Below are 128,382 nucleotides of genomic sequence, written 5' to 3'. Positions count from 1 at the left end.
ACAAATAATCAAAAATACAAGTCTTCTGAAAGAAATCTTTCCACACACTAACAGCTCTCTCCTCAAACCCTTAGGAAAAAGAATTATCAAGCTCTCCTTTTCTTAAGCCGTCGTCGGGAGCTTCATTTACACCGGCAGAAAGTCACATCAGTTATTTTTTTCTTTGTTCTTATTTGCTCAATAATACTCCTCCTCTTGTAAAGATTTTTTTATCTTTCGAGATTGTGATATTTATTTTATATAATTTTTTTTAGATGAGTTTTGTTTATATATCGATTGTTGTCAAGGAACCAGTTAGAAAATGGCCTTTTCCAGGATCTTCTCACTCGACAGCCCATTTATGGGTCGAAGAGTGGATCACGGCGTGCCACTATAAATTGTGAGAATATTGGGGGTGGCAGGGATCGAACCCGAGTCCTCCGCCAACCTGGCTCTGATACCATGTCAAGGAACCAGTTACTCTAAAACCTCAAGGTGTTAGAGAATGGCCCTTTCCAAGATCTTATATTCTAACAATTGTGTTTCCATAAAAACTAGTTTAATCATCAATGATTCGTTTTATATTTGTTTGACTAAAACTAGTTTAATCAGTGATGATTCGTGTTTTATTTGTTTGACTCGATTGTTTAATTTGTTGATGCCATATGATTTTTCATTTTTAAATTAATCCCTTTTTCCTAGAAAAAAATAATCTACAATATTATTAAAGTAAAAATACGACAAATTTTACACGATGTGTTGCACGTCAAATTTAGCTAATCATTTTTAGACATCACCTTGAAGTATAATTCTACGAACCCTAAGTGCATATTAAAAATAAAATTTATAAAAAATATTTATTAATTTCATTGCTCATGTTATAAACTTTTAGCTAAGAATTTTTATGACCGGAGATACTCTTGGTGAAGCAAGATTGTAAATGAATTTATTTATCGCGAATTATCACTGCGTCCAATATCGATCTCGTGAGCAAGTTGACCACTTGTACTGACACTTTTATATATCCAGAAAATCGAAAGCTTTTGTAATTATAAATAAATATATTTATTTATTTAAATTTAAAAATTAGCTAAAAAACACGGCATCTTAACCTTGACCGGAATTGAACGTGCTAGGCAGAAGCTAAGAGATTAACAGCTAACTGCTAGGTGCTAGCTCGCGTTTAAGGCGTGTGGCAACCCTAACCACATCTTTGTTACTTAAAAATACATAATGCATAACACCATTCTTATTTTAATTATACACGACTCCGTGGTCCAGTCTAGTATCATATGCACATTTGTAGGGGCTGATTATCATTGCATATGTTCGTAAATTTTTTTTTAATCATATGCACCAAGTTGCGCACCCCATTTAGTTTAATAATGGAATAAAATTTAGTGATTACCAACTACTTTCCTTTTATATACAACTTGCGAGTCCACACCATTTTTTCCTGCAACAAGTAGTATTCATCTTCTTTTAAACACCTCTATCCAGCTCTCTCTCTTTCAAACACTCACACGAGCATTATGGGTGATCATGTGCCAGAAAGAGATGATCAACAAATGCTTCCAAAGCTTCCTTCATTAGCGAAACAAAACAACTCCGAGTGCGTAGAGCTTTTATCAAAGTCTTCGGAGGTCGAATTACGTCCAACAATAAAGGCTCTAAAACTTAATGAGCCTGTGGCCTCGTCTTCCCGTGTATAGAGGAATCCGTAGCCGGAGCGGTAAATGGGTTGCGGAAATACGAGAGCCTCGTAAGACGACACGGATATGGCTGGGCACGTATCCAACGCCAGAAATGGCAGCTGCAGCATATGATGCAGCTTCCTTGGTGCTCAAAGGCCCTGAGACTGCCCTAAATTTCCCTCATCACAAGTATAATAATAACTTGCTTCTGGTTCCAGTTCAGCCTACCACAGCTGCGGGGGTACGTGAGGCGGCGGCCAATGCGGCTGCTTCTTTGGCAGTTGCATCAGAAAGTACTGTGGCCTTGCCAGCATCTCAGCTGGCACGGCATGGCGATTGTGATGTCAATGACAATACAAGTGATAATCTGGTGGAAATGAGGGAAGAATATCAGGACGACGAGGAGCTTTTTTATATGCCAAATTTGCTGATGGCCATGGCGGAGGGAATGCTTATAAGCCCTCCTAGGATCACAATCTCCCCTCCACCTTCGGATAATTCTGATTGTCTATGGAGCTATAGTCTTTAATCAATTTCGTACCTGAAGATCTATGCCAAGCTAACACTACAACTAACAATTTAATTAAATGCGACTGTGTAGGTTTTGATCCTTATTTCTGACCAATTATAATGGTTAATATATATAATTTCCAACGATAATAGCATTCAATCATTCTCATAATTTTGTCTGCATTCGAGAACGAGAATTATAAAGCATAATCAAAGTTCGTCGATAAATTATTTATGGTTTTATAATTGATCAGCAGGGCTTCACCTCCTAATCCAATGAGTGAAAACAACTCAAAAAGACGTTTACTAAGGAAAGAAAGATTTGGTTGCTTAATTATTAATCTCAATAAAGAAGCTTTAAAAAGTGTCGGATTAGACATGATAGTAATATTCAAATTCATTCTGGGAGACAAAGGCCGAAACCATATCCACGCCTTTTGGTTAAAGCCGAGTTATTGCATCACTTGTCCTTTCCGATATATCAATAAGTCGTGCTAATTTCTCTTGTTTAAGTTCAATAATTGATAAAGATGAAACATAATATAATTATGTTTCTATCGTGGAATCAAATAACATACTTAAGCAAATAAATGCATGGTCGAGTAGCATATGGTGAAATGCATAAGTAGAATTTATAGTCGTGTTTCTTCTGATTAGTTGATAATTTCAAAATCTCTGTAACATTTATATCTGTTTCTGACGAGGTTAAGTTGCCTTAAGCTATTCTGAAATTACAGCAAACTCTGCTTTATTACAGCAACTCAAATCTAGAATTTGAAGAATTGGAAGACTGAAGTTGGTGTAGCGGGAAAATTTTAAAGTTATTATACAAGCTAATGTCGTCATGTAAAACAAAGGGATCTTTGATTAGATATTTGCTTTTGATATAACATTTAATCTTTTCCGGTTTATTTCTCAGCTTTCACCCTATATTACATTATACGAGGAAGGTTTTACATTTGGGCTAAAGAAAATATTATTTTATATATTATGACAAACCATGTTGTAATATTGATCTTGTAATTCATAGGTGTAGCATCAGTATGTATTCGTTTCCAAAAGAAAAAGCATCAGTATATTATTCAAAGCAGAACCGAGAGAGAAGCTAGGAAGAAGCCGAGACTTTATACAGCAATTTAAGCTTCCAGTAGGAGTTTATGGATTTATTTAAATGATCGGATACATTTTTAAATGTCGTTCGATTGAATGATAAATTTAAATTAAGATGAATGTTTATCATGATTATTTTATCTTGATATAAATCATCTATCCGTACATGGTCGAAAAATAATATGTTAACAAAATTTATTCTATTTGATAAATTAAGAATTTTATGTATTGAAAATTATACATATATATTTTTCGTTTTCAATATTTCGAAGTGTTGAATACAGTATATACTAGAGAGTTGAGATTTTCAGGGAACTGCGAACTGGTCCCAACTTTCATCGGCCCGCCTCGTCAACCACTAGGCCGCTACTCCGTGTTTAAATAATTGGCAGTTTCTGAGCTATAACAATTGTAACTTTTTCTTATATAAATTTGTAATCAGTTGATATCTATTTCTTAATTTATTAAGATAAGGCGAGGATGCAGTATCTTCCCATCTAACAGATAAAAAATGGATTTATTAAAAATATCATTTGATGATTAATTCACTCACACGTAAATTTGGTCCTTTATAATATTCAAACTAGCACGGGCCTCGTATAAAAACTCATATTATATTATTATATTAGATCATAATATTATTTTTTGAAAAGATAAATATTATCTATTCATAATATTAATAAAATTATAAATTTTTAGTGGTTTCTCCCACAAATAAAGTACAATTTTAACTTGATAAATAATATTTTGCTGCAATAGAAGTCATGAAGAGTGAATTCTCCTCGTCACCACCTATCAGCCACTACAACTTACATCTCCAACAGTACAAGCTTTCTTTAAAACTGATCTTGGCTTGTGCCAAAATTATATCTCTATATATTCAAAGTCAATGATACGGTTCCTTCATGGTTTCATTTCTATTTTTTTTTTTTTTTTGACAAACAAGAGATTTTATTAACATAAATCCGCAATAAGAGCTACATCCACTTCGGTAGGAACAGAACTCCTATCGAAAAATCGATCTGGAAAAGAATACGATGCTCGAGCTAGCTCGTGAGCCACCATATTAGCAGACCGCTTAAGAAATAACAACGACACTGTGTTTTGTTCATCCAACAATCTCCGACACTCCTCAACTACGTGACCAAAGGGAGAAATCATTTTTACTTTACTACGAATCGATTGTACTGCCACTAAGCAATCTGATTCAATAGTAATGTGCTGCCATTTCTGATGCTTAGTCCATGTAAGAGCTTCCTTAATAGCCATAACTTCAGCCATTTCAGGATCCAAAATCTCGTTGAAGCATACTGTTTTCGCCATAACCATTCTTCCTGTTGATTCACGAGCTACTAATCCCAAACCAGAAGTGTTAAACTCAGAAAAAATTGCAGCATCAACCGACACCTTGATTTCAAACTCCTGTGGCCTCACCCAAGTTACTCCTCCATCCCCCTCCATTAACTGAGGAAACAAGGAAAAAGAATCCTTTCTTTGGGCATTTCTCCATTGCTCAAGGTATTGTTTTGCACTTGCAATTATAACATAGAGTTTAGTAAACTTCTTATTCCACACGACCTCGTTTCTGGCTTTCCACAGCGACCAGCAAACTGAAGCTACTTCTGCCCTCTTGTTGTTGTCACAATTCTGCAGAATACACTCCCACCATTGCGTTAAATTCACTCCTTGGTTCTGTATGTTCGGAATAATTTTTTGCCAGCATTGAATCGCAGCTGGACAGTGCAGAAAAACATGGTCAATTGTCTCTGGTTCCGTCCTACACACCGGGCAAATATGATCCACCTCTACTCCTTTTTGCTGAAGCATAACCACTGTAGGTAAGCAGTTAGCCAACGACCTCCATACCAGATTTAGAATCTTTGCCGGAGCTTTAATACGCCAAATTTTCCTCCAATAACTATGGTTATCAGATGGATTCCAGTATGATTTCTGAGCTTGCAACCACCTATAAGCACTTCGGACCGAATAATTACCATGTTTCTCAAGACTCCAGTAAATCACATCCCTCTCCCCATGACCTCCTATCTTAGTTCTTCGAATACACTCCTGATCTCTCTCATTAAACAGATCACTGATAATTTCGTCGTCCCAACTGTTGTGATTCATTGACATGAGAGAGGCCACTTTATTGTTATCGAGAGAAGGTGACACTGTCTCTATATATGGCCTGACATCAGCAAGCCATGGCTGTCCAACGATGTCAATATTCTCACCCGTACCTACTTTCCACCTAACACCACTGCCAACCAGCTCCTTTGCTTCCAAAATACTACGCCATATGAAACTAGGATTATTTCCAATCTTTGCATCAAGAAAACTAACCTCGGGGAAGTAGCGAGCTTTATATACCCGGCTAACCAAACTTGACGGATTAGACAATAATCTCCACCCTTGTTTTCCCAACAATGCCAAATTAAAATCTTTGAAGTTCCGAAATCCCATCCCTCCAGCTGATTTATGTCTACTCAATCGATCCCAGCTCATCCAATGAATACCCTTTTTATCCCCTGACTTCGAGTTCCACCAGAATTTAGAAATTGTCCTTTCTATGTCACGATGTATTTCAACTGGAAGCATGAACACACTCATTGCATATGTCGGCAATGTCTGGGCAACAGATTTCACCAAAACCTCCTTACCCCCTTGAGATATTAAAGACCCGTCAGCCATAATATTGGTCAGTGGCCAAAATTACACCCACAACAGTCACCAACATGCTTTGAAGTCTGATCACCGGTCTTTTTCTCAGGAATGTTGAAACCATAACATCCGCATCTCGATTTGACTGCTTATATAGTGCATAGTGCATACCTGACAATCATACAGTACAAACTTAAAAAAGAAAATTTAGGTCACCAAAAGAACATAATGTAATTAACCAAATAGTAAACTTATCATCAATTTATTAGCTTTATGCAAGTTTTGAATGCTATAGAAGGAACATCTTGCACTTTTTACTGGTAAAATTATAAATGAAAAAAAACACTGAATCATATGATTTCACCCTAAAATATATATAGGCGAGGGAACAAAGAGATATATTTCCAAGCACATTATTACTCATTTAAGTGTTCTTTTCTCGTCCCCAAGCCAAATCTAACACAAAATTTTACCACGTGTTCATGTTTTCTCCCCAAGCTTAAACCACGTTATATTTTAGAACAAAATGCATAAAACAAGGTGTATGTACAAAGTGCAACAATTCATACTCATTGTCTAAAAGTTGAACATGGATCACATCAAACACTTCACGCGAAGCACGAACACTATATCTAAAAGGCGAGAAGTTGAAAATCAAAGACTCTGGGGAGCTCTCACAACCCCACACATTGGTGGCCTCTTCTCTAATGCCACAAATGTGCATCTGACCACAATATCTAGAGCTCGTAATATTGTTTGTTGGGGCGATGAGTTTGAGACTTGGCAATTACTTGGATTGCCCCTTTAGTTTTTTTGATTTTCTTCTCGCATACTTGTAAATGTCCAGAAACTCTCCGTCCCCTGATTCTATATGCTCATCAGCTCCCCTGCCTGTCACCAATTCAAACAACATTACGCCAAAACTATATGTGTCCATTTGTTGTGCAGCTTTTTTGCAGTATCCACTTTCTATATTTGAAATTGACCATTCTAGTTTAAATATATAATATATTACTAATTTACTGACCTCTAGTCCATAAAACTTACCAGCAGCTTTCTGCAAAAACAAATTTTAGATATTATAAAAAATCACAAAAGCTAGTAAATGAAAAGATTAGGCACTTGGAGACGCCAAATGTGAGGATCTATCAACTTCAAATTCAATACGAATGCTACGAGTCCCTTTAAATAGAAGGAATGATAAACTTTCTCTGCTTGACTCGACATAATTACTATATATAACTACGCCAAGCCCTCTTCCTGACTCTCTCGATCTAGCTCACTCTCTATATTTCAAGAATTTACACCGCATTTTATTTACTTAAGATCGATCCATTTTTAAGTATTATTAAAATGTTGCAAATATAATTCCACTTCGTGTCTCCTTTGCCTAATTATACAGATTTAAATCTCTCTTTAAATGAATCCCTTCGTTTAATAATCACATCTACTCTTTATGCTCTGATTCGTATCGTTTAGTGTAATTTATTACTATTTGATTCATTATATTACAGTTACATTGTGTATATAATACACACACACACACTCAAATCTCCATTACAGAGTGTTTACTACTTGTAAGAGGCTAGGGATTTCAGCTTGTTTGCTCTCTAAATTGCTCATACTCTTCGAGATTTGGTGTGTGCATCATTTGTTGATCGATTCTTGATTCATATTTAACTCTTTAGTTATTGAGTAGCGGTTTTTAGCTAGTTGATTGAGTTTTGAGGATAATTGATTTGATTATTTGAATATCGATTATCATTAGCATATCTATGAATTTTTTATATGTGCTTAGTGTTTATTGCACGTCATTAGGATGCTTTCCTTGAGGTTTATTGTACTGATCTTGATATAGTGGAAATTTCACTTACAGGGCATTTTTGCGAGATCCGTACACGGAAATGCTTACACAGCGTGATTTAGTTTAAATAAGTTACAGGAAATAGTCAAATAACAAAAATAAAGCAATCTTATAAAAATCAGTAAGAGCTTAGAGCTTACTACTAATTACAGATGCTTTTGATGTCGAAAAATAGTATATAGATATAAGATGATTAGATGCTATCTTGTGGAGTTTGCTGTTCGGGTAGGGGTTGGGATTGACCAAGAAATGTAATTAAAACTATTAAAGGCCTATCTACATCTTGCGCTCAGAGTTTATTGCCTGAAAATTATTCTTTTCTAATTATTTAAAGCTAGTCTATCTTGTCTTCTAGGTTTGAGTAGGGGTTGGAATTGACCAGGAAATGTAATGGAAACTATAAAAGGCCTATCTAGCTTTTTCGCTCAGAGTTTATTGCTTGAAAATTATTCGTTTCTAATTATTTAAAGCTGTCTGCTAACGATCAATCTCTGCAGGTGCTCTGAAGTTAATATCATGGTTACTGAATATATATTTTTCAAGACTACACAAGCATCATTCTAAACTCCTTTGCGCTTGCCAACTTAGCAGATCCATTTATAAGACTTTTTGTGTATAAAATAATTTGGGTTAAAATTGCTATACTGAGCCAGTTCAAGAAAGGAGGGTCACATATAATGTAAGAACCCCTAATGTGGACTCAACATTTACAGCTGAGAATTTTATCCAGCAATAAATCTGTGCCTTTTGATTAAAAAATCAGTCTAAAATGATTACACTTGGTGTACTTTATAACACTACATAATACAACACTGATTAAACTCATTACATAAAAAAAAGAGCAAGGGTAATCCTAATCTAATTACCTACAAAAGAACAATAAGATTATATACAAAACTGCAGGGTTGGCATTGGGTTTTGCAAAAGAAAGTTGCAGTTTCAATTAGTTCACATAGATAGTGACTGAAGGTGAATACAATTTTACAAATAAACACCAATAAAGCTCTCTGTTATGGGGATATTATTAGGAATATATTTTTTATTTTCAGGCACCAAAATTTGATCTGGCATTACGTCAAAGATTATAGTAAATTTAGTTTGTTAATTCGAATAATGTTGTCCAAATGTGTTGTACTCAGTCTGCTGCAAAGTGTGTGTGAACCAAACTATATATTCACATGTTTCTAATATATCTTATTTGTGTGAAAAATATTGTCGAAAAATATAGAATCGGTAAGAAATTAAAGTCCTGAAACAAAGAGTTCGAGTATACAGCAGACCTGCAATTTAGAACTCACATTCAAAGATTCTGAATTGTGTAACCTGACCAGAAAAATTAGAATAAGAACTTCAAGTTCTGGGTAGAAGCTAGGCCAAAACCTACACAATGACATATCTGAAACACTATAGCTGAACAAGTTGAACCTTTCATTACAGATCTTACTAGCTTCTAGATAAAGATGATAGAGAAAAATAAAAGCACACTCAGGAAATGACGCCAATGCTTTACACCAGAGATCCTATCAATTTAAAAATTTATTGCCGAATGACTCCCCATTTGTAAGCTGTAGGGTTAGCCACTTAGCCATACAAAACCCGAACTAAAGCAAAAAAGTCAACCTTACATTATTACATTAATGATTAATTCTATTTTGGAGGATTCGTACCAAGAAAGCTAACTACACCAACCAAATCTTATCACGACCACCGTTCTATAGACCAAGATAAAATAATTAAATTCTAACACCATGTTATAACCATATCTTAGCCGAAGCCAAACTGTCACGGAGTGAAAGGGCCAAAGGTGCACAATAGAAGGTGATGTAAAACAATTAGACCACCTTCTAGTGCCGAATTCAATGATATATCTAAACGATGGGACGAGCCTAATTATTTCAAGAGCCTGATTATGTTACATGGTCGTGGCAATGCTTGTGGCGTATGTATTAAGTAGTGCAGGGTCAACATAAAAAACAACTGTACTCGATCAATAAGTTGTCCAAACTCTAGATCTAAAAGCAAGGAAATCAAATATTTCCCTCTCCATGCTCCGCAAAGATCATACACTGACCATATTATCCGGATTAAGGATAAAAGAAAAGTTGTAATAATTCTAGGCCTCAATATAATCATAACATGTAAATGAAGGTCTTGAATATACTACTCTTTCTCAAAAGTGTGCCAATGCACGAACCTACTAACAATAGAAAAACAATGCAATTAAAAAATGATCCATGAACTTACAAAAGAGCAGCTAAATCTTCCAAATGCATCTCACTGCATAAGCAAGGTAGGCAAACTTCTTAAAAAATGACTTCTCTGAATCCTGGTGTTGCATACTAACCAAATAAGTAAATAACCTATAAGAAAAGCCACACACTTAAACAGTAGGCGACCAGTTCCATAATAAACTTGTATGCCACCAAGATAGCAAAGAACAAATAATCAAACACACAGAAGTCTACATAGCAAAGAACAAATAGTAAAGAACAAATTACATAAGAAAGCAATAGTAGTACAGTACCTTTAAATACCCAAGCTGCTCTGAGTTGTGGATCCTTGTCCTGAAAATGGAATAAAGATAAGTAGATATGATATAACTTTATGCTCATTATTATACTCTTTAACCATGATTGTAATGACATTATCTTTATGCTCATTATTATACTCTTTGGCCAAATCAATAACTTTTTGATGAGATGTGTGACCCCCATGAGACATATTCATCCTCGCAACATCCGTTCCTGCCTCAGCCAACTTCCAGATCATTTTACGTGCATCCGTTGAAGGACCAATTGTGCACACAATCTTCATCTTCCGCTTAACGGGTGGCTCAAACCATATACTCACTGATGTATAACCAACCTTCTCAATTTCCAGTACACAATATCCATTTCATAGATTAAACATAGTACCGCTCTAGGGGGAACACCAAGAACTCAAAAATCCATATTTCTAAATTCAAAACTTATATCATAAGTACATTACCTACCTTAGTTACTCTACTCATCGTACTGTATATCAAGATCACTCGTCATTGAGAACTCAAAATCTATTCTAATTCATATAATAATCAAACATAAATTATCTATTACAATTAATCTATTGATATATGACTAGGTATATCCCGAGATCATAAGCTAAAATGTCCTTAACCAAAGCAACTTACATGTACAAGCACACAATATAATAAACATTACAACAAACAAGAGTCACATTATCGAGAACTTAAAATTTTCATATTAGTTCAAATAAACCACTACTGATTTTTTGAATTAGGTGCACCTGTGTACTGTTTTAACGTGTTTTAACGAGTTCTCACGCTATAGCGTTCTCGTCCGAATAAAAGCCTACACATACAAACAAATACACACACACACACTCAAAAACACATTCGTTAAAAGACCTTAGGGAGGTCTTCAACTTGAAGAGCAGCACGTCCGTACATTGCTGGAAACAGAAACACTAGAAGCAAATCAAACGCTCTTGCGGCTCTGAAGAGATCCAAAGCCAGAGTTTGCAAATGAGATGAAACCTAAAAATTTGCAATTACTTTTACAATTCCGCCAAACTGAATTCCACAAATTTGTTACAGAACACAACCATACACTTTGCCAATGAAGATAAGCACATAAGTGACCAGATATGAGTCTGTACCTTTAGGCGGGAGATACAAATTAGTCCTTGTCAAAGGAAGAAAGTGGGTGACGCGAGTGCACGGGAGGAAGAGAAGTAGCCAGATTGAGCAGTTACAACTATGGAAGATAAGAATCTGAGACGGGAATTGAAGCTAGGAGCGAAGGGTTTTACAGGAGATGGACAGGTCCGGATACAGGTTTGGAGGGGCTAATATGTCTTTTTATGATAAATAAATTTGTTGAAGTGGAAATCTGTAGGTTTGGAAGGGTATATATGTTTTTTTATGATGAATAAATTTGCTCAGGTAAAAGACCTGTTCTCGTATAATAGATATAGTAGATATTAAGTTCTGAACACATGTGATGCTATTTGATCAAAAATCATCATACTAAATTGTGAGTCTTAAACTATATTAGAGTGCAAATATAAATTATTTTAGGGGGTTAAAAATATACTGGAGTACAAGCTTAATATGTATTCAAGACTCACGTACAGACATATAAAATAAAATTTAGCAAATACACAACAGCACTCAATCACCGTGTGCAGAGAAGATTTTCTTTTAATATTCTGGATTGAGCTTGTAATGGAACTATTGGTTGGCACCGAAGTGACGTTTTAAATTTTATATTTCTTTCTCAATCGTAATACTGAACATACGTTTAATATAAGTGTGTACACGTCTGTGATCTGTTATAAGAAACGGAGAGTACGTGTACAAGTTGAGGAGCAATCAGAAGCTTCCTAAGAGCATCTCCAATGGGCTCTTTAAACAAGCTCCTAACTCTAAATTTAAAGAGCAAGTCAAGAATTAGAGTTCTAATGGGCTCTTAGAAGCTCTTTAAAAATTTAAGAGCATAATCTCTCTCCTTTATTTCAAAGAGCATCTAGTAGCTCTTAACTCAATATAATATTAATTTTCCTCCAATCTTCTCTCTCTTCTAGTTAACTTTTTCCTCTCATTTATATAAAATAAATATAAAATATGAATAAGGAGCCAAGTATAAAGAGTAGCATTGGAGTTCTCACGTTTTCCAATATATTAACTTACTAGGAGCCATATTTTATATTATTGTTTAAGAAATGATTTAGGAGCATCGTTGGAGATGCTCTGAGCGTCTTATGTTTTCTAGATTAGGAATCAAGTCGCGAGTCAAACATAAAGAATCAACGCCAAGCGTAGATTCGTACAGGTGGTTAACAACGTAAGCAGTTTAACAAAAACAGCTAACTACCTGTACTTATTCCATTATCTTCTTTTCGGCAACTGGGCCTACAGCTGTTCCCTCTCATACAACTCCCTGTTCGTTTCCAAATTCACCATAATATTAGTGTCCATATCACCATATGCAACCTCACTTACTACTGTTTAAACAGTTGCGATGAATACTATGTTATCTAATTACATAGAAGGAACTTCTGATTCTCCTGTGATGTTAGCATCGAGTAATCCTAAAAAACGTGGCGGGAGAAAGAAGTTTCGAGAAACTCGACACCCTGTATATCGCGGAGTTAGAAGTCGGAAGTTGAGAAAATGGGTAAGCGAAGTAAGAGAGCCGAAGAAGAAAACAAGAATATGGCTCGGCACATTTCCAACAGCTGAAATGGCAGCTAGAGCTCATGATGTAGCCGTTTTAGCCCTGAGGGGACGTTCAGCTTGTCTTAATTTTGCCGACTCGGCTTGGAGATTGCGGATCCCGACGTCGACTAATGCAAATGAAATTCAGAAGGCGGCGGCCGAGGCGGCGGAGGCTTTTCGATCAACGTGTCAAGATGGTGAAGTGGTAATCGAGAAAGAACAAGTGGCATTGCAAGATTACTTGGATGAGGAGGTGGCGGAATTTGGGATGCCAGGACAGTTGATTGCCGAGATGGCACAAGGGATGATGTTGCCTCCTCCCGATCAGTACTACTGTGATGGAGATGTGGAATTCTGTGCTGGCATGTCCCTATGGAATTATTAAGTAACTTTACATAATTTAGTTTTTTAGCTAATTTTCTAGTGAAGATACAGGGTTTTGTATAAACATATCTGAATTTAGTTTGGTAAACGGTGAGGTTTAGTTGTAATATGCTCTACTGTATTCGTCCAGCCTAATTACTTGTATATGTGCGGCATTTTTTTACCTCGTATGAGTGAATTGCGCATTTGTAGAGTGTTTTAAGCTTTAAAAGCAAATGCAAGAATAGCTATTAGCTAGTGTGGGAATCACCATATATAACAGTATGGAATTGTTGGTGTGTCGCGATAATTTAGAGTTCAAAACCCCTTTCTATGATGATAGCCCCTGGAACAAAGTTCGATTTATCCGCGGGAATGAGGTTTATGCAAAACTTTACTACTAGACAGTTGACCTGATCGTATTATTATGCTCATGCTTTATGAAATTGCGATTATTAACATGTTATGCTGTTAAAACTTTCCTAAATATTAATATTAATAATAATTAACTTCAAGAACAAAGGATTAAAATGTGTCTATATATACATGTTAATTTGGTATAACAAATACAAGGGCCCGATTGGTTTGCAGAAGTAGAAGTTATATCTTGCTTCTAATTTTCTTGACTCGTTTGTGTAAATAAATTGAAACATTTTTAATATGCTTGGACTAGTTTTTTTCTAAGAGCTTCTACTCTTCTTTCAAATACTTTATATACTTATTTACTTCTCACTTCTATTCAATTTTTTAATTTAAACAAGAAATCATTTCTTTTAAACTAAACTAAACGGTCCCATATTCCTAATGGTCGACTTTTTTCATTAATAAAAAAAATGAAAATGGGATATTTAGCTACGTCAACTTCCGAAAGTTTATGTCGCCCCACACCAACTCCCTCGCAGAGTGTAACTTAGGCATGTTTATTTAGCTAATTATTCTATAAAATAGTTTATAAACAACTTAATCGTGCGTTAACAAATATTATACTCCACAATACAAGAGCGCATCAATTTGATTTGATCCAGCATTTAGCTGTCAATTAAATAAAAAAGAATATTCATGCATTACACAGAAACAAAACACCTGGCAAGTGGTGACAGTAATAAAGTTGAGAGCTCAGTTTACGTAAGAGCACTGCACTGTATGTTCCCTTCTATGAAGCTGCGCGCACGTGGTCCATGCCTTCCCGTGGCTAAACCGTAGGCTTACATTCCTTGAACCGGCCTGCCCCCTCCAACCACTTGGCTAATTCCGTGTTCTGATTATGGATTAGCGGGTCCCCAGTCATAGATTAGTCATTCTGTCTCTATCATCTCTCACCTGCTTTTCTCAATTATCGCCAATCTCACATAGTATAATTAAGTAAATCTAATTATTAAATTATTTCATCCATCCCTTCCATTCTTTTATAAAAAAAAAATCATTCTTGACATGCATTTTAAATTTATATAAAATATTATTGTATAATCTATTAAAAGAATTTATATATAAATATTTAGATATTGAATATTTATTAGAAAAATTAAATAATTTATTAAATTATATTTTATAAAAAATTTAAAAAGTATGTCAAATCCAGTCTCTCAAGATAAGAGATCTAAAATGATACGGTGAGGGGGAGTATATTTTTTACAGGATATTTAGGTTCATAAGCTGCTTAATCTCCGTCAAAAAAAAAACAGAGCTGCTTAATCTCCACTGTTCAAACTGCTTAAGATTACTTGTAAGTAATAGATAGTCACGAACCTTCCTAATTGCGTAACGGAGTCCCAAGCTTAAAGTCATAGTCGGGAGTCAAATAAAAGTCAGCATCGAGAGTTGCCATAAAAGGATAAAGCATACAGGTGGATGACAACGTATGCAACCCCCCAAGTTGATCTTACTTTAAAACAAAAACAGCTAACTGCCTTGTAATAAATCCATCATGTACTTTTCACACACCGGGCCTATACGCTCTAGCTGTTCCCTTCTCATCCCATTCCGTGTTCGTCCCCGAACTCACATACACGCACGCCCCACAATATCCTTCCACATGCACAAATCCTACGTATATATATCAGTGTTTTACTTATCCATCAACTCAACAACATCAAGCAAGCAAATACAACTACAGCTTCACTCTTCTACTTCTACTCAATCAACTACTTGTGCTCATCATGGACATGACGAATGATGCAGTTTTTTCTAATTACTCGGATTCTTATAAGCTACATAATCTTTATTCACCCGATGCGGCTTCGGATTCTTCGTCTTCCACGGAGGGGAGCTCGGATTCTCCTGTAATGTTGGCATCTAGTAACCCAAAGAAACGTGATGGACGAAAGAAGTTTCGTGAAACTCGACACCCTGTGTATCGGGGAGTTCGAAGACGAAACTCCAAAAAATGGGTTTGTGAAGTTCGGGAGCCGAACAAGAAAACTAGAATATGGCTTGGCACATTTGCGACGCCTGAAATGGCAGCTAGGGCTCATGACGTGGCAGCCATAGCCCTCAAGGGCCTATCCGCGTGTCTTAATTTCGCTGACTCAGCTTGGAGGCTGCGTATCCCGACATCGACGAATGCCAAGGACATTCAGAAGGCGGCGGCTGAGGCAGCGGAGGCTTTTCGGACACCGTGTGATGATACTAGCCAAGTGGTAGCGGAGGAGAGCGGTCAAGCGATATTGCCTGAAAATGTTTATCGCATTGATGAGGAGGTGGCGGAGTTTGGGATGCCTGGACAGTTGATTGCTGAGATGGCACAAGGGATGATGTTGCCGCCACCTCATCAGTACTACTGTGAGGGAGATGATGGGGAATTCGGTGCTGGCATGTCGTTGTGGAATTACTGATAAATGTCTCGTTCTTAATTAGCGATATTAGAATTGGGAGATCGAGTATGACTCGTGAGTCTTGACTGTACATTTTAATTTAGCAGTACCAGAAAAGGTGTGATTTTTGCTATAAATTGTCAGGAGTCATGCTGCACTCAACAGAAACCGTTAGTATAATGATTTTATGATGTGTGAATGAGTGTAAGCTTGTATCCTTCAACAACAAAAAAAGTGTAAGCTTGTATGAATATTCATACCCATTTCTCATTATATTACTAACTTAGACTTTTTGGATTGAGCTAATTAAACAATATTCTCTTAATATTATTCTTCCATATTGTTATAGATAGATTATATTGTCTTAATATGATATATATCGATGATGTCACATTTGATACGAATTTATACTGATTTGATAAACTTAATTGTTCATAAGAGTTTGATTAAAATTATAAATCAGAAGAGCATATGATTGGAATATAATATTTTCATGAGATTATTTATATTTTTTATTTTAACATGTGATTTCATTTCCTAAGAATTTTCATAATTATAGAGGGTCTAATCACTTTTTATATACCGAGTGTCACTGTGGACACATGAGTAATCGGTAAAACTGAACCATTGATGAACCGTTCTCTACAATATTTGATCGTACATGTGTTATTCACTCTGTCCAGGGGTGTACTGTGTACACGATTCGGTCGGGCGGGTTGACGGAATTTATTGACCCAATCTAATTAAGTCGGGTTTTCAAAATTTCAACACAATCCAAACCGTATAATTTGTAACCCAAACCAATTTGTAGTACTTCGGTTTAGTTTGATTGGGTTAATAAATATTATAATCGTAGGTGTCGAATAGGTGTTCAACATCCAATTTTTTACACTAAAAATTATTTTAACAATCTCGTCAAAGACGTAAAATTGAATTCAGTTAAAAAGTTAAGTAGTACTCCCTCCGTCCCCCTGAGTAGTATACATTGGGGGACGGGGACGCGGCACGGACTTTAATGCTCCTGTAAAGTGTAGTTGCGTAATTTATTTTTTAAATTTTTTTTTCTGAATTAAAGTTTGGATGTTATATTTTTATTCAGAAAAAGAAAATCTCAAAAATAAGTTACGGAACTATATTTTTTAGGGGCATTGAAATGCGTGTCGAGCAGTTGAAAAGAAACGTATACGATTAAATGGGACAGAGGGAGTAATAAATAATAAACAAATATATTCATGAATTTAATCTCATATTCTCATTCATGTTTGTTTGCTACTTAGATAAATTTAAGGTCATAAATATATTTACATAACAAACAAACAATATTAATGTTTGTGTGCTCCTAGACAAATATAATAACGAATTTAATCTCATATTCTCATTCGTAAATTAATCTCATACATATTTAAATAGCAACAAAAATTACTATATTAAATTTAAGGGCACACAAATATAATAAAACTAATTGGACTAGCTAATATGTGATGGGATGGATAAATTTAATATATTCTCATATTTTTCAATCGGGTTGGGTTAGATCGGTTTATAAAATCCGAAACCCATGTTCAACCTAATTAAATCAGGTTAATACTATTTCAATCCAATTACTGATCGGGTTAAAAAAAATTCATATTGAATTGAACAAGATATGATGGGTTTGGATCGGGTTGGTTAGTTTCGCAACCCGTGAACACCCCTAACTCTGTCCATTGGGATTTAAACAAAGTGGATCAAATAGAGATACAGTTGAATGGAATTAAAATAAGAGATAATTGCGTATCGCACCCCCTAAGTATCGTTCAAAAATGATAGAGTACCGATACTTTATGAAACTCAACTCACACCCCTTATCTTTACTTCTCAAAACCGAGATGCACCCCCTGCCGTTAACTTCCGTTAACTCAGTGCACTCCGTTAAGTCAGTATATATATAATTGCAATTCGGACCCCCTAACTTACGTTCAAAAACGATATGGTATCTATATTTTTGAAAACTCGAATCGCACCACCTATTTTTATATCTCAGGAACGATACGCACCCCTTCCGTTAAATTCCGCTACCTTCGTTAAAATTCTACGAGCTCCTTTTAATTTCAGTACGATTCGACAGCTCATTTTGGGGTCGTTTGGTTGAAAGGTATCTGGAATCAGGTATGGGTTTTGTTTATTCCAAACCCATGAATGTTGTTTGGTTGCAAAATTTAAAACTTCAAACACATATCTCAAACCCCCGATGTATGAGTTTTTGATATCCAAGGGAGGAGATGTTTATAAGATGGAGGCTAGAGGGTATGGGAATCAATTTCATTTTTGATAATTTGTCGCTATTCCAGTGATTATATATTAAATTTTAATACAACAATAATCAATGATGCAAAAATATATAATAATAATATTTTTTTAAATTTTTTAATTAATATAAATTAAGAATATAATTTTTTAAAATTTTGAAATTTATTGATTCCAGAACCCAACCAAACACTTGATATCAGATATGATACCTTAAACTCATACCACCTTAACCCGATTCCTCATTTCAACTCCATACCACTCGGCGAACCAAACGACTCATGTTGCTTCTTTTTACGATACAGCAAGTACATGCTTAATACTCCTGTTTTATTTATTTAATGTTCTAATTTTCGACATGTAATTTCATATAGAGTAAACTTCAGAGTTGTGTCCAAAATTTACATCGATTTTCAAAACGTTGGCTAGAGTTCCAAATTCTCAAAAAGATGGCCAAACTTTGGCTTCTCTTTTTAAAATTGTGGCTCCCGTTAAATGCCAATAACGGGAGCTTAACGAGAGCCACATTTTTGAAAAGCGGACCAAAGTTTGGCCACTTTTCTGAGAAATTTGAACTCAGTTTTACCCTTTTGTTCATTCCAAATTCTCAGAAAAGTGGCCAAAGTTTGGTCCGCTTTTCAAAAATGTGGCTCCCGTTAATACATTTAATGGGAGCCACACTTTTAAAAATCGAAGCCAAAGTTTGGCCTTCTTTTTGAGAATTTGAAACTCCGGCCAACCTTTTAAAAATCGATGTAAACTTTGGCCACAACTTTGAAGGTTACTCTTTCATATATTTTGACTATATATAAAATTAATTATTTAATTTAATATGAGATTGTAATCGAAATCATGATTTATAATGATCTGTAATGAGCCTCAAAATACAATTAGCATCCTATTACTTTTCGAATAATATTTTTACTCAATTTTTCCTAGATTTATCTTCATTGTCATAACTCATCCCAAATATAAGAATATATACTACTCCTTCCGTCCCTTTTTAGTTATCACATTTGACTTTTGACCAGTCAAATTGACCAAGATTAGACTCAAATTAATAAATACTCTATCAATTGATAAAAAAAAACATGTCATTGAAAATAACTTTTAATCTACATTAATATGTGATTTTCAGTTTCTTAATATAGAATGACTTATATTCTTTAGTAAAAAATTAGCCAATTTGACCAACAAAAATGAATTGTGACAACTAAAAAGTGATTGATGAAATGACTTATATTCATTGGCTCCATCACACTTTAATAAATAGCATGGTATCAAAGATTGAATCCACCATTGACGTTTGAATTGTCGAAACAATACTCCAAGATTGAGTATGCAACATGCAGTTGACACGACCACAACCCTGCAGAACGAAAATGTCGTGTATAATTTTTTTAGGATTCATGATTACATTCTACCATAAAGGCACATTTTTGCGATGATGAAATGAGGGTCACAACAGCTGAAAACTGGGGATATAGGGGTCCGAATGATGTGAATCCGCCGGTACTGCTATTTCCTCGTGATTCGTGAAATTCTGGCAAGAAATGAATATTGTTTATTTTGAAAATATGTATCATTTTTAAATTAAAAAGCAATCAATCCCATTATATGATGTTCTATTTAATTAGTATATTACTTAAAATAGTTGATATATTGATTGATGGCATAAATTAAGGACAAGAGTTGGCTTTTTGGGTGGGAGATTCATTGCATATTTATTTACCGTTGCATTTGTTCTGATTTTATTCATTTGTGAAAATTTATATTGTAAGTTTAATTAAAGTAAATTCTATTTGAGATAATTGGATTAAGACCTACTACTTATGTACCTCAATGAAAACCGAAAAGTCAAGGGTTTGATTTCTTTTATATTAAATACTTATTAGAACATGAAATTGAATCAACGCCTATTTGAAATGAAATTAAGATAATGCAAGTCATTTCTGTATTCTCTAGGTTTGCCACCATTTTTGGAAGAGCTTAATAGCTAGGTGGTGTTCTAGCAAATTTAGTTTTGTTTTGCATGTAATTTTTCTTTTTCTTTTGATAATTTTTGAGTTTCAGCTCATAAATTATATTTAACTTGTGTTATCTCTTATCTGGTTGTGTTATTTTTAAATATAAGCGTTTTGTACTTAATTATTCACATATTAATCTAAGTATATATAATTGAATGTTGATTGCATTTTCTTTAATTATGTTTCAGGATTGGGAGCGCTTCACACTTAGCATTGCTTACACGTTAGATCATATTATATATAACTCTGATGACAATGAAAAGTTTGAAAGTACGATCAAGTTTCTGATTAAGAAATTGATCAGAAATGGTTCATTTATCGCCTGGTTCTTTATGCGAACCAGTCACACAAATGTCAGTGATGTCTTCACAACTGAAGGTGAAATCACAGACATTCACACTGTGGTTGTCACTGGGTGAAAGAAATGGCGGTTGAACAGATCTCTTCGGATACTGGGAGTATATAAATAGTTACGGATTAGGTGAGGGGAGGAATAGATTCGGCCGGATTACTTTTGATGCGGTCCGTAGTGTTGAAATTCCTTATCCATTTTTAATAATATGACTTATCATCTTCATGTCCCCTTCCCCATTTATGTTTTGATACTTGCAACTAGCTTGTTGATACAAACAAGTTTATATTGTTTTTTTTAATTATATTTTTTTTAATAACTTGGTATTACTTATTTGAACAAAGATTTGCTAAATTTCTGATTGTGCAAAACGTATTTGCAGTTCCCTTATTATTAATATTTAAAAATAAGGGCTAATGTTTAAACATGTGTAACGGTATTTGAAGATTCTGAAAGTCTTCTTATATACCATCACTGTTAAGTTGAAAAGAGATGTCAATCATTAGTAGTGTTCTTTCTAATACATGCTTATTATTTATTATGACCATTTTTTTATTCCAGTCTTTAACTGAAGTTCTTAAATTTTGGAAGTGTCTTGTGAGCATGTTATGTTCTTTCAAGAAGTTTGAAAAAGAAGTTTTTTGAATAATTTCTAACTTAGCCTCCAAGAGAATAGTGATATCGAAGAATCTCTGATTATTCTCGCCTAAGCTTGTAGTATTTTGATTAACGACTAGCTATAATCAATATATTACAAAATCATGACGGGTGAGGAAAAGAAAAATCGGATAACATTATCACATTATTATATCCAAGTTCATAGTGAATCCTTTATTTGAATAAATTATTGCATGGAGAAATTTTAGAGTTAAGTGCAGAAGGCAGATTACTGAATTTTCAAAAAAACAATTAAGGCTAATACTTTATATAATTACACTTTGCATCCTTTTGGTTCGTTTGACGTGTCACTTTGCATCCCTTCCGTTAATTTTGTATATTTTCATTTTGAACCAATAAGGTGTAAGGTGCAATTAAATAAAATATTGGCCTAAAGTGGATTTTCGAAAATCCAGTAAGCTACATTATGTAATTAAATTTTATTATTTAATTACATGCCAAACATATACACATCTTTTCTGTTTGCGCACTTCTAGACCAGAGACTCTTTTGAGGTGAGTTCAATTCAGGATATCACTTTTTTTTTTCCTTCCCTGAAATTAATTCTCCAATTACATTGTGTTGTTATTTTTTTTAAGTTATCACTAATCTATATTTCAAAGACTAAAATTGCAACATGTATCATTATTTAGTTTTGGTTTTTGTTTCCAATAATAATTCTATTCATACAGAGTAATTCAATTAAAATAATTAATATAATAAATATGAATATAATATAATTTTATTATTATTAAAGTTTTTAAATATGTAGAATATTTTTTTAAGTGGATTATTATTGTAAACTAGGTAGACTACATTTTTGATGGTCTTGCAAAAGTGACATCCATTGAAGAACACTTTTTTTTTCAAAATTGTTCTGAAGTTGATATTAACATGATCTTGATGATTTTAAATAAAAAAAGAAATGATTCTAAAATTCTAGAAAAAATTATATATTTGTTATATAATATCATCTTAAAGGGATATATGTAGAAATTAAGAAATTTTTAATTATTTATGTTCCTATTTTATACTCGAGCGTGAGTGTGGAATTAGGTTTGCGCCGGGTACAAATCCGTCATATTCAAGTAACATGTCAAGTATTAATTTTATATATTTTTTATTTTATTAAAATTAGAATATTAAACTTTTTAAAATCAATAATTGAGTTAGTTTACAAATTTTTAGCTTTAAAATTTATTATTCTGGTAATAATTTATATTACATTACATTAAAAATTATAATAAAAATAGATCTATTTTTAAATTTTATTAAATATATATTTATTTCAAAATTTTGTGATTCTTAGTTAAAATATTTTTATCACATCAGTTAATCTGATTTTCTTAAAAATAAATTGGTCTAATAGATCTGTTTTTAAATTTTATTAAATATATATTTATTTCAAAATTTTGTGATTCTTAGTTAAAATATTTTTATCACATCAGTTAAATCTGATTTTCTTAAAAATAAATTGGTCTAATAGATCTATTTTTAAAATATAGCCATATTTGTCAAAAATAAAATTTAAAAATATACATATAAATGATAAAAATCTCATGATTGACATTTATTCTTATTTAAATCTGCTTAACTTTTGGATCGAATAAATGAAGAGAAAAATGAGTGGAGCTCAATTACAAATTGACTTGTGTGTGCAAGGCGGTAACAAGTTACATACAGTAATTTAGCAAAAATATAAAAACAATATTACATGGACAGTAAACAAACATATATAAACTCAAAACTCTGCAACACCACCCATTGTATTGAATCTCTCCATCGTCACAGTCGACGAAGAAAATGATGTTAGCCACTTCATCTCTCCCCCTATTCTCCCCCCGCAGCACCCCCACTAAACGTTATGCTTTCTCTCAACCCCCTCTCCTTCATTCTCGCGCTAGCGGGCCCCACCTACCAATTGCACGATTCCCAAGCCACCTATCTTCTTCTCCTACAACCTTAACAGCAACAACTCCAGTTTGTCTGGCTTATGTCAGTGGCCCAGCTTCTGACCCCATCGTTCCCTCCAACGATGATCTCGATTCCTCTGACATAGTTCAACACCACCAGCTGCCGACACCCACTTCTGCTATTAGTTGGGGGCTGTTGTGGGCCCTCCTGGTCCCACATAAACTCCGGCTATTGGCTTCATTTGCTAGTCTTCTTGGTTGTTCTACTTGTACTCTCTCTATGCCTATATTTTCTGGTAACCCCTCTTTCTCTCTTGTTCATTGCTATTGTAAATGTATAGTCTCGCGCTGTTGAGAACAGTTGTTCTGCATTTTTTTACAATCGATATATAATGTATATGAAATGTTCAGCATAATTGGCTATATATAATCCAATTCACTATGTACACATTCTTTATCTTGATATTGTTTGTTTCATTTTGTTAACAGTTGTTGGATTATTTATAGTTAGTTTTGATAACTTTTTGATTGGTTTTCGAGAAATTTTTGAACCCTACATCTTTAATTGTATTATTGGTCCGGTATAATTGAGCTGAAATTGATTGTAACTAGATATAATTGGGTATTATATTTTGTGGCTATATGTAGGTAGATTTTTTGAAGTTCTGATTGGGGCAAGGCCAGAGCCTCTTTGGATACTGTTGAGTAAGGTGGGAGTTTTGTATGCTTTGGAGCCGATCTTCACTGTTATGTTTGTTGTAAATATGAACACCATATGGGAAAATGTCATGTCCAGTTTAAGAGCTCGGATATTTAGCAGCATATTGATTCGCAAGGTATATCTGTTGTATTTGGTTTTATTTATAAATGTGCTTATTAATCCTTTGTCGAGATCTAACGTGAGAACTCATTGCTGCTATCTTTTGATGAAGGTGGAGTTTTTTGACCGGTACAAGGTAACAATTAATATTTGTGAATATAGCTAAGAAGTGAATTTGCAGATGATAATGTCAGAATTTGTCAATCTGTGGTTTGTTTATTACAGGTGGGTGAACTCACTGCTTTATTGACATCTGACTTGGGATCACTGAAAAGTATTGTGAGTGATAACATTTCCAGGGATCGTGGTTTCAGGGCACTATCTGAGGCAAGCTACTCTACACTAAGTAAAAGTGAGCTTTTGTGTTGATTCATTTCTCTTTCCTTCCATGAAAAAACTTACCTTTTCAAATTCCTCATAAGTCGTAAGCATGATAGAATTTGCGCTCCCAGGTTGAATCAACCATGTTAAACTCTCCTCCCCCTCTTTCGTCGAAGTAATTCTTTCTTGTAACGTACCCATTTCGGTACTAAGGGTGGGTTGATAACCCACAGCGGAATCATATTTAACATTGTTCATGTAATGTTTAATATACTATTACAGCTGATAAACAGTAGTGGCAAGGGTTTTCAAGTTTAAAAGAGGATGAACTTACGATAGCACACAGATCACAAGTCTCTACATACAGTACTATGCATTACGATCTTAAGAGAACTTATAAAGTAATCTAATAGTGCTATGTCTTCTATATATAATTTTTCTATTTGCAGGTTACTGGAACAATATGCTTACTGTTTGTTCTTGCTCCACAACTTGCACCAATTTTGGCTGTACTTATGCTTGTCGTCTCTGTTTTAGTCGGTAATTTCTTAATAATCCTTTACTGTGCTCCCTGCCAACACTACTGTGCTTAATTTTGTGAAATGAAGCCTGTGGTTGGATTTCGTTATCGGATCTTCCTTGTGAACACCATATAGACATGAAATATAAAGTTTTATATACAACAAATTAATCATCACGGCCATCTTCAAAATTCAAATTTATTGAAAGATTAGCAAATACTTTGTTTGCTCTCTATCGATTATATAATTAGAGAAATTTCCATGGGTTCCTTTTGTGTGCTATAAAATTCATACTATAGATGGAGTAGTGTAGTTTATTCTAAACTACAACATGAAATAGTGTTTCTGTAAATAAGCTTGCAAGTTGAACATTTAATCCTTTTGCTTTATACATAAATCTTAAGACAGTAAATTTTCTATTGATCATTTACAAGTTTGGATGTTATCTGGTATCTTTCATTTTACTTTCATTTTGTCATTTGTAATCTGGATGTTGTGTGCCATCAGCATTATACAAGCGCTCAACTATGAATGTTTTCAAAGCTCATGGTGCGGCCCAAGCATACATAGCGGATTGTGTAACTGAAACATTTTCTGCTATACGCACTGTAAGATATCATGAGGAATATAATGTAGTTCTGTATGGTTCTGAGTGAAGGAAAAGTCAAGGTCATTTATTTTGCATGCAGGTAAGATCATTTGGTGGAGAGAAACGTCAAATGTCAATGTTCGGTGACCAGGTTAGACACTTCCATATGTTGAACTCATGTCATGACTATTATATGGACCATGTTCTTAGGATAACTTTTCTTTTTAATTAAGCCAGTACCTTCTTCATCATGCACTCAACATCTTTTTGTTGAAATTGACAGGTGCAATCTTATCAAAATAGTGGAATTAAGCTCGGGATTTTTAAAGCATTTAATGAATCACTGACTAGAATTGCAGTTTATCTATCGTTGATGGCTTTATATTGTCTCGGAGGAAGCAAAGTAAAAGCTGTAAGAACTTGACTTAAAGCAATGTACTCATCTTCTTGATATTATATATTAGTAAGTCTGATTATACTTCCCACACTAAAAGACTTTCCAGTAATCATCTATCTAATAAATTTTAGGATGACACCGTCAGACTATCATACGTGTGGGTATTGGCAAGCATTTATCTTTCTAACAGCAACACATTTGTTTCATGTAGGGTGAGCTCTCAGTTGGAACTGTGGCTTCCTTTATTGGATACACATTTACGCTGACTTTTGCTGTAAGTTCTTACCAGGCACTCCCTTTTTTTTTTTTTGGTTCTTGTCTTCTACACAATGTTTTGATTTCGAGTATCTTAGGTTCAAGGGCTGGTTAACACATTTGGAGATCTTCGTGGAGCTTTTGCTGCTACAGAGAGAATAAATTCTGTTTTATCGGGTGCTGAAGTTGATGAAGCCCTTGCTTATGGTTTGAGAAAAGATATTAAGAAAAAAGATGCCCTTGATAAAAGCTTTGACATGTTTTTTGTCAGTGATCCAGATGGAGATAATCGGTCTAAGAATATGAGTTACATGTCATCCCTGAAAGGAGATAGCAATGTGCAAAATCTTGCAAGATGTGGTGATATATATCTTGAAGGTATTTTTACATGACACATTTTGTACACTGCTATTAATGCACTTTATCCTGCAAATTTCATACATCTTTGACTTTCTAAACTTATAATAGCTTCTTGTTGCAGTACAAATATACTTTTTAGAGTATGAACATAAATGTTATCTTTCTTTCTGTAAAAAGTAAGAAGACATATTACTGTACATTTTTCCTTGACTAGTGACTTTGAGATTAAAACTGGTTTGCCTTAAATTTATATGTTCTTAGCTATTATCGTCCCATTATATAGATATCTAATAAACTCTACACCTATATTCAGTTCAGCATTATTTAATTTGCTTAAGGTTTGTTCTATTCATTATGCCTCTTTTCCATTAGAATAGTCATATCTTCTGGAGCTCAATAGGAGCAAGCAATAAAACTACCAATTCAATAAGTTGCTCAAATTCAGTTTCACAATTATATTTAGTCCAGTTTGAACCACCAAAGCTTATTTTTCGTGTAAAGAAAAAAGTAAAGAAACTCAGGTGGTGTTTGGTATTATTATTTGTTTTCAGAGACAACATTTTCATGTTTTTTGAAAACTCTTTTCTATTTATTTATTTCCTAATAACTGTTTTTTGAAAAGTGGAACAAACACCAAGACTTGTTTTCTGAAAACTGTTTTTGTCTTTAGTTATGAAGCCAAACAAGCACTTAGTTTTTTCTAACAGCAGGTTGGAAATATGTTTAAGCCTTACCTTATTGGTATTGAATATGTGTTTTATGAATTATAAGTTGAACTTGGGAATTAGATTCTCCACAGAGGTGGTAATCTTGATACTATGTCAAGTCTTCTGTTTCTCATACACTCAAAACCAGACAGAAGGATGGAGAAAATTGAGTTACCTCAGTCCAGTGTCATACAAAAAATTGGTAAAGGCTCAAGGTTAAATGAGCATCTGTTGACAGTAATTTAGCTTAATGGCTCACTAGAGAACTCTTTTTCTTGTTTACATATTTCGTCTAGGCTACTAAAATGCTTTTTATCTTTTTTGTCTGCAGATGTGCACTTCTCTTATCCTCTGAGGTCTGATGTGGAAATCCTAAAAGGTCTGAATCTGGTGCTAAAATGTGGAACAGTAACTGCTCTGGTTGGTCCAAGTGGTGCAGGAAAAAGTACAATAGTTCAACTATTGGCACGATTCTATGAGGTTTATTTTCAAAACCTTTGCTGGCTATTGTTATATTGTGTTATATTTTCGTGGTTTGTTACAGTTATATAACAATCTCTTGCAGCCAACAAGTGGTAGAATCACAGTAGCCGGGGAGGACCTACGGACATTTGATAAGAGTGAATGGGCTCGCGTTGTCTCCATAGTAAATCAAGTAATTTTTTGAACTTCTCTCTTTTTAAACACTTAATATGAATTGCATGATCCTTTGTCCAGTGTTGTTTAAGGATCATGCTTAGACGGCACAAGACACAGTTTTGAAGCCAAACCTGCGAAGCACCATTAATCGCACACTTTTGTCGGGAAAAAATACAGATTTCTCTGCCAGTAGAAAATTTAATCACAAATTTCAAAACAAGAATAATATTTGGCATTACTCTTAACTTGCAAACATAATAGAGCATATCCAACATATTAGAATATTGACAACGAAGCGTCAATCATTAGTGTTTAACAATTTTACAAGTTTCGGAGTAATTTAGCTCAGTCTCCTGCCCTCAAATTCCTTGCTCTTCCTCTTGATCAACTTCATCTCTTAAGAGTTGAAGAATAAGCTCCATGAGTTGCATTTGAGGTGGTTGTGAAGATAGGGTCCCCCCCTCTTCTTTTAAGGCTGTTTTTGTCTTGACTACCTATGTGCGCCTTTTAGCGTGTAAGTGTGCTTCACCAGCTGTTTTTGTCAATTTCAAAATCAAACCGACAACCGACTCACTTTTTCTAGTCACACTCCTTGCACAATTAACGTGCCTTTAACAACTTTGTCGATTCAACTACAACAGAATTCAAAGTAATGTCAATTGTCAACCATCTTAAAGTACGTCATACTACTTTTATAGTAGTTTTTAATGTTTCTAGGTTCGTGGTTTCACTATTTAGTAGGCACAATAGAGAAAAAATAATTATGCAGCTCCTTTTACTGTTATCACCTGATAAAGTATAATTTCTCTTGAGAAACTAGTAATCCTAAAGGAAATGTGTTGGGTTGTGCCAACCTTGAATCAATGTAGGTCAAGTCGACTCGTGCAGCTTCCTTTATTCAAATTGTTTGATATTATCTATTAAAATCTCCTAGGAACCGGTACTATTTTCGGTATCCGTGGGAGAAAACATCGCATATGGACTCCCAGATGATTATGTATCTAAGGATGAAGTAATAAAAGCAGCAAAAGCCGCAAATGCTCATGATTTCATAGTTTCACTTCCACAGGTATGTCATCACGAGAGTGTACTTAAAAATATATATATATTGCTAGTATTGTTCTTAATCTGCTTTATGTTTTGATTGAAAAGGGCTATGACACACTTGTTGGTGAAAGAGGTGGTCTGTTAAGTGGAGGACAGAGACAGGTAAAGCTAGCATTACACTCTGCATGCCCTTAGATATTGATGTATTCTTTCCTAACCTTTTACCCGTTGGCAGAGAGTTGCTATTGCTAGGGCTTTGCTAAAGAATTCCCCACTTCTAATACTTGATGAGGTAACATCATATATATATGTGTGTGTCAATTTGTAACAAGTTGAGTGAAAAATAGCAGTACTTTGACAGTGCCATAGAAACCTTATTATGGTTGTGCTTTATGAAGTCAAGGCTGTCAGCAACATTGTACTTCTAGTAATCAACATAATTGAATCGAAAGATAATAAAATTAATATAATAACTTATTTAGTTCTCTGTTCTGTCATTTTGGAAATTAGTAACATTGACTTGTCTCCTTGCTGTGCAGGCCACAAGTGCCTTAGACACTGTGAGTGAGCAACTGGTTCAGGGTGCTCTGAATCACCTTATGAAGGGAAGGACTACATTGGTGATTGCTCATAGGTTAAGCACAGTTCAAAATGCAGATCAAATTGCTCTTTGTTCTGATGGTACTATTGCAGAGCTTGGGACCCATTCTGAGTTGTTAGATAGGAAGGGTCAATATGCTTCTCTTGTGGGGACTCAAAGGCTTGCATTTGAGTGAAGTGATGATTATTTAAAAATCATTACTTTGTAATCGACTTGGGAGGCATCACTATGTAAGTCACACATATTAATATAGCCTCTTCCTGAAAACTGGAAAGTCGGAACTTACATACAACTTGGCAAATTTATTTTTATGCAGGTATTCTCCTATAGTGCCAAAAATCATGATTTAAAGTAGGTGACATGATGATTTTCCTGAAGATGACAGAGAAATTCCTGAAGTAACATTTATATATATGGTGTTATAAACAAATGATCCTCTTAATCATCCCACAACCTGCTAATCTGTATATAAGCACTCTTTTCCTGTATACAAGATTCATGTTTTTTATCTGCTTATACGCAAAGCATAGGCTGATTTGCGCCACATGTAGACATTTTCTGTATCTGATTAACATTAATAGTGAAAGGTCTTCTGTTAAAGCAAAATAGCTTCTGAAGCACCATGTGTAAGGTTTTTTTTTGTTTAAGCTGATTTACATTCAAGATCAAGAAACTATGTTGTTTCCTACTGATGGGGAAGATCTTTACAATTTGCAGGCCACTCATCCAATTTTTCAGGAATTATCGGAGGGTACAGTAGTTTCCTATCCTAGTTCCAGTACAAAATAAATAGTAAGGCTTTCTTTTTACCTCCTTGCTACTCAAGTACTTTAGACAAACTATTAAATGGTTGTAAAAGAGATTAAAGCATTCAAGTCGGCAAGACATTCAGTAGGAAGTCCCAGGAAAGAATCCAAAAGGAAGTCATCGATCGGCTCAACTGTGGCAACCCCTACCAATCTGCACCGTCCTTCTGTATCCATTCTTTCTCCTCTTCCCTCTTTCATTGTCCCCTTTGATTCCTCTGATGTCAACACTGTCTCCACAAGTAGTGGAGGAGCTTTATAGATGCTACCTATAGAAAACAAAAATTCCGCCTTGAACTTGAGATCCACCTGAAAAAGATTAAAAATCATATCTGTCTCAGAATTCATAGAATGTAGTACTGCAAGGATAGTTTATTGAATATATTATAGTAGACACCTGTCCAGATTTTGTGTTTATGCTTCCTTTGAACAACTGAGGGACAATATCAATTCTCAGAAATGGCGGCAAAGGCAACCCTAAGAACTTTGTCGTTGCAGTTGTCAATGGTGGAATATAGAGTGTTTTCACATCAAAATCAACCATGGTTTCAACATTTGATTCTTTAATGTTTGTTCCTTTGCCAATACCTTCACCCCCTTGCGCGTTGTATTTGAAATCAGGATAACTAGCAATACCAAGTTTGCAAGATTCAAGAGTCTTGAATTCAATAGTAAAAGCACTGGGTTCTTGCAGTTGAGTTGGAGGGACTGAGGTGATGGTGGGAATAGGATCTTGTTGATTTGACGAAAAGGCTATAGTTTTATTAATCCTAAACTTTGGTTGAAGTTGTAAAACATTCAAATATGGTGATGAGTGCTCTTTTGGTGATCTTCTGTTGTAAATTCTGCAGAGGATCTGAGGATTTAAAGAATGAATATGGCACCCCATAGTTGAGGGTGTTTGAAGCTTTTTAGATATGTTTCTGAATCGAATGGATTCACTTTTGTAAAGCACTGTATGAAGATATCTTGTGGGAGTTGTGGCTTTGTTGCAGCCATGCACGTTAGGATATGAGGCTGGGTTTTCTTCTATTGCTGAACAAACTGGACCTTATCTTTTTTCTTTTCTTTTTTAAAGCAGGTGTTTTCTCCTACTTGGGGATTGTAGCGTATATGTGCTAGATTTAAATAGGTGCGGGAAATTTTATTTTATTATTTGTTTGATATTTTGGATGTCATTTTTTTTGAATGGATAATTCTATCCTGATAAAAATTTGATTAAATCCGACAACATTTTCTCTTACAAATTTATTTTTATTAATATTGTAAACTGGTAGTATAAATAATAGATATTTTTATTATGTATCTGTAAATATTTTTCTAATATTAATATGTTATAATGTATTTTTTGATTTGTTTTGAATTATATTTTCCATATTTTATAATTACTTATTTGTATGATATTATTTATCTCATACTTCCTCTGATAGTATACATTGGGAACACGATGCGGCACTAAAAGAAATGTATAGAATTAAATGAGACAGAAGGAGTATAAATTTTATGTTGTTTGAAATTGATAACGTCAGAATTAAAAGAGGTTACATTATTAGTGTTTTTATCAAACTAAAATACAGTATATTAGAGTTAGAGTTGATCGATGATTGATATTTGTTTTCAAATAAAATACGTTATGACAAAAAAAAATAAATTGGTGTTTGTTTTTAAATAAAATGCGTTATAATCAAGAAAAAATATTGTTTATATTTATTTTTTAAAATAAAATATAAAAAATTGGGAATGATAAAAATATGTGACTGAAGCAAATTTTAGTATTACAAATTATTATTTAAAAATTCAACTACTTGATAAATAATCCATCATAACCTAAGAAAAACTGAATTATTATTCAAAAAAGCAACTACTTGAAAAATAATTGCTCTAAAAAAAAATTACTTGAAAAATAATCCATCCTAACCTAAGAAAAAAGAGTCCGTCCTATCATAAATCTCATTTAAATTTAAACTAGTCGAGAAGCCGCGCGTTGCGGCGACCTATAAAAAATATATTAATGATGCAATGTTAATTTTTATAGAATAAAATAAAGTACTGTATAAACAACCTTCACTTAAAAATTGCTTGAACGGAGCAAACAGATTATGCATGAATAATTTTTTCATGTATACAAAGTAAATCATATAAAAATTAACATCAACAAACATGTCCGATAAACAAAACAAATATTATAAAAGAATAATCAACAAACATACATTACTGATAGTTAATTTATTGATATAATCCATCAATATCATGTCAAGACTATATTCTTTTCTCGTGTTTAGATTTGTCGACTCCCACATAGCGGTCTATAACTACTTTTCCTTGCAACAATCTTTATTTTTTTTTAATACTGTATAAACATCTTTCACTTATCATTGTCGAAGAACTACACCACCAAGTTAGAAATCGAGCAAGAGAACTATCAACAGAGAGAGGTAGGGTTGTGGTATTGAAAGAGAGTAGGTTGTGTTTAGATGATCTAAAACCCTACAATCTACAGGGGTATTTATAGTTGCAGATAGACTTGTGTGCTACTCTTTCTCATAATTAAATAATCTGAAAAAAATCAAACTAAAACTTTCAAGTTACTATATTTCATAAATAATCTGAAACAAAATCAGATGTGAGACTAGATTCTAATATACCTGAAACTAAAAAAGGTAGCCCCATAATTAAATAATTTGAGACAAAATCAAATTAAAATTTACAAGCTACTATATTATAAATAATCTGAAACAAAATCAGATTTTGAAACTTGGTTCTAATTTACCTGAAACTAAAAAAGATAGTCTCATAATCAAATAATCTGAAACAAAATCAACTTAAAACTTTCAAGCTACTATATTCTATAAATAACATGAAACAAAATCAGATTCTGAAACTTACTTCTAATATACGTGAAACTAAAAAAGGTAGTTCTAATTTTTGATATTTTTCATCCAAAAATTCCAGAAAATTAGAAAAATCAGATGGAGCGCTCTGAGGAGCGCCACCTACACGTCCCTCGCTTCTCCTTTATATAACCCTCGCTTCTCCATTGATTCAAAGAGTTTACGAACAAACTCGAAACAGGAGTCCAGATCCAACCCAATTACCTAGTCCAACCCGAATAACAAATGATAGACCCATTAGGGATTCGTGTGAAATCAATTAGGTATCTCAATCCAAACCGTCCATTTTAGAATAGTCTCCTATTCAGAATCAAACACGATTGTGTTGCGATAAATTTGACATTTGTGTATATAAATACCCAACTCTGCGGAGCCTAGAGTAGTTCATTCTTTTAGGGTTTGTTATTCGTTTGCTTTGTTATTCATCCATCTCTTTGTTGATCAGCAGCAACAGCTTCTTGAAAATTAATGAATCAAGATGCACAACTGCAATTCTAGTCTCTACTTCAAAGCCCTTCAAAGAAATTTCGAAGCTTGTCGATTTCGCTTTCGTTGTGCCATCGTTTCTTTCTTTGTTGCCATCGAAGCATTCTCTGAACGACGCCGCTTTGTTCTTTAGCGCCTGTTTTGTGAGTAGCTCATCTCTCTTTTTTTTGATTCTTTGATTTGGGTGTTTGATAGATTTCGTTTTTATGGCTTGTGTGAAATCAAAATTGGATCTTGATGTTGAAGAGGATTGTGTAGTGGAGGAGTCTCCGAATAATAGGTATATACGATATGATGAGGTTTTGGGGTTTGGGAATTCTAGGGCTGTGTATAAGGGTTTTGATAAGGATGATGGGACTGAGGTTTGTTGGAATAAGTTTTGTTTGAGTGATGATGTGTTGAATTCGGGTTTTTGTCGTGAGAAATTGGCGAGTATTAGGTTGTTGAAGCATGGGAATGTGGCTAGGTATTTGGGTTCTTGGGTGGATGTTGAGAATAAGACTGTGAATATGATTACGGAGTCGTGTAGCTCGGGGAGTTTGAGGAAGTTTAGGATGAAGCATAAGGGTGTTGACATGAAGGCGATTAAGAAGTGGGCTAGGCAGATTTTGGAAGGGTTGTGTTATTTGCATTCGCGGAGTCCTCCTGTGATTCATGGTGATTTGAATTGTGATGAGTTGTTCATTAATGGGAATGGTGGGGAGGTTAAGATTGGTGGGCTTGGGTTTGCGATGATTTCACAGCAGGCTGTTGGAGGGTTTGTACCGGAGTTTGTGGCACCTGAGGTCTTTGAAGGTGCTGGTGATCAACTTGTCGACATCTATGCTTTTGGGATGTGTATGTTGGAGTTGTTTACTTGTGAGTATCCGTATAGCGAGTGCACGAATGCGGGACAGAGATATAAGAAGATTGCATCTGGTGTGAAGCCTGCTGCCCTTGAGAAAGTGAAGAATCAGCAAGCAAAGGACTTTATTGAGAAGTGCCTGGCACCTGCATCTCAGAGGTTGTCTGCCACTGAGCTTTTAAAACATCCATTCCTTTCCTATGATGATTCGAAAGAGCCTTCCAAGTGTCCCAAGTTCATCGATGCAAACTTGTTGCAGCCCAAGTCTAAAGCTCCTAGTCAGATATCTTCAGGTTGTGGAAACGTTTCCTGGGAAAGCACGTGGTCAACAAATGCCAAGGGAGATCGTGTATTGGTTACAGAGTTTTATATATCCAAAGGGAATAAGGAATGGAGATTGAGGGGAGAGAAAGCAGATGACAACTCAATTTCGTTTGTGTTACTCGTGAAGGATGCAAGACTGCACAAGAGGCTCAAATTTGAGTATACGTTTTTCCCTAAAATTGATAATGCAGAATCTGTGGCTGAGGAGTTGGTTTCATGTAACGAAGAGCTCTCGATGGAAGATATTCCCCCCACCAGAGAGTTGATGGATACATTGCTTTTTCAACTAGTTCGTGGCTGGAAATCATCAAATCGAGGAGTAAACCGTTCATCTGAGGAGAATGCTCCAGCTGAAAACGATCAGCACTTCTTGCAGTCCTGTCGGGATCTCTTGAGGAAGAGTGAAGAGGCACATGAGAATGACAAGAAGAGTTGGTTAAGTGGAAGGATGCCTGTTCCTTCAAAATCAGTTCTGTCTAGGTAAAGGAGATGGTATTTGTCACCTAGTATCTGGTTTTTTTTGTCACCAGTAGTTTGTGTTATGCTTGTGGTGTATGGATCTCCTATTGTTTCAATGCAATTCTTTTAGTTAGTTTTCTGTCAGCTTCTTATTAGTTGTTACACCTTATAGCAATCCATCTCCTTTCATCTTGTATCAGTAGAACTTTTGTTCTTTTAATGTTGAATATATTTTTGATAAATGATTCTCACTTTACTATAATTAACATCATTTTGTGTTAGCAGTAAACTTCATTAATTAAATATTGATCTGTAATATGAGAATATAAATTGTCCAGATTGGTATACAAATAACAACAGATTGGTATTACAAATAACAAAAGAATTACAGTTGTAGGATGTAAAAATTCATGGAGTTGCCTTGCATTATTTGTACTCTATATGTTCAAAATTGTGATCACATTGACATTTGACAGAGTCAAGCTGTAGACGACAGAATGTCAAACATTTAACAATGAAAAAACACATTCCAAGTGGATAAACATTTAACAAAGAAAAAACACATTCCAAGGTGGATGAAAATCGTAATAATCAATAAAGACACACAAATGTTTTTTTTTTTTTTTAATTTTAATACTATCAACTTTGTAAGATATTTTGAAAGTTTATTTTACAAAATATACAATTATATTTCTTTTCTAAAATTTCACATACATGGTAAAAAAAATTCTAACACAAGTTTTGTGCCCACAAAACATTGGATGAAAGTTACTAACAAACATTGGATAACAAGATTGGATCAAAAGAACATTGAATACAAGATGAGCTTAAAAATAAATAAAAATATAAACAAACTGGCCATATATATTGGTATAATTCGAGCTATTTATTCTACTGCAAGTAAAATAATCTTTGGAAAAACAATTTTCTTTTAAAGACGTATCACGCAAACCAACTCAGTTATGACTTATGTTTGACCAACTTATAACCTACGCTACTCATCTTCTCTAACTGTGTTGCAACACATTATAAAAATTAGGGTTCTTCGTCATACCTTAAACCCGCAATATTTTAAACCCGCATAAGGGCGTGTTTCAAAGGCTGGGCTATCCTAACGCTAACAACAATAACATGAATCGAAAAGTGTGTTTTCAATGGAGAGCAGGCAATTGTAGTAGACACCCATGTGCTTTTTTACACACAGAATTATCATCACAGCCTCAACAACATCGAATGTCGAATAGTAATGCAGCTTCTTCGAAAAGGCCAGCTGGGTTCACTAATGATCATTCGAAAGTTCCAAGGAGAAACACTAATTTTAATAACAAGTGGGGGAGAGTTCATGGGAGAGCTGCAAAGAAGATGGACGGTGTTTGTAATTTTTGGATACAGGGGAATTGTAAGTTTGGTGATGGTTGTAAGTTTAAGCATTCTTGGTGTACTGGTCCGTTTTCGTTGCTTACGCAGCTTCAAGGCCACACAAAGGTGATTTTCTTTCAGGTTCTGTTATTTGCTTTCGTGCTAATCGAAATTGTCATAGTCCCATTAGTGCTTTGTTATGTTAAGAATGATAGATGTAGTTATTTGCTGATCCCTACAATGCGCACACGCAGGGAAGTAGAATACTTTCGCAGACTTGTGACTATATTGTGTAAAGCAACTAACTAATCAGTTGTGTGTGTACATGTATGATAGTATTATATGAGACCTCGTGATATATGAGAAATAGTATGGACCTTGAAAAATATTTGTGAGGTGTGTCGTACAATCGCACCTTATGCAAGGGGACAGAATAAGGTTTTGTTTAATGGTCTGGTATGTACTTTATTAATGTTATGCAGGAAGATAATGTTTTATAGTGTTTTAGTTCATAAATTGTGGATTTTTCATGCATCAACTATCTTTTGATTTCTTCAACAGCACTAGAACCGGCTGCATACATATTGTAAAGCAACTGAATGGTTATTAAATTGAGTGTTTCCCCTTTTATCCGGGTCTATATATATTAATGTAGGGAATTTCTTCATATTTTATAAGGTCACTTGTGCTCTTGAAATCGATTTGGCACTTATGTTAACTAAGGATTATCTTAACAGGTTATTAGCGGAATAACTTTGCCTTCCGGGTCCGATAAGCTCTATACAGGGAGTAAAGATGAGACAGTCAGAGTTTGGGACTGCCAATCTGGACAGGTTGGTAAAAAAAATGCGACATTGATTGACTATTAAATTTGAACAATGTTTTTTCTTCTTATCTTCATGATAAGGAAGCTAAGGGGTCGAAAGAGGATGAGGTTGTGGTTCATCTTCTACAGTTATTATAAACCCTATGATGTGGCATCCACTGCACATATAGTACTTTGAATGAGAGAGAAGGTTAAACTTCTACAGAATTCTTGTTTTGTCTAATATATATATATATATATATATATATATATATATATATATATATATATATATATATATATATATATATATATATAACAACATTGTATATCGAAGAAGTAAGGGTGTCCTTTTTATTAAGGTATCTTGTAGAAGTCAAGAAAGCCAAGGATTATAATTGATTATCAAAAAACTATATCATCCAAGAATATCTGTTTAATTTAATTTCTTAAAGATTAAAACATATTCTAGTTTCCTTAAATAAGACAACTTTTCCGTAGTGTGCAGGGGTGACAAATATAGCTGGTGAAGTTGGTTGTATGCTAAATGAAGGACCATGGATATTTGTGGGTCTACCAAATGGAGTAAAGGTGAGGTGAAAGACTATCCATTTATTATTCTTGACTGTGTTAGTTTCTATTTCGGATCGAAATTTATTTGCCTGATTCTAAACTTAATTGGGCCTGTTGATGTGGTAGGCATGGAATGCTCAAACTGCTACTGACTTGAGTCTTAATGCACCTGGTGGTCAAGTGTATGCTTTCGTTGTTGGAAATGATTTACTCTTCGCCGGTGCACAGGTATAGTTAGTACGAGTATATTTTGGTAGGGGTACTTGTACAAGAAGATTTATCCTAATTTGTAGAACTCTATATCTTAATTCTTGAAATATTATTAAAGTGGGGTTGTGGTTGTTTATTGTTAATGTGAGATGTGCACTCCTTTTTCATATGGAAAATAATACGTTCTTGATGCAGGATGGCACTATATTCGCATGGAAATATAATGTGTCTATGAACTCCTTTGAGCCAGCTGCATCGCTTAAAGGTCACAGTAGTGCTGTTGTCACACTCGTTGTTGGTGCTAATAAGGTCTATTCAGGTTCTATGGACACGACTATAAGAGTAAGTTTTTGTATTTTTTTTCTTTATAATAAAATTTCTGAAATTCCAACCGAAGATTTGTTTTTAAGTAATGTATGAATTGTAATATAGCTCTTGACTAATATTATAACTAGGCCTGAATGAATAACATTTTTATTACTTTTTTGTCTCATATTTTATATTCTTTTAGGTATGGAGTCTTGAAACTCTGCAATGTGTGCAAACTCTGACAGAACATTCGTCAGTTGTGATGTCTGTTCTTTGTTGGGATCAGTTTCTTTTATCATGTTCGCTTGACAAAACAATTAAGGTTTTGAGCCTTCCCTTTTTTATAGTTAATGTGGGAGAGTGCAATACAATGAATTAGTTGCTGATTAATTTGCTAATGTTATGCAGGTTTGGTTTGCTGCTGAGAGTGGAAATTTGGAAGTAACATACACACACAGTGAAGAACATGTATGTCTTGATGGAGCATATTTTTTATGTCTGCTTATGATATATGTGCTTCTAATTTTATTGCTTATGTTTAGTAAATAGCTACTTTTCAAACTTAAGGTAGAAGATACATTTGTTAAGCTTTTCTGGAATTATCCTGTAATGCTAGACGGTAATCGTGTTGTTGGATAAAATAGGCCTGCAAAGTCTTGGGCACAATTTAATATTACCTTTAAAATTTTTGTAGTTTATCAAATTTTGGGTCACCTTATCTTTTTGGTCTGATTTGGACTGCAATGTAAATTGAAGAGATAATAATTTTGGATATTAAATTTGACCCTCAATCCGAGCTCTGTTACGGTTGCCAAAATGTTATTGCTTAGGTTTTTTCTGAATCTTAGGTCATTAGTTGTAGAAATCCTTCATGTTCATTATGTTTTGTTGTCAAATTTTAATAACCATATTGTTTCTGTTTTTCCCTATAAAATTTTAATTTTGATGCAAAATTTGTTTACATGCCTGCCCTTTGTTGTCAAGTACTAGAATGCATTATTCAATTACGATGCTTCATATCTGTTCTTTTTTCCCTATCAACTTTGTTTCCTTTGGAATGAGGATTAATCTTGTAATCTCTGTTTGCCTCAGGGTCTGCTCGCCTTGTGTGGAATGCTCGATGCTGAATCCAAGCCAGTATTGATGTGCTCCAGTAATGATAACTCAATCCGGGTCTATGACTTGCCCTCGTAAGTTCATACTTAACATCTTAGTACTCTATTCATGTGCTTTGTCTATCATTAAACTGAAAATTTTGTTTTATTTTGATTTAGTTTTTCGGAAAGGGGAAGAATATATTCAAAACAAGAAATTCGATCCATACAAATAGGTCCAGGTGGTCTTTTTTTCACTGGTGACGGAGCTGGTGAAGTAAGAGTCTGGAAGTGGTTGACTGAAGCAACGTCGACTGCATGAGTGTGGTAATCCGGTTGCCTTAATTTGTCATTTCTGGTGATGAATATTCTTTCTATTGCTGCAAGATCTGTGATCAGTCATAAGACAACCCTGCCTGAAGTTTTGATCTCAAGATGTAAATGTGCCATAACTATTTTCCTTGTCTTATTGAAGGTTGTTCCAGCCAGTTAGGGTTTGTGCCCTATACTTAGTTGTCAACTATAGGCTTTTATAAGAGTAGTATGTACTGCAGTTTTATATATAGGAAAAATAACATTTGTTACATGTCTATTTTCTGTGTATACGAAGTTACAATTTCTTGTAGTTCACAAGCATGTAACCAAGTGGGAGCTGGCCTTCCTCTTTCATTGGCTTGAATCTTGTTCTCCTTTATGCGCTTCTTTCCACCATTCTTGTGGTCCATATCTGTCACCATATGAGAAACTTGTTTGGAATGACAAGCCAGCAACTCCCATCTCAATCAAATCTCGGGATCTCATCCTGTAGGCCCTTCAAGTTTCTGGATATTTAGTGTACCTCAAGGTTGTGAAAAGCTGCTGTGTTGGTGTCCGCAACAGAATACCAAAAGAGGGCTAAGTGGTTATCTTTAGTTGTCAAGTTCATTATTGCACGCAATTCTTAGAGTGGTTGACGACATGACGTAGAGTAGACAGCGGAAACTTGGTAAATTCTGGTATAGGAACACATTAACCTGCTTGGCCACTCTGCTTTGAGCTTCGGAGGGTCGGTAAGTTGATGTGAAGGAAAGAAACTTATAACTCACAGGTTTAAATTTGACAATGAGGGGGTTGAAATGATTAGTAAGCAGCAAGAATACATTAGCAACTGCGCTTTTTGCTGGGGATCTGAGGTTGTCAAAGGATACATCTATTCATGTTTCAAGGCTAATGCTAGCACGGTGACGAGCATACTCAGCAACACAAAAGGCTCACAGATTTTGACCCTAGTTGACTTGATGGATTTAGTGCTAATCGATAATATACTGTACTAACATTTTATGCAATGATAATTAGTCTTAAAGAAAACAGATTCCATTACAGTTGCAGTTTGTATTGCAATTACAACCAAATGAAGTAGCATTCTAAAACATTGTCCTTTGAAAAGTAGCAAGGTACATATAATCAGCTTCCTAAAAGGATGTCTGATGATTATTGTCTTAAACACAACAGAGGACGGCATGGTGATTCCCTTCAACCCTACAAGTTGAACATGACCTTGATGGCACTACCACCACGAGCACTAATCTCAAAGGCTTCTTCAATTTCTTTTTGAGAGAATCCGTATTTGTGGGTTATAAGAGGCTTCACGTCGATTTTACCACTTTGAAGGAACTCAAGGCACAGAGGCCATGTGTTCTTGTAGCGGAAGACTCCTAACACATCAACTTCCCTGAATCCATTTGTAAGAAACGATTGATCACTATCTCATTGATACACATTCAAGGCAGCCAAAGAAGCTTCATTTATATATACTACGATTACACAAATCAGTGAATTTGGACTCCGGAATTAGTCAAACAAGATTTTAAATGTAGCCATGACAACAACTGTGTTAAGCAGAAGGACACCGTGACATACCTAGCTGCAGCTGGGGTGAGTGGGACACTCATCACACCATGACCCATTCCCACAAGGCAGACGTTTCCTCCTGATCGAGTAGCACGTAATGCCGTTGACATTGTTTTGGTGAAGCCAGCACAATCAAAAGTCACATCAACTTCGACCCCCATAACCTTGTGAATCTGTTCAAGTTCCTTGTCGAGATCCTGCAAAAAACTTGCAACCTTGTACTGAGGAAAGCAATCACAAAAATCTAAATAGAACATGTGGTCTGTAAGCAGGGACTGATGAGGACGCCTCTTACAGAAAAATAAAGTTTTTATCACACAAAGTTAAATGTTTGCACCCTTGTTCTAAAATTTAACCCTTGTAAAAGATTATATGCAAATTCTCTTAGAGAAAAGCTTATTTCAAATGTAAATTGTAAAGTTATATATCTGGATAATATCTTTTAAAGATGGAAACAGAAACCTGAATATCAGTTGATACTTTTACAACTGAATCGGCACCTAGCTCCTTCGCAACAGATAGACGATACTCATCTACGTCAACAAGCATGATCCGAGGGGCACCAAAAGCACGTGCTGCAAGCATTGCTACTAGGCCAATAGGTCCTGCTCCCATTATTAATACGTTTGTTTCAGGCCCAATGTTGGCTCGGCGACAAGCGTGCACACCAACACTTAAAGGCTCACACATTGCCCCTTCATCCAAACTCACATTATCAGGGAGTTTGAAACATAAATCTGCAGGATGTATCACCTGTAATAGGACAAAAAGGTTGCTATGAAGCGAGTCATGTCTCAACATAATGGACAGGATTTTTGCACAATGTTCGCATAATTTTTGACCATTTTTGCGTTTAAACAGGAAGGTAGATAAACCAATCAAAGAATAAAACCATGAACACTACCTGGTTCGCAAGAGAACCATGAACTGGGGGTGTAGCGAAGAACTTCATCTCAGGGCACAAATTGTAACTGCCTTGCTTGCATTGGTTACATCTCCAACAACTAATTCCAGGTTCAAGTGCCACACGATCACCAGGCACCAGATCCTTCACCTCACTTCCAACTTCCTCAACGACACCAGCACACTCATGACCAATTACCATGGGCTCTTTCACAATAAAATCTGCACATTTCATTTCCTGAAATGGTGCAAAATAAGTTCAAATTATCATCAAAACATAAACAAGCACTTCAGGGTCTTATCTAATTCAACTTTTTCAGGCTTTCACAAATTCTTAATAATCTATAGAATCTTGATGAATCAATATCCTATATTAAATCAACAGCCCTTCAAGTAAAATTAAAATACCTTGAGGTAATGAACATCACTCCCACATATACCAACAGATTTCATTCTAATTCTAGCATCATGAGGCCCTGTACAGTCAAAAGGTAACTAAAATAAACTAAATAAAATCAACAAAATAGATCAAAAAACAAAAGATGAGAGAAACTAACCAAGAGCAGGGAGCTTAAAGGGTTGAATCTTAAGAGTATCAATACCAAGAAGCCAAGCAGCCATGTTCTCCTGTTCACCAGAACCAGAACGGTCATTTCCTCCTTTTCCCATCTTTTTGTTCTGTGTTTTCTGGAGCTTTTTGTGTATATATCTCTATAGTTCGATAAATTTATCCGGGATACAATTTATAGGGGTTGTACACTTTTATTTACGGTGTTTAGATAAGACATTACAGTACACTTCTGGTGAATACGACATTTATCTTTTTAATGTTGGTGCCAGAACAGAGATGAAAATCACAGTGCAGGACTGGTAATCACTTTATTGATGTCGTTTGGGCAACAAATACAAAAATTAGAATATGAAAAATATAAATGCATATTTTTATAAATTTATTTAATTTAAAACTTTTGACTTCATAAAATATATGTGATGTACATCATGTACACTATAAGAGCAACTCCAATGCAATGCAATACTTGGTTCTATTGCTATATTATAGCATCAAAAGTAAAAAAACTCAATTTCAAAAGGGTGCTATATTTGGATACATCCATGCATAGATGCATCCTTGGTTCTATATTTGAAACCAAGGATGGATCCATCCATGTTGACACATCATCGATAACTAGAAATTGGAGTGCAAGTTTTATTTTAGAACTAAAAAACACTTTTTGGTGCAAGTTTGAAACTAATTATAGAACTTAGCATTAGAGTGCAAGTTTTATTTTAGCACCAAAAAACACTTTTTGATTCTATATTATAGCAATAGCAATAGATATATAAGAGCAACTCCAATGCAATGCTATACTTGGTTCTATTGCTATATTATAGCATCAAAAGTAAAAAAACTCAACTCCAAAGAAGTGTTATATTTGGATGCATCCATGCTTAGATGCATCCTTGGTTCTATATTTGAAACCAAGGATGGATCCATCCATGTTGCCACATCATCAATAACTAGAAATTGGAAACTAGTTAATGAGTTAGGTAAAAGTTAATGAGTTGGTTCTATATAGAAGTTGGGTAAAAATTGATGAGTTGGTTAAATTTGAAACTAGTTATAGAACTTAGCATTGGAGTGCAAGTTTTATTTTAGCACCAAAAAACATTTTTTGATGCTTATTATAGCAATAGCAATAGATATATAAGCATCTAGCATTGGACTTGCTCTAACATCTAGTATTGGATTTGCTCTAAAAAATGAAAATGCGATGAAGATGATATCTCACGAGTTAGTTGAGTCGTGCGTGTAGGGCGGCGAGCTATGGGGCCCATGAGAAACAACTATCCAAAATTGCTGACTCCACACTTCAGATAAGCACTGACCCTGTCATATTACGATAACATTTTCATTTTTCGATATTTATATGAAATTATAAATATAATTTATAATTTTTGATCAAAATATATTTAAGTTATAAATTAATTTAGAATAATAATAATATAATTTTCTTAAATCCAACCAACATCAAGGAACTACTCATCCGTCCCGGCCATCTAGGTTAAGAAATTTGTGCTCTCTCCATAGCTAAAGGTTTAACTCGTTTGACGTGTCGGGATTGTTAATAAATTACTAATTTACGACCAATATATAAGACTAAATACAGTGATCTTATTGTTTTCATAAGTTCTTATATTTAATACTAATATGAAATTAAAGATATTTGATTAAAAGTGTGTGTTAGCAAACGTGATAAAGACAAATATGAAAAGTATTAAGAAATGGAAGGAATATAAACTAGTTAAAAAAAATGAAAAATGGGTGAAGTGACGAGACTCATTGATTTTAATATATAAAAAAGAAATTATAGAGTAAAAGTAGTGGGAAGTAGAAAAAAAATGGGAAAATGTGAGATCTTTTAATCATTTTTCATAAGTTTTTAGATGTAAAAGAACTCAAACGACCCCATTACACAAAGAGAAGTGTGAGGAAATGATTGTAAGGAAATTATTTTGTGAGAAGGACCAGTTTCTCCTATTATTAAAAAGAGAAAGAGACAAGATTTGCCGCTACTCGACTTTCCTATTTTGCGAACTATGGAATAACTAATTTTTATTTATTTATTTTCTTGGCAGAATAGTTTTATATATTAAATTGTATTATAGTATAATATTCGAAGAATGAGATTTAGTTTTATATATTAAATTGTATTGTAGTATAATATTCGAAGAATGAGATTTCTTTTGTTCAAAAGTTAGGAGGCCAAAATATAATTGAACTCCGTCTAAAAAACAATCTTATACTAATACACTTGTTTTCCATTAAAATATATTTGATCCAAGAAAAAGATCAACTACCGTTACGAAAAGATACTCCCTCCGTCCCCTTTAATTGTTTACATTGGAGGGGGGACACGGAGACCAAGATAATGTATGAAAAATGAGTAAAGTTAGATGAAAAGTTGGTAAAGTGGTGGGACCTATCAATATTTAGTAGATTTGAGATAGTGGGGGACAGAGGGGTAATATGATAACTCTTTGTTACATCAAATAGATTCTATTATCTCATATTTTAACTGAAACTTCTCATTGATAATATGTTAAGTATATATATATACATGTGGTCAAAGAAAAATTATTTTATTAGATAATATAATTTGGTGATGAAGTGGGTGTGGGTAACAAAATTAAGTAACTAAAAATACTTTATTTCAAAACAGTGACAATTACAATACCATACAAGGGATTATTATATTTCAAGATACAAAAAACCAAATTTTATAATCTCTCAATAAATCATAAAAATTCATGACATGACTACGTGAAATATATATGAATCTGGATTCGATAATAGTCACATCTCTAGATTTATCGTAGAAGAAGCCCCGATGAATTATATATAAAAGTTAATGATACAAAGCTTTATCAAAAAAAAAAAGGTAATGATACAAAGTACATCCAAATCTAAGTCGATGTCAGTTGAATGGTAATCATAATTCTCGATATAAATAAATAAAAAATTGAAGATTGATTATGTTTTAGAAATCATACCGTAGCCGTATTACAATTCACATGAACTTATTTTATTAGCAAAAAGATTTTTAAAAATTGTTATATGAATAATATTTTATATTATTTAAACTTCTTAATTTTAAATTAGAATAACAAATTTTATTCCTTTATTTAACAATTGCAGTATGCTAGCTCTAACATTAACCTGCTAATACATCGCACAAACTCAGATAATATCCCGACTTTAGTCGCGCACAAAGTTTGCCCGAACAATTAGAAAATCAGAAATCACATCGGGACACTAAAAACATGATAAATATGTATCACAACAGAAGTCGACATATTGGCCCCAAGCTGGAGCGGAGCCCTTATCATTAAAAATATAATATTTCATGTGTTCAGGTAAAAAATTTAATCAATGAAGAAATGAAATAATAATTATCAGATTAGCTGATTAGATAAGTGTAGATTGAGTGATGATTGGTTTTAAAAAAAAAAAAGATAAGTGTAGATTAATCGGCATTAATCACTCATTTTGTGAACAATGATCATGTCATATAATTTCATGAATATTTGTTTAAAAAAAATTCTTCTAAATAAGAATATGTTTAGAACTTTCATATAGATTTTTTTTTGCCACGTCATATAGATTTTTCTAAAAAGTAAGTAATGAAATTATATTTTATATATAACTTAAAATATGTGTCAAAAAATATGTGTCAAACAATTAGAAAATAGTAAACAAATAAGAAAAACCGTGAAAGTATATATTATAAAATTCACCTGATTCCACCATTTTATGAATATACATATCATCACATTTTCAAATATGTTGTAAAAATCTAATTGATTAATCAAAATTTTAATTATTTCCTGATTGAGGGGTGCTGCAAAGCTTTTTTCAAATTTTATGACACATCAGATCTTAATTTGTGAATATACTCTCTCTCAAACAAATAACATATTGATATTCGAAATAAATTTGGTATCTTTGTTTAATAAAAAAGGAGAAATTAATTTAATAATAAAAGATCATACGACTTCTAAAAAATAATTGAGTCGAATAAATATAATGTAACCTATCCAGCGTATTTGCAATCGCATGCAAAACTTTAACATTGAATCAAACCCTTTAAATTTCGACAGGACAAGTTTAACATCCTCAACAAAAAAAACAAACCAAACTCTCGAAGAGAGAATAAGCAAATTGCAAATGATTTGGGAATAAGCTCTACTAGAAAAAATGTTGTGATACAAACAATACAATCTCAAAAAATAAAAATCCTTACTTGGGGAATAATATTATTGGAAAATAAAGAAAATAATTCGGTGAAAATTCCTCAACAAGAGACTGGGAGGGAGGTTTTTTTTTTAATTTTGAGAGGATATTCTTACACACTCCTAGCTTAAATTTTTGATTTAATATTTGGAAATTTTAAATAATTACTTTTATTTCTAGTTAAATATTTACTTTTTTGTCAAAAGTAAAATATTTACTAATATTTTAAAACCATGCTAAATATTTTCGATGCAATTCTTTGTGCAAAATCTTCACTATATACACAGCCGATCATTCTCTGTCATGAAACAGTATGGATCTCCCTCTAGTGTGAAACTTAAAAGAAATCGAAAAAATCTCAACCGAGGTCCGTTTGTTTTAAAGAAGTAGAAGTTGCTAGCTTCTGTTTTTTTTTTACCGGCTTTTTTAAATAAGTAGAAGCATTTTTAAAAAATTGAGAATGCTAGTTTCTCTCTCACAATTTTTTTTTTCTCCAAACACTTCATTAATTCTTTCCTAAACATTTGAAATTTAAATTTTCACTTCTCATCCACTTCTATACTTTAGATAAAGAATTATTATTTTTAAACTTTTCTAAACAGCCCCAAAATCTATGCGGAATCTAAATTCACATCAATAATCCAATTTTGAAGATAGCATGAAAAGATGTATCACAGCAGAAGTCTAAATATTTGTTCCAAGATGGAGCCCGAAACGTTACTGGTCATTGAAATTCTGCAAACTTTACCATGACTTCAGAATATTAACGACCCGACTGACAATTTATCAACAATGTACGAAATCATTGTCGTTCTCGAAAAGAACTAAATATATAAAATATATTATTAAGACCTAAGATTCTAAATTTCTATGCGGAGACAGTTATAAGATTTTTAAGATAATAATGATTTTCAGATCTTGCATATTTCATAATTTCATATTAAGAGTATCATGCTGATTTTTGAGATAATGCTGATTTTTGACTTGATTTTTGCAAATCGCATCAGAATACGTTCAATTATTAATTACTCGGTTAATTAGCCAACTTTTAAAGCATTGTTTAACATAATTGGTCAAATATTATTTAAAATTTGATAAATTTGTAACTTTTTTTCCTGTGAAGCTAAGTATAATGAATTAGTCATATTTAAAATTAGTATTTTATTATTACAATCATAAATAAAATATTATTTAAATATGATAATAGATGATGTGGAGTTTTAACATATAAAGATAAGACATATATAGGGAACAAGATTATTTAAATTAAAATTTTTGGTGTAAAATTTTACTACATATTTTATATAATTTTTATTTATGCATTTTGCACACTATATGTAATTATAAATATGGAGACTCCGAAACCGTAGAAATTGCGAATTGCAACTAGTTGGTTAACTTGTCGATTCAGAATTTATATGAAATTTATCGGAATTTTTTTGATAAGTTGGGAATATTCTGTCAAATTGGAGTGTATGTCGATAAATATTTTGTGAATAATTGTAGATTTTTTAACACACATATATGATATGATGAATAAAATATCATATCAGTGAATTATGTGCTTACTAATTCATTATTTCAACTTTTAAAATGGAAATTATATAGACTTTATTCATAAATCAAAATCAAAATAAATAATTTTCTAAAAATTTAAGTTAAAAAAATTTCTTAAAACATGACAATAATATTGTTCCACCCAGATCTTATTGATGAGTCTAAAAAACTAAATGAATATGAGTGTATATAAAAATTGGTAAGCTCAAAAGAATATCAGATACAACATCTAAATTTTAACAAATATAGATTTTTATATTTCGAGAGTCCATAATAAACATCTAGTAATTCTTCCTTCCAGCAAGTATGTGACTCATCATCATCCACATCAGTTTGGCTGGCAAGATATACACGCAAGTCGACCAGTGGCAGCAAATATTGGTGAGAAAGGAAAAGAAAATGACATAACATACGGTACATGGTAAATTTTTGTACACATAATATATTCATCTATATCCTCATTCCCCAATTCCCCAATTCTAGTAAAAAAAGATAGTTGCAATTTTTATTAGTGTGATAAAAAGTCGATGACCCTTTGGCTAACACTTTAAATAGGCTAGTTCCGAGGAGAAAATATAGATTGAAGAACAGCCAGTGTGTCACAGAAAGAAAAAAATGGCTGATGTACATGGTGATGCAAAGATCAAAGATGGACAAGCAGAGGCTGAAGATACAAATAACATGGCTGCTTGGCTTCTTGGAGTAAAGAAAATTCAAATTCAACCTTATCTTCTCCCTCCTCTTGGTTAGTTGATGCGAACTTACATTTTCAGATTTTTAGCACAATTCTCCCTAGCCTTAAGATGCATGAGCTGCTAATTCATCAGTTGATGCCTGAACAAGATAAATTTTTGCATTGTGCTTTGTTGAAATTTGTGTGTGAATCTTATCAGGTGCTCAAGATGTCAGAGTGAGAATAAAAGCTGTCGGCATTTGTGGGAGTGATGTCCATCACTATACTGTAATGTGTTTTTTCCATGATCATATTTTGTTTTTGTAGACTAGATTAAGAACAATTTTTGATTTTAGGAATGTTGGACTTATTTGATTTGTTTGCTCAATTAGCACATGAGGTGTGCTAACTTTGTTGTTAAAAAGCCAATGATTATCGGTCATGAGTGCGCTGGCTTTGTTGAGGAGGTTGGGAGTGAAGTTAAGTCTCTGAAAGTGGGGGATCGTGTTGCTTTAGAACCAGGTATAAGCTGCCAGAGTTGCGATCTTTGCAAGAATGGTCGCTACAATCTGTGTTCGCAGATGAAGTTTTTTGGCTCCCCTCCAACTAATGGTTCTTTGGCAAATCAGGTGCTTTCAATCTTTACTAGTTAGAATATTAATTTGGTTAATCGGATGAATAAATCAATAAGAATCACTTATTATTACACAATATTTCAGCTTCCTTAGTTTAAAGTTTAAACAAATTAAAACTTATTCTTGAAAATCTTGTAATTAGGTGGTCCATCCAGCAAGACTATGTTTTAAACTACCAGAGACTGTGAGCTTAGAAGAAGGTGCTATGTGTGAACCCCTTAGTGTAGGAGTTCACGCCTGTCGCCGTGCAAATGTGGGTCCAGACACCAATGTGTTGATCATAGGAGCAGGACCAATAGGCCTCGTTACTATGCTGGCTGCTCGAGCTTTTGGAGCCCCAAGAATCATTATGGTTGATGTTGATGAGCTCCGGTTGTCATTTGCAAAAGATCTTGGTGCGGATGAGATTGTTAAGGGATCCACATCTATTCAGGTTCTTATGTAAAAGAACAACTGATATGTTTGTGTTAACTTGTAAATCAGTGCTAAAGTTGTATTCCTGACAGGATATTCCTGAGGAACTATTGTGCATACATAAAGCCATGAATACTTGCGTGGACGTGACCTTTGATTGTGTTGGCTTCACCAAAACCATGACCACGGCTTTAAATGCAACCCGAGCTGGCGGTAAAGTATGTCTGGTGGGATTGGGGCAAAGCGAGATGGCAATTCCCCTAATGGCAGCAGCTACTACAAGGTAGTTTATATTGTTGATCCTCTGTTGGCATTTGGAAAGTTATTACACATGTATAGAATTGGTTGTGCTTGTCTTTCTAATTAAGTTGTAACTTTTGGTTGCAGGGAGATTGATGTAATTGGCATATTCCGATATAGGAACACATGGCCACTCTGCATCGAGCTCCTCAGGAGTGGTAAGATTGATGTGAAAAAACTCATAACTCACAGGTTTCAATTTGACAATGAGGGGGTTCAAAAGGCCTTTGAGACCAGCGCTAAGGGCGGTAATGCCATCAAAGTGATGTTTAACTTGTAAGGACTGAGGAGAGTATGATATGAGCTAATTGTGTCCTCTCTGGCTATGTAATGCATGTTTATGAATAACCTGTTTGTTAAATAATGTGTAACTAGCAGTTAACATGCTACTGCTAGATTGTTTTCAAATTTAAGCACCTACTCAAGGAAGCTGCATTAAGTTCTCCCCGTTTGGTTCAATCTCAACAAGAATTTCACCAGAAGATTGTCTTCCTAGTTCCGCCCATCATCCATTTTAAGACTTCCTTTCTCGATGAAGTTAAGATTTTATGACAGTCAAGTAGTTCACCTAATCGTTCAAGATTACGAGAGACGGTGGCAGATCCAGGATTTCATAAACAGGGAGCTCAATCATCATTCAAAAAAAATAATCTGAAATTTCGATACATATCAAACTATTAACACAATTAATTTTTTTAATCCCCGCTGGATCCGGCCCTGAGAGGAGATTAATAGTTTAACAAAACACAAATGCCAAATTTTGAAAAATTGTTCATTAATTTTGGTAACCTACAATATGCTTACTGGAAATTATATACTGCTACATGTCTTTAGCCTTCGAAATATATATGTGCTCGGCATTTGTTGATGAACTATGCAAGATGCCAGCAAGATTTTACCAGGCAGCGTGAACAGTCTTGTACTCTTGTTCTAGAACGTCATTGCCTTCACCGCATCTAAGCCAGCTTTTTTTTTTTGATAATAAGCCAGCTTTATTTTAAAATCACAAGAACAGCAAATTTACGCCTTTCACATTGTAAACGGTGTGGACCATGGTTACTAAAGAAGGGCCATCCTCCTCTGTGAGCTGTACTAGGGAAGGCCCATCCTAGTCGATGAGTTGTTGAGCATGATTGGGAATGTCTGGCCCCTGGTTTGATTGGAACAAGAGCAACTACTGCAATATCCTGTAAATATATTAAAAAAATTATTTAAGTGATTTATGAGAATATCTTAGTATATAAATTTCAATAATATATTTTATATTGTATTTTATTTTTAAAATAATAATATATTTGGATTAGTATTCGAGAGATGTGAAGAGAGATATGTTGCGAGGGCTGAAAATTAATGTGTGTTAAAAATAGTTACTCCCCTGGTCCCGTCAGGAAGTTTACGTACACTGTTTGCACGTATTTAGGCTCTCGTAAACTGTAGTTTTATAACGTATTTTTTAATTTTTTGAATAAAAATTTAAATTTCAAACTTTTTTTCAGGATTTTTAAAAAAAATAATATATAATGAAAGTTTACTTTATAAGAGCCTTAAAATGCGTGTCAAAAAGTAACGTAAAGAACCTGGGACGGAGCAAGTACTTAGTTGGAACATTCGATGTTCGAAATCATTAGAACATCTCCAACATTATCCCAACGAGATTCTCAGGATATATAATAAAAATGTAGTTTCTAAAAAGTAAAAATATATAGTGAATGACAACTCCAATAACATTTCCTATTTGTGTATCTTTATTATTAATATTACAATTCCAAAATCTATTACAAAAAGATAATGTAAAACATGTTCGAAACGGTGTGTAAATGTGAAAAATGAATATTTAATTATTAAAAATTAAATGAGAAATATTATCATTGTGTCAGAATATTATAACCTATGAGATGTACTTTGCAACAAATTAAAGTTTGAGACCAAATCGCAAAAAGATCAAAATTAAGGGTGCAAAGTGCTAATTACTCAAAATATTATTATTATATCATTTTTATCTTCTTTCCCATATTATTGTTAGGTAAAAAGAGAAATTTCAGTTGAAATTTAAGATATTAATTAAGAGTCCGCCGTGTACTATGAGTGAACAAAAAACCGATTAACCCGTCAAACTGACCTAACCCGTCCTTTGTTTCGGCCGAACAAACCGAACCGTTCAAAACAGACAAAATTATTGAGTTCGATTTTTATTACCCGAATAGATTGGGTTGGGTAAGGGTTTTTAATTTATTAACCCCCACTCAACTCCATCCAACCTGTTTAAATTAGTGATGGAATGGATGGTGCAGATATTAACCCGAATAGATTGGATTGGGTAAGGGTTTTCACTAAATGCTGCTATTTCCTAAAATAGAAGGATTGGCACTAAAGTAAACTTTTTTTCATTGTCTTGTTTTCTTTTCTGTTTGCACAAGCCTTTTAGATTTACAAGCTCCTCTCACCGTAACCTGGTGCTTCTGGATTTAAAAACTTATTAATGTAATATTGAAGGATCTATATTGTGCACCATTGAAAGTTTATAATTTGTGTTGTTGATTTTTTTAAATTTTTATAGGATACAAACCGATAAACCCGATCCTACCCGGTCTATAAATAATAGGGTTGGGTTGGAAATATTCTTGAGGGTTAACGGATTCAAAATTTTATAAACCGATTATATTGAGTTGGGTTTAATTTTTGACACCAACCTGGCCAACTCAAATCGTGTTCACCCTGTACCGTGGCCATAAGATTTGGCCTGGTGTTGCACTTTGTTGATTTTGTAAGCGCAGTTTTTGGATGATTTATATTGTTCTTGTCATACATGTTTTAATATTGAGCTATAACTTATAATAACAAACAAGACTTCACTATCCGATACCACAGGTTAACTATGTTTTACATGAGCTTAATATTCCTTGAGCAAAAAATACATGCTGATGTTGGTACAGATAATCTATTGACATGATAGTATTTGTAATTACAAGATCTAGATAAACTAAAAGAAGCGGTTAAACTGTATAATATACTTAGATATATAATTCCATTAGTGCACACGTCGGGGAATTTATCCTTTCCTATATACCCTCATTTGTTAAGTAACATCGCTAATGCGTTAAGATTTATTAAGAAACTGTATCCTATTTTTGAAGTGAGTTATCACTTAAAACACAAATGTATTTAATTTTCTTCAATGTAGTGTTCTAAGAAACGCATTAAGCTGTCGTATGGATATAATCCAAGCCTAAAACAATATCTTAATTTTATATTAAACAAGTAATTAAATGTTTTTGAAAGTTAAGCAAACTAATAAGCGGTTTTTAAAATATATTAACATTATAACTAGATATTAATTAATAATATATACTTGATTCGCTTACCGGTCTGTTTTAAATTCCACTTGACCACTTAAGCGCAGAAAGTCCTTCCAGGACTCAGAACTGATTTGTAGCACAAATATAGTATTAATGTTGATATTAGAAATACAAATCCTATAGCCATGGAAAGAATCAGAGAGGAGGATAAATTAAGACGTGGTTAACTTAGCGTGACAAGCTTGAAAACCATTCATACTCTAGCTATACTATACAACAGCGCTATCAGAAGATTCAGAACTCAGAAGTATTTATCAAGGGGGAGATCTTAATAACAAGTCCCGGAAAAACATCATCTGGGTCGTGTATATGAGGATTGTTTTCAACTATGAACGGATCCCTACACTTTTCGCTGATTGTATGCAGCGTTTCTCCCTCTTTCACTAGATATATTTCTTCACATATCCATCGCTGCTGCCCATGATATATTTCAGTGTCATCACTCTCTAAATCCGAACAAGTGCTGATCATGCTAGAATAATACAACTCTACTCCAAAACAGGTGATAAATAACATGAAAATCACAAATCCATATATAAAACAGTACCATGACATGGTATCGGCCACCAAAGTGGCATTGCTTCTTGATCCCGGCGCCATGTAATGTATAGTTATGCATGCATGCCGCATCTACGCGTTGCGACTTGCGAGAGAATGAAATGAAATGAAATTTGTCAGAAATGGTGATTTTCTTGTAGCTTGCCAAATTTCATACTGGAGACACTATATAAACACAATAGGTATGGGAATGAGATGCGTGGCGTGGTGGGAATTGGAAATTAGTAGTGGGTGCCTCTTGGCCCGTTCTAGAGCGCATACTATTTATAATTTCATTATTATTTATTTTATCCGATATTTAGTTGTTTATGCTTACTTGTTAAAATATTTGATGTTGTTAATAAGTGTTTGACTTGTACTCCAAAATGAAGTCTATACATGCATATCAAAACATGCCAATATATGTGAATTGATATGCATTGTTAACTTTTGCGAATTAGATAATGCAAAAAGATGAGTTATCCTTGCCTGATCGAGTCAGTTGACATTGGTAGATAATTAAAAGGTTGCGTTTTTCTTTCTTTTGATTAACTCAGAGTTAGTTGGATGCTCTTCGTCAGCTAAAACTTGAATACGATTTGCATGATTTTGTATTACATCTGTGAATTGCCAAATCAGGAGCGGAAATATAGTTTGATCTTAAGAAGTTAATGAATGAGATCTACACATATTTAGCTAGGAGGAGTTCCTAACCAACTGAAGTCTTACATTTCGTAGAAACGGGATAGTCCACTGGTTGGTTTATTTCCGACTCCGGCTCATCCCGGAAAATATAAAAACATATATCAATTTATAAGGCAGTGAGCCTAAATATTAAAAAAATAAATTTTTTTCATTAAGACTAAAAAAAAAATGTATGTCATATATATCAGAAGGGAAAAAAAAAAGGTTCAACCACTTGACGTCTTAAAATATTGAAACCATGAAAATAATGATTGGAGTGTATATTTTGAAGAACAAAATGCATCCACAAATCAATAAGCCTGGCCTTGCGGGTTACCTGTGAGGTACTTCTTTGGACGTCCATTGAGTGAAATGAATCTATCAATAGTTAGAGATTCTTACAAGTCAACCACAAGTAATTTCCTATAATGTTTTTTGGTTTAATTTAATTTAGTTTTATTCAAACGATATTTACATGAATCTAGGTGTGTTTCAAGTTATGATTTTAATCTGTTGGCGATTCGTTCCTGCAGCTATAGCTGCAACTATCTTCTTCCTTCCCTCTCCCTGTTATTCAGAACCAGGTAATCATATAAATTATTATATTCAATGAATTTATAACAAGGGATAATTAATTTATACGTCCTTGAACTTTGGCCCATTTTTGATTCGCGTCCTTCAACTAAGTTTGTCAATTTACGCATCCTCAAACTTTGTAAATTTCCAATTCAGGTCCTTCCGTCAGTTTTTGACTAACGGAAGTTAGTCAATTAGGGTTTTCAATTTGAGGGTTTTCGATTCGTTCATGGATTGATGAAATTGATGGTATGGGAAGTTTCGGGAGGTCAAACCGAACAGATTAATGTAGGTTTCAATGATGGAGGATTGCTGGAATGGTGGCAATGTCTCCGCCGGCCGGAAAATGGCCATTGATTCCGGCCATCCTCCGCCATTGAAACCTACATGAATCTCTTCGGTTTGACCTCCCGAAACTTCCCATACCATCAATTTCAACAATCCATTAACGAGTCGAAAACCCCCAAATTCATAACCCTAATTGCTAACTTCTGTTAGTCAAAAACTGACGGAGGGACCTGAATTGGAAATTTACAAAGTTTGAGGATGCATAAATTGACAAACTTAGTTCAAGGACGCGAATCAAAAATGGGCCAAAGTTCAAGGACGTATAAATTAATTATCCCTTATAACAATGATTAATGGTAAAAATGTGAAGTATACTTGACAAAGATGGGAATTATTTTCTGCAATAAGATATGGTTATAACTAATTGTGTATACTGATCATACCAGCTCCATTCGCTTCATTTGCCAAGAATTCGGTATCGGCTCCCCCAGTGGCGTATTACGACTACATTATCGTCGGAGGAGGGACCGCAGGCTGTGCACTAGCCGCGACTCTGTCTGAAGCCGCGACTGTTTTGCTACTAGAAAGGGGTGGTTTGCCTTACAATGATCCAAGAATCAGCAACGTTGCTGGTTTTGCCTACACTCTTTCTGATATATCACCTGGATCACCTTCCCAGTTAGTTATCTCGACTGACGGAGTTATAACCCACCGTGCCCGTGTCCTGGGTGGTGGAACCGCCTTGAATGCTGGATTTTACACCAGGGCAAGCTCAGAGTTTGTGACAAGATCACGTTGGGATCCAAAACTAGTGGAAGAATCATATGAGTGGGTTGAGAAGGTGGTGGCACACGAACCACAATTACAGCAGTTTCAATCTGCAGTGAGGGAAGGCATGCTCGAAGTGGGTATGATGCCTGATAATGGCTTTACGTACGAGCATATCCAGGGCACGAAAACGGGTGGTTCAACATTTGATAGAAATGGAAAACGACACACTGCGGCTGACTTGTTACAGTATGCTGATCCTGCTAAAATTGCTGTTCACCTTCATGCAACAGTGCAGCGGATTCTGTTCAAAAATCAAGGCAAGTGTATACTATGCATTTGCAATACTTGAGGGTGAGAAAGATTCGAAAGATACCTGTGCCAGTACCTTCTTCGATAGTCCAGCATTGCTAACTTTTGTTTGAACGCAGTGGAAGAATCCATTGTGCAGTCTTTATAATACATGACTCCTGCATAGCACGATGATGTAACAACTGATTAAAAGGTTAGTCCAAAATTGCAGGGAAACCAAGAGCGGATGGAGTCGAATTCAGAGACTCACTTGGCGCATCTCATACAGCATACTTGACTAAGGATCCTAGAAGTGAAGTCATTTTAGCAGCTGGTGCAATCGGAAGCCCCCAGCTGATGATGTTAAGCGGGGTTGGGCCAGCTGAACAACTCAGGAGTAAAGGGATCGACATAGTTCTGGACCAACCCATGGTCGGGCAAGGAATGGCTGATAATCCAATGAACGCACTCATCATCCCTTCACCTAATCCCATTGAGATTTCTCTCATTCAACCTGTGGGAATAACCCCATTTGGAAGCTACATTGAATCAGCTAGCAGGTCCATTGACTTAACTTGGGCTCTTAAATTGCCAGAAGGAATCACAAACAAGGTCTGCTACAATTTTCTAACATAATAATTTTCATTCTCTCTGTTTGCAATGGCATTAAACAGTGCATCTAGTACATTCTGAATTGACAAAAAATCCACAACAATTTGTTAACAATAGAGAACATAAACAACAACATGCTCTCAACTAGCTGACATTCCTTTTCGAGGTTATATAAGTTTTTCTGTATTGCTAAGTCTGATGTGATACTTGTTGAATTAATACAGACTAAACAATATGGAGTGGACCCAAATGCGCTAACATCGACAGTAAAAGGTTTTGTTGATAGGATCCTGAGATCTCCCCTTCAAGCCGGAATAATACTAGAAAAGATTATGGGTCCTGTCTCATCAGGTCATCTTGAACTTTTAACCTTGGACGCAAAAGATAATCCGCTAGTCACTTTTAATTATTTCAAAGAACCAGAGGACTTGGAAAAGTGTGTCAAGGGAATGGAAATGGTTATTAAGGTGGCCAAATCCAGAGCTATGGCCAGGTATAGATATCCTCTTGTACCTGCACAAGCTCTTATCAACACCATGCTGGCCCTTCCAATAAACTTGAGGCCAAGACACCTTTTCTCAACTCTGTCTCTCGAACAGTATTGCAAGGACACGGTTATGAGCATTTGGCATTATCATGGAGGATGTCAAGTAGGTAAGGTTGTTGATTACGATTACAAAGTTGTTGACATCGACGCATTAAGGGTTGTTGACAGCTCGACATTTACTTTTGATTCTCCTGGAACGAATCCTCAAGCTACTGTTATGATGCTTGGAAGGTATATATATATATATATCACTGTTTAGAATTAGTTACCACAATAATACATGTGATGATAAATGGGGTTCCTTGGCTTATTTAATACAGGTACGTGGGACAGAGGATTCTGCAGGAGAGGGGCTCTCGTAAGAAAATATAGAAGATTCGTGCATTATATATGTTAAGGGTAAAATAGGGTACAACAATATATGCTCCATTGTATAATATGTTTGTTGGTGCTATAAGTTGTTTAAGGTTAGATTGTACAGTAAGAATAGTTAGAAATTAATGATTGCCCTCTTCATTGTTGCACAAGCTGTGCAAGATATCTGGTCTAATTATGTTAATCACAGCAGATCCAACACTGGAAACTAGAATGTTTTTCATTCCGAAAGTGCTAACACTAACTGCTAATCCAGAAAGGTCGATTTAAAATGTTTTTAACCAAATATGGTATCATTCATACTTTTACTGGAAATGAGCTTTCCAGATGAAGTGTGCGCAATATATATGAACATACAATAATAGGTAGAGATGGAATTTAATAAAATTAGAATCAGAGCTTTTCAAGAGGAATATTGTACATGCATCATTCATGTAAAGGATAAGAAAGAAGCCTTTTTAAGATGCAGTAGCCAGAAATTGAAAAAGTATTATATAAATAAAATGACATATATATAACTGTGAACCTGGCTAGCATATACCATTCCTTAATTGGTTTATTCCTCACCCCCTAGCTTTATGTCACCTTATATACAATGCAAGGAGTTACAGGCTTACAGCAATATACTACATCAGAACAATCACGAGTAACTTGCAATCAGGATCATACGCAAAACTGGCTCAAGTTAGCTAGATGAGCATAATTAAGCAAAGTGGAGCAGTCACCGGTCTACTCTCAGTTGGCATGTAATTATGGTACTAACTGTTGTTAAAGACATGCCAAAGGAGAGTTGCCCTGTGACTGCTTCAGCTTTCTATATCAAATATCTACCAGGGCGCACATATAATATCAACTGGTAAGCCAATTCTTTTAATTAAACTTTTTTTGTTTTCAAGTATTTTAACTTTTTACCTAGCCCGTATTAGTCAATCCTGATATTTGTTGGGCTTGTGACAAATATTTAAGTTAACTAATAAAATCAAGAAAGAAGCTTACCTTGTTAGTCTGTCCCTCCAGGGTAATGGCCCAACTTGCACGAGGCAGAATGAAAAATGGTTTCTTCACTTCTACACGATCAAGTTCTGCATAACTTTAAGAATGTCTTAATACATGGACACCACTAGAGAATACACAAAGAGATTTATATATGTATATATTATTAATCACTATTCACTATCATAAATGAAAAGTTCATCTTCGTTCAATCTTTTGCCCCTTCCAGGCTTCCACCGAAAATGTCAGTACTAGAAATGCCTACCTATGTACAAATTCCTAAGATTAAAACATGAAAAACTTATGTACATATGAATATACACAAATTACATTAATCTATTAATAGTAATTTAATATTTCCCTTTTACAGAACATACAAATATATTCTACAACGCTTGTATTGGACAACATAGCCAAAAATTTAACATCTTAATTAATTTTCAGTCCGGCAAAACCAATGATAGCTCGAGTTGGTTTGAAGCATCAATTTCATCACCTTCAACTCAAGCAACAACATCGACCTGACTACCATACAGGTGCATAAGCCTCAGCAACTAATTCTTCCTTCCGAGCTTTTAAGAGCAGAACAGTCTTGAAAATCAGTAGCCATGGCACCCCTGCACAGTGTCAAGTAAAGGACTCGTCTGGCATGCTTCATCAAGTGGTCGATCCATCCATTTATTTGATAAATCTTCAGTGTTGCCGTACAGCAGCACCTAAAGGTCCTATCACATTCAACCTAGTTGCACCAGATTATATCTCTCTCAATGTTACAAACATGTAAGCCCTTTGAGTTGTTCCACTATCAAACCCAAGAAGTCATCCCAAAGATTGGAGCATGGTGAAAATTTACCACTCCAACACCTAAAGATGTTTCTCCCGTTACTTTGAGAGAAGGGAGTTCATAAGATGTCTTATGTAGTTGACATATTCAGCTCCATGTCTTAAATTTGATGAAAGAGCCGATAAAGGAAATATGAACTTTTTATTGATAATATGATGATCCTCAAGGAACTTATGACTTGACTTTCAACCATTTCATAAGGGAAGGCAAAGGCAGTGGGTTATCAAGCAAAAATTTGGTCAGCTTTTAAAATATGAAAAATTCCAATACTGAAAAACAATAGCCTTTATTCAGTACTCGGGAACAAAAAGTCATACCACCATCATTTAGATCTCAAAATAAATATGATTTTTTTAATAAAAAAACTTACCATATTCAAATGTAGTGAGCCTTTCATAAAGTGGACTGAATGAAGCTGAACTTATAAATACTACAGAAATGTTTGAAAAATAAACAAGGTCTAAGAACAATAAAATTCCCTTAGGTCAGTGTCGTGTCAGATTCTATTGGTGCTGGCAATATAAAACGTATAGGAATTTAATCTTATTCCCAAAAAAATTACTATAAATGTATAAAACTGAGAAACATGTAATATAATGACTACCTGCTCAAGAATTACAAATTCTTAATAATTAATTGTTGATTTCTAAGCACCTCTTAGTCTAATGAAAGGACTTATAGGTAATAATCTCTTTCTAGTCCGATGATGAAACTTATGACTTGACTTTCAACCATTTCATAAGGAAAGGCAAAGGCAGTGGGCTATCGAGCAAAAATTTGACCCAGAATTCAATGAAAGAACGTGCATCAAAAACTTATACTTCACCATATTAGTATTTAAACAGATAAATATATATTGTAAAATCCAATACATAAATTAAGTTTTCTTTCAACTGTCAGTTTCAACCAAAAACTCCAAACTTGTTCCAGCCTATATTATATATATAGATACCAGTGCCTACTTAAACTAACCATATATTATCCTCGTCTTATACCACTCCTCTTATACCATGGCGGACGAGCAACAAAATCTCCATTGGAAGGATGAAATTTCTCACTGGGTGGGCAAAATATGCAACCATGGTTGAATCCTGCATCAAATTCATAGTCAATATAGTCAGTCAAGGTGAAGGTTCACAATCACATCAACAAAAACAAAGGGTTTAGAATTATTAGGTTCTGAGTTATATATATGAACATGTAATCAACAGACTTAGTTTTGTAAAATTCTATTATTGTATCCAACATAATACATAAACTAAGCATACATTCAACAAAATACAGTATGAGCTTTACCAGGATCATCACTGGGCTCAAATGTAGAACAGTAGGTGACATGGAATTTCCCTGAATCATCATCTTTATAGAATTCACCAAAGAAGTGTTTTGGAGAGACGTTGCAGTCAGTGTTCTTTGGTTTAGCAATGAAGTTGACATGACTCCATGATCGACCCCACTTGGATTCGGGGTGTTGTAATTCCGAACTAGTAAAATTCAGGACTTCTAAAACTTCAAACTCAGCATCCTAACAACCAACAAGTGTAAGATCAGAAATGTTGCTTGCAGCACATATGGTTAAAATGAATATGAAAGAGAGCAAATGGGAAACCTGTCTCTTCTTATAAAATTCCAAAGCCATCTTTGCATGTCTAAGTTTTATTCGCTTCATGATATCGAACAAGCTGTTTTCCTCAAAAATTATGTAAAAAATCATATTAAAAACTAAACAGAAGCTAGAAATAACTAAAAGATATATTTATCATTTAAATTTTAAGTTCTCTTGAGCACAATAGGATTTATTTATATGCTACAAGTCACTTTTCACACTGTTATCGATCAATTAATATTAACTAACAAGGAATTCATCTATAATCATGCCATAGTGTATGATTCCCGAACCCTAACAGTCAGTGAAGCAAAATTACTTATAAATTAGAAACTTTACTGAGAGATATGGCCGCGATCGACTCTCTTATGCTTGACTTTCTTGTGCTCAACTTGGTGATGCTCAGAGCCTCCTCGAGAGGCATCAGTTCCTCTTTGCTTCCTTTAATTGCAGAAGAAAACAAATTAGAAGCACATATATATATAATAAACCGGAAAACCAAAGCTAAACTTTATCAAATTAGTAACTAATAGCAATAGTCTAGAAAGTAGAAACAACTATCATCCCAAACGAGTAAGACTAGAAGTCGATGGAATGGAGGAGAGAGATGGGTGCTTGGTCTTTGCGATTTCAAAGTCGAAAGGTGGCTGCAATTTCTAATATACGATTTCTGTGCAACCATTCTTTTCCTGGTCTTCTCTTTTTTAATATGAGCCCTTCCTTATTTATGATTAGTTTCTATGGCTATGATTAGAATTAACAAAACCTCAGATTTCCTTTTCTAACTAAATTTTACTACAAAGATGCGATCTTAGAGCTCATTTGCACTTAAGTATACCATCAGCGCGCGGTAAATTCCCAAAACCCCACTAGAAGTCCTAAAATTGCGCCTACGCCCAAGTCACCAGCACACATAGGTGCGCGGCTGCGGCTGGCTGACAGCAACATGATTTGGGTGCCAGAGGCACTGACTCCTATGCCTCGCCTCATTTGTGCCTGAGAAGCACATCAACTATGGCTAGAAGTTGCAACAACAAGGTCAAATTGACGTGAATTCGTGTAAAAGACCACTCAGGACTATATTTAGTCTTATAAATTATACGTAAATTAATAATTTGACTCGTGTTATGAACAGTCCCGACATATCAAACGAAAGAAGTAAACAGAGACGTAGGGAGTATAAGATATCAACAAATAATAATCATTATTTTCAGTAATTAAACATTTTGTAACAACAGAACTCACCTAGAAAGGGCAGTTTTTTTCCCCTTACTGTCTTAGCCTCTTCTAGGGGCGAAGATTAGCCTCATCTGGGACCGAAGACGGTGAAGATTTGTTTTACAGATTTCCCTTAAAATCTCCCTTCACTATTCTTTCACCAGTCTCTCTATGGGACGAATTTATAACCTGCTTTTGTCTTTCCCCTTAATTGGGGGCAATGACCCTCTCATATCTATCACAATTGCCACCAATCTATGTTTGCCACACTTAATATTTAGGGTTCTCTGGACCTTCCAAAAAAATTCAAAATACGCAGTTTGTTTAAAAAAAAGGTTTGGGGTACCTAGAAAATGGAAGGAGCCTCGTTTAGGTATCGAAATAAATATGATTAGTTTTACAAAAAGAACTTACCATATGATCAATTTTATAATAAGAACTTACCATATTCGAATGTAGTGAGCATTTCATAAAGTGGACTGAATGTTGCTGAACTAATAAATACTACAAGAATGTTTGGAAAAAAACCAAGGTCTAAGAACAATAAAACTCCCTTATGACAGTGTCGTGTCAGATTCTATTGATGCTGGCAATATAAAACGTATAGGAATTTAATCTTATTCCGAACAAAATTACTATGAATGAATAAAAATGAGAAACATGTATAATGACTGCCTGCTCAAGAATTAAAAATTCTTAATAATTAATTGTTGATTCCTAAGCAGTAAGCACCTCTTAGTCTAATGAAAGAACTTATATATAGGTAACAATCTCTTTCTTAGTTCAATGATGGAACTTATGACTTGACTTTCAACCATTTCATAAGGAAAGGCAAAGGCCGTCGCTATCGAGCAAAAATTTGGTCTCACAACCCAGAATTCAATGAAAGTTCATGCATAAAAAATATATAATTCACCATATTAGTATTTAAACAGATAAATATATAGTGTAAAATCCAATACATAAATTAAGTTTTCTTTCAACTGTCGTAGTTTCAACCAAAAACTCCAACCTTGTTCCAGCCAATATTATATAGATACCAGTGCCCACTTAAACTAACCATATATTATCCTAGTTTTATACCACTCCTTTTATACCATGGCGGACGAGCAACAAAATCTCCATCGGAAGGATGAAATTTCTCACCCGGTGGGCAAAATATGCAACCATGGTTGAATCCTGCATCAATTGCATAGTCAATATAGTCAGTCAAGGTGAAAGTTCACAATCACATCAACAAAAACAAAGGATTCAGAATCATAAGGTTCTGAGTTAATATATATATATATATATATAGAGAGAGAGAGAGAGAGGGAGAGAGAGAGAGTTAAGTTCTATCGAGTACACAAAAACATTGGAGTATTGGAGTACGAGTCATAATTTTTTAGTTTAATCAAAAATAATATCTTTGATTATTCAAATTTAAATATAATTTATCATTTATAAGTTGTTTTAAACGTTACATATACATACATACATACATACATATATATATATATATATATATATAATCAACGGACTTAGTTTTGTAAAATTTTATATGTATCCAACATAATACATAAAACTAAGCAAAACACATTCAACAAAATATAAACTAGGCAAAACACATTCAAAAAACTATAGTATGAGCTTTACCAGGATCATCACTGGGCTCAAATGTAGAACAGTAGGTGACATTGAATTTCCTTGAATCATCATCTATAAAGAATTCACCAAAGAAGTGTTTTGGAGAGACGTTGCAGTCAGTGTTCTTTGGTTTAGCAATGAAGTTGACATGACTCCATGATTGACACCACTTATTAGATTCGGGGTGTAGTAATTCCGAACTAGTAAAATTTAGGACTTCTAAAACTTCAAACTCAGCATCCTAACAACCAACAAGTGTAAAATTAGAAATGTTGCTTGCAGCACACATGGTTAAAATGAATATGAAAGAGAGAAATGGGAAACCTGTCTCTTCTCATAAAATTCCAAAGCCATCTTTGCATGTCCAAGTTTTATTCGCTTCACGATATCAAACAAGCTGTTTTCCTCAAAAATTATGTAAAAATCATATTAATAACTAAACAGAAGCTAGCAATAACTAAAAGATATATTTATCATTCAAATTTTAAGTTCTCCTGAGCACAATAGGATCTATTTATATGCTACAAGTCATTTTTCACACTGTTATCGATCAATTAATATTAACTAACAAGGGATTCATCTATAATCATGCCATAGTTTATGATTCCGAACCCTCACAGTCAGTGAAGCAAAATTAATTATAAATTAGCAACTTTACTGAGAGATATCGCCGGGATCAACTCTCTTATGCTTGACTTTCTTGTGCTGAACTTGGTGATGCTCAGAGCCTCCTCGAGAGGCATCAGTTCCTCTTTGCTTCCTTTAATTGCAGAAGGAAACAAATTAGAAGCACATATATAATAACCCGGAAAACCAAAGCTAAACTTTATCGAATTAGTAACTAATAGCAATAGTCTAGAAAGTAGAAACTACCATCCCAAATGAGTAAGACTAGAAGTCGATGGAACGGAGGAGAGAAATGGGTGGTTGGTCTTTGCTATTTCAAAGTCGAAAGGTGGCTGCAATTTCTAATATACGATTTCTGTACAACCATTCTTTTCCTGGTCTTCTCTTTTTTAATATGAGCCCTTCCTTATCTATAATTATTTTCTATGGCTATGATTAGAATTAACAAAACCTCAGATTTCCTTTTCTAACTAGATTTACTACAAAGATGCGATCTTAGAGCTCATTTGCACTTAAGTATACCATCAGCGCAAGTTAAATTCCCAAAACCCCACCTAGAAGTCAAACCAGCACACAAAGGTGCGCGGCTGGCTGACAGCACCATGATTTGGGTGCCAGAGACGCTGACTCCTATGCCTCGCCTCATTTACGCCTGAGGAGCACATCAAGACTCTGACTCCTATGCCTCACCTCATTTGCACCTGAGGAGCACCTCAACTACGGCTAGAAATTGTAATAACAAGGCCTAATTGACGTGAAATCAGGTAAAAGTTTAACAATGTTATGTGTAAATATTATTAACTAATCAAGTTTTCTCTGTAATTAGACAGGGGTATTCAATTCGCTAAATAACAATAAGGTGAAGCAATTAGTCATAAATAATAAACTTTACCAAAAGAAAGACTCCTCGTTGACTCACTTACACTTGACTTATGATAAAAATTAAATATTCAAAACTTTCGAGAAGAAAGCACTAAAAAGAAGCAATTAACCATAAATTAAACAATAATACCTAGACGCACACTCTTTCTTGACTCTCTTGTGCTTGACTTGGCGATGCTGGGAGTCATCATTACATCTTTGCAACCTTTGGTTGCAGAACAAAAAAAGGAAATAAAAACAAGCACAAAATTAAGAAAACACAGCAAAAAACATCAAATGCTACAAGAGAGAGTGATGCCTAAAGGGTGGCAGACAACAACAAAGAGGTCTAGTTGACATGAATTAAGAAAAAAGTTTCACGATGCTATCAATCAATGAATATTACTAAGTTAGTCACATTTACTTAATCTGTAATCAGGCCCGGCGGCCATTGGATTTGATTATCCAAAAAAATAAAATAAGCTGAAGCAATCAAGTTTTCTTCTGTAGTTAGACAGGGGTATTCAATTCACTAAATAACAATAAGGTGAAGCAATTAGTTATAAATACTGTAATAAAGTTTACCAGAAGAAAGACTCCTTGTTCACTCTCTTGCACTTGACTTGTGATAAAAATTAAATATTGAAAACTTTTCAGAAGAAAGCAATAAAAAGAAGCAATTAATTATAAATTAAAAAAATTACCTAGAGGCACACTCTTTCTTGACTCTCTTGTGCTTGACTTGGCGATGCTGGGAGTCATCATTACATCTTTGCAACCTTTAATTGCAGAACAACAAAAGGAAATTAAAAAAAAAAGCACAAAATTATGAGGACTATATAATAAAGCAAAAGCTTTTCAGAACACAGCAACAAACATCAAATGCTTCGAGAGGGAGGTGATGCCTAAAGTGTGACATACAACAACAAAGAGGTCTAATTGACATGAATTAAGAAAAAAGTTTCACAATGCTATCAATCAATGAATATTATTAAGGTAGTCACAATTACTTAATCTGTAATCAGGCCGGGCGGCCATTGGATTTAATTAACATATAATACACTTTACCAAGAGGAAGACTCCTCCTCGACTCTAAGGCGCTTGAGCTCGAAGCCTCCAGCCATATCATCTTCAGTTCCTTTTTGCAACCTTCAATTGAAGAACAAACAAAACAACTGATGAAAACATCATATAGAAGTAAATTAAAAGGTCTCAAGATCAAAGTTGTTAGTAGCATAATCATAATCAGGTATATACAATACAGTAATAAAAACACATGAACAAGCTGAAATTTCACTTCTTTTTCTTCTCATTATCGACTTTCTTAAGCTTCTTCATTCGGAGACACTTGTCGGGTCTTCCTGAGAGCACCGGGTGATTGTGATTATTTGTTTGTGTTGAGTGAGACGAACTAAACCGGAATAAGTAGCATTGGCTATTAGGGCAAACCAGAACTATCCAACAATTCAAATTTAGGATATATTATTCTAAATTTTATTTTATTAGGGATCTAAAAAATATCCAAATGTAGATTAGTATGTACATATCCAAACATTTGTTTTATAATAAAATAATCATTTTTTGTACTTCTTATTTCTCAAATTTAAAATTAATATGTGACTATATTTGATTAATAATAATCTATAAATCTATAATTATTAATTAATAAACTTTTTTCCTGAAAATAAAATTTATAATAATAGCAAAAAGATTCATTAAATTTTTTTTTCCTTTTCCACTAACTAGTCATGTAAACTCTGGTTTGTTTAGTTTAGTTCTAGAAAAATAATTATTGTTATATATTAGGTGGATGACTCCTAGCTTTCTAGCTTCCTTCACTCTTATACATATAGCTTTTGAGTTATCCCCATTATTGTATACACTCTTTGGCCTTTCACTTACTTGTAACTCACAATCTATGGCCCTATATAAACCTTGTAATATGTGGTTGGATGAATGTACAAAAGTGTGATGATCTCTCTCTCTAATATGTAGCTCTTCTCTTCTTAAGTTTTATCTCTATATATATTATCTATAACACGTTATCAGCACGAAGGCACAAAGAAGGAACGCAAGAAAAAGATGCCACGGTGAAGAGAATAAGTTTTCCTTATATAGCCGCAGGAGTCTAGGATATATCAAAATACAATCACCTGATCTCTATTCAACTTGAGGTACACAATTCTTTTACTGACCAACAAACTTATGTGACTACATTTACGCATTAATCTTTATACTTTTAATCTAGGTTGATTCTTTTCATCTAGTATAATTATAATCATGAGTTTGTACTAGGTCAGGACTTGAGTTTGGTTGTATTCTCACATGCATGCTATTATGAAATATCATATATATTTTAATTGTTATAATCTGATTAGTATTTTAGGAGTACTCATATTTTAATTGTTATTGTTTCTTGTTTCTGGAGGTGGATAGAGTATCAGTAAAGAATGAGGATGTAGTATAAAATGGTTTCTCATAGTTTAGATCATCGCTACTAACCAAAATGCATATCCGCTATCTTTTACAGTTTTGTGGTTTTCATTAATATAAATCTAGGAAACACTATTAAGATAATATAAATCTTACTATTTGTTTTGGTATTAGTTGTCGAGTTGAAGAGATTATGCACTAAGGAGACATAGTTGCTAAACGAATAGTATGCCCTGCTAGTTGACAAGTCTGTATATCTCCATGCTAGAATTTATATTTACGTGTTTTATGTTTATAAGAAATGGCAATTCCTCATTTAAAAAAAATGATGATTAAATGCATGTCTAAATTATTAATTTGTAATAGATTAATATGTATATTCTTGTCTCGAACTTTTCTGACTCAAATATATAAATTATGTTTACTTGGTAATATATATTTCTTTAGTGACATGTTTAATCTTTTTATATCATGCATATAAATTTTGGTATATTTTTAACAAATACTAAATCAAGGTGTATTTAAATTCTTATTCTCATGTCTTCATGCATAATATACTTTATACGTAGCTTTTGCCATGTGATAGATTTTATCAATATGCCTATTTATTTAGTTAACCTTAAACATTCATATAGTTGTCAAAATTTTCATATAGTGCGTGTATGAATGTGTTTTCTTGATTTTATGTGTTTGTGAATTAATATTTATGTTAATTATATTTTTGTAGTAAGAAAAATGTCAAATCTCACGAAACTTGAATTCAACGCACTTGATATCACCGGCAATAATTATTTAACGTGGATTCTTGATGCCGAAATCCACCTTAATGCTATGGGTCTTGGAGACACCATAAAGGAAGGAAATGTGAAAACTGAGCAAGAAAAGGCAAAAGCCATGATATTCCTTCGACATCACCTTCATGAAGGCTTGAAAACTGAATACTTAACTGTTAAGGATCCGTTAAACCTTTGGACGGATCTCAAAGAGAGATATGATCATCAAAAAACTGTGATACTCCCTAAGGCTCGCTATGATTGGCTACACTTGCGCTTGCAAGATTATAAAAGTGTAAGCGAGTACAATTCAGCGATGTTCAAAATCACTTCTCAGCTGAAATTATGCGGTGAAAATGTAACCGATAAAGATATGTTGGAAAAGACTTATTCCACTTTTCATGCCAACAATATGCTCCTGCAGCAGCAATATCGTGAACGGGGGTTCACGAAATATTCTGAACTTATTTCTGTCTTGCTTCTTGCTGAGCAAAATAATGAACTTTTGATGAAAAATCATCAAGCTCGTCCAACTGGTTCAACACCATTCCCTGAAGTGAATGCTGTTACTAATAATGATTTTGGACGTGGACGAGGACGAGGACGTGGTTTTGGACGAGGTCGTGGACATGCCCGTGGACGTGGTTTTGGGCATGGTCGAGGTCATAAATATCGAAATTTCTCAAATTTTAAAAAGAAACCTCACCACCAGAAGTGGACAAAGAATGAGGAAAAGCCTAAGGGAAATATGATGGGTCAAAGGGTTGAAAGCATTTGTCATCGTTGTGGAATGAAAGGGCACTGGAGTAAAACATGTCGTACCTCCAAACACCTTGTTGATCTCTACCAAGCTTCTTTAAAAGGTGTTGAGACTAATTTTACTGAGCAACATGATCCTCTAGGTCTATCCCAGCTTGAAACTCACCTTGGTGGAGATAATCAAATTGACCCACTCAACTTTACTCACATGGAAGTGTCTGATTTCTTTGAAGATGGCAATATGGAGGTGGCCAAATTTGGTGGTGGTGATGCCAATTAAATAAAAGGCTTTGCTTTATTTTATTAAATGTTTATGTGTTTACGGATGAACTATAAAGTTTCTTTTGTTTGGGTTTTTAATATGTTGCTTAATTTCAAATCTATGGAATGTCATGAGATGTTTTATCTCTAATTTTGCTTCATTTTTGTGTGAAGAACATGGCCAGCAGCCTCTCATCATATGTCATAGAAGATGAGGAATCACTTTGCTTAGCAGATAGTGCAACAACACACACAATTCTAAAAAATGAAAAATATTTTTTGCATCTAAAGTTAGCTAAAGCTACTGTGAACACCATATCTGGTGCATCAAATCTTATTGATGGCTCCGGAAGAGCAAATATAGTGTTACCTAATGGAACACGACTCACTATTGATGATGCAATGCTTTCCACCAAATCAAAAAGAAATCTTTTGAGTTTCAAAGATATACGTAAAAATGATTTTCACATAGAGACAACAAATGCAAATGATGAAGAATTTTTATATATCACATCGGTTGTCTCAGGGGTGAAGCAGTTACTTGAAAAGCTCCCCTCATATAAATCTGGATTATATTACACCTTCATAAATCCAGTTGAATCATATATGGTGGTGAACAAAAAATTAGAGGACCCAACTAATTTTATGATGTGGCATGATCGTTTAGGTCATCCGGGTTCAACAATGATGCGAAGAATTATAGAAAACTCAAATGGACATCCTCTCAAGAACAAAATTGTTCCTTTATCTAAAGATGTCCCCTGTATTGCTTGTTTTCAAGGAAAATTGATAACTAGACCATCTCCTGTGAAAGTTTCAATTGAATGCCCAAATTTTTTGGAGCGAATACAAGGAGATATATGTGGACCAATTACCCCATCTAGTGGGCCATTTCAGTACTTTATGGTACTCATTGATGCATCAACACGATGGTCGCATGTTAGTTTATTGTCCACTCGTAATGTTGCTTTTGCACGACTCCTTGCTCAAATAATTCGGTTAAGAGCACAATTCCCTGATCATAATATAAAGAAAATAAGATTGGACAATGCAGGGGAATTTACATCCGAATCTTTTAATGATTATTGTACGTCAATTGGGATTGAAGTGGAACATTCTGTTGCCCACGTACACACTCAAAATGGTCTCGCTGAATCTTTCATCAAAAGGCTACAACTGATTGCAAGACCTTTACTTATGAAAACGAATTTACCAAATACTACTTGGGGACATGCGATTTTACATGCGGCTTCTTTAGTTCGGTTACGACCGACCTCTTATCATCAATATTCCCCTATGCAACTTGTAAATGGTAGAGAACCGAATATCTCTCATTTAAGAGTTTTTGGGTGTGCAGTTTATGTTCCGATATCCCCTCCCCAACGAACAAAAATGGGACCCCAAAGAAGATTAGGGGTATATGTTGGGTTTGACTCTCCCTCAATTATTAAATATTTGGAGCCCGTGACTGGTGATTTATTCAAGGCAAGGTTTGCCGATTGTCAATTTGATGAGACAGTTTTTCCTGCATTAGGGGGAGATAAGGTTAAATCTGAAAAAGAAAAGCAAGAAATTTTATGGAATGCAGCATCCCTGTCTCATTTTGATCCTCGTACAAATCAATGTGAACTTGAAGTTCAAAAGATTATCCACCTACAAGAAGTCGCAAATAGATTGTCTGATGCATTTACTGATGTCAAGAATGTGACAAAGTCACATATACCAGCTGTTAATGTTCCTTGTAAAATTAAACTTCCTCAAGAAGATAATAAAATCATGCTAGCAAATGAGTCTAAAGCACGCCAGAAGCGTGGTAGACCTATTGGATCCAAGGATAAAACTCCAAGAAAAACAAGGAAACTTGATAAGGAAGTTGGTACATCAAATGACATCATAGAATTGATCACTGAAGACGTCTTCTAAGGATGATCAAACACCTGAAATTGTTGACAATGAAGAGATCTCGATAAATTATGTCATTTCAGGAAAGAGGTGGAACAGAAAAGAAATTGTCATGGATGATATATTTGCATATGCAGCTGCACTTGACATTTCTGAGGAAATCGAGGATCATGAGCCCAGATCGATCTATGAATGTAAAAAAAAAGAAATGATTGGCCAAAATGGAAAGAAGCTATTGAAGCAGAACTGAAATCACTTGAAAAACGCCAAGTTTTTGGACCTATTGTCCAAACACCTGCAGGTATAAAACCCGTCGGATATAGATGGGTATTTGTGCGTAAAAGAAATGAGAAAAATGAAATTGTGAGATACAAGGCACGCCTTGTTGCTCAAGGCTTCTCACAAAGACCGGGAATTGATTATGAAGAAACTTATTCCCCGGTAATGGATGCAACAACATTCAGATTTTTAATAAGTTTATCAATTCTAGAAGGGCTCCGAATGAATTTAATGGATGTTGTAACTGCCTACTTATATGGGTCACTCGATACTGACATTTACATGAAAATCCCTGATGGATTAAAAATGCCTGAAGCATATAGTTCAAAACCCCGAGAGATTTACTCAATTAAATTACAGAGATCATTATACGAATTGAAACAGTCGGGTCGTATGTGGTACAAACGTCTCAGTGAATATCTTTTGAAAAATGGATATACTAATAATGTAATATGTCCATGTGTTTTTATTAAAAGGACAAATTTGGGGTTTACTATCATTGCAGTATATGTTGATGATTTAAACATCATTGGAACCCCAGATGAACTTCATGAGACGATTGAATATTTGAAAAAAGAGTTTGAAATGAAGGACTTGGGTAAAACAAAACTTTGCCTTGGTTTTCAAGTTGAACATTTATCTAAAGGAATCTTTGTCCACCAGTCTTCATATATTGAAAAAATTCTTAAACGATTTATTATGGATAAGGCATATCCTGTGAGTACACCCATGATTGTAAGATCATTAGAAAAGAATAAAGATCCATTCCGCCCAAGAGAAAAAGGAGAAGAACTTCTTGGTCCTGAAGTACCATATCTTAGTGCTATTGGTGCACTAATGTATCTTGCCAATTGTACACGTCCTGATATTTCATTTTCTGTTAATCTTTTGGCAAGACATAGTTCTGCTCCAACTCGAAGACATTGGACTGGTGTGAAACAAATATTTAGATATCTTCGAGGAACAATGGATATGGGTTTATTTTATTCTAAAGACTCAAGAGTGGAATTAGTTGGTTATGCAGATGCAGGATATCGGTCTGATCCACACAAAGGAAGATCACAAACATGTTATATATTCACATACGGCGAGACGGCAATATCTTGGCGATCTACAAAACAGACTCTTGCAGCAACTTCTTCAAATCATGCCGAGTTGTTGGCACTTCATGAAACAAGTCGAGAGTGTGTATGGTTAAGGTCTCTAATCCATCATATTCGAGAATCATGTGGTCTTTCAGTTAACAAAGGAACTCCTACCGTCATTTTCGAAGATAATGAAGCATGTATCACTCAGACCAAGGAAGGCTACATTAAAGGCGATCGGACAAAGCACATTGACCCAAAATTCTTCTTCACTCACGAACTTCAGCAGAGGGGAGATATTAATGTTTGTCAAATTCGCTCATGTGAAAATCCAGCAGACTTGTTTACAAAAGCACTTCCAACATCTTCTTTCGAGAAGTTAGTGCACAAGATTGGGATGCGCAGATTCCGGGATATATGTTAATATTTGTATTAATGTTGAAATGAGGGGGAGTCATGATATTTTATTCATGCGACACATGTACTCTTTTTCCTTCACTAGGGTTTTTCCCACTGGGTTTTTCCTAGTAAGGTTTTAATGAGGCATGTTGTTGATACGAGTCATCCAAGGGGGAGTGTTATATATTAGGTGGATGACTCCTAGCTTTCTAGCTTCCTTCACTCTTATACATATAGCTTTTGAGTTATCCCCATTATTGTATACACCCTTTGGCCTTTCACTTACTTGTAACTCACAATCTATGGCCCTATATAAACCTTGTAATATGTGGTTGGATGAATGTACAAAAGTGTGATGATCTCTCTCTCTAATATGTAGCTCTTCTCTTCTTAAGTTTTATCTCTATATATATTATCTATAACAATTATCAAGTTCTAACAAGCCTATTTTTGTTTATTTAATTTGGCCCGGCTGTTCATTTTATTTGAGCTTGCTTATTTGGGCCAACTGTTCATGTTTGGTCTTTTTGTATGCTTTTGTTTCTCAACTGATGATGCAAGAGTAAAATTCGCCAAATCCGTAGGATATTTTAATTTGATGTTAATGATTATATTTTAAAAATAATATATTTTTATTATTATTAAATATTATAGATATAATATATCGTCTTATTAATCTATACTATATTATAATAAGCGTATAATTCGTATTCGTACAAAATTTTGGTTTGGTCATGTTGGTTTGGTGATTCACTTTATAACTAAAATTCTAGGTCCCACCCACGAACATGTGTACTTTTTCTTGTCTAACTACTGACCACCCAAAGCCACAGCAAGATATGTGGGGAGTAGATTACAATCAAACCACCGTCGAAGATCGAAGCGCACACAGCGAGTCGGTGGTTTAGTCACCGAGTCACGGCGAGTTGCTGTTGTTCGAGTAGCAGTTTGTTTTATTGGTTTTGTTTGTTTTGATTTCGCACCGAGTCTGTTTCGAGTTCATCGTCTTCACCGAGTCAATTTACTGAGTCGCGCGTCTGAGTCAATAGCATCGAGTCTCTGTTCTTTTTTGTTGTTGGATGAGTTTTGTTTTGTATGATTTTGTTTCCTCTGTTTTCGGTTGCAATTTGGTACAGTCCTATTGTGTTTTTGTGTTTTAAGAGTCCTGATGATCCTTTGCGAGTTCATGCTCCTCACTGAGTCAGTTTTGAGTCGAGTCCTTGAGTTTTGTTCACAGCTGAGTGTTATATTTAGATGATTGTAATGGTTGGGCGTTAATTGTGCCTCTTAATTGAGGGCGTTTTTTTGTGTCTCGTAATTGAGGGCGTAAATTATGCCTCGTAATTGAGGACGTTAATTGTGCCTTATTTGAGGGCGTTAATTGTGTCTTAATTAAGGGCGTTAATATTTTATTAATTGTGCCTTAATTAAGAGTTTAATTGTCTCAATTATGAGTTATCATAATTGTGTGAATATTTTGATCAGCACATGCATATATATTTGATTTTATTAACAATTAATTATTAGATATATTTTTTATTTTTATAACATATATATAATCTGATATATATATATCGACTTATATTTTTCTTGTTTCCGTTGTTTTATTTTCAGGATTCTTGGAAGAAGACGGGTTTTTCTTTTCGGACATTAAAGTTTTATTGTCTAAATTTCCCCGGTCATCTTGCATGTCCGACGGTTAGATAATAAGCTTTCTTGAATGAAAGAATTATCACGGAGAATTGCCGAATCTTATTTGTTAGATTTATTCTCATTTTCAAAAAAAAAAAAAAAAAATTCTGCTACACATAGAGTCATAGTCTTACATTTATCATAGTCTCACATCTCTAAACAGTTTGATATACTAAAAAGTGTGCTACACGTAGAGTTCTCATAGTCTTACATCTCTGAACAGTTTGATATACTCCAAGATAAAAACCCCACCATTATTCTTTTAAATATAATTTATAATTATCATTAATATATATTATTATTATATAATAATTATTAATAGATGCATAACTTATAAATACATTTGTTCTAATGTCTTCTACTCCAGTGGAGCATATACATAATCAATTTAGCCAATCAATATAGCCAACCATTATACATATTCCCCTTAAGGATGCTCTTAATAAGATTTCAATTCATTAATACTAAAACACTAATAAAATGATTTTAAAATTTAAATTATATATAATAAATTTAAAATTATATAGCGGCACGTGCTTTGCACGGGTTTAAGGCTAGTGTAATTAAAAAAGACACATAAATAATTTTCATATAATAATCTTCTGAAAGTTATGTAAATCTGGCCCGACCTTAAATTATATTTCTGTCACCACATTATTAGTTAACAGTGATCGAGTCTCTTGGGTCTCATGGCCTTCTCTTTCCTTTCCTTTTATCTTTTGGGACATAGACTTTACTCTAGTTTGATATGATATCTCAAGTCTTTCTTTTATCAAAAGACATGATATTATCAATTTTTTATATGATAATTTATTTTACTATTCTATCATTTGTAATATATTGTAAATATTTGAATCTGTGATAGAAATAGTGTCCAAATATATGATATATACGGCTAACAAATTATATGATCAAATACAAACAAGAGATCCGAGTTTTATATGACATCACCCACCCCTAATGTTATCTTCCACCGTCGTTTTTCTGGAATTTACTCCCGATCTCACTCAATTCATTTCGGATCCTCTAAAGTCTCACCAAGACTCCGTACTCCGTAATGATCAAAGAGGTGCTCTAGGCAAGTTATAAAACCAATACTTGACTCCACTCTGTTCCACTAAATCCCTGTGCTCTAGGCAAGTTATAAAACCAATACTTGACTCCACTCTGTTCCACTAAATCCCTCCACGCTCAGTGTGCCCCATCTAGGTTTTCTCAATTTAATTTTCCTCAAGTTACCTCTTTTCCCTTTTTGCACTTCCAGGTAAATGTTTTTAGAAAATATAGTATAAAAAAGTAAATTAAAAATTTAAATAAAATAACACAAAAATTAGGTAATGATATGATAACACCTTAGACAAGAAGCAACAGATTGCAAGATGCAAGATTGAAGATGTTTGAATAGTTTAAATCGTCCAATAGAACAATAATCAATCAATCAACCACCTTTGGTAAAGCGATGCCAATAATTAGATTTTCGAGAGAAAAAAACTGTTGAATTATCAAGTGTATAATCTTTGAATAACATCAATTCATGGATGCTAAAGCTTACAAATGATAGAAAGAAATAATTATCATAGTCAGAGTTTTAAGAAATTTAATGATTACAGCGGTTTGCTTTTGGAAGGTAATTCACACTTAATGGCGGGTGGAAACCAGAGCGATGGAGGCAAAAAGAGAAGGCTAGAGGCGTGCTAAGTTAATGTGATAAAATAAAATTGGGTGTGTTGGATTGATTTACTTTTCTAATATTTCTTATGTATCAATTTTTAATCTATTCTATCTAAAACTTCTTATACCTCTCAATTGCTTTGTTTTTAATTATTAATAATTTAATTTCTATCGATCAATTTTAATATTTTTACCCGGCCTGATAAAAAAAATATACTATAATTATATAAATTAAAAATTTTGGGCTCTTTCTAATTATGGGCCCTAGACCGTTGCCTTTCCAGACTACCCTCAGAACCGGGCCTGGATATTATCCAAGCCCATATTTCAACCCTTGGACCCATTTGGTTAAAAGAATAATCTTGCTAATTTTAGGTGGTTAACAACCGTTGGATGATAAACTTCAGAAGATATGGACCATGAGATATGATCTCTTGCTTATAAATAATGCACGATGTTTACCTTAGGTTTTCATACCCAACTCCGCCGCTTATTAGTTCATCACTCTCTCCCAATTCATAAACGCCCTTCAAAATATTTTCTTTTTCCGACTAAAACTATAATTTTCCGATTACTTCTGTCTATAGTCTACCATCTAGGTATAATGATTTGATAAAACACATGTTATGTTTTTATGAAATCGCGATTTTAAAATGATTTGTCGACCCACTTACCTAAATTTTGTAATATTTTCCGAAATTTGTACAAGTTTTGAAGGTCTTAATATCGTCGTGACTTTTCTCTCGATTCCAATTGATAAGGTAAGTTTCCAAAATCAATTTCATTTTTCTCTCATATTGCATATGTCAATTTATGAAAATTTGTTTTTTGTTACGTAAAAAAATTGTTCTAAAAATTAATTAGCGTGTATTATTATTCTAATATTTTTTATTTCAATAATTGTAGTAAATGATGAAGAAAATGCTCCAGATCTCTTTCAACATCACCCACAGGTAATATATCTTTTAATCTTATTAAAATTTTGTAATAGTTGAATTATGTATCGTAAATATGCAAAATTGTCTGGCTGGATTGAAATTGTTGTGTATATAACAAGAATTTGTTTGTACGTGATATACTACTTAAACGGAATCCTTGTTATTATAAGTAGGACATTAGTCAAGAATTCGGAAAAGATCGAGACATATACATCAAGCTTGAAAGATCGAGAAAGAAAAATGTATCCAGGAATGCTCTCGGCAACTTCAGGCCTTTTTCAACTATAGTGACATAAACCCTCCATATTAGGCACATGAGTACCAGATTCCAAACCCAGGTTTCTCCTTTCATGGGCCTCAAGTGACCTAAAATCCACCATTGTATGGTCAAGGTCCTGCATCAATTATTTTGTGGGTCATCAATAGGCCTAACCTCAACAAGTGTATATTTCACATGTTTGCACCGTTCAAGAATCTTTAATTCAAATTCTTATACTTAGCTATTTTTTTAAAAAAAGAGTTAATTATTTGAATAATGTTTGATTAGTTTTAAAAAAAATATAGATGGTTTCTCTTCATTGTCTACTCTTTATAAAATGTTTGGTTCATAAAATCGCTTCATGTGATAATTCAAATCAGAGTTGCTGAGACTACAAGAAACATCCAATGATGCATTTGGATCATTAATAGTTTCTGCAGCTGGTGACATGCCATCAATGAATGTAGTGATGAATGGGAGAGACCCTTCGTGTGTAGCCGGATTGCTCCCTCGCACAATTCAAGGAATCAAACAATTAAACATAAAAGGCTGGACTATAGATCATGATGTATAAAATTTTTAAAAGTGAATAATTTTATTTTTGTTTTTATGATATGATAATCTACACAGAGTTTTTGTTATTAGATTTTGTATAACAAGAGTTTCTCAAAAATTAATGATTAATATATTGTATATGATGATGTATGGAACTTTTAGTGTGAATAATTCTTTTTTTACTTTTATAGTATGATAAATATTTCATTGTTTTATCCTTGTAAAGTTGAATTATTTGTTAATTATGTGAAGCATCAGTGCAAGGCATAAGAAAAAGAGACTTGATTAAGTAATCTATATAATACAACAACCTTGAGTAATTTAATTCAAAGTGACCATACTACCTTTTGCTCAAAATTCATTTTTTTTATATAAAGGTCATTATTGACTTTTACACTAACGTATTTATTAGACATTAATGTTTTTTTAAGGAATTAGACATTAATGTCTAATCATTAATATACATTAAATTATTTCATATTTAAAACTCCAATACATATATGTTATAAATATCCCGTGTTTCAAAAGGTGGGAATTCGGAAATCGATGATTAATCAAAATAATAGGATCATTATTCTGAATTAGTTTTATTTTATATATGTAAAAATAATAAATATATATAATTATTCTTAGAATTTTAAATTATCCCCCACAAATTTTGTAAATTCCAATGTTCGACATGATTTTCAACCAATTAATCCAATTTTTGTCCAATTAGCCATCGATTTTAACCGAATTTTGTCAAGTTCTATTATATATCTAATACAACAATAATGAGTAATTTAATTCAAAAAGACTAATATGCCCTTACTTAGTATAAATATTAACATGATCATTATTTGAAAATAATTTCATATTATATATAATAATATATATATCTAATCATTTTTAAAATTTTAAATTTGCCCCACAAATTTTGTAAAATTTAATATTCAACCTGATTTTCGTCTAATTGATCAAGTTTTGACCAAATAATCATCGATATAACCGAATTTTACCAAATCGGATTAAAAATCCTTCTGATTATCGATTAATTAGTCAACTAACCGATTTTTAGAATATTTAATTATTATTTTTAAAAAATTATATATGTACATATTAGAATAATTATAAATATAATATATAACTATATGACAAGAATTCTGATTCGGCAAAAATCTCATTTCTTATATCAAATTTTCAATAATTTTAGTTGGGTGGTAATTTAATTATATAATAAAATTTTAAATAGTGTATATTTTTGGGTTTATATTTTAATAAATATCATAGTGAGGATATGTGTACATATAGATATCAATATAATATGACTTTAAATATAAATAAATGTACAATATAAATAATCTCAATTTAAAAAGATGAACATATACCAAAAAATAATTTAAAACAGCCGCGCTTTGCCCGGTTAGTATTATAATATCCTGACACTGGCCGTACGTGTAGGATGATGTTTCTTAGTGTGGGCTATTTTGCTGAGTTGGGCTAATGTTTATGTTTTTATCTTTTTGTAAGTGTTGTGTTGGCCCATGTCAGTTGCTTTTCCTCAGCCCAGCTTGGTATATATTTCTCTCAGCACATCTTTTTGGAATATATCTCTTTGTTTTAAAGATTGATTTACGCATTTTTTTTAAATCAAGCAATATAGTCCGTGCTCAGCACACGGTACTTATTAATTAGTTAACATTTTGAATTACTAATTTAATTTATTGTATGCAATAACAAAAGAAGTTATTTTACAGACGAGTTTAATATAAAATAAATTATTGAAAAGAAAAATCTTTGTATGACGATCTTAACAAATCGTAACTTATAAAAAGTTGTTTATAACTTGATTCACTGCATTTCTCTTATCAAGCAGTGGTTTAAGCTTTCCATTACACTAAAAGGCTAAATTAGCCATTTATGCGAATCAATTGTATACGTTTCTTTTTCACTGCACGACACGTTTTTTAAGGTTTTTATAAAACATAGACCTACAACTTATTTTTAAAATTTTATTTTTTTTATAAAAATAAGGGTGTTTGGATGATTGGTGGGAATGGGAATGAGAATGAGGGGTATGGGAAATGGTAACCCAAGGGGTGTGGAGGTATTGATTTACCCTTCAAAAGGGAATGAGGTTCCCATTCCAAGCAAAAATTTTACTAATCCAAACACAATGTATGTGTATTAGGTTCCGATTCCCGTTAACCGGGCTCATTAACCATCAACCAAACGCCCCCATAAATGTTATACTTTTATATAAAAAAATGAAAATCTTAAAAATAATTTACAGAACTATACTATATTGAAGCATTAAAGTCCGTGCCGCGCGCCCCGTCCCCCAATGTATACTATTGACTGGGACGGAGGGAGTAGTTATTAGTGGATTGAGTTAAATGTTTTGACTAGTTAATAGAAATAGATGTTTTGACTATAACGGTTTATTGTAAAACAGTTTAAAAAATAGATGTTTGATTAGTTTTTTGTGACACATATCAAAATCTCTAACTCAAAAAACTCCTCGTGGCTTTTTGAGCCAAAACCTCTATTTCAATCCGCTAACTACCAAATACTAGCATTAGCGGATTGAAATGGTCATACTTTTAAATCACCTCAAACTCCTAATTTTATTCCAAACCTCTCATTTTCAAACATGTCCAATAATTTTGGATTTGGATGACCTGCACAGGTCACGGGAGAGATCACCAGATATAAATCAAAAGGTAAACCCTGTATGATTTATGCAGCAAATGAAAAACAGGTCAACTCGCAAGTATGAATGGTTTATTCAATGATGTATAGAATGATGAAAAGACCCTTTAAGAAAAATATCTTAATTGGTGCGTATGTGATTCATGTATTTAACAGTATAGATATAGATGAGAGAGGTTTCAAAAAAAAAAAAAAAGAGTATAGATGAGAGAAAATATAGGGGCCGTTTGGCTGGGCTTAAAAGAAGTGACTTATTGCTTAAAGTAAAGAAGTTGATTAGAAGTGAGAAGTTGATTTAGACTTATAAGTTATTACAAGTGTTTGGACACCGTGACTTATAAGTTTTTAAGTGTTTGGATAACTTAACTTATAAGTTGGTATAGTTTCGTAATTTTGTAATATAATTATTTGATATTTACGAAATAAATTGAGAAAAGTTGATGAAAATATTAGATTAAAGTAATATTTATATTATATAAAAAATGGTTTTTGGTTTGCTTTGTCTCACATTTAAATGATCTATAAGTGTGTTTAAAAATTTATATAAATATTAATATATAATATTGATATATTTAAATATTTCATAAAATTGAATACAAAAATTTAAATTAAAAAAAATCTTTATATTCAATCACCTATGAATAAAGATAACATAAATCAGAAGAATAAAAAATAAATAAAAACAATAGGAAGTGAAAAGGAGGAAGCAACGGCTGAAAAAGCTCGGTCCAAAAAAAAGCTCTGATTCGTAGCTTATTTTATCAGCTTCTTTTCCCTTTTTTAAGCCCTTCACATCCCTTGCCAAACGGTTGAGAAAAGAGAAGAAGTGGGCTTCTGGGCTTTTAAGCCCAGAAGTTCTGCTCCCAAACACCCACATCATATATAGCTGACGCTACGTATTTCTTATAGATCATCGTAGAATTAAAAATGTACTAACACATTACTAATGAAATAATTGTTAATGGAATTATCAATTTAAATCACAAGTTAGCAAAATTTCAATTGTTCGCTCAACATTATAATAAATAATCTGAAATTTGAATGAAAGTGAGATACATAACTAATTGTCCCGGCGAATTCTTGGGAAAAAGTTGGCAAGTTTTTCTACTTTCATCATATATATTATTTGTTGTTTTAATAATAATAATATTTGAAGACATGTAGTCTTTGTAACATATAATCCGTATGTCTTATATTTTCAATACAAGATCGATTCATATATAAAACTAGTTGAGAAGCCGCGCGTTGCGGCGGCTTATAAAAATTATATTAATGATTCAATATTAATATTTGTGGAATAAAATAATTTTGTGATGTCTATAAAAACTATATTAACGTTTCAAAATTAATATTTGTAGGATAAAATAAATTTTATATTATAAAAATTTTGATATAATACTAATACTAATATATAAAATTGCAAAATTGGACTATAATTCATGGTGAAAAAATGAAAATAAATTTATACAGGTAATTAACAATTCAAAGCACGACGAATTTTAATTTTTTTTTTGTGTTTTTTTTAAAAGTAATCATGTTCTTACATTGTCACCTTCCGCCAATTTTTTGGTATTGATTGTGCACAAAAACATCTAACTTAAATCTGTGAGATTGTAGTATTGAAAGAGAGGAAGTTGTGTTTAGATGATCCAAAACCTTACGATCTATAGAGGTATTTATAGGTGTACCGAAACTAAAAAAAGTATTTCTAATTTTTGATATTTTTCATCCAAAAATTCTAGAAAATTAAAAAAATAGAACGGAGCAATGCGAGAAGCGCCGCCTACACGCCCCTCGGCCCTCGCTTCTCCTTTACAAATACAAAAATTCCAAAAAATTAGAAAAATAGAAAGGAGCAATGCGAGAGGCGCCACCTACACGCCCCTCGCTTCTCCTTTATAATCTACTAGATTTTCTTACCCGCGCTCCGCGCACGGGTGTTCTGATATTGTAGTTTTTTTTTTTTGGCGTTGTGAAATAATTTTTATGATTAAGAACAGAAAATCAAACCATCAAATAATCCCAAATTAAAAATTAAATTCAATAAAATAAAATGTCATTTAAAATCAACATAGCCCGGATGAAAATATTTCGTCCATGATATGAAAACATCTGACTTACCACCCATCATTTCTTCATGCATCATATTTGTATTAGTCTTGCAATTCTTATTTTGAGGAAGTCAAGTTAGATCGTAAGCTCCGACTCTGGAGGTACTTGAAGAAACAATTTCACAACCAGGTGGTTTAGTATCCTTATGTGGTCTTCGTCTCTTCAACCATTTTAATAGATTATCGTTTGAAAATATTTTAAATAAATTTAAATTTCAAATGCTTTGAATTATAGCACTTATTGAATCAATGCTTACGTATTAGTTAAGACAGTTAAAAACAAAAGTTAGAATGAATGCATAATTTGTGGGATTGTGCTAGAATCAATGCTTTGAATTATCGTTTGAAAATATTTTACAAAAATTTAAATTTTAAATCCTTTTTGCTATGAATTATGGCAGTCTATATCCATGTATCGGGAAATATAAAAAATTAATATATAAAAATTTCATTAAAAAGTGTTCCATTGATTAGGAAGTATAACAAAAAAGTATTGATTTGGAAATTATATGTATTGAATATGGAAACCAGTATATATTATACAAAAAAGTATTGTAATAATAACAGCCAAAATCAGTTAAATCAAAAAAAATTGACTGTTTTTCCTTATTTACAAATGGGTTATAGCAGGCTAGACCCATGTATCAAAAAAATTAAAAAAGTCAAAATATATAAAACCTTCCTTATCAAGAGCTAAAATTATAGAGTGAGATATTTATTTGAAATTATAACAAAAAGTGTTGATTTGAAAATTGAAAATAATGAACATGGAAACTGCAAAAATTTAATAGAAAAGTATTTTAGTAATTAATGTCAAAATCAGTGGAAATCAAATAAAGTCTGACTTTCCTATTGGCATATGAGCTATAATAGTCGAGATCCATGTATCCGAATATTTAAAAATCTAATATATAAAAACTTCCTTATCATGAGATAAAATTGTGGAGTGAAAAAAGACTCCATTAATTTGAAATTATAACAAAAAGTCTAGATTTGAAACTTGAATATAGTGAATAGGGAAACATCTTCATATTATACAAAAGAAATAAATGCCAAAATCATTGAAAATCAATATTTTGACTACTTTTCCCTATTTACATATGAGTTATAGCAGGTTTGATTCATGTATCTGGACAGAAATTGCGTCATATTCATTCTCGGTGGTTCTTGTCAAACAACAATGACATACGATAAGATGTAAACAAAAAGTCTAGATCAATAAGCAGATGTTGAGGAAAAGTGAATATAAATCTTCACACGATGAGCATCCGATAGTTGCATGGACGAATCATCTCTATTCAGCAGCTGCAAGGAAAACTCAATAACAAAAAGTGGCTCAATAAATGCATTAGAGTACATATGTGCATCCTAATCACTATCAATATGAAAGGAAATTATGCAAAAATAATCGTTAGAAATCAAAAATAATCTCAAATTCCTGGAACATGAAATCAATAGAAATCGTGAGGACGGATTTCTCAGCTGTTCTCTGTAGCAAATTATCAAACACGTTAAATACAAAATTATATACTGATTATGATACTTGCAGCGTTCAAACAACAAACTTCAGAACCCGTTCAACAATAATAGAATAAACAAATATACACAATGGAGCAAATATTGTAAATTAAGCTGGAAATAGTGCAAACCTATTTCACGACCAATGGTGTTATTCTCTTTTTGACTTCGAGACGTCATCCCTTGTCGAAGCATCGTCGCAAAAGGACTTTGACAGATACTACATGATGCATACACAGATCAACGCGATTTGTGCAAGATAAGTAGAATTCTATTATTAAATAAAGTAAATAAGCGCAAAGCAAAGTTCGTAGGTAGAGAAATTAATGTGAAAAGAAAGCCAAGATCAGTAGTACTGCAGTAAAATCCAACCGAGGACACAAATCAGTTCGAAAACTAAGCAAGAAAACATACTCGTCACGATTAGAGGCTTGGAAGAAAGAATGGTTTTGAATGTGAAATTAAAATTATGTCCTTTGATCTGATAATGATATCATATACAAATAAGTAGTAAAGCTTAAATCTGAACTGACGTCGTGATCAGTGGCACGATTCAAGGATGCGTGATTAATGCTATTTTGAAATTCTAATCTTGATATGATGATCGTGATATGATTTGAATGTGCTCTCAGATCCAATGATACTCGGGTCGGGTTTCTTGTAGATCCGAAAGGTTTCATCGCAGTGTTAATTTGAATAAGAAGATGCGGGGTCGAACCGAAAGCTTGATGGGTTGATCCACTCTAATGTGAAATTACCATATCAGCCTTAAAAAGAAAAAGAAAAATAAAGATGAATACAAACAATCAAGGATATGAGGTCTTGATGACGGTTATATATATATCCACTCTCTACCAAATATATAGATATATAGACATAAACATATATACATAGCTATGAAATCAATCAAACAAATTAGCATAATATATATATCCACTCTCTACCAAATATATGGATATATAGACATATACATATACATAGATATGAAATCAATCAAACAAATTAGAATAAATAAAATCGTTGTTTTAATTCTTGTCACACTATTGTTTAACGAAAGCTATAATCAAGGAAATTTGAATCTAAAATTGAAGAGAGACAACCATATGATTCCAATTTCAAATTTTTAGATGGTAATGGAAAGAATCGAATGAAATTCACTCCATTCCCATTCTGAAGCACCAATCATGCATATAATCAAGCAGAGCTAAATATTGACCACATATGCCTTCTAAATTGCTTACAATTTTTTATCCTCAAAAGATATTATTTTTCAAATTAATTTAAAAAAAAATTCAAACCAATTAAATATATAAAAAGCATTGATTATGCAGCTGATTGAGCATGCTTAAATATCAACTAAATGCTGCTTCACACACCCTACCATTGCGACGCTCTGTTAGTGCTTTAGTATATAATTTTGAACTAATTTCATATTTATTTTAAAATAAAAAATAAGAGAGTAAAACATATATAATGACGCATCTCACATTTTTTATATATAAGAATTATTTTATTAAAACTAAAAAATAAAATAATGAAGAAAACAATAACACATAAATAAATTTAACAAAATAATAGTCAAATCATAATTTTTTTAAAGTATAACATATTTATTCGTGCATTAATACCTTATTCTTTTTAATATAATCTTATGAAAATATTTTAACTATACTTTATTTTTAAATATTTTAAGAAAAGACGATTAGCAGTTTAACTGTTTAAGAGGTAATCACTCTTTCAATCTATTGAATTTTTAATGCAATATCATACAAAAATCTTTTAAGTGCTTAGGAAGTCTTTACAAATTTAATTCGAAAGAGATAAGCAAAAATACAATTAAAAATAGGTAAATATACAAAAATATATATGTAGATGTGAAATAAATTAAATGTATAAAGATAAGAAAATTATTGTTTGAAATTTTCTTAAATATAATTTAATTTTAAATATTTTAAGATAAGATGATCAACAATTTAAGAGATAATTCAATTTTTGAATTTTTAATTTTTCATGCAACATCGTACAGTAAAGTCTTCAGAGTGCTTAGGATGTCTTCCCATATTTAATCAAAGAGAAATTGGAAGTAATTAATTATAATTATAAATACACAAATATATGGATATACACACACATATGAAATCAATTAAAAGAATCAAAATAAGTAAAATAAAGTCTGTTACAATTAACATACTTGAAACCGGAGGAGAAAAATAAAAAAGATGAGAGAGATACCGATGAATTTGAGTTTTTAAAATACATGATAAGAATTGATTTGATTTTGAAAAACAATCAATGCTTTACATATTAGTTAAGACAATTAAAAATTAAAGCTGGAATTATTGTAAGGAAGGAAAAAAAATAGGATACATACCAAAAATGACAGCCATTCAACACGAATTAATTGTGTTATAACATCCAAAGAATAGGAAGCATAAATCAAGACCGAAAATATGAGATTACATATTTAAAGTAACCATTGAGCTGGATTTTATGTGGCATTTACGTGGCATTTACGTGGCTTTTAACGAATTACGTGGACTTTGTGACTTTTTGGTATTGATTGTGCACAAAAACATCTAACTTAAATCTGTGAGATTGTAGTATTGAAAGAGAGGAAGTTGTGTTTAGATGATCCAAAACCTTACGATCTATAGAGGTATTTATAGGTGTACCGAAACTAAAAAAAGTATTTCTAATTTTTGATATTTTTCATCCAAAAATTCTAGAAAATTAAAAAAATAGAACGGAGCAATGCGAGAAGCGCCACCTACACGCCCCTCGGCCCTCGCTTCTCCTTTACAAATACAAAAATTCCAAAAAATTAGAAAAATAGAAAGGAGCAATGCGAGAGGCGCCACCTACACGCCCCTCGCTTCTCCTTTATAATCTATACGGGTATTTATAGGTGCAGAGAGACTTGTGTGCTATTCTTTACCATAATTAAATAATCTGAAACAAAATCAGATTAAAATTTTCAAGCTACTATATTCCATAAATAATCAGAAACAAAATCAGATTTTGAAACTTGCTTCTAATATAACCAAAGCTACTATATTCCATAAATAATCTGAAACAAAATCAGATTCTGAAACTTGCTTATCTTATCTGAAACAAAACCAGATTCTGAAACTTGCTTCTAATATACCCAAAGCTACTATATTCCATAAATAATCTGAAACAAAATTAGATTCTGAAACTTGCTTCTAATTTACCCAAAACTAAAAAAAGTAGTTCTAATTTTTGATATTTTTCATCTAAAAATTCCAGAAAATTAGAAAAATAGAACAGAACGATATGAGAGGCGCCACATACACGCCCCTAAAAATTCCAGAAAATTAGAAAAATAGAACAGAACGATATGAGAGGCGCCACATACACGCGCCTCGCTTCTCCTTTATAGAAGTATATTGATCGATATTCATCTTCCGATAATATATATATGGTTTTCCGATAGTATATACTCCCTCCATCCCCTGAATAGTATACATTGGGCGACGGGGACGTCGCACGGACTTTAATGCTCCGGTAAAGTGTAGTTGTGTAATTTATTTTTAAAATTTTCTTTTTTTGAATTAAAGTTTGGATGTTATATTTTTATTCAGAAAAATAAAATCTCAAAAATAAGTTACGGAATTATATTTTATAAGAGCATTGAAATGCGTGTCGAGCAGTTGAAAAACAACGTATACAATTAAATGGGACACAAGGAGTATATGGCTTGAAGTCTATTGAAATTTCTATATATTCGATCAAAATTTTGGAAGTGGCTTGGAAGGATTGTTATTTTCCAAAGATTAAAAGAGGCATTGGCATTAAAAAAAATTTGGTTTGGAATAATGCTACTATTCTGTATCAGCTTTGGAGAATCATTAACCGGGATGACTCTCTTTTTGATTGAGTAGTTGTATCACCACGATCTAAAGCGCAAGGGGTTCTGGACTATGCCTATCCCGTATACATGTTCGTGGTCTTTGCGTCGTATTCTTCAAAGTCGTGATCTGGCTAAACAATTCATCTCGCACTCTCCTGGCAGCAACTCGAATTTTCTTTTCTGGCACGATCCTTGGTTGCATAAACTGGTGCCCAGTACCAGGTTTGACACATCTCTCCTTGAGTTGAATAGCATGTCTCCTCTTAGCAGAGTTCAGTTGAATGGCCAATGGGACTTTGGTGCTAGTAATCTTCGTCAGATTTGTGAGCTTAGACAGGATTGTAGTAGCCTCAGGATTTCTGATCATGATAAAATCAGTTGGAATAATAATGGTGTTTCAGGTCCTGTTAAGATTGCCACTTTTTATGCGGACTTATGCTCTCACCGTATTAAACACCCCCCCCCCCCCCCAAGGTTTTTATTTGTGTGGAACAATTTCAATACTCCTACATATGCTTTTTATGTCTGGCTGATTCTTAAGGAGCACATTCTGACAAAAGACCGAATGCTGCATTTTAATATGCATACTTCGCTCTTTTGTTTATTATGTCAGAACTCGGATGAGAATCATGCCCATTTATTATGTTCTTGCCCTTTCTCTCGCAAGATGTTGGATGCGTGTCCCGTAAGGGTGAGTAACAGCTGGATAGACATTTGTGATGGTAGATGCTTACTATCCCAAGCTGATGCTATTAGAACTAAGGTGGCGTATTTGTTCATCGTTGTTGCTTTTTATCACATCTGGATGGAGCGGAATTTGAGATTTCATAATCCTCGACAATACATTTCTTCCACTGATCTTATTCGTTTAATTCAAGAGCAAATCCGTGACAGACTCTTCACGTGTACTGCGTTTCATGCCAAAGCTAAGACTGATCCCACTCTTTCTAGCTTTATTTTTTAGCTGCTCTGCTGATCTATTTTATTGTTTAGTCGATTATGACCATTGCTTAGCCTACTAGTTTTAGTAGTGTCCTTGTAGCAGAGGAGTCTGTTCCTTTTCTATACTATTTTATTTTTCGTGGGGTATGTCCCTAGATTTGTATATTTCTGCCTTTTAATATATTTCATTTAGCAAAAAAAAAAATGAAGTCAAACTGGTTTCTGATTTTTTTGTCACGTAAAAAGAATGATAATCTTATTTAAATAATCCGTACAATTTTATCTGTATATTGGAGAAAAATCTAATTTTCTTAAAAACAATATGCTGTAACATTTTTCAACTCATTAATATATCTTTAAAAAAAATCAAAAAAAAAATATTATTGAAAAACATCAATATTCATTGACCATCATAAGAAAAACAAGCAGCAACCTAGCTAGTAGCTACTTTAGTGGAGTCCAGCTCTATAGAACCCTCCAATCCTCCATTCCAAATTAATAGAAATGGGACACACTGCTGCTGACTTGTTAGAGTATGCTGATCCTGCTAAAATTGCTGTTCACCTTCATGCAACAGTGCAGCGGATTTTGTTTAAAATCAAGGCAAGTGTATATTATGCATTTGCCATATTTGAGGGTGAGAAAGAATCAAAAGATACCTGTGCCAGTACCTTCTTCGATAGTCCAGCATTGCTAACTTTTGTTTGAACGCAGTGGAAGAATCCATTGTGTAGTCTTTATAATACATGACTCCTGCATAGCATGATAATGTAACAACTGATTAAAAGGTTAGTCAAAGATTGCAGGGAAACCAAGAGCGGATGGAGTTGAATTCTGAGACTCACTTGGCGTATCTCATACAGCATACTTGACTAAGGATCCTAGAAGTGAAGTCATTTTAGCAGCTGGTGCAATCGGAAGCCCCCAGCTGATGATGCTAAGTGGGGTTGGGCCTGCCGAACAACTCAGGAGTAAAGGGATCGACATAGTTCCCGATCGACATGTTAAGGGTAAAATAGGGTACAACTGTATATGCTCCATTGTATAATATGTTTGTTGGTGCTCTAAGTTGTTTAAGGTTAGATTGTACAGTAAGAATAGTTAGAAATTAATGATTGCCCTCTTCATTGTTGCAGCACAAGCTGTGCAAGATATTTGGTCTAAATATGTTAATCACAGCAGATCCAACACTAGAAACTAGAATGTTTTTCATTCCGAAAGTGCTAACACTAACTGTTAATCCAGAAACTCGACTTAAAATATTTTTAACCAAATATGATAACATTCATACTTTTACCAAAAGGAGCTTGCCAGATGAAGTGTGCGCAATATATATGCACATACAATTATAGGTAGAGATGGAATTTAATAAAATTGGAATCAGAGCTTTTCAAGAGGCATATTGTATATGCATCATTCATGTAAAGGATAAGAAAGAAGCCTTTTCAAGATGCAGTAGCCAGAAATTGAAAAAGTATCATACAAATAAAATGACATATATATAACTGTGAACCTGGCTAGCATATACCATTCCTTAATTGGTTTATTCCTCACCCCCTAGCTTTATGTCACCTTATATACAATGCAAGGAGTTACAGGCTTACAGCAAAATACTACATCAGAACAATTACTAGTAACTTGCAATCAGGATCATAGGCAAAACTGGCTCAATTTAGCTAGATGAGCATGATTAAGCAAAGTGGAGCAGTCACCGGTCTACTCTCAGTTGGCATGTAATTATGATACTAACTGTTGTTAAAGACATGCCAAAGGAGAGTTGCCCTGCGACTGCTTCAGCTTTCTATATCAGATATCTACCAGGGTGCATATATAATATTAACTGGTAAGCCAGTTCTTTTCATCAATTTTTTTTTTTGTTTTCAAGCATTTTAACTTTTTACCTAGCCAGTTTTAGGCAATCCTCATGATATTTATTGTGCTTGTGACAAATATTTAAGTAAACTAATAAAATCCTGAAAGAAGCTTACCTTGTTAGTACAGCCCTCCAAGGTCATGCCCCCACTTGCATAAGGCAGAAAGAAACATGGTTTCTTCACTTCTAAATGATCAAGTTCTGCATAACTTTAAGAATGTCTTAGTACATGGACACTACAAGAGAATACACATAGAGATTTATATATGTATATATTAGTAATCACTATCATAAATGAACAATTCATCTTTGTTCAATTTTTTGCCCCTTCCACAGAAAATGTCAGTACTAGAAACGTCTACCTATCTACAAAATCCTAAAATTATAACATGAAAAACTTGTGTACACTGTACATATGAAAATACACAAATTATATTAAATTTGTTAATAGTAATTTCATATTTCCCTGTTATAGTCCCAATGTAGAACATACAAATATATTCTACAATGCTTATTGTGGACAACATAGCCAAAAAATTAACATCTTAATTAATTTTGAGTCTGGCAAAACCTATGATAGCTCGAGTTGGTTTGAAGCATTAGTTTCATCAGCTAGAACTCAAGCAACAACATCGACCTGACTACCATATGATGGCATAAGCCTGAGCAACTAAGTCTTCCTTCCCAGCTTTTAAGAGCAGAACAGTCTTGAAAATAAGTAGCCATGGCACCCCTGCACAGTGTCAAGTAAAGGACTCGTCTGGCATGCTTCATCAAGTGGTCGATCCATCCATTTATTTGATAAATCTTCGGCAATGGCAGCAACCTGGTGTTGCAGTACAGCAGCACCTAGGGGTCCTATCACATTCAACCTAGTCGCGGCAGATATTATATCTCTCAATGTCACAAACATGTACGCCCTTTGAGTTGTTCCACTATCAAACCCAAGAAGTCCACATATCATCCCAAAGATAGGAGCATGGTGAAAATTTACCACTCCTGTACCTAATGATGTTTGTCTCATTACTTTGAGAGAAGGGATTTCTGTAAAGACAGATGCAGCTGTTCTCATCAGAGCTGATCCTTGTGCTATTGATGCCTTGCGCCCTACCTCATTTGTAAGTGTTGCATTCAATATCTTATCAACCTTATACCATGTTTGGAGATTGGGCGATTGGAATGCACTATAAACAAAAGGAAGAAGTAGGCTTCCAGTATTTTCCAACAGATGGACCACATATATTTTTAGATCTTCAGGTTCACAGACCATTCGGGTTTGAATTGCTGCCTCCAGACCAAATGAATGAGCAAATCCTCCAGTAGGAAGAATAGAATCAAGCAATTGCCACTGGCTCCAGGGTAGACCAGGGTTCGTTAATCGAGACTTTTTGGTACCATCAGCATTTTTCATCTCATATATTTCATCCTCCATTATCGCACAACAAGAACACTGTCCAATTTATATAGGAACGGCGATTAGAATTCATATATAATAAAAAGGAATTCTGCCTACAGCATACAAAATAGCAAAACCTCAAGTAAGCATATATTTGCAGAATAAAAAAAAAAAGAAGCTTGAAAGCTAAATGCAACAATGATTATTCATCAGGCCAACTTCCAAGTGCCAACGAATTCTTAACAAATTACAAACTATATTCTAGTTTAGAAACATTGGTAAAATCCGATTTGATGTATTAGTAAATGTTGAAATTGGTGCAACAAGACACTAGAGGATACATCAAAATAGACAGTCGACTATTTCTGTTTCATACTACCTTCAGATCTTAATAAAGATTGTTTTGGCTAATCAATATCCAAGCACCTTCGAGTTTTATCCTGAATTATATCAATACAGCACTCCAGGTCACTACTGTTGCCACCGTCAAAACGTAAGAAATTCCAAGTCAAGAACTTAAAAGAAAGCACATCCTAGAAAAAATTCACTACGCTTAAAATCCGAAATTAATCAGCTCAAGTTTCAAATACATATCCGTCATTCATCTAAGTTGTAACTAATTCAAATTAGGATCATACAACAAGCAAGAAACTCACTACTTTAAAGGGGGGAAATAACACTTGAGTTTCAATCAGAAATTGCCTACCAGAGCTTAGGATTTTGCTGAAATGTGTGAACCATATTCAAATGGGTTACCTAAAATAAAAAGTCGCCAATTGAATTTTTTTTTGCAAGAATTGAGAGTTGATTACCGGCGATCGGTACGTGAACTAGATGCTGCGGCGATATCACTGGTCACTGGTCAGGGTAGGCTATTTTATCAAGAGCTTACATTTAATTGAGAATTTTAGATAAATTATAGTTAAAACTAAACTGTACTCGTAGTTAATTTATCTCAAATTTTGTTATTTTAGAATTTTTGATTAAAGAATTATGAAAATGTGTTTCCAAAAAAAATATAGAATTATGAAAATGAATTGAATTTTTGGTTGATTATATTTTTTTCTTGAAATTTTATTGTTTATAATACTTTTGATATATTATAAATCAGTAACATAAATAGTAAGCATTTTTTATCATTTATATGAAAATATTTTCTAATGTTAATATGTAATAATGTTTTCTTTATGATTAATTTTAGATTATATTTTTATATTTTTATTTTTTAAAAATATTTATTTATTTTATATTGAACTCATTTTATCTTCTAGTATATTATCCCTCCTCTATTGTATTATTATAGTACGATATAGATTTTACGGATATAATAAAATAATCTAAAAGAAGAGTAAAATGAGTGGAATTGAAAATTTTGATAGGCTCTCATAAAATAATTAGAGCATCTCCAAGAGGCTCTTCATTTAGGCTCCTAACTTGAGATTTGAGGAGGGAGAAGCAAAATGTTGCTCCAAGAGACTCTTAAGTGGCTCTTAAATCTTAAGAGCCTCTTGTTTCTCTCTCCTCTCTCCTCAAAGTTAAGAGCCACCACATGGCTCCTAACTTATTTTTTTACAATAAAAAAATCATTCCCTCCAATCAACCTCCATCTTTCCCTCTCTTTTGTTATAGTGGAGCCCAATGTATGAATAAAATATGAAATAGAGAAGAGATGTAGAGAGTATTGTTGGAGTTTACACTCTTAACTTTGTCCTAAATTACTAAGAGCCACATTTTTTATATTATATTTAGGAGCCAACAAGGAGGCTCTTGGAGATGCTCTTAGTTGATACTCCTATATTATTTGTAACAATAATTAATTTTCCTTTAGAAAAGAAAAATGGCTCATTTTGTCTTTTTTTTTTACTTTGGAAATTGCTGATTAGGCCTTCCCAGTTGTTAAAGAAAAACTAAAAACTAAAAAGTTGTTGTAATATCTTTTCACAATAACAATTAGATTACCAAAAGAGTCATGAAGACAACTCTGTGGATCACAGAATGCATGTCAACTAAATTTCTTAATCCATGATTTTTTTTTGTCAGGCCTTAATCCATGATCTTAAAATCAAAGAATTTGCAAATAATCAGAAGGCATATACTGATATACACACATAACGTGCCTCACTGAACAGTTACACTGGCCTAACCTCAATTCCCTCGACAATAAGCCCCCCTTTCAAGTGCACACCCTTCACTTCTCTTAGCCTCATTTTCACCTCCTTCCCAGTATCCGCATCCTCTGTGTGAAAATAACCAATCTCAATCTCCATCCATCCATCACTGCGTTCACGAATACGGTCCGGTGATTTGGTATGACACAAACAAATACTTCCCTCGTACTTGGACTCCCCGACTTGAATCAAAACCTCGGACGCGAGGTGGTCTAATCCGAAAGCTCTGTTGGCAAATTTGACAACGAGAAATGCACCATAATATGTATTTGCAGATAACATTCGAGTGTTGATTGTCGCCGATATCTCTAGCCAGCAGACCATCACAAGTTCACTAACTTGCGCAAACCTCGACTGAAGCAAGTGCTTCCAGCTCCAGTACAGGGAGTTATCTGACCAGGTGATATCGAGTTCCCTCGCGCACAACATGTAACATTTCTTCCCTGTTGTTCTGTCCAGTGAGATCGTCTGCAGAATTAGACAAATTATTATTCTCAGACAAATAGTTCACGAGAAACCTGTCATAAGCCATAACAACTAACAAATAATTAACAACTACATATTTACGAAAGCTTAAATGTAACATGTTTTTAATTTTTTCGAAGAACTTGATATGCAACGCAACGCATACACTAACACGGAATCAATCCTATGACCATACCAACTTTTAGGACCCTAGAGCTAACCATTACACAAAAAACAGCTATCGTTGCAAATGGCGCAACTAAAGCCTTACAGTGTAGTAGCCAGCACCACAGTTCGAGCTAAGAAGATGCTGGCACCCCAACAACTGGACCATTGAGCAATCATTTTAACGATCCCCTAAAAATCAGTTTCAAATTTTTAGAAACGGTAGAATTCATACCTTTGTTCCTCCATCGATAAGGAGTGGACTAGTAAGCTTCATAAACAACTCTTTCTTCGATTCGAATGACACCGGAGGCGTTGACCTTGAGATAATTTCTCGATAATCCGGCGGCAAAAACGCTTCCCATATAGAATCTGAGTTTGCTACATCTTTCATCGATTGTGAGATCAATGCCGCTTGACACGCATCCTGAGGTGACGTGCGGGAGAGGACATGCGCAATGCAGTCTTGTGGCAGAACTTCCATCTTCGTAAATGTTTAAATCACAATCGGATAGCAAATAATTTAGACTTGTGCGTGCAGATAATGTGGTGGAGTTGTTTAATTTAAAGCAATCATAAAATCGCATGGTGATATAATGGCGACATGAAGCTGACATAGATGGCAACATTTGAATTGATCTGAAATATAAATTCTAAATTGGTGTACATTCGATTACGAAATATTATTATTTCTATATAGGTGTACGCTATATAGGCTAGGCTAGTTTGACATAGTTGTACGCAAGTGGGAATTAAAAATAAAAAGATTTGGAGATGAGGCTAATATTTGGAGGATTTGGACGAGAAATTAGTTGAATTATTAAGTAGTCGACAAAATTAACAAGTTGATGAAGAAGCGTGAAATGCAATATATCAAGAAGGTAGGGGAGGCGCTTTTGTATGTTTGGTCAAGTAAATAAAATAGTGGTCTATATTTGTTTGTTTTCCTGAATACTGACTATCCATGTTGATAAGTGAAAACACATTACACATGTGATAGAGTAAGACAGAGCGTTTAATCGGTTTAACTCAAAGAATCGAAAATCAAAATAACTTTTTCGAGCCAAAATTGCTATACAGATATAATGAATATTTTTCCCAGTCAAATCCCGAAATTATAGGGATAAACTCACCACCTGACATATTGTCGAACTGACTTGATATATTGTCGGAATGTGCTCAATTGTTTATATATTTGACGGAACTTTCTCGGAGAAAATTATGTATTCATGATTTTTGAAAAAACAATGACCGGTATTCTGTTGATCAAAGTTTAAACATAAGTTCAAATGTAAGTTAACAAATTTAAAACATCATGACAGACAAAAATTTAAGTAGTCTAGTCTGTTAGTTCGAAAACTGAAATTAAAATAGACAGACGACTCCGCATCAATACCGGTGTCCGCATCATTCCAGTTTACAATCTACGGAGTAAAGCCTGCAAGTTTGCAACCAAAACTAGTAAGATAAAATGTTGCTTATTACTTGGATAACAGATTCATAATACAACAGCATAGACAAGATGAACGCAGACTCCCTAGCAACAAATATTCTTCATTTCTGCAAGCAGCATTGTAAACAAACTACTAAAAGTATCTCTACTGGGTAGATAATATGAAACCATTCACATCTTAACAGTAAATACTTAATTATATTTTCTGCACAAGTTAGCAATAATTATGGAAACTAGAACAGAACATGCAACTTAAGATACAGGAAAAAGGATACAAAGTGCAGCTTGTAATTAGAACAGGGCAGGGCAGTGAATCAGTTGAGAATGCAGATAGTAGCAAAACTGCGCAGTTCCGATTCTCTGGACTATCATATGATGCTTTATTTCTCTGTGTTTTACAATTTACAACTGCTTTAAAAATTATCAGCTGCCAACCCTTTTTCTTCTTTTGCTAATTTATCATCTGCAAAATTTATTTAGGGCAGTCTTCATAAATTAAGAGCAATATATAAGTAAACTAAAGATCGGCAATAGAAGAAGAAGCTCGGCAATAAGGTTTCTAGGGAATCAAGCACTATTAAAGCCTGCAGCATCAGTTTCATTCTCTTTGAAGCATGATATTACGATTTGAAATGTCATTTAACAGCTACAAATTTTCAAACACAACAGTTGAACAATGATAACAACATAGTTTCTTTAGTAGTTAGTTGTTGAATTAGTAGTTACGTTCTAGCCTCGGTTGTTTTTCCCACCCTTAGCATGTTAAAGTGGAGAAGCCCCCAAAGAGACCGAAAGAAAGATGCTATTAAGCCGCCTTATTGTGTGTTGCACCGTTTATGATAGTCTCGATGTTGTCATTGCTGATATGAGGAGCCGAGGAAGAATAAGTAACACTAAAATATGGGGACAACTTATGAATTATCTCCCCAATATTTGTCCTCATATGCAGTGGGCATATAAATATCACTCCAGTTGTGATCATTTTATTCGATTAGTCGTTAACTTGATTGAACAGCACGATGGCCTGGGCGCAGCTTCTTTGTTTTCTGTGCCTCGTATATCTTTCAGCTTTTGTCTGCAATTGTCATGAAGAGAAGAAGGTTCTTCTTGAAGAACATCCTTCTTTACGAACACTATTTTTATGTCAGTCGTCGCAAGCATATCAAAATGTATTCTAAGCCAAGTCCTTGTATATGTAGGTTCATGTTGTATACATGGGAGATCTTCCGCAGGGAGGGGAGTCGCTTCAATCCACGCATCACAACATCCTTCACGACGTCCTAGGAAGGTCTAATACTACTATGGCACTATGTAATATATAATTCAATTGTGATAATCCAGTGGTTTCCTGATCAAATTCAAGATGAAGAACCTGATTCAGCTGTATATTGATAATAATCCACTGGTTTAGTTGCATAAACTAAAATTTGCACAGAATGATCAATTGAAAATGAGATAATGTAGTTTTACAGTACTTTGAAAGTTTTAAGATTACAAGTATTAACTAGTGCATTGTAGTGCAGTCATTCTTTGGCCAAGGAAGCACTACTACACAGTTACCAGAGGAGCTTCAATGGATTTGTAGCCAAACTTGCAGATGCTGAGGTAGCAAAGCTTAGAGGTATAAATTATAATGATTACTTAGTATCTGACTTCATAATATGCAGCCATCTGTATTGATTACTAAACTTTGGTAAATTCCTGTACCCGTAATTAGCTGCGAAGGGAGTGGTATCTGTGTTTCCTAACAGGAGGCTCCAACTTCATACAACAAGATCATGGGATTTCTTGGGTCTACCTAGATCCGATCCTTTAAAGCCTACTGAAGGAAACGTGATTGTGGGGATGCTCGATACAGGTAGTAATGATAATGTATAAAGAGCTGAGTTATATTTGTTTGAACAAACAAATAGTTTTAGTTAAGAAACTTGTAAATTTGCATTCTGTGCCAGGTTTGTGGCCAGAGAGTAAGAGTTTCCAAGATGAAAGCCTCGGTGCACCTCCTTCGAAATGGAAAGGAACTTGCCAAGCAACCAATTTTACATGCAACAAGTACACCTCTCTTCACTTCTCCTCGCTTTATTTAACCTGATTTCGAAGCTTATCAAGATAATGCGGTTTCACAGCAAGGTCATTGGGGGGCGATACTATGATATTGCAAACATGTCCGTTCCTGGTGCTGACATCAGATCACCAAGAGACGCAGAAGGGCACGGAAGTCACACCTCGTCAACTGTTGCTGGTCAAGAAGTGCAAAATGCAAGTTTTTACGGCATTGGAGAAGGCATTGCAAGAGGTGGAGTTCCCAGTGCAAGGATTGCAGTGTATAAAGTATGCTGGTCCTTCGGCTGTAATGATGTCGATATCTTAGCAGCCTTTGATGATGCAATTGCTGATGGTGTTGACATCTTATCTGTATCACTTGGTAGTAATACAGCAACACCATACGATAAAGATTCAATTTCTATCGGGTCTTTCCATGCCATGAAAAAGGGGATCTTGACCTCTTGTGCGGCTGGAAATAGTGGTCCATATCGGAGAATGGTCTCAAATTACTACCCTTGGGCACTGACGGTTGCAGCAAGCACCATGGACAGGAAACTTGTCACGAAAGTCGTGCTTGGGGATGGACAGACCTTTGTGGTAAGCTAGCTTGGCATAACTTGCATACTGTAACTTCCTCTTCTTATCTATTAAATCTTCCCTTAAACAACTCACCTCAGGGGACTTCACTCAATGGTTTCACTCCCAATGCCACCGCGTTTCCATTGGTATATTCTGGAGACGTGAACAATGTAACTTTTGGGGTTGGCCCGGAGATGTCAAAGCTGTGTTTGTGGGGTACTCTTAGTAGTAAAGCCGAAGGGGGAATCGTTCTCTGTGATGTTACCTATGATGGTGCAGCAGCTCGCATGGCTGGTGCAGCGGGTATTATCATGCCAATTTCATACTTTGAGACTGCGTTCGCTTTTTCTGTACCAGCAGTTTTGATCAGTTATGAAGATCACGCCAAGTTATTTGATTACATAAGGACTACAGAGTAAATATCACCAAACTTCAAGTAACATGATAAGATAATTTCTTTGGTTAGATAGAAAAAATATGGCCTTAATATCTCTTTAATTTGATTTCTAGAACACCAATTGCTACAATTCTCCACACTGAAGAATTCAAAGATGTCATGGCTCCTCTTGTCGCGGCATTTTCATCAAGAGGACCAAACCCTATCAGTCCAGAAATCCTCAAGGTGAGTTAAAAAGTATCATTTGCCAGCAGATAATCTATTTTGTCAGTAGGGTGCATTTTTGGTAACTGGTATGCTTTGTTGAAAACAAACAAAAACAGCCCGACATAACAGCACCTGGGGCTAACATTCTTGCGGCATGGTCTCCTCTTGCACTCGCTTCATTAGATATATTTGATAGTAGGAGAGTTGATTACAACATAATTTCTGGAACATCCATGGCTTGTCCCCATGCTACTGGCGCTGCTGCATACGTTAAGGCTTCCCACCCGGACTGGTCTCCAGCAGCAATCAAGTCGGCCTTAATGACTACAGGTAAGCCACCATCGCCCCAAACCGCAAATAATAGTAAATCATGCTGTCTGTTCATATATCCATGCATGAGTTTGCAGCAGTACATATGCTAAAGAGGTCTTTATTAATTTCATTTTTTGTAGCAACCATTATGGACCCAAGGAAGAATGCTGATGCGGAATTTGCATACGGTTCTGGCCAAATTAACCCAATGAAGGCCGTTGATCCTGGTCTTGTGTTTGATGCATCAGAATCAGATTATGTAGATTTCTTATGCAATGAAGGTTACAACACCAGTCTAGTAAGACTCATCTCTGGTGATTCTAGCAATTGCTCAACACCTGGCAAAACATGGGACTTGAATTACCCATCTTTCGCTCTCTCTTTATTAGATGGAGAAGAAGTGAGTGCCTCATACACAAGGACTGTTACCAATGTGGGATGTCCAAATTCTACTTACAGTTATGAAGCCTTTTTGCCACCATCCTTTAATGTGACTGTTGAACCTGAAGTGTTAACATTTACTGAAGTTGGAGAGAAGAAATCATTTACGTTGAATATTGTTGGACCGCCAATGGTGCAAGTGCCAATTGTTTCAGGCTCACTGGTGTGGACAGATGGGAACTACACCATCAGAAGCCCGATAGTGATTTTCAACGACATGCCTACAAGCTTTCTCACTTCAACTGAAAGCACACAGAAGCAAAATTCATTAGTGAAGAAGGTGCTTGAGCTACCACAGGGGCAAAAGTATATGAACAAACTACAACCTGTCCCTATGACTAGAATTACTGTCCCAGGAAAATATCTAGCTTGAGATGGCTAGAATTGAGACACTTTACTAAAAATAAAGGCGATTAACGTCAGACTACTACAGCTAATACCACGGCTATTTGCAAGAAACAGAAGTGAATTAATAAGACTATCTTTTCTGACCTTTCCATTGAGACTTGTAAGAAACAAGAAATAATAAGCAGACATACGAAGGTAAAAGATTGTTTATAAATGGTAGTACTGTGAGTATACCCTTTATTTACTGGAAATGCCCAACCAATCTGTCTGTGGTGTACGAACAAATTATCCAGTATCTAGATTACATTTAAGTAACAGTTGACACATACATTAGAGGGTGATGATGAACTAAATTGTAGGATCTGGACAGTTGTGTTAAAGGAAGTAAAAGTTATATGACGTTGAAGTAAAAGTTATATGACGTTGCAGCTCAGGTTATTGCAGGATGACTAAAAATTGACATTATGACGCCGTTACCAACTACATCTAACTTGGCATCACAGCATAGAATTTTGACCTGGGACATAGCAATTCCAGTTCTTGATAAGAAAGACCATCATCTGCAAGGCAGACCAATTATACAATAGATAACCATTACGTAACAGGGTCTGGAGCTATAAGGGCATGCTAATTAAGTAATAAAAATTTAAATTTGTATGATTCTTGTTAAGAAACATGAGAATGCACAACAACTCTTAATTGGCACATTAAACCAAAGCCATAGCAGCAGGACTGATATGGTCTGGATGGCAAAGAAGCCAAAAGGCAATGTGAGATTTACCAGATTCCAATCTACCAGCAGAAGATAATGAACATCAAGCGAAGGCTACATCTGACAGAAGACATACTTTATACCCTTCATTATCTTCCATGCTTCATGCAGCATACACATTGCCCCATCGCCCCCCATGAATATGAAGGAGAGACATCCTTTCAGACGGTGCAGCCTACATAACAAACTAAATCGTTCAATCAGAAGTACCCGGCCAACCCAATTTCTAAAAGAAACCAATAAAAATGTAGAACTACAAAAGACAATGGGGAAGGAGCTAAAACAACTGAAAGCATAGTAGAAAGCACAGCAACGACTGCAAGGGACAAACAACACTTGCACCATTTTACCATAACAAAATCGTAAGAAATATAACCGAGTGAGACATTAGAAAGGAACGGGAGATTCTCCTCAGCCATATGATAATTTCTTGGACTGTAAAATACTGTCTCTTCTGAAAAAAGAGGCTCCATGGAAGAGTCTTGATAGTTGCTTGACTCTTGTATAGACTATAATTTGGATCGACACTACAAAGATATATGAACTATATTCCAATCTCTAAGATCAGTACTTTCATCAATGTCACGTCCAAATATCTGACCAACAGCGCACCTGCCTTAGTGCAATAAAGATGAACAAAATCATCCAACTGTATAGAAAGTTTTAAAAAGTTATTTGACAACTGTAAATTTTTAAACAAAACAGTTAAAACTAAAATAAAAACACAGACTTTGATATTTTTAGTTGATCCGATAGTTCGGTTCCAAGTTCCAACAATTTCCTTCAGTTAAATGACACCCATGTCTGAGGTGGTGGAGCCCCCAAAGAGATGCTGTCTGTCAAACCAGATAGAATCTTTGGTGTTGCATAGCCTCTATGTTGTGGTCGCCGGATACGAGGTAAGAGACGCTACACTAAAAACAAATTAGAACTTATGAATAATCTCCCTAATATGCGGCTGCTTGCAATCTGCATATAAATATCATCAAGCTGTGATCATGTTAGTTGATTAATCATTAAACCAGACTGAAAACCAAAATGGTCTGGGCACGGTCTCTTTATTTTCTTTGTCTCGTTTGTCTTTCAGCTTTTGTGAGCAATTGCCATGAAGAGAAGAAGGTTCTTCTTGAAGATCATCCTTCTGTGCTCACTTTTTTCAGTTCAGTCTTGGCAAGTGCATCAACTTTGCATTCATTGTATTCTAAGCTGACTCTGTATCTGTAGGTTCATATTGTATACATGGGAGATCTTCCGGAGGGAGATGATTCTCTTCAAGCTACGCACTACAACATCCTCCACGACATCTTAGGAAGGTCTGATTCCACAGTATAATATATAATGAGCATACTTAAGCACTTCAATGTTGTTGATATATAATCAATAAACAATTGAGAAGAAAAACAACCAACATACTGTCCTGAAAAAGGGGTAGAATCTGAAGTATATAGCGGTTTGCATTGCAGTTGCTCTACAGCATCCTGTCTGTTTTAGTTTTGTAACTTCTAACTTCTACGTGTAGTGCAGCCATTCTTTGGCCCAGGAAGCACTAGTATACAGTTACCAGAGGAGTTTGAATGGATTCGTAGCCAAACTTGCAAATGCTGAGGTAGTAAAGCTCAGAGGTGTGATGATTACTTAATAGCTAAATTTATAACCAGCATCCATCTGTATTCTCTACTAAATTCTTGTGTATACCTGTAACCATAATTAGCTACGAAGGGAGTGGTTTCTGTCTTTCCTAATAGGAAGCTCCAGATTCAAACAACAAGATCATGGGATTTCTTGGGTGTCCCTAGATCCCAGCCTATTAAGCCCACTGACGGAAGTGTGATTGTGGGGATGCTTGATACAGGTGATCATGCTACCAGAAGAAGAGTTGGTTCGTATTTTTTGCAATACTAAGTTAACTTAATTTGGCATTTTTCACCAGGTATTTGGCCAGAAAGCAAGAGTTTTGAAGATGAAAGTTTTGGTGCGCCTCCTTCAAAATGGAAAGGAACTTGCCAATCAAATAATTTTACATGCAACAAGTACACCCCCTTTATCTTCAACTCAACAATTTTACATAGAACTGAAGCTCACAAAAATAAACTACTTACCTCATTCTTAATTCGGATGTTAATAAAGTTGATGTGCTTTGGCAGCAAGGTCATTGGGGCACGATACTATGACATTGCAAACATTTCCGACCCTCGCTCTGACTTTAACTCACCAAGAGACACGCTTGGGCATGGAAGTCACACTGCATCAACTGTGGCCGGCCGCGAAGTGCAGAACGCAAGCTTATATGGCATTGGTGAAGGCATTGCAAGAGGTGGAGTTCCAAATGCAAGGATTGCAGTGTATAAAGTATGCTGGGCCGCGGGCTGTACTGATGCAGACATCTTAGCGGCCTTTGATGATGCAATTGCCGATGGTGTTGACATTCTATCTGTATCGCTTGGAAGTGTTCAACCAGTACCATACGATCAAGATTCAATTTCTATTGGATCATTCCATGCTATGAAAAATGGTATCTTGACTTCTTGTGCAGCCGGAAATAGTGGTCCTATTCGGAAACAAGTCTCAAATTACTTCCCTTGGGCACTTACTGTCGCAGCCAGCACCATCGACAGAAAATTTGTTACTAAAGTGGTGCTTGGAGATGGACAAACCTTTTTTGTAAGCTTTAAATAACTTATTGACCATACCTTTCTTTCTCTTTCTCTCAAATCCTCACTTGAACAACTCATTTTAGGGAACTTCACTCAATGGTTTCACTCCCAATGCCACTGCTTTTCCCCTAGTATACTCTGGAGACGCGAACAATGTAACTTTTGGGGCTGGCCCCGAGCAATCAAAAATGTGTTTGTGGGGTACACTTAGTAATAAAGCCGAAGGGGGAATTGTTCTTTGTGATTATGCCAATGATGGAGGAACAGCTCGTCTGGCTAAAGCAGCGGGAATAATTATGCCGTTTTCATACCTTGAGATTGCGTTTTCATTTCCTGCACCAGCAGTTTTCATCAGTCATGAAGATCACGACAAGTTATTCGATTACATTAGAACTACAGAGTAACTATTATCAAACTTCAACTCCTTTTTATGTTATTGAATAGCTTATAAGATTACCTGGAAATAGTTTGGCCTTCAACTTCTTTTATTTAAAATCCAGAATACCAATTGCCACGATTCTTCACACTGAAGCATTCGAAGATAGCATGGCTCCTCTTGTCACAAAATTCTCATCAAGAGGACCGAACCCTATAAGTCCAGAGATCCTCAAGGTAACAACACAATAGATGCTAACAAGATGCTATGAATTCTTCTTTGGATTATATACAATGCTGAGACACACAATAGGCTGCACTAATGAACTAGTATCCTTTGTTGTTAAAATAACACAAACAGCCAGACATAACAGCACCAGGAGCAAACATCCTAGCGGCGTGGTCTCCCCTTGGACTCTTTTCAGTTTATAGGTTTGACAAGAGAAGTGTTGATTACAACATAGTTTCTGGAACATCCATGTCTTGTCCCCATGCTACTGGTGCTGCTGCATACGTTAAGGCTTCCCACCCAGACTGGTCTCCAGCCGCTATTAAGTCGGCCTTAATGACTACAGGTAAGCCTTCATACTGAAAACCCAAAAGAGTAAAGCAACATACTGTATGTTGCGGCTATTCACAGTAGTACATCATAAATGTCTTAAAAATATTTTCTGTAGCAACCATTATGGACTCGAGGAAGAATCCTGACGCAGAATTTGCATATGGCTCTGGCCAAATCGACCCAATGAAGGCAGTTGATCCTGGTCTGGTCTTTGACGCATCAGAAGCAGATTACATAAATTTCTTATGCGGTGAAGGTTACAACATCAGTACGATAAGACTCATCTCTGGTGATGCTAGCAACTGCTCCACTGCCAGCAAAACATGGGATTTAAATTACCCGTCATTCGCTCTCTCTTTATTAGATGGAGAAGAAGTGAGTGCTACATACACAAGAACTGTAACGAATGTGGGATCTCCAAACTCTACTTACATTTATGAAGCCTTTCTGCCACCACCCTTTACTGTGGTTGTCGAACCTACAGTTCTCACATTTACTGAAGTTGGAGAAAAGAAATCATTTACACTGAAAATTGTTGGATCACCAATAGTGCAAGTGCCTATTGTCTCAGGTTCACTAGCATGGACAGATGGAAACCACACCATCAGAAGCCCTATAGTGATATTCAATGACATGCCCACAAGCTTTTCTTTGTATGAGGATACGCTGGAAAAATCTACATTGCAGAAGGTGCTTGAGCTCCAACAAGGGCAAAATTATATGAGCATATTAGAACCTCTTCCAATGACCAGAACTACTGTCCGAAGCAAATATAGCAAATATCGTGCATGAGCTATCTTGAATTAAGACACGACGAGAATGAATAAAGAGAATACAATCAGAGTACTACAGTATATTTACAAGATGATCTGCAACAATCAAAATAATGATAATTTTTTTCTCACCTCCCAAATGAGATTTGAGAAAACTGTAAGCTGAATAATAAGCAGACATGGGAATGTAAGACACTGATTAAGCATGCTAATAATGACAGGTTACCTTCTTATTACTTCTCATTAACTTTTTGTTGCCAAAGCTGGAAGTGCTTGAGCAAATCATGTCAATAATGTTTGAACAGATCATTCAATATTTAGCTCCATCAACTCATTAAGTAACAATTGAGACAAAATACTGTTAAACAAAACTGATAGCCTCACAAAATTAGAGGATGCTGAACCAGCAAACCTTACAAGTTACAAAATCGGGATTGTTGTAACTTGTACCAAAGGAAAATTGAAAATTTCTATGATGTGGATAATTAGATAGACATAATTTGGTCTGGATCAGCTAATGGAACATGTGTCCACAATGTTGCGCAAAATTATCCACCAAATTAAATTTAAGTAGCTGGGGCCTGGGGTGTAAACATGCATGGCAAAGGTTACCACCTATCTACCAAGTATGAAGAGCTAAAAAAAAAAAAAAGAAGGTTCGGCCAACTAATTAAGTCCTAAACACAAGATAAGATATTGGCATAGAGAGGGGGAGGGAGGAGAGACAATGCATTTGAACATGGTAGCTTGTTTCGGGTGGCTAGCAGTTCAGATATAGCAATTGCTGTGCTTAATAATAAAAGACCGAAGACTACAATGAGATCTGCAATGCAGACCAGTTATACTCAGAAACCAAATGGAAGTTTAAATAACCATTACATAACAGAATTATGGTCCATCTGATCATGTGAAATATTAAAATTTTAAACTTGTAATCATCATATCGGAGATTCGATAAATATGGCACATCAAAGCAGAGCCGCAGCAGCAGAAGTGATTGTCGTGGCTCAGTATAGTCTTGAACAGCTATGATCTGTGGAAGCAAAGAACAAATTAAATAAGGAAAAAAATTACTTGATTTAACAAGTAACGATTGTCGTGGCTCAGTATAGTCATGAACAGCTATGATCTGTGGAAGCAAAGAACAAATTAAATAAGGAAATAAATTACTTGATTTAACAAGTATTTATACTCTGCTTGTAAGATTTGTGTGTGCAGAATTAGGTTGCACAGGCAGATGGTAATTAACTGATGTTTTGAGGCTATATTATTGAACTAAATGAAGAATTTAAAATTTTACATTGATGCTGCAACTCAAATTCATGTAGGATAACTAAACTGACATAATGTGCTCCGGATGAGTATATGGCCAAAAGGCAATGTGAGAGTAAAAACGTTTTCACAAATACAAGTAACTAGTTGAGAAGCCACGCGCTGCGGCGGCATATAAAAATTATATTAATGATTCAATATTAATATTTGTATAATGCAATAATTTTGTGGCTGAATAAAAAGTATATTAATGATTAAAAATTAATTTTTGTAGGATAAAATAAATTTTATAATATAAAAGTCTTGATGTAATATCAATACTAATATATAAAATTGCAAAATTGGACTATAATTCATGGTGAAAAAATGAAAAAAATTCTACATGTAATTAACAATTTAAAGCACGACGAATCTTAATTTTATTTGTGTTTCTTTTTTTGGAAAGTAATCATGTTCTTACATGATCACCTTCCTCCAAAGTTTTTGGATGGATTGTGCAGAAAAACATCCTACTTAAATCCGTGAGATAGCGGCTTATACTACCCTTTATTTTTTAATACTGTATGAACAGTCTCCACTTAAAAGTTGTTTGAACGGAGCAAACAGATAATGCATGAATAATATTTTCCTATGTACAAAGTAAATCATATAAAAATTAACAACAAACATGTCCGGGGAACAAAACAAATATTATAAAAGTATAACCAACAAACATACGTCACTAATAGTTAATTTATTGATATCATCCATCAATATCATGTCAAGACTATATTTTTCTCCCGTATTTAGATTTGTCGACTCCCATATAGCGGTCTATAACTACCTTTACTTGCAACAACCTTTTTTTTTTTTTGATGCCGTATAAACAGCCTTCACTTATCGTTGCGAGAGAGGTAGGGTTGTGGTATTAAGAGAGAAGGTTGTGTTTAGATGATCCAAAATCCTGCAGCCTATAGGAGTATTTATAGGTGCAGAGAGACTTGCGTGCTACTCTTTCCCATAATTAAATAAGCTACTATATTCCATAAATAATCTAAAACAAACTCTTTCCCATAATTATATAAGCTACTATATTTTGTCAAAAAAAAAATAAACTACTATATTCCATAAATAATCTAAAACAAAATCAGATTCTGAAACTTACTTCTAATATATCCGAAACTGAAAAAGGTAGTTCTAATTTTTGATATTTTTCATTCAAAAATTTCAGAAAATTAGAAAAATAGAACGGAGCGATATGAGAGGTGTCACCTACACGCCCCTCGCTTCTCCTTTATATAAGTATATTGATAGTACAGTGAGACTTACTAAATTCCAGTCAATACCAAAAGATGATGCGACACATCAGGCGAAAGCTACGTCTGACCGTAAGACATACTTTATACCCTTTGTCACATTCCGTGCTTCATGCAGCATACACATTGCCCCATGAATGTGAAGCAGAGCCATCCCTTCAGAAGGTGCAACCTAAATATTCATTCAATGAAAAGTACTACATCACATTTCTTAAAAAGAAACCAATATAATTGTAGAACTATGAAAGAGAAACGGGGATGAGCTAGACTAGGGGTAGCAAAATCGGACACGACTTGAAACCCGAAATGAACCCGACTCGATAAAGTATGAATTAGGGTCGGGGTTTTATATTTCGACTCGGGTTCGGGTTGAGTAATTTTTACCCGAAAAACTCGGGTCGGGTCCGGATTGACCCACAGTACCTGAACCCGACCCGAAATTTTCTATGTAGAGTATATTATGTATAATATATAAATTTATATTACACAACTACATTGAATTGTGATATATTTATATATTATTTAAACAAATTTACTCACTATAATCTCATTAAATTATTATGTATATTTATTTAATATATGATAGTAAACTGTAATTTTATAATAAAAATAATTACTTTTAAATAAATTTCAGGTCAAATGGGTCATTTTCGGGTTGATCGAGTACAGAACAAGTCCGGTTCGGGTTGAAAAATTCTCAACCCATTTCAGGTTCGGATCGGTGTTGGGTGGACCCAAAAACAAATAAGACTACCCGAACCTGACTCATTACCCGAAATTGTCACCCTTAAGCTAGACGGTTGGAGGCATAGTAGGAAACTATGCAAGGGAGAAGCGAAACTGGCAGCATTCTAGCAAAATAAAACCAATCCAAGATATAGAGAAATGACTGACATCAGGGAAAAACTTAATATTCACCTCAGCAACAAGATTATTTCTTGGACCGTAGAAGACTGTTTCTCCTCCAACTAGAGGCTCCATGGAAGAATCTTGATTGTTGCTTGTCTCCTTTTTAGGTTTTGATTTAGAGTGACTACCACCACTAAGATATATTAGTAATGTATAATGTGTGCGCTTCCCATCTCCAAGATCAGCACTTTCATCGATGTGACGTCCAAACCTCTGACCAACACTATACCTACCTTGGCACAATAAAGACAAACATATTCATCAAAGTGTTTAAGGTCTTCAATTTCAACCAATTCTATTCTGCAAAATTTAAACAAAGTGCTAAAACTTATGATGCTAACTATCAAATTACCTATAAAACCTAATATTAGGATTCAAGCCAACAGCCAATTTGCCTCGAATCTTGAAATCAGAGAAAATTTTGTCAAGTCCAGATTTCCATATAGTATCTGCAAGAACAGGATCATTAACAGAAATCCTATCATTGTCTCTAAAAGCTTCGCCTTTGGTAGGTCCAAGGCTGCCTTGGTGCACAAAACCTATTGACTCGGCAAATGCTACAAACGCTTTCGATTCAGCAGAAGTCAAGAAATTCGGCACCTGAAACCTTAAAGTAATAACCATTACCACCAAACAAAGATCATAAACATATAGCCAACTCAGTCCATGATCACATTGTTTTATTCCATACGTGTAGGTGAAACAAGTCATGTTCTAGCACAAGGAGCACCTATCTGACTGCTCGGGCTTTCGGGCACTCCTTAATTCTCTAAAGATTACATCTTTAACCCATAATCTTAACCAATACTAATCAATTTAACATCAAATGGCCACGATTTGAAAAGGGTGAAATCAATAACTCAGCATACAGTTGTAACAAAGCAAAATCAGATAAATCACAGCAAAAAAGGCATATTGACATCTGGAAACCCATATAACATACAGCCATAAACAATAGGATGAGTATTACTATATTATATGTCAAGTAAGAAGAAGAAGAAAAAACCATACACATGTACATAGAAAAAGAAAGACATACAGTGAAGAGATGTGAATCTTTGAGGTGAGTAACTTTGAGATTAGATTTGGGATTAATGAGTGGCCAATCCTCAATTCTTGATTTCTTCCCAGCTTTTTCTTTCTTGTTTCTCTCCCCCATCTTTCTTTTCATGGATCAACCCTGTCAAAACAATCTCTCGCCTTTCTTTTCAAAAAAATTTATATTGTCAAATTTTGAGTTACCAATTTTCACAGTTTTACTGATTTTTTATTTTTTTTGAGAAAGCTATTGTTTTTACATATATAGCTTTTGTTTATTAAATTAATTTTTTCAGTATAATTTGATAAAAATTTCAAAACTATAACTTGTTAATTCTGAAAACGTGCATATGGTCCAGACAAAAAAGAAAAAGATGTGTATATATACTCGTTGCTACCGAGTGAAATTCATGTGATATCAAATATAATTTTAGTTCAATTTTCTATTTAATATATAATTTTGTATATATATTTTTATATTCAATTTTAGTATATTTAATTATTACTGCCCCTTATCAGAGCATGAGAAACCGATAACTAAAAGTCTAAGTGGATTCCCAAAATTAAAATTTATAACAAATATCCACAAAAAACATCACTCCAACCATATCAAGCCTTTGTGTATAATTATAATCATCCCCTTATGGATGGCTATATTTGTCGAACCACTACAGATCTGTAGTGAATTCTACGTCCCGCAATTTATTTTCCTCCTTCCCGCTGATTTAATATTATTTATTATCATATTAAGCTGATATATTCTATTTATACCAATCTAAATATTAATAACATACTATTTTTAAATTATAGCCAACTAATATAGCCAATAACATTGAAACATAATTTTTTACGAGTTCAGCAAATTTAACATAATGTCTTAGAGGTCCAATTTAGCCAACGCCATTAGAGATGCTCTTATACAACAATAATTCTAATCCACATTACCTCCCTCTTTAAATTTACTAAATTTGAAAATATTTCTTTTTCCAAATTTTGTCGATGCATTTTTATTATTTACATTCTTTTTTTTGAAACAAAGGTGTTAATTAAATAATCGAAAGCCATGCGGCATCTACATCAATGATCGAGTCGAACAAACTGGAAATTGCAATCGCCTGTTCTCATGAAGAGACAGTTAAACGATATTTTGAAGATTAAGTATATACAAATACAAATACCCGCTTCATGCATCCTCGTTGAATCATCGGTACCCTCTTCATCATGCGCTAATAGAGCTATCGTTTGAGCTATCGACCAGAACTACGATTCCATGCAAACTTTCATCATCAAATCAAAACAAAACTCTCACGAGGGAGAGAAAACAACCTTAGATCTGGAGCGGAATCACAAAAACAAGAGAAATCAGACTGAAAATCCACCCGATTGAAACAGAGTGGAAAGACAGTGAAATCTCCGATGGTTTTAGATCTAAGAATCTTTCCGAGAATAGATCTGGAACAGAACCACAAAAACAAGAGAAATCAGACTGAAAACCCACCCACTTGGAAGAGAAACAGCGAAATCTCCGATGATTTTCGATCTAAATTTCAAAAAAGAAGTATTATTCGAAAACTATAAAGAAAGCAAAGTAATTAACTGATTTGGGGCTTTCCACCGGTGAAAACCGATGGAAGCCCCAGGCGGCTACGGCAAGAGAGAGGTTATACTCTAGAGACAATTAGGGTTAGATGAGGAGGCGAGTTTTGTGGTTATTTACATTCTTATATTTCACGTTTACTTTTAATCATTTATATTAACTCAATTGGCTAAAATGATGTGATTTAGATGGTGAGAAAAAGGGTTCAAATATCACTAACAACCATATTGAATGGTTCAATCCCACAGCATTTTCGATAATACTACCCAAGTTTTATGAAAGATTTCCATGAAAGTTTGATTTTATGAAAGTTTGATTCTTAAAATGTGACCTAATTTTTGGCCTACTTATTATAAATAAATCAAGCTCTGTGAAAAAAAAAGGAGAAAAAAAGGCAAGAACACCAATAAAATGAAGAACTTCATCGCTATTAGTTTTTCGGGAATTTTTTCACTGAAAAGAAGTGGTGTTCCTGTATCATATACGAAAAGGATACTGATACTACACAACAGAGGGGTGTGGTGGACACACTTGTGCATAGAGTTTATGAAATATGTTGGATCTAGCCGTCTGCTATTAGACTCCAATCATACATGGTTTACAACAAAAGAAAAAACACTGAAGATCCAGTATATATTGCAGCCAACACAAAACAGTCCAACCAGATTACATTATAGCTATTTGGTTTGATCCGGTATGTCGAGAATGATGATGCAGTGTAGTTCTCATCCAGCAACTTTTGTTAAGATGTGATGGATTGCTCCTTTTTCTGTTACTGTTAAGGCGCCGCATGCATTTGCAAAAAGGATAGCTGCTTTGAGTTTCTTCTCGTCCTGACAATTAACAAGTCAAATTATTACAAGACTAGCAATCAAGGATTATACCACATAATGAGGAATGTAATTAGTCTATTAGATGAAGATTGTTCGAGGGAAAGAGCTTCAATAAATATCAGAGAAGCTACTCGTCTCTTATTCTGCAAGTTACCTTGTACATATTTACGTCGGAAGCTAAGATGCTCAGTATCCCACCAACAAAAGCATCACCTGCACCAGTTGTGTCCACAGGTGTCACTTTTAAACCTGAAACTCTGCCCTTGAATTCCTGCACATAATGTTTACTCATGTTGCTTGGCAGGAGTATAGTTCTAATAGAGGAAATTAATTGATATGAACTATAGGAAATGCTATATCAAGAAAGTGATAAAAACTACAAATCAACTGTAATCATGCATGTCGGTAACTTTTAGAAGAATGTAGCTACTCTGTAGCCAACAAGAATATTCAGTGACCTTGAAAAGTACCAAAATCTGCACAGAAGCGTTTCTCATAAGACCGTTACGAATATAAAACTGATAAAAATACCTTGGTATAGTATCTGCAACCCTCAGATCCTTCAGTTACTAATAGAAGCTTTAAGTTGGAGTGGTAAAGCTTTCCCAAAACCACGTTATCGTCATAAGGATCCTCCCCTCCAGTTAAGAATGAAATTTCATCCTCGCTTACCTACCATGTCAGAGGGTCTTGCTTAGTGTCAAGACAGCATAGCCTTTTACTATCAAATAACATAATGTTGAGTCATGACTAGTAGACCTTAATAACATCTGCTTGGTCCCAAATGCTCATTATACCGTCCCGAGCAGCATTTGCTGACGGCCATAGAGCCAATCTCAAATTTGGATCATAAGAGAGAATGCAACCTGCTTTTCTTGCAACTTTCATTGCATAATGCTGAGTAGACCTACATGGCTCTTCAATTAAACTTATCGAACCATAATGGAAGATTGTTGCCTGCTTTGCACATCAGCTAACTGTAAACATCTCTACTATCGGCATCAAATCCATTACATGAAAAAAAAAGAAGAACAAATTAAAGCAAACCTTCTTGATAAGATTTATATCAAGTTCTGATTTGCGAAGAAGCATATCTGCACTGGGATTACGGAAAAACATAAATTCTCGCTCTCCATCCGACCTAAGGGTAACAAATGCCAGTGCTGTCCTAGCAGCAGGGTCAAACCGCATGCCAGAATTATCGACCTTGTTCTCTTTCAAAATTTCAGCCAACATGTATCCAAATTCATCCTCCCCAACCTTAAGATACAGTAATCAAAATTTTCAATATGATTGCTGCACTCAAGTCGAAGGAAGAGGAAATTTATACTTGGAGAAATATGCTAGTGACCTATACATAATAGAAAGGACTGAGCAGGAAAAAGAAGTTAAAAGAGGGAGTAATTAAAGTCAGTTTGTTGAAAATCCACAAATTCCCAGATTGCAAGATTTTATATCTCGTTTTTTTTTTTTGGTTTCGAATGATCTCCAGTTAGAAATTCATATTCGAATGATTTATTCTCATCAAACAAGAGAAACGCAATTAGTGTGAGATATTATATACTTAAATCATAGCTTCAGGAACCATCAAAGTGCCTTGAAAGTTCCAATACAGAGTGCAACGAGAAAAGTTCTGTTTCTCAAGTGTGATGATGCAATGTTTGTTTCCTTTTTTTAAACCTCAGATTTTTTTTATTTTTTTTCCTTCTACCAAGCACCAAAATACAGAGTAACAAGATTCATTGAACTTCACCTTTCCTATAAAAGCCGAAGAACCTCCCAACCTTGATATCCCAACAGCGACATTAGCAGGAGCACCGCCAGCGGCCTTCTTAAAAGCAGGTGCTTCTGCAAGCGAAACACCACCAACTGTAGGCACAAAATCAATTAGCATCTCCCCAAAGCATATCACCAGGGATCTTTCATGCTCTTCTCCTTTGGAATTTACTATCGTCTCATTATAGTGACCTGCGTGTAGGCAATAACTTTAGTTTAATAGAGAATGCAGCTAGAGAATCAGGATGCAATTTTCTATGATTTGTATTGCTTGCAAAAAAATAGCCTTGCCAAGATATGATGAGCTAATAACTTAGTTCGACGCTCTTGCACTAATTTTCTACATTATTCAAGAACATCCGGCTGATACAGTGATACTCAGATCAAATCATTAGTAAAAGATTCAAGTATTCTCACGATGAATGGCAATTAGACTTCTCAAGGACTCATGCCCATGCACAACTTCAAATTTTAATGACTGACTGTTTAAAAATCCCATGCGAGTCTGAATTTAAGAGGGAAAAAAAAACGGAAATGAGCAAAAATGAACGAACCTAAAGTGGGGTTTATCGCCATTACAACAAGGACACAAGTTTTAGTTCTGCTAGTTTGTAAGAGTATTACCAGAACTTTTATATCTATATTAATACACACTGTAGTGGACGCTATTTATACAGCAACCAGAGGAAAATTATAGGTGAAGAACATTATGAGATACGCACACGTTATATTTGTTGGCTTATGAGTTCGGATTTAACGAAGCTAATAGTAAATTGAAAAGGGGAAATGGTTTAGAGTAAAATAAGAAATCTGAGGATCAGAGTCTAAAACAAAAACCTAATTGACAAATTACAGCGGTCCAGAACAATCAAATTTTAATGACATGCATTACACTGAAAAAGCAGACGAGAAAATCATAAAGAAAATAATGATTTAGGTTAAATTATTATGGAATGATTTTTTCTCTTTTGGTGCACCAAAATATATGCATGGACAGATTTGGTGGAAATTTAAATATCTTAATCTAAAGGTTAAAATGTTAAAAATATTTATTATAATATTAAACACGGATAAAATGGGAATAGTTATTCCATTAAATTTTAAAAATCAATGGGATTGAACGTTAGATTGAGTTCCTTGGCTTATTAAATATTGGTGGGAATTTTTATTTTGCCAATTGATTTTTGTTCTGACAAGTACAAGACGGAAAAGAGATGGGGATTTGCCGAGGAAATTTCATGGATGAAATCGATCCAAAGCCTTGGTTCTGATTAGTCCACTGTTGTTTATTTTATTCTTCTCCCTCTTCCTTCTCATTTTTCTTTCTCCAAAGATGATATATAAGGCGCACAAACAGTTGTCAGTTGATCTTTAATTTATACGTACATGATTTTATTTCATCAAAGCCTGCAAACTTTTGGGCTTTCATTGCTACATGATAGGTTCAAACTTCAGACAAATCCATACCTAAGTATCAAGTTCTCCGCGAGTCCGATCATCCGATGACGTGCTATATACCTTCCTAAATCAACATCGGAGTACAATAATTAAAATTCATCACCTCAATAAATATTTTAATATTTTATATTCAAATAAAATAGAAATATAATTTTTATTATATTTAAAATAAAAATATATGAGATTATAATTATTAAAAAGAAAAAGAGAGATAATAAAAGAATAGTTTTATTATCTCTCTATAAATATCCGCGGATAGGGAAAACTCCCTTCCGCGGAAAATATCTGCGGATACATTAAAAACCCAAGATTGGATCTGAGCCCTTGAAATATAGATCTAACGGCCGCCATACAGTGTGTTAGATAACCCTTATCTAACACGTGGTTGCTAAGGAACAGGACCCTTATAATTATAGTATAAGGTTTTAATTACTACTCCCTCCGTCCCAACCATTTGTATACAAATGGTTAGGACACGGATACCAAGAAATTCTGTAACAAAGGAGTAAAGTTGGATGAAAAATGGGTATAGTGGCGGGACCCATTTATATTTAATAATAGATTTGAGATACTGGAGAAAGGTAGTGGGTATAATAGTGTTTATATTATTATAGAATGGAGATAGTGGAAGAAAGTAGTTGGTGTAATGATGTTTTATATTATAAAAGTTTACCACTTTTGATATGTATACAATTGGTGGGACGTCCCAAAGAGGAAACCGTATACAATTCATTGGGACGAAAGGAGTAATTTTTTTGATATATTATGTATTGTATTATTAATTTTTAATAAGTAATTAGTTATTAAAAAATATTTTTTGAATAGAAATTAAACATCTAATAGGATACTGATCTTCAATATCATAAAGAATAATGATCCGGATCTGAATCAACAAAAAAATTTCCGATCACATATTTTGTAAAGAATAAAATATCTAATTTTTAGATTTTTTTAAATCAGATACGAGAAAGAAAATTCGGATAGTCCGGTTTTCGAAATTTTATGCTAACCTAACTATTATACAGCAGCTATATTCTACAAATAATAAACATAATAGGTATGTTCACAAAACGGTGGCTAAGGCTGTAATTCGATCCGGATAAGTCGAGTTTCAAGCCTAGCCGAGTTTGAGCGAAATTTAATCAAGTCGAGTCGAGTCGAACCGGCTCGCTTAGCTAAACGAGCCGGTTTTAACTAGTCGAGCCAGCCAGCTCGTATAATTTTACACTTAATCGAGTCTAAACCTCCAACCAAACTCAATTCGTCTAATTTTACGAGTCGAGTTGAGCTGACTCGTTTAATTAAACAAGCCGAAACTTTTGTCTGAATTCGGCTTGTTTAACGAGCCGAGTCGAGCCCGGTTAAACGAGTTTAAGCTGGGCAAACTCGAATTAAGCTCTAACAGTGGCGAGCATATTTTTCCTTGATGAACCAATTGCTTCAAGCCTTCAACAAATATTTTCGCTCGACTGAAATTCGAGTTTGAGTTCGATTCTTTTCTAGGAAACCATACATGAGCCCTTTAGAGTTGAATTCGGCTCAACTCATTTATAATCCTATACGCATGACTACTTTGTCGTCCCTAACTTCGTAAAATTTGTTTGGTCACCGACACATGAAGAGGAAAAGGAGTACTGTTAATCCCTTTTTGAGAACAGTAAGAGGACTGTTACACTTGACAATCTTGTTCACAGGACTCGACAGTGAATTGTACGAGTTTTTCCTTTTCTACAAATAGAACAGGATTTATGCAAGTGATCCGCTTAGTTCGGAACTGACCAAACCTGTTTAAGTATGTACGCATTATCTGCACAAAGGAAGACCTACCCTGTAGGCAATTCTCACATAAAAGCCGACCTGTAAAAAAATCCAAGGCCAAGATCAAAATGGGGGCTCATATTTGATTCTGTTTGCCAACAAAAATATCTAAATCCATTTTGGTACAGGGCCACGCAACAAAATAATGAAGGGTACATGTGAGAGCTTGAAAAAAAATAGATTACTGTATCTCTTACTATATATTGTAAGCCACAATCACCATTTGCTGGGCCTGTTTCTTGTCATCTACGATTAAAATGGATGTGTTGAAGATTTATATTGTCCCGTCTTTTATCCACACTACAACACTGTGACCACCCACCACTCCACCTTCACGTTGCTTGCCGTTGTTGATCATGATTGACGTTTATGTTCCCTTCCGCCTCTTACATGCCCACCTGATTTTGTCATCTCTCATTTCTGTATTTTACCTCCGTGTTTCGATTTTATAATATTACAACCTGTGAATGCATAGCGTTACAATTTTAGTGCTTGAATACATGTCTAGAGGTACTTGTTTGATATTTATTGTGATTTTAATGATTCAAATGATACATGTTAAGATTGGTAAACAAAGTGATATATGACCTCCAATTCAGTGACCACTTTAATATTTAATCCTTTGCAATTATACACCTCAATAATTGATTACTTAATATGGTATCAGAACTAAGTCTTTTCTCTTGAGACCGTCGAAAGGATTTTTCGAATAAATTTTAAAGTCAAAAGAGTTCTGCTGCAAGTAAAAGTATGAAAGTTTATGATTATATATATATCAAAGATAAAGATTTGTAATGTGTTTTGTTTTACTTGTTGTTGATATATGTAAATACAGCTCGAATTATTAGTGTGGTGGTGGTGTATCAAATAGTAGGTCCAACACAGCAACTAAAAAGATAGACAGGAGAAGATCAGATATTGATTAATGTTTAGATAATTGACGAGCACTACAAATGGTGGATTTCGATAAGACTGACTAATGCTTCCAACTATTCCAGTGTGTTGGTGATATACTGATATCCCCAAGTAATGTTAATTAGTACTGTATACACTATATTAGTGTTCTATCAGTATATCAGAGTATCATGAGTTGAGATAACAAAACTCAGATGCTTACAAATTAGGTGACTCAATCTAGTCACGTAAACAGTAGAGCAAACAAGCCGAATATTTTATCTTTTTTGTTAGCCATTTCATGTTTATCCATTAAAATTGAGACATATAACAGTCCATGATAGAATTATTCATCACCCCTAGTTTGTCTCATGCGCTCGTGTAACTACAAGAAGCGAATGAAAGGTTGAAATCGTCGGTGCGATCGACATCTAAATCTGCATGCAAAAGTTAAAGCCATGTATTATCATGGGCTATGCTGGTAAATGCAGATTAGTGAAGAGCCCACTGCCAAAATACTGGATAGCACTTGGTGCTGAAAGTCCATTGAGAGGCTGGTGTCAACTGGCTGGCTACTCTAATTGTCTTTGTATTGAGAGGAATTGATCCCGTTTTAAGCTTCAACGGGATGAAATGATCCACTCGTACTATGGGGCCGTTTGTGTGAGCTTAAAATAAGTGCTTCTTGATTAAAGTAAAAAAGTGAAGTATAAGTTAGAAGCAAGCTAGGACTTATAAGTGATTAAAAATGTTTGGGAAAGAAGCAGAAGCTCTGATAGAGAAGCAAGCATTTGTAACTTCTAAAAAATGCTTTTTACTTTTTTACACAAACAGGTGAATAAAAGCAGAAGCTAACTTTTTTGGAAAAGAAGTGTTTCTCCTTGGTTGCCAAACAGGCACTATATATCCCACTTGGTCAGGACACAACATGTGGAGTAGCTTGTAACTCAACTCCATCCGTGCGGGAGTGTTTGTTTAAATATACTGCTTGTATTACTATTTATTCCGTTGAAGTAGCCTATTGTGGACCCAAAAATGTCTGCGATCGAGTAAATAGTTCTACGAACGAATGGATCGGATCGACTTGAAAAATGGAAAGATTTATACAAGTTATACGTTCATCAAACTATTATATTTATGCGTAATGGGCGATTCCGTCGTTTATAATCGAAAAGAAAGATCAGAAGAGGTTTTTCAAAGCATAAGAGGCTTTATAAACTGGTCAAGTGCCTTTTTAGAAACATATATGTACAAATAGAACATATTTCATTTAGCTCCATGCCTACTGTAACTAGTTATTTTGATTTTCTACTAGCTACCGGCTTAGCGGTAACCTCAACTCTATTTATTGGTCCGAGTAAGATACGACTTATCTGAAATTAGTATTCGGAATAAAAAAAATTCTGTGATGGAACAGATTATCTCTCGTTCCCCCATATCAAATTGATACTTTTGCATTAGCCTATTGTCCACCCAATATCAGATTTCACTTCAGTTGATGGATAGGACTAGTTTATTAAAGTTCGGCTTGTCTGAAATTGTATACATAATTTTGGCTTTTTGAATGTCCAGAAAACTTGACTTAAAAATTGGGCTCTGTTAGGGTTAAAAATGGGGCGGGTTCGGGCAGGGACTTCATTTCCCTGCCCCGCCCCATATATATTTTTGATGCCCTGTCCCCGTCACATTTTCTACGGGGATTTATTTTTAATCTCCATCCCCGCCGCACCAGGGATTTAATATAATTTCGCCCCGCCCCGCTGCTATAATATTACACTTTAAATAGTTACTTTAAAATTTAGTAATTTTTTCTTCAAAATTTAATAAAAATATACGAGACATGTATATTAAAAGTAAAAAACTAAATATAATAGAAATCAAAGAGACATGTTATACATTGTAAAATTATAGTTTTGTGTATTATAAAATAATAATATTAAATATAATAAATATATTATATTAAATATAATTATTTATTTATATTAAATATATGCAGGGTGAAGAATCCCCGCGGGGATTCAACAAATACCATACTTATCCCATATTTTGGCGGAGCAAAAAATCATTTCCCGTCACTACCGTATTCTCCATTTTAGCAGGACGGATCTGCCCCATTCGAGGCGGGTTGGGGCAGGTTCCCCATTTTCTTCACCCCTTTTTAACCCTAGGCTCTGCTCAACTTGATAAAGTTATTTTTCTTATGAAAAAGATTAAAGTTCAAATTTAGCCGAACTTATCCGTTCTTGTATACAGATGACTGAAATTCTAAATACATATATGATGACCATATCTTATTTTAATTTATTATAAAATTTCATTTTTTTGAGAAAAAAGATTATTTTTTTCCTGAAAACGGCCCGTAGCCATTTTTTGAAACACAAAAACAATATTTAACCATCCGATTGTAAATTTGAAAATTACGACCACTAAAATACAAAAGGATAAATTTGAGCTAAAACTTTGCATTTTAGTCGATAAAATTATAACTTTCAACTAACTTTATAGTCAACAATTTTTTAACACAAACTTTACAAAAAAAAAAAAACAACAATTTTTTAACACAAAAACAATCTTTATTAATTCTTTTCTACTTTCATGGATACTTTTTAAAATATATCAAATAACTAGTTTTTATACTTTTAAATAAGTATTTTGTGCCAAATAGTTTTATATTGCGTCCCCATGACATAATAATTAGATAACATAAATGTGATCCACAACGTACTAAGATAATTTCCAGAAGACGACCATCCATCTTTCTACATGTAATCCAACAAACAAGAAAGAGATGGCCACAAAGTGTTACTGTAGAACACTATTATTGCTAATTAAGGCAGTGCGAAATGAAACAATACTACTTTTGAGTCCATCCATACATGTCTAGAAAAGATGTAATCAACTGACCCGCATCTCCGGACCCTGCAACCACCGTAGTAGGTGGTTAGTATGGCCCTCGCGCATTGTCTCCTCTCCTACATGCACGTAATGTTGCTCGAGGCCTATACGTCGTATCACTAATATGCCATATGCGTGTGTACCTAGCTAGCATTATTGTACTAAGAACCACTAAACTTATCAATCCATTCATGTACTTCTCGATAACATTACCACTCAACTAGAGGAACTCTACACTGCTGTGGAGTTAACACTTAGATAACCCGACAAGTTGAAGTTGATATGGGCGAGGAGTACTATTTGGTAAATTTATTTGTAAACACTTCTCAGGATAAGTTACTTGATTATGATCGTTTATCGTGAATAAAGATTATGATTGGATAGTTCAAGGGATAGATTTATCTATCGACTTACCCGAGAAGAAGTGTTAATATTCAATTATAAGATAGTGTAATATGAGTCTTAAAAGTAGAAAAATGTCCGTTTATATGAAAAGATGTAATAATGTAAATTAAGTAAAGAAGAACGGGTTTTTTTTTCATAAATTTCTCGAAGATTATGAATATAATGGTCGATCTCCTTCTCATTAAAAATTATTGACGCCAAGAGTTTCGGTGTAAATATTTATCTAGGAATGTATGCAATTTTAGAAATAACGAGACCGGAAATATTTGAAGACGGGACGCGTGTTTCTTATCCCTGTATTAGTCCGTATTATATAAAGCATGAGCTTCTTATCATTCAAAGAAAATAAAACTATATTGTATGCAAATGAGAAATGAGTGTCCCATATTCAAACCAAATATATGATGCAGAAAAATTCCGTAACCAACCATATTAGCCGATTATTATGATTTCCAAATATAAAACATGTGGATTTAAAGTTTTTAGGTTTTATGAGTTATTGCTTGGACCGCTAGAAAGTAACTAGTTTATCTAACTTGTGCTCGAGAACTGACTCGGATTGTTTGAGAAACTCTAAAATAATGGTCCTTATAAAAGAAACGACAAAGAGCTCCCATCGAAGATTTGTTTCCTAGCAACACTAAAAAGAAAATTAGGAAAAAAAGACAATGACTGTTGAAACATGGATTAATTTGTCTGCCGATGAAGCCCCATACTGTAATTATGGACCCCATAGGCCCTGTTTTGCAAATAATCTCTTAGTTTATACCTAATTGTGCTTTACTTAATACTACTATATATATTCCTCCAAGGAGCTAGCTTGGTAGAGAAAACATATTGCCTAGTCTTAAACATTCCAATCTCTCTTCCCCCCACAGCCATTTTAGTATTTTGTATCTTAAAACTGTATTAGAAATAATATACCAGCAGAAGCAGAAGGATCAACCATGTCTCAGACATCCACCAAAGACAGCAAAGAGGCATTAGTTTTCGATGCCTCGGTGCTGCAAAATGAAACCAACATACCGAAAGAGTTCATATGGCCGGACCATGAAAAGCCTAATTCAAATCCTCCGCAGCTCAACGTGCCTCTCATTGATTTACAGGACTTCTTTTCTGGAGATCCTACCGCTACCAACAGAGTGTCCGAGCTAGTTGGCCAGGCATGCAGAGAGCACGGATTCTTCCTTGTTGTCAATCATGGTGTTGACAACAACCTCATATCAGATGCTCATAAATGTATGGACTTGTTTTTTGACCTCCCTCTCTCGGAAAAGCACAAGGCTCAGAGAAAATTAGGCGAACATTGTGGCTATGCCAGCAGCTTCACCGGCAGATTCTCCTCTAAATTACCCTGGAAAGAAACACTTACTTTTCAATACTCTGCCAAGGAGGACTCATCCACTATAGTACAAGACTACATCACAAAGACCATGGGTGAAGATTTCGCCAAACTTGGGTAAGTAGCTAGCTACGTACTTAATTCCATAAATTAATAATAATATTTACTAACCGCAGACATGGTATATCATATTTACAGGATGATATATCAAAACTACAGCAACGCGATGAGCAAACTATCTCTTGGGATCATGGAGCTGTTAGGGATCAGTCTCGGGGTAGGACGGAGCCATTTCAAGGAATTCTTCGAAGAAAATGAATCAATAATGAGGCTCAACTACTACCCGCCATGCCAGAAACCAGAGCTCACTTTAGGGACCGGACCTCATTGTGATCCGACCTCACTCACCATTCTTCACCAGGACAGTGTTGGAGGCCTGGAAGTGTTTGTGGACAACCAATGGCAATCCATTCCCCCTAATCTCAACGCTTTTGTTGTTAACCTTGGCGACACATTCATGGTAACTACATGCAATAACATTCTTAATATTACTCTGTAACTTTCGGCACTTTGTCACAATCAGTCATCTATCGTTTTTCGAATAGGAACTACTTGGTATTTTTGGTCGTTTCTACATGCTGTATTATTATATAATAACAATAATATCATAATTAATTAAATATCAGCAGCTATTACATATTTAAGTGACTCTAGCAGCCGAACATATTTAACATGTTATGTGTCCGTGTCCTAGCCAATTGTTACTTAAATATTTCATCCCCTTTCTTTTTTGGCCTTTTCTCTTTTACAACTGAACTGTAAATTTGGTATTTCATCTTGATTGTCTTCACTGTTGTCCTCTGTTTTTAATTTATATGAATTTCGGTTTTTTTTTATTATCTTCATGCATGTGTGTATAGTAGGACTGTTGAAGCTAAAACTAATAATTGATGAAACAAAAAATTTTGCAGGCTCTATCAAATGGAAGGTACAAAAGTTGCTTGCACAGAGCAGTGGTGAACAAGATGGCTCCTCGTAAATCACTGGCATTTTTTCTGTGCCCTGAGAAGGATAAATTGGTGAGGCCACCTACGGATTTGGTGGACACCAAGTACCCCAGAATATATCCCGATTTCACATGGCCGACTCTGCTTGAGTTTACACAGAAGCATTACAGAGCAGACATGAATACCCTTCAAGCTTTCTCTGCATGGTTACCTACTAACTGATCATTCGGTTTCATGTATGTCAGGGGACTGGACCGCGTATTTTCAGATTAGTCGTGATCGAGAGATAGCTATATTGTTATCAAATTTTTGTAAATTAATTATCTCGGATTATCTAGAAACATAATAATTATGATAATAGTTTCATCTTCAATTTACTTGCTAGCTTCCACTCTTTTATTCTCTTCCTTCCGGACCACAAGCAGTAGTACTCTTGCACGCATGTAAATAAATCAAACATAAATCAGCTCAATCATTAACTGAACTATTCTCAGACAAGTTGTAAACTTGGGGGAGATGAATGAGTATCTGCCCCAATGATTATTGGGTTACGATTTAAAAGAACATTGTCACTGGCCTATCAACGAATCCTCGATACAAGTTAAACACGAATTAATTTTCTTGAAGTACAGTATTACATAACCATACAACAATTAAATTCTTTGGTTGAGACTGATTAAAGGCTTAAGGTCACATCTTCCACTAAACCACTGAACTTTAGTTTACGTTGAAGTTCTTGGATCTACTATGAGTATTGGGGCAGAGTTAAAAGCATCACATAAATCCAAAACAAGGGCAAAAATCAGTGGCCCACCTCAATTGAATCATTCAAGAAATTTATATAAAATCCATTGATGATTGACAGACCTTTCTTTGTATCGGATTCTTCTGTTGCATGTGTTTTGTTTTTATTCCTGGTTTAACTTATATACACGTTCTTCTCTTAGTTTTTTTAAAAAAAGCTTTGGGCCATTCTGAATTAATAATAAAGTATAAATGTAAGATTACCAACTAACAAATGATAACAATGTACTACCAAGTAATTTGAAAAATGATAGCGAATGTGCTACCTCTTATAATATACTACTAGTATATTTATAGTCTGTAACAGAAGAGAGTACATGCACAAGTGTAGAGTCCGTATACATTAGGTAAGATGATTTGGAGGCTTGTGGCACCGCGACATTGTCCTTTGTGCTCGTCCTTCTGATTCCTAGCTGCAACATTCTTCATATAACATTGTATACTATTAGCACTTAAAATACATATTATATGGTAAAAAATTAATTATTTCGATACCACTAAATTAATTATCTCGATACCACTCGGGTCTGGCTAATTTTCAAATCTCAACAATCTTTTGCATACATGTTCATGACATGATATAACGTACACTCTTTTTCTAATAATTTGATGTCTGGACAAACTTTATACTCGTTACATATGAACCAGTTTTCGTATGAACCAGTTTTCATTGCGCATCTCAGCTAATTTCGTTGAACGTTGATTGCTAACAAGTTTGTATTAGCAGTCCACTTACTTATATGACTTCTTGTGAAATCGAATTCATGATTTTGGAATAATAAGCCTCCAAAGTCACGAACGTTGATTGCTACACATTTGTATTAGCAGTCCATTTACTTATGTCACTTATCGTGAAATCGAATATATGATCTTAGAATGGTAAGCCTATGATCTTGGAATGGTAAATCTCCAAAGTCATGATCTCGACTGACTGAGACACACGATACAACATATACTTTCACCTCTTATTACAAAGAGCGGAAGAAACTATACTCAAAGTATAAAATACTCGATGTTTTTAATTTGGTTAGCGCATGATTTAAGAACCTAAATATCGGCAAATAACCATCAGAATTGAAG

The 128,382-nt window shown here is 34.3% G+C and overlaps 19 protein-coding genes across 40 annotated transcripts; 12 read left to right on the top strand and 7 right to left on the bottom strand.

Moving 5' to 3' along the window:
• The first annotated feature begins 1,249 nt into the window (after positions 1-1,249).
• On the top strand, positions 1,250-2,346 carry LOC108222345 (ethylene-responsive transcription factor ERF027). The gene has a single exon (XM_017396264.2). The coding sequence runs from the start codon at positions 1,660-1,662 to the stop codon at positions 2,200-2,202; it is 543 nt and encodes a 180-aa protein (XP_017251753.1). The 5' UTR covers positions 1,250-1,659; the 3' UTR covers positions 2,203-2,346.
• Positions 2,347-12,643: 10,297 nt separating this feature from the next.
• Positions 12,644-13,583, top strand: LOC108222081 (dehydration-responsive element-binding protein 1B-like). Its single transcript, XM_017395970.2, has one exon. The coding sequence runs from the start codon at positions 12,840-12,842 to the stop codon at positions 13,419-13,421; it is 582 nt and encodes a 193-aa protein (XP_017251459.1). The 5' UTR covers positions 12,644-12,839; the 3' UTR covers positions 13,422-13,583.
• A 1,833-nt stretch (positions 13,584-15,416) lies between these two features.
• LOC108220772 (dehydration-responsive element-binding protein 1A) lies at positions 15,417-16,523 on the top strand. The gene has a single exon (XM_017394629.2). The coding sequence runs from the start codon at positions 15,556-15,558 to the stop codon at positions 16,228-16,230; it is 675 nt and encodes a 224-aa protein (XP_017250118.1). The 5' UTR covers positions 15,417-15,555; the 3' UTR covers positions 16,231-16,523.
• Positions 16,524-23,263: 6,740 nt separating this feature from the next.
• Positions 23,264-30,324, top strand: LOC108223843 (ABC transporter B family member 28). The gene is made up of 17 exons (XM_017398282.2): positions 23,264-23,740; positions 24,093-24,280; positions 24,377-24,400; positions 24,490-24,591; positions 25,035-25,125; positions 25,614-25,714; positions 25,796-25,846; positions 25,979-26,107; positions 26,304-26,366; positions 26,446-26,725; positions 27,746-27,894; positions 27,980-28,069; positions 28,988-29,122; positions 29,206-29,262; positions 29,336-29,392; positions 29,640-29,931; positions 30,018-30,324. The coding sequence occupies exons 1-16, from the start codon at positions 23,335-23,337 to the stop codon at positions 29,874-29,876; spliced, it is 2,160 nt and encodes a 719-aa protein (XP_017253771.1). The 5' UTR covers positions 23,264-23,334; the 3' UTR covers positions 29,877-29,931; positions 30,018-30,324.
• On the bottom strand, positions 30,280-31,544 carry LOC108223844 (uncharacterized). Its single transcript, XM_017398283.2, has 2 exons — positions 30,905-31,544; positions 30,280-30,816 (listed from the first exon to the last, which is right to left on the bottom strand). Exons 1-2 carry the CDS (start codon positions 31,394-31,396, stop codon positions 30,544-30,546), a joined length of 765 nt encoding a protein of 254 aa, XP_017253772.1. The 5' UTR covers positions 31,397-31,544; the 3' UTR covers positions 30,280-30,543.
• A 2,058-nt stretch (positions 31,545-33,602) lies between these two features.
• On the top strand, positions 33,603-35,650 carry LOC108224112 (probable serine/threonine-protein kinase WNK4). The gene has a single exon (XM_017398669.2). It carries the CDS (start codon positions 34,091-34,093, stop codon positions 35,534-35,536), a length of 1,446 nt encoding a protein of 481 aa, XP_017254158.1. The 5' UTR covers positions 33,603-34,090; the 3' UTR covers positions 35,537-35,650.
• An 825-nt stretch (positions 35,651-36,475) lies between these two features.
• On the top strand, positions 36,476-40,540 carry LOC108223322 (zinc finger CCCH domain-containing protein 63). The gene is made up of 9 exons (XM_017397512.2): positions 36,476-36,996; positions 37,608-37,703; positions 38,177-38,266; positions 38,375-38,476; positions 38,654-38,800; positions 38,970-39,089; positions 39,176-39,235; positions 39,860-39,957; positions 40,042-40,540. The coding sequence occupies exons 1-9, from the start codon at positions 36,643-36,645 to the stop codon at positions 40,181-40,183; spliced, it is 1,209 nt and encodes a 402-aa protein (XP_017253001.1). The 5' UTR covers positions 36,476-36,642; the 3' UTR covers positions 40,184-40,540.
• Positions 40,541-41,192: 652 nt separating this feature from the next.
• LOC108223323 (sorbitol dehydrogenase) lies at positions 41,193-43,515 on the bottom strand. The gene is made up of 6 exons (XM_017397513.2): positions 43,212-43,515; positions 43,063-43,130; positions 42,656-42,892; positions 42,214-42,504; positions 41,761-41,948; positions 41,193-41,572 (listed from the first exon to the last, which is right to left on the bottom strand). The coding sequence occupies exons 1-6, from the start codon at positions 43,321-43,323 to the stop codon at positions 41,380-41,382; spliced, it is 1,089 nt and encodes a 362-aa protein (XP_017253002.1). The 5' UTR covers positions 43,324-43,515; the 3' UTR covers positions 41,193-41,379.
• Positions 43,516-49,244: 5,729 nt separating this feature from the next.
• On the top strand, positions 49,245-51,507 carry LOC108222781 (L-idonate 5-dehydrogenase). 2 transcript variants are annotated; one of them, XM_017396685.2, is made up of 7 exons: positions 49,245-49,424; positions 49,559-49,748; positions 49,897-49,964; positions 50,069-50,305; positions 50,454-50,744; positions 50,818-51,008; positions 51,113-51,507. In XM_017396685.2, exons 2-7 carry the CDS (start codon positions 49,619-49,621, stop codon positions 51,303-51,305), a joined length of 1,110 nt encoding a protein of 369 aa, XP_017252174.1. In that variant the 5' UTR covers positions 49,245-49,424; positions 49,559-49,618; the 3' UTR covers positions 51,306-51,507. The 2 variants fall into 2 exon arrangements, with proteins under 2 accessions (XP_017252174.1, XP_017252175.1); XM_017396686.2 differs by having other exon boundaries at positions 49,324-49,417.
• Positions 51,508-55,885: 4,378 nt separating this feature from the next.
• Positions 55,886-59,136, top strand: LOC108221594 (protein HOTHEAD). Of its 2 annotated transcripts, XM_064092927.1 has the most exons (6): positions 55,886-56,017; positions 56,136-56,186; positions 56,913-57,554; positions 57,758-58,137; positions 58,362-58,915; positions 59,005-59,136. In XM_064092927.1, the coding sequence occupies exons 1-6, from the start codon at positions 55,975-55,977 to the stop codon at positions 59,054-59,056; spliced, it is 1,722 nt and encodes a 573-aa protein (XP_063948997.1). In that variant the 5' UTR covers positions 55,886-55,974; the 3' UTR covers positions 59,057-59,136. The 2 variants fall into 2 exon arrangements, with proteins under 2 accessions (XP_063948997.1, XP_063948996.1); XM_064092926.1 differs by lacking the exon at positions 55,886-56,017 and having other exon boundaries at positions 56,045-56,186.
• Positions 59,137-61,699: 2,563 nt separating this feature from the next.
• On the bottom strand, positions 61,700-64,453 carry LOC135152577 (uncharacterized). 3 transcript variants are annotated; one of them, XM_064092931.1, is made up of 5 exons: positions 63,748-64,453; positions 62,822-62,943; positions 62,506-62,578; positions 62,193-62,421; positions 61,700-61,987 (listed from the first exon to the last, which is right to left on the bottom strand). In XM_064092931.1, exons 3-5 carry the CDS (start codon positions 62,563-62,565, stop codon positions 61,875-61,877), a joined length of 402 nt encoding a protein of 133 aa, XP_063949001.1. In that variant the 5' UTR covers positions 62,566-62,578; positions 62,822-62,943; positions 63,748-64,453; the 3' UTR covers positions 61,700-61,874. The 3 variants fall into 3 exon arrangements, with proteins under 3 accessions (XP_063949001.1, XP_063949002.1, XP_063949000.1); XM_064092932.1 differs by having other exon boundaries at positions 62,506-62,586; positions 62,842-62,943; XM_064092930.1 differs by having other exon boundaries at positions 62,842-62,943.
• Positions 64,454-64,598: 145 nt separating this feature from the next.
• Positions 64,599-68,288, bottom strand: LOC108222782 (uncharacterized). 3 transcript variants are annotated; one of them, XM_017396690.2, is made up of 8 exons: positions 68,132-68,288; positions 67,903-67,983; positions 67,539-67,613; positions 66,986-67,060; positions 66,005-66,106; positions 65,671-65,743; positions 65,356-65,587; positions 64,599-64,899 (listed from the first exon to the last, which is right to left on the bottom strand). In XM_017396690.2, the coding sequence occupies exons 1-8, from the start codon at positions 68,170-68,172 to the stop codon at positions 64,787-64,789; spliced, it is 792 nt and encodes a 263-aa protein (XP_017252179.2). In that variant the 5' UTR covers positions 68,173-68,288; the 3' UTR covers positions 64,599-64,786. The 3 variants fall into 3 exon arrangements, with proteins under 3 accessions (XP_017252179.2, XP_063948998.1, XP_063948999.1); XM_064092928.1 differs by having other exon boundaries at positions 68,092-68,229; XM_064092929.1 differs by lacking the exon at positions 66,986-67,060 and having other exon boundaries at positions 68,092-68,230.
• Positions 68,289-70,002: 1,714 nt separating this feature from the next.
• On the top strand, positions 70,003-71,079 carry LOC108221593 (uncharacterized). The gene has a single exon (XM_017395461.2). It carries the CDS (start codon positions 70,003-70,005, stop codon positions 71,077-71,079), a length of 1,077 nt encoding a protein of 358 aa, XP_017250950.2.
• Positions 71,080-91,261: 20,182 nt separating this feature from the next.
• Positions 91,262-97,677, bottom strand: LOC108224146 (urease accessory protein F). Of its 12 annotated transcripts, none has more exons than XM_064094091.1 (7): positions 97,276-97,677; positions 96,387-96,878; positions 93,484-94,296; positions 92,962-93,047; positions 91,819-91,926; positions 91,633-91,726; positions 91,262-91,537 (listed from the first exon to the last, which is right to left on the bottom strand). In XM_064094091.1, the coding sequence occupies exons 1-3, from the start codon at positions 97,522-97,524 to the stop codon at positions 93,538-93,540; spliced, it is 1,500 nt and encodes a 499-aa protein (XP_063950161.1). In that variant the 5' UTR covers positions 97,525-97,677; the 3' UTR covers positions 91,262-91,537; positions 91,633-91,726; positions 91,819-91,926; positions 92,962-93,047; positions 93,484-93,537. The 12 variants fall into 12 exon arrangements, with proteins under 12 accessions (XP_063950161.1, XP_063950160.1, XP_063950159.1 ...); XM_064094090.1 differs by having other exon boundaries at positions 92,962-93,055; positions 93,418-94,296; positions 97,276-97,676; XM_064094089.1 differs by having other exon boundaries at positions 93,418-94,296; positions 97,276-97,676.
• Positions 97,678-99,455: 1,778 nt separating this feature from the next.
• Positions 99,456-102,972, top strand: LOC108221592 (subtilisin-like protease SBT4.3). Its single transcript, XM_017395459.2, has 10 exons — positions 99,456-99,593; positions 99,693-99,781; positions 100,017-100,114; positions 100,211-100,351; positions 100,446-100,545; positions 100,620-101,136; positions 101,217-101,533; positions 101,629-101,740; positions 101,839-102,052; positions 102,175-102,972. The coding sequence occupies exons 1-10, from the start codon at positions 99,513-99,515 to the stop codon at positions 102,846-102,848; spliced, it is 2,343 nt and encodes a 780-aa protein (XP_017250948.1). The 5' UTR covers positions 99,456-99,512; the 3' UTR covers positions 102,849-102,972.
• LOC108223275 (uncharacterized) lies at positions 101,216-112,648 on the bottom strand. Of its 5 annotated transcripts, none has more exons than XR_010292097.1 (8): positions 112,475-112,647; positions 111,788-112,035; positions 111,445-111,664; positions 110,540-110,698; positions 106,707-108,992; positions 105,695-106,582; positions 103,605-105,576; positions 101,216-102,717 (listed from the first exon to the last, which is right to left on the bottom strand). XR_010292097.1 is itself a non-coding variant. In XM_064093483.1 (5 exons), exons 1-4 carry the CDS (start codon positions 112,604-112,606, stop codon positions 110,576-110,578), a joined length of 723 nt encoding a protein of 240 aa, XP_063949553.1. In that variant the 5' UTR covers positions 112,607-112,648; the 3' UTR covers positions 109,038-109,088; positions 110,540-110,575. The 5 variants fall into 5 exon arrangements, 1 of the variants encoding a protein (XP_063949553.1); XR_010292096.1 differs by having other exon boundaries at positions 103,605-106,582; positions 106,707-107,496; positions 107,619-108,992; XR_010292098.1 differs by having other exon boundaries at positions 103,605-106,582; positions 110,557-110,698; positions 112,475-112,648.
• Positions 104,617-108,195, top strand: LOC108223276 (cucumisin). Its single transcript, XM_064093482.1, has 10 exons — positions 104,617-104,714; positions 104,820-104,908; positions 105,120-105,217; positions 105,307-105,447; positions 105,526-105,625; positions 105,740-106,256; positions 106,333-106,649; positions 106,750-106,861; positions 106,986-107,199; positions 107,302-108,195. Exons 1-10 carry the CDS (start codon positions 104,634-104,636, stop codon positions 107,976-107,978), a joined length of 2,346 nt encoding a protein of 781 aa, XP_063949552.1. The 5' UTR covers positions 104,617-104,633; the 3' UTR covers positions 107,979-108,195.
• Positions 112,649-114,477: 1,829 nt separating the features above from the next.
• On the bottom strand, positions 114,478-117,385 carry LOC108222071 (probable fructokinase-7). Its single transcript, XM_017395959.2, has 7 exons — positions 117,234-117,385; positions 116,657-116,871; positions 115,951-116,163; positions 115,663-115,860; positions 115,435-115,575; positions 115,058-115,174; positions 114,478-114,903 (listed from the first exon to the last, which is right to left on the bottom strand). The coding sequence occupies exons 1-7, from the start codon at positions 117,253-117,255 to the stop codon at positions 114,796-114,798; spliced, it is 1,014 nt and encodes a 337-aa protein (XP_017251448.1). The 5' UTR covers positions 117,256-117,385; the 3' UTR covers positions 114,478-114,795.
• Positions 117,386-124,935: 7,550 nt separating this feature from the next.
• Positions 124,936-126,875, top strand: LOC108219976 (gibberellin 20 oxidase 2). The gene is made up of 3 exons (XM_017393586.2): positions 124,936-125,608; positions 125,690-126,011; positions 126,463-126,875. Exons 1-3 carry the CDS (start codon positions 125,097-125,099, stop codon positions 126,718-126,720), a joined length of 1,092 nt encoding a protein of 363 aa, XP_017249075.1. The 5' UTR covers positions 124,936-125,096; the 3' UTR covers positions 126,721-126,875.
• Positions 126,876-128,382: the final 1,507 nt, after the last annotated feature.

Source organism: Daucus carota, chromosome 5, assembly GCF_001625215.2.
Source record: "Daucus carota subsp. sativus chromosome 5, DH1 v3.0, whole genome shotgun sequence".
NCBI classification, from domain to species: domain Eukaryota; kingdom Viridiplantae; phylum Streptophyta; class Magnoliopsida; order Apiales; family Apiaceae; genus Daucus; species Daucus carota.
The sequence above is the reverse complement of the archived record's forward strand: the minus strand, read 5'-3'. Positions and strand labels throughout refer to the sequence as shown.

Excerpts from the sequence above, each read along its gene's own strand:
- LOC108222345 (XM_017396264.2), top strand. The coding sequence starts at position 1,660 with ATGAGCCTGTGGCCTCGTCTTCCCGTGTATAGAGGAATCCGTAGCCGG.
- LOC108222081 (XM_017395970.2), top strand. The coding sequence starts at position 12,840 with ATGAATACTATGTTATCTAATTACATAGAAGGAACTTCTGATTCTCCT.
- LOC108220772 (XM_017394629.2), top strand. The coding sequence starts at position 15,556 with ATGGACATGACGAATGATGCAGTTTTTTCTAATTACTCGGATTCTTAT.
- LOC108223843 (XM_017398282.2), top strand. The coding sequence starts at position 23,335 with ATGATGTTAGCCACTTCATCTCTCCCCCTATTCTCCCCCCGCAGCACC. Across the intron at positions 25,126-25,613 it reads TGTCGTCTCTGTTTTAGTCG|CATTATACAAGCGCTCAACT; the intron begins GTAATTTCTTAA and ends GTGTGCCATCAG. Across the intron at positions 29,123-29,205 it reads TCATAGTTTCACTTCCACAG|GGCTATGACACACTTGTTGG; the intron begins GTATGTCATCAC and ends TTGATTGAAAAG.
- LOC108223844 (XM_017398283.2), bottom strand. The coding sequence starts at position 31,396 with ATGGGGTGCCATATTCATTCTTTAAATCCTCAGATCCTCTGCAGAATT. Across the intron at positions 30,817-30,904 it reads TAAACACAAAATCTGGACAG|GTGGATCTCAAGTTCAAGGC; the intron begins GTGTCTACTATA and ends AATCTTTTTCAG.
- LOC108224112 (XM_017398669.2), top strand. The coding sequence starts at position 34,091 with ATGGCTTGTGTGAAATCAAAATTGGATCTTGATGTTGAAGAGGATTGT.
- LOC108223322 (XM_017397512.2), top strand. The coding sequence starts at position 36,643 with ATGAATCGAAAAGTGTGTTTTCAATGGAGAGCAGGCAATTGTAGTAGA. Across the intron at positions 38,801-38,969 it reads CTATGGACACGACTATAAGA|GTATGGAGTCTTGAAACTCT; the intron begins GTAAGTTTTTGT and ends ATATTCTTTTAG. Across the intron at positions 39,236-39,859 it reads ACACACACAGTGAAGAACAT|GGTCTGCTCGCCTTGTGTGG; the intron begins GTATGTCTTGAT and ends TGTTTGCCTCAG.
- LOC108223323 (XM_017397513.2), bottom strand. The coding sequence starts at position 43,323 with ATGGGAAAAGGAGGAAATGACCGTTCTGGTTCTGGTGAACAGGAGAAC. Across the intron at positions 42,893-43,062 it reads GTGATGTTCATTACCTCAAG|GAAATGAAATGTGCAGATTT; the intron begins GTATTTTAATTT and ends GCACCATTTCAG. Across the intron at positions 42,505-42,655 it reads ATGGTTCTCTTGCGAACCAG|GTGATACATCCTGCAGATTT; the intron begins GTAGTGTTCATG and ends GTCCTATTACAG.
- LOC108222781 (XM_017396685.2), top strand. The coding sequence starts at position 49,619 with ATGGCTGATGTACATGGTGATGCAAAGATCAAAGATGGACAAGCAGAG. Across the intron at positions 49,749-49,896 it reads TTATCTTCTCCCTCCTCTTG|GTGCTCAAGATGTCAGAGTG; the intron begins GTTAGTTGATGC and ends GAATCTTATCAG. Across the intron at positions 51,009-51,112 it reads ATGGCAGCAGCTACTACAAG|GGAGATTGATGTAATTGGCA; the intron begins GTAGTTTATATT and ends TTTTGGTTGCAG.
- LOC108221594 (XM_064092926.1), top strand. The coding sequence starts at position 56,078 with ATGAATCTAGGTGTGTTTCAAGTTATGATTTTAATCTGTTGGCGATTC. Across the intron at positions 57,555-57,757 it reads GATTCTGTTCAAAAATCAAG|GGAAACCAAGAGCGGATGGA; the intron begins GCAAGTGTATAC and ends CCAAAATTGCAG. Across the intron at positions 58,138-58,361 it reads CAGAAGGAATCACAAACAAG|ACTAAACAATATGGAGTGGA; the intron begins GTCTGCTACAAT and ends GAATTAATACAG.
- LOC135152577 (XM_064092931.1), bottom strand. The coding sequence starts at position 62,565 with ATGAAGCGAATAAAACTTAGACATGCAAAGATGGCTTTGGAATTTTAT. Across the intron at positions 62,422-62,505 it reads AATTTTATAAGAAGAGACAG|GATGCTGAGTTTGAAGTTTT; the intron begins GTTTCCCATTTG and ends GTTGGTTGTTAG. Across the intron at positions 61,988-62,192 it reads TGAGCCCAGTGATGATCCTG|GATTCAACCATGGTTGCATA; the intron begins GTAAAGCTCATA and ends AATTTGATGCAG.
- LOC108222782 (XM_064092928.1), bottom strand. The coding sequence starts at position 68,147 with ATGAGAAGAAAAAGAAGTGAAATTTCAGCTTGTTCATGTGTTTTTATT. Across the intron at positions 67,614-67,902 it reads GAGGAGGAGTCTTCCTCTTG|GTTGCAAAGATGTAATGATG; the intron begins GTAAAGTGTATT and ends CTGCAATTAAAG. Across the intron at positions 67,061-67,538 it reads AAGAAAGAGTGTGCCTCTAG|GTTGCAAAGATGTAATGATG; the intron begins GTAATTTTTTTA and ends CTGCAACCAAAG.
- LOC108221593 (XM_017395461.2), top strand. The coding sequence starts at position 70,003 with ATGTCAAATCTCACGAAACTTGAATTCAACGCACTTGATATCACCGGC.
- LOC108224146 (XM_017398724.2), bottom strand. The coding sequence starts at position 97,524 with ATGGAAGTTCTGCCACAAGACTGCATTGCGCATGTCCTCTCCCGCACG. Across the intron at positions 96,879-97,275 it reads TTATCGATGGAGGAACAAAG|ACGATCTCACTGGACAGAAC; the intron begins GTATGAATTCTA and ends CTAATTCTGCAG. Across the intron at positions 94,297-96,386 it reads TTATTGTCGAGGGAATTGAG|TGTTCTTGTTGTGCGATAAT; the intron begins GTTAGGCCAGTG and ends TAAATTGGACAG.
- LOC108221592 (XM_017395459.2), top strand. The coding sequence starts at position 99,513 with ATGGCCTGGGCGCAGCTTCTTTGTTTTCTGTGCCTCGTATATCTTTCA. Across the intron at positions 100,546-100,619 it reads ACCAATTTTACATGCAACAA|CAAGGTCATTGGGGGGCGAT; the intron begins GTACACCTCTCT and ends GCGGTTTCACAG. Across the intron at positions 102,053-102,174 it reads GTCGGCCTTAATGACTACAG|CAACCATTATGGACCCAAGG; the intron begins GTAAGCCACCAT and ends CATTTTTTGTAG.
- LOC108223276 (XM_064093482.1), top strand. The coding sequence starts at position 104,634 with ATGGTCTGGGCACGGTCTCTTTATTTTCTTTGTCTCGTTTGTCTTTCA. Across the intron at positions 104,715-104,819 it reads ATTGCCATGAAGAGAAGAAG|GTTCATATTGTATACATGGG; the intron begins GTTCTTCTTGAA and ends CTGTATCTGTAG. Across the intron at positions 105,626-105,739 it reads AATAATTTTACATGCAACAA|CAAGGTCATTGGGGCACGAT; the intron begins GTACACCCCCTT and ends GTGCTTTGGCAG.
- LOC108223275 (XM_064093483.1), bottom strand. The coding sequence starts at position 112,606 with ATGAAAAGAAAGATGGGGGAGAGAAACAAGAAAGAAAAAGCTGGGAAG. Across the intron at positions 112,036-112,474 it reads AAGATTCACATCTCTTCACT|GTGCCGAATTTCTTGACTTC; the intron begins GTATGTCTTTCT and ends TTAAGGTTTCAG. Across the intron at positions 111,665-111,787 it reads CCTAATATTAGGTTTTATAG|GTATAGTGTTGGTCAGAGGT; the intron begins GTAATTTGATAG and ends GTGCCAAGGTAG.
- LOC108222071 (XM_017395959.2), bottom strand. The coding sequence starts at position 117,255 with ATGGCGATAAACCCCACTTTAG. Across the intron at positions 116,164-116,656 it reads CTTCGGCTTTTATAGGAAAG|GTTGGGGAGGATGAATTTGG; the intron begins GTGAAGTTCAAT and ends CTGTATCTTAAG. Across the intron at positions 115,576-115,662 it reads ACCAAGCAGATGTTATTAAG|GTAAGCGAGGATGAAATTTC; the intron begins GTCTACTAGTCA and ends CTGACATGGTAG.
- LOC108219976 (XM_017393586.2), top strand. The coding sequence starts at position 125,097 with ATGTCTCAGACATCCACCAAAGACAGCAAAGAGGCATTAGTTTTCGAT. Across the intron at positions 125,609-125,689 it reads GAAGATTTCGCCAAACTTGG|GATGATATATCAAAACTACA; the intron begins GTAAGTAGCTAG and ends TCATATTTACAG. Across the intron at positions 126,012-126,462 it reads ACCTTGGCGACACATTCATG|GCTCTATCAAATGGAAGGTA; the intron begins GTAACTACATGC and ends AAAATTTTGCAG.